Source organism: Perna viridis, chromosome 4 (assembly GCF_037379345.1).
Source record: "Perna viridis isolate PV_CMFRI_1.1 ecotype Kerala chromosome 4, ASM3737934v1, whole genome shotgun sequence".
Lineage (NCBI taxonomy): Eukaryota > Metazoa > Mollusca > Bivalvia > Mytilida > Mytilidae > Perna > Perna viridis.
In genome coordinates this window covers 28296127-28405290 of record NC_142448.1, presented here as the reverse complement: position 1 = coordinate 28405290, position 109164 = coordinate 28296127, and the positions used below count along the sequence as shown (strand labels likewise).

Genomic DNA, 109164 nt, shown 5'->3' with positions numbered 1-109164 from the left:
TAACAGTTTCGTGTAAAAAAAACAAGGAGGCCAGTTATGTAGATAACAAAACATTTTTCTTTGGACCATTTTACGTATGTAAAACATCAACATCGGATAAAATATCCATTAAGTTGGCTGAAGATTCTTCGCACGGGAAATGGTCGGGAAAAATATACAAGTGGTTTTTTTTAAATTTGTTGTTAATTTCTTTGAACTTAATGTGTAATAAAATTATGTTATTGTTAAGACAAATGCTCTGACCATAAAGAGAAAACAAATCGATATTTTAAATCACACAGATGTTCCGAGAGCTTGCATTCAGATCTGTTTTTATACGTATACAAAGCAAAATTGCTATAGAACATCAAAATCTCAAACCAGATTGTTTTCATCTTCCTCGCTTATCATTTTATTGATTCTTCTTCTAACCCTAAATATTTTATCATCGAAGTCTTTATTGCATTATTTTATTATGTTGAATTTCATTCATCCAAAGACGTTTCAGAATTCAAAAAAGAAATTTACTACTTAACGTGTATTTAATCAAATTTATTTGGATATTCCGATTTATCATTTTGTTAACTCATTAAGTCAGGAATGATAAAACAAAATTCTGGTTTTTGTGTGGTATAACTATTTTATAGAAATTTGAAATCAACAAATGTTTTAAATATGAAAAATAAAATCACAGACTTTTGTTGCTTGTTTATTCCTATCAACAAAAGGAAAATAAAACTTACAGAACTAATAACCTATAGAAAAGTGTTGTTTTTTTTTTACTTTGCAGAAAAAAAACACTGTGTTTTCATGTAATGAAAATATTCTGAAGACTATATTTCTGATAATTACTATTAGTTTTCTTATATTTTCAAATGGAACGTTAAAGAAGACATATTTCTTCGTACATTCTTTAAACAGATTCTAGAAGCGTTTTCTTATGTAAGTATTAATTATTTCGATTGGAATTTCCTTTTTTTTATTTAAAAACTTTCTATGAAATTAGTGCAATTGAACAATGTTTTGTAGCATGTTAGCAAAGATTGATTGCTTTTCATACTTTTCCACGCCGTTTCAGAATTTTTACAGGTTTTATAGTAACAGGTTGTCATAAGGAAGAATATCGTTTATTCTTATTTTTTAAAGGAAAATCTTTGTTTATTGACATTTTCTCTCAAGATATCAAAAAAGTAAATACAATAATACCTAATTTGAAGGAACATAAATACATAGAAAACACCGAACAACCATTACATGTATCAATAATAGTGCAAACTTGTGCCCGTTTTTGTGTTGTTATATAGTAAAACATTGCTCATTTGTAATATGTAGGGAAAACGGTAGTATTTATTTCCCATAGGCGACAATACTAACCTTTTCAAGTTTTACAGTAATTTAAAATAAAAACTAGGATTCAAAAACTATTCATTCTTGTAGGACTTTACTTCGGAAATCCAAAAATCAGTATCGGATAGGGGGTTGACCATCTTTTTTTTCAACCACCATCAGAAGTTTGAGTGTACCGGATGTTAACAATTTTCAGGGGCAAATTCCATGAGAGTAGGCAAACCTTTTAAAAAATTATAAAAAAAAAAATTATTTGCAAGTATAAAAAATAAACTTTATATTTTTAAAGACTTGAATGATCACAAAATCTGAGAAATAAATTTCATTATCAAATACCACGTCATTGCTCCAATCAGTGCACTCAAAATTTGACTTCCTTTCATCTGAATAGGGCACACGATTGGACAACCTAATGCAGGGAAATAAATACTACAATTTTTCCTGTATCACTGTTGATTGAACGCCGAAAAATACATCTACATATCAGTATGAGTAGTTTGCATCTATATGTTCATAGGTAAATCGGATACAAAACAGAACACCATTTTCCATTTAAATTTCTTAGTAGATTTACAAATAAAATTTCAATCACCAAATACATTTGGATATCAGAGTTTGGTGATATGCTGACATTAAGCATAGCTTGTTTTACAAAGGACAAAGTTCCCATTACAGTTATATATACGAATACGAATCATGTAACAAAATCTTTTCTTTTTGTTTTCTTTCATATTTTTACAATATTTCCCCTTTTGTGTACAGTAAAATATTACCAGAATTAATAATTTCCATTGATAAGTTTTTTTCTTACCAGAATTAATAATTTCCATTCAAATCTGAATAAAAAGGTGTACCAATTAAGAAACTAAATTATATTTTTTTTATAGTTTAAGGAGACTACAATATTAATGATATTGAATTCAGATAAAAAATATTTTGTTCTAGAGAGTGACAGATAAATAAACATTTCTATAAAAAAAAACAACAATAAATCTGTTAATGATCTTGAATGAGGAAATAGTGCATGACATGAGATAAACTAAATGTACTTTAACTTATCTACCTCCTATTTACTAATAAATATTTTAGTCTTTTTAAAGGGGCCCATTGAGGCACAAATTGAAATATAAGTTTTGTGTTTGATTTTTCAAGGTTCTTCATTCTACAGAACAAAGTAAATTAAAATACATGTGTATTTTAATATAGCTCAATGTCTTGGGTAGGCTGTTGCTGGTCTCAAAACTACATTATACACTGGTACAGTGAAATAGTTGCACTTATAGACTCCAGCAACATAAAAAATCATCAGAAATTTAACACAAAACAAGACACAGAGAGGCCAGAAATTCTGACTTGGGAAAGGCTGAAAAAAGGTGACGGGATAAACATATTTTCGTGATCACAACCCTCCAACTTTTAAATCTGTTCACTGTGGTAAAAATATTACAAAATTAAATAAAAAAATAAATAAACCTAAAACTCAGTTCCCGAAGGTCTGAGTCCTTGTTGAAACAGAAATAAAGAAACTGATTATAAGTTGCACAAATGCACCAACAAATGACTATTAGTAGTTACTGACAAACAAGCTCTAGAGCTGTTTAAACCAACAAAAATAAGTCCTCATCGTATGCAGTATCAATCTCAATTCTTCCCATGTGGGTTTGTGAACTAGAGCACATCATATAGAATAATATGGTGAAACGTAACAAATGCACCGGGGTATAACCTAAATACAAAATAATACATACTTTCAGAGATCACCAAAAAGTGTAAAAGCTCTAGAAGGCACGAACAACAAAGTAATATAATCCATGGCAACTTAACGATGGAAGTTCTTTAAAATCAAGCTAAAAAGTAAGATAACAACCCAAAGACACATTAATGACCAACTTCTCCCGACCGTGGACAGGCGGATGAAATCAGCAGTGGAGTTAAACTAGGTTTTGAGGCCTTAACAGACAAACCATAACATTAGTTCAAAAACACACCCAACTCTCTCCATGGAATATCTCAACATGAACTATATGGATAAATGAGATATCTACTTGAAGAGCGCTCACAGTTACTGAAAGCTAGCTCAAAACATATTAGAGAATAATGCTACTATTAACTACAAGCATTAGAAATAATCAGTCATCAGCAATTCCATAGGGTTGGATTTGAAGTAGTAACAAAAAGGTAAGATTTGATGTAATGCAATACTAAAAAAATGACTTATTATTTAAGTAGGGATGCAATAAGGGGTCGAATATCTCTATTGTAAAAACAAGGTAAAAAGAGTAATCAAGGGAACCAAGATCAAAAGAATGCAATCCAGGGACAAAGACACGACATAGAAAAAAATGCACACACATATAACAAAGAACAAAATACAAAATACAAATACAAAATAATACATACAAAGTAACAAAAGTAAATGAGCAATTCGAGCTCCACTACAATCTGGGAGGATAGACCCACAAGGTAGACGAAAAAGGAAAAGAAAACTATGATACGTTGGACAATTTAATTTTCATTGTGTAGATGGATACACCGTAACGATCCACGAGTTCATGATGACGACCATAAAACTTCTGTTGTGATTACTTCAACATTGTAGCAACATAACCCTGTTCCAGAAGCCTAATTGTAAGAAATCTAGCGCAATACAAAAAGTTTGCGAAGATGTGGCAATCTCTGGCATAACGTATGAGTTGTGATATGAAAACTCCATACGCAGGTGCTGAAGGAATATTGCCACAGGTGGAAGGAAAGTTGACAATTCTGAATGAAAAGTCGTATAGTTTGATCAACAGTTTTTCTTTATCATCGATCTCTAAATGTAGGTCAAGATTTGAGGCTGACTTCACAGTGTCTGTAGTATCCTTTATCTCAAATCCTTTTGAGGGTAGATGCGATGTATCAAATCCCCGACACGAGGATTGTTTAACAATAATACGTCATCTATATAGCGGAAACTGAGATTAAATAATGTAGCCAAACGATTTTTTATACCATTTGACAACAATATCATAATTCCATTCCTTACTAGTCTACTCAAGGGTTTTGTCAACATATAATATATATAAGTATTGAGCTTTTCGTGCTTTGTAAAGAATATCACCATTTAATATAGGGTTGGGCGATTCCTGCACATTTTAATTGTTAACAAGTTTATTTGTATTTGGGAATGACTTCCTTGTTTCGGTCGCAAAAAAAAATGTGAATGTTGTTACGAGTTTGTGATCAAAACACTTTTCGATAATTATTTTCAGTAGTATCACAATTTATAATTTTGGGTTACATTTGATGTTTTGTTAAGATATTTATACGCATAAAACATCAAAATCTCACCAAAAAATCGCCTAGGATTTTTTTTAGTTTTCCATGAAATTCTGATATATTCGACTCCACAAGTTGTTACGCGTTGAAAATGTCTCCACTTCGGTATTTGTCGATAGATTGTTTAATTATCATCATCAGAAGCAAACAAAAAACAACAAAAAAAAACAAACTATTTTTCATGTAGGGATTTCCCACAAAAATTTACAACTGCATTGATGAATTCGAATGTACAAGTACATTTTTAATCAGAACGCACTTTTAACCTGGTAATACCGGACAATTGTATGATAAATAATAGTGTATAATTAATAATTGATTTATAAATTTCCAGAGAGATTCTCTAACCTTTGTTTAATTTACTGTCAGTGCTTATGTGATAATAATAAAAATTGATATTATGGCATTAGGTACTTTGGAAGTCCAAAAGAAAATCGATGTTTATATTAACTTGTTGCTTGACTGATTTTTATATTTATCAAAATTTAATACACTTTTTCATATCCTTTTATCTGCTATATATATTTTTTGGAATGATTGTACCCGTTAAGAACACATTGTAAAGAGGATTGGTTTAAAAAAATAAATTCAATTATTTTTTCTCTAAAAATCCATACACAATTTATTTTAACAATAAATGGTAGGATGAACCGATTAATAGGCATGAGATATGTTTCCCTGTTGTATAACTTTCTGATAACGGTTAAACTTTTAACATTTTATGCTACCGGTAAATCCGCTTGGAGCGTTTTTCAAATTGATATGCTCATATTTTAATGTAACGTTAGCTGATGAGGTTAGTTATATAGAAATATATAGAAAGTGTTTATAAAAGACTTTCGCATTCGCCATTTGTCATCTTGTCGAACTGGTTTACGGTTTTATACAAGACAAAGAAATATTTCGGATTTGAAGGCTAAAAGAACAGTAATAGTTATGTGGAAATACGTCTCCGAACACAAAATATCTGAAATACTTCTATGATATAAGTATCATTAAACAATTGTTGTACTAATCGAATTAAGTGTCTGAATCTTACTTCTGTTGGTCCCAATTGACCTCCATATAATTGAGGAACATTTCCAGAACGGAAGTAAATGTGAAATTCGTCTATCAAATTTAGATATGCTGTATACGTGTTTCATTGGGTAAACTCGCATCAACGGCATTAGAATCAAAGATACAGAAATTAATTGCATACAAGACTTTAAGAACTGAAAACCAAAACTATCGAAATATGAAGCCGATTCCATCACCGAGAGGTTCTACAATGTGCAATACAAAGAATGAACATGGGTTGTTTTCCTTCAGTATATTAAGAATTGATATAAAGATTTAAATGAAAATCGGAAGGCAACTGACTTCTTAATTTTTTACTATTCCAAACTCAAAGAAAGTATTAAAAGTCAGTGGTGTCAGTAAACTGACTAGTTTTATCGTAGTTATTTAGTAGGTGTTTACCTTAGTAAGCCAGGAAACCACATTCCTTACGTTAAGAAGCAATCAAGATATTATATTTTATGATAATAAAAAACAAATAGCTTTAATTAGAAATTAAACTCAATGAACGGTAATAACAAAATTACCGATTTGATAAACTAGAAATAGACAAAAAAGGAAGGTTCGTATTATACATACCAATATTAAGGTAGGTTGTACAAATCCGCATTGGTCCTGAATCCTATGGAAATGGTTGCTTTAATTACCGATATTTATTGCTGATATAATTTATAAAATGGGTAGCTCAAGATTCACCGGTCAAAATTGATATATCAGTTGTCAAAACGGTACAGAAAATATGAAAAATCAATATGTAAAATTAAAAAAAAAAATAAATGCACTTAAAATACAAGTAAAACAAAGGAGACCCCCATTTCAAAATAAATCTTGAACTTTATGGTTTTGAAAATCCATAATCTATAATGTATCAGAAACAGAATATTTCTGAAGAAGATCGTGATATCGGAAATAAACATTTTAGGAAACGTAGAAGATATTTTTATAACTTTGGTGCAACAACCTGTTTCCCAAGCATTAAGAGATCAGAATAATGGTTACTAGCATTGACATACCTTAATACCTCAATATGTAATACTATATCCATGGGAAGATGGAATATTAGTAATTACTGAACAAAAAGGGGAAATTTATCACTTAAGATCAAAATCGTCTCGTTTGTCATATACTTTTTCGCTCAATTTCAATGATTCATATAAATACATAAACGGATCGGGTAGGAGATCGGTACATTTAGCGCACATTGGAATGTCGATAGCGTATTAAAAGAGTGTCCCTACATAAGGCAGAAACCCTTGCATAGAGACCCCCTATTGCCCCGTATAGAAGATCTTGTCTTTTTGAGCTGAAATGGTTAAATATACAGAATCGTAACATATATAACAAAGTTGTAGGAACAACCATTATTGGAGTTCATTACTTTGTGGATTATTTATTAACCTGATACTTCATAACCTGAAGGCATACCGTCATTTGATATGTAATTTAATGTGATGATGTAATGATTTGAAGATCATGTTTAAAGAGTTGCCCATATCACAAATACTTAGTACTTTATTTTAGTATTTGTTCGTTTCATAGCATGTTTACCTACTAAAATATTATTGTATATATCAAATTATGTCTTATGAGTTCGTATATTCATAGAATCTGATAACTTGTTCTGTACTACCATTAACGTTGTTGCTGTGTTCCATGCATCAACGATTACTGTTGATAGTGTTGGGAAGTGTAAATAGTATTATGACTATTGTAGGTCAGTGCCATGCCTAAAGGATCTATAGCATCATTAGACTCTGATCGTGTTTGGTCGTTTATAATTTTTCTATAACTGTTGTAGATTTATTTAACTGATATCATCATTAAATAATTTACCATGGATCCCTTTGTTTTAAATTGCATGTATTCATTCTTTTTTATATTTCTACAAACAATAAACAGACAAATATCGGTAGATACAGATATAAGACGGCATTAATACTCCCCAGTCTTGAAGTCATTTGATTCTTATTCAAACAATAATATCGATTACAGTTCAATGCTCAATGTCAATTTATATATGTTTCAATTCATATTATTTCAGATCAATTATAATGGAGGTATTCCTTCTTACTGTGGTAGCAATACGTTTAGGAGTAGTCTTTGCTGGTACATATAAAGTTGGTAAGTCTTAGATTTGATGTTAAAAGTGTGGTATTTACACACAAAAAAAATAAACATTTCGATTGGAAATTATTTTAATGTTAGCTCTATTAAAGTGAAAGGAATATGAAACAATAAAGATTTTCTTTTTTTTTTTTTTTTGATAAATGCTATATTTGATGAAAACTTTTAATGAAAGTGTAATATAGTTCAAATTATTATTTTTTTCCATTTTGAACAATAACACATAGAGATAGTTTTTAAAAGCTTACTTTAATATAGGTATTTTGGTGGACGAAACACATTGGATAGAATCTGATAAGGTCATAAATGACATTACAACTAGTGGTTCGACTACCGTAAACTTTACAATTCATAGATTTGCTGATGGTAATGGACTGGAAGCATCAAAAACAGGTAACACAGGGCAATGTCATATTTCTTCAGGTTATGCAATCACATAAACGGTCTTTAATTGTAAGCTTTAGTCTATGCGGACAAAAACTTAATTTGTGCATTGATTATGAGAAAAAAATATCATTATACTTTTTTTTCATCCGTATGACTATTTTATAACAGCTGTAATTCCAAACATTTTAAATTATTCAAATTCATTTATATGGGACAAGATTGAGGCAATAGTTTTTAATTAAAGAATATTACGATGTTATATATATTAGATACACAGATGAACTGCTGTCTTTGCTCTTTTTTTAAAAAAATTATATGCACTTTTGTTGGGAAACTGAAAAGACTTTAACATTTATTATATTAAGATTAATATATCATAACGGTAATCAAAACGAATATAATTATTGATCTAAGAAGCTGTAATATCCTGATTTCAGTCTGACAGGAAGTTACTTTGTAAGATACCGAGTAAGAATCTTTATTAGTTTCGTATTTGTGACAAAAACAAAATGTTGATCTATTTATAGATCATATCATACAATTTTGTTGACTTATGAAGAAAATGCAATCCTAATTGATGTAAAATTGTAAAATGCCCATATATTCCACTTCGTTTGGATTTCACCTGCTTCAAATTATCATTTACTTTAATATCTTTTTCAGTATGCAACCTTTTGGAGCAAGGTTACTCGGGTTTCCTGTCTTTTGTGGATTGTCCGACTGCATCTGTTTTAGACTGGCAAACAAAATCAAGAGACGTTCCTCACGTAATGTTTATAAGTACATTATGCAACAGCGAATTGTCTGAATTTTCGTTCAAGTTTATTTCTGCTTGTGACAGGATTAATGATGCTTTAAAGGACATAGTTTCAAAGCAACCAACTTTAGAATTTACAATACTCTATGATAACGTTTTAAGTAAGTATTTAAGGTTAACTAAAATGTTATATATTATAGGTAATCATCAAAAAGTGGATTTCTAAAACGCTTCATTATCAAGATAATACATGCTATGGACATTCATATATCTATAATTTGTCAATATGCAAGTAGGTTAAGTCCAGTCTGCAGAGAATTTTCATTAAGTTCATAAATTCAACGCATTGTCTGTTTACCTCTAACCGCCAAAATTGCTACCCACGAAAATAAATGAACCATAGTATATATATATAACATGTTCTTCATGAATTGATTTCACGTACAACCATTTCTTTTCCAGACAATGCCTGTTTACAAAATTTATTGAGCAGATTATCAAAGATTCCTGCGTCATCAAGAGTTCTAAATATACAGAAAGATATACGACTTGAACTAGCCTACAGATACCAAATGAAACATTTCATACTAATTGCAACACCAGAGACTGTCAACAAAACGCTTATAATGGTAAACTTAATATTGTAAAATATTAAATTTTGTTTTGATAGTGTGTCCATGCAGTGAAAAAAAATACAACCAAGATAACGACTGACATAGTGTTTAATATTACAAAAGTTAATGTCATCTTAATGTTTCAATCTAGTACCTTAAATTCAATAAGGGGACATTTGGACGAAAACGTCCAGTTAAGTACCAGTCCATATAAAATGCAGGCACTATGCATTAATGATGTGATTCGTGGTGAAGAAAACAATGCTTTTTCAATCTACATAATTATGCTAATTTTTTTTACGTAACAGTTGTCCTTTTCATATTCAGATCTATACTTTTGTCTGCAAAACGTTTTACATCCAATTCTTATTATCAGAGGTAGACGCAGAAAATAGTAGCAGTGGAAAGACCTATACTGCTACCACACTCTCCAAAGAAGAGATTGTGGAAAACCATAAATCTGTGCTATCCTCTTTTGGTCTATCTACCAAGGACGATGATTGTGATTTACCATCTATGTACTGGATTCCTAAACTCCACAAGAATCCACACAAACAACGTTTCATAGCTGGATCTGTATAAAATGTACCACCAAACCTCGTTCAAAACTTTTAACTTCTATACTCACAACCGTCAAAGAGGGTCTGCAGTCGTACCGCAACACTTGTTACTCCCGTAGTGGTATTAATTCACTCTGCATCCTGAAAAATTCGAAAGATCTTTTGGAAACAATTAGTTCAAACTATTATCTGAATATAATAGCATTAAAACCTATGATTTTTCAACACTGTATACTTCTATTCCCCATACTCAATTAAAATCCCGACTTAAAAACATTTTACATCGTTGTTTTTCAAAAAAAGATGGTACACCTAGACACCTAGATGCTGGAATTTTTAATCGACAACATATTTGTACAGTGTGATGGACGTGTTTTCCAACAAAGATTGGCATTCCAATGGGAACAAATTGTGTTCCTACTCCTTCACTCTTATGAGGCAACTCGGCGGGTGTTTCTATAAAAGCGGAGGACGCTTACCCTACCGGTGCACCTGGTCCATGCTCCCAGTTTTTAGTGGTGTCCGAGTTGCTCATTTGCTTTTGTTACTTTGTATGTATGATTTCAGGTACTGTATGTTCTTTGTTGCGTATGTCTGTTTTCCATGTCGGGTATTTGTCCCTGGATTACATTCTTTTGATTACCGCTATAACCTTGGTTTCCTTGATTACTCTTTGAGAAAATTATACATTTACCTCGCACTAAAATCAACCAAATCGAGCAAAATCAAGAACGCCAACTCTTGCATAGTGTTAATTTCATGTACAATTAATATATATTTTATCTCAAAAAGCGCAACACCCAAAAGAAAACTCTGACTAATTATGTGATCTGAATACGAAATAAAAGTGAATTTGGTGGGTTTTTACACTAATTTAAATTTGCCTTTACATGTACATGTACAACCCTTTCCATCCTGTTTCTACAGGTTTGTTTGTTTGTTTGCTTTTTGTTTTCCTTCAGGTTACCATTAACAGAATATTCTTTTATCAAAATAAATAGACAAACTATGTTGACTCACTCAAAAAATATATTATAAGACACATTCAGTTAATGTGTTTTTTTACAGGCAGAGTCACTAGGCTTACTGTCTCAAAACTGCTCATGGGTGATTTACACAAAAGAATTGTTGCTTCCTTTTAATTTCACGGGATTAAACGATGGAAGAATATCATTTGTTAGACCAAACCTTCCAGGAATGACAGAAAATGGTATTTGTACTTCCTCGTGGCTAATGAAAAACTCATTGAGCGTAAGTTCTTGACAAATTGACAAATGTTTCAAGCAAATTTATTTCCGCGGATCACAGTAACAAATTCTATATAGAACTCAATTGGCCGAATGATACCACATTTTCATTTTTTTAGCCAAAAAAAAAAGTTTAGGTAATGCAACAAAATTTGGTCAAATATTTTATTTAGAGCTATCATTCCAATTTTAAAAATAATAGAATATATCACCACACAAAAACAATGAACATTAAACTAGAATAAAAGTGGCAAAATTAAGAATATCAAACCTTTTTTATCAATTTACTTTTGTTACTTTGTATGTATTATTTTAGTTACTTTATGTACTTTGTTGTGTTTGTATGGTTTCCATGTCTGGTCTTTGCCCCTGGATTACATTGTTTTGATTTCTGCTAGAATCTTGGTTCCCTTGGTTACTCTTTAAAATATGTTATATTTATTTGATTAATGTATGGTTATTTCAGCTAATGCGCCATATTTCTATTGTTATATCTCGCTATTTATTTTGTTTAAACTGTTTAGATTATTGAAGCATTTGTAGAAGACGGAAAGGGAGCGTTTGTTAAAGCTTTTATCAATCTTGAAAGCATGTATGGAAGTATGACTGGTAATGTGAAGTGTAGAAACATTTCTTCTGTTCTTGGTCACGGAAAAACTCTCAGAGATGAACTATTGAAGGTATATTGTTTACAATGTTTACACATACTACAAAATTTATCCTGTTGATTTGTAAGGTAGAAATAATTCTTCAGTTCCTGAAAACATGATAAATCCCAGAAATGATTAGAGGCACACATTTAAAAATGTAAACAAAACATGAAACTTCACGTTTTTCAAAACTAATTTCCTCGAAATATTTTACATATAAAATCATGAGCGTATTAATTTAATAGAAACAGTTTAAAGATACTGTTTGGAACAAAAGTCAGTTCTGGTTCCTAAAACTCAAGCAGATACCGAACATACAACCTAGACGAGGTCAGGGACGCTTTCAATTATACGCTTCGTACCATTTGAATAAGAGATTTGTGTTTCATTAATGGTTGGTGCCTAGTCGTTCTTCTCCCGTTTATAGGAACCGGAAGTAGAATTAGTGAAAGTTAGTTCATATCAATAAATGAAGAACAATCCATGTTTATCGGTTATTGCTCTTTCATGTGTAGAATAACATTACAAGCATACCATTGGAACCGATCTGAAATAGTACATTGGATTTCAATTTAATCAGAACATTTGATTATTATCTAATTCCATGCCAAACACAACTAGGGAATGAAATCGACGGTATCAAGGAAAAGTAACATGCAAATCAGGCATCAATTGTCATGCTAATTTTCCTCAAATAATAGATTTCTGGTAAATATTTTGTTGGTTACGTGGAACTTAAATGTTTCATTTTGTTTGTTCTGCTTATTTGATAAGTCTTAAATACATATGTATCTTATGTTTTTGAAAGGTTAAACACGAAAACATATCATTATGATTATAAACAGTTCATTGAAGAAATAAAACAGTTCTTATTTCAGTTGGAATCGAAAGCCTTATTTATCTATTAGTTTTTCATTTTCTTTTATAAGCCGTTAACCGGTGCCTTGAATTGATTATTTCGTGTTTTCTTATTTTCAACTTGAAGGCGTTATTTCTAACCCACGTTTAAAGCAAATATCCAACAGAATCACTAGCATGTGAAACAAAAAGTATATGTCTTGACATATTCAAAATAATTTGTTTTATTTATATTTATGTTAGGTTTCATTTACTGGTAATACTGGGCACATTGGATGGTCAAGTGATTTATCTCCTGAAACAACAAATTACCAAATATGTAGTGTAGAGAATAATAAAACGACGTATAAATATATGGGATACTGGGAAAACAATAAACGACTTCGACTGAATAACAACCTATTTGCCAATGACTTCACAGATTTTGGAAATGATACACTCACTATAGCAACAAAACATGTATGACTACTCATTTCAATTTTGTATCTTTCATCTTTAAATGATTACTCAAAATAACATAACCTTGGTCAATGTGATAGAAACATCTTTTTTTCTTGAATTTTGCTTTGTTTGTTTTTGTTTGTTTTTGTTTTTTGGTTTTGTTTTTGTTTTGTTTTTTTTTTCATATTTAAAAAGAAATGCTCAAAATTATTATCATAATAACAACTGATCATCTAGAAATTAAACAGTGTAAATCATTATCAAATTGCTTTACTGTTAATTGTTACTTTAACATTATTGCCGATAGCATTCAAGAACAGTCAAGTATCCTAAAATCACAGTAGTATCTAAGGCCGCCATTATGATAACATTCGGTGTGTTTACGTCCCCAATAAGATAAGATATTTTATTTAGGTCATAGTTAAATTCGATGATATTATACCGATTATAACACGTATACCCTGAAGTCTATTTCTAGAAATGAAGAAAAAGCGTACTTTTCCGTTGATCTGCTCTGAACTGCATTCCTAGTTTTTTATTGAAGTTTTTATGTGATTGTCTCTTTTTTTTTTGTCTTTTTTTATTATTGTCTTAATAATTTGTTTCTTAGCCCTCCATTTTAGTCGAAAGGCTTGTACCAAGTACGGACTATCGCAAATGTTTCCAATTTCACTGTGCCTTGACATTATCATTTTTTATATGAACTATTTCGTTTTATTGTTGTTTTTTCCTACCACTTTCCCAAGTTAGGCAGAGTATTGAGCATTCACAAACATGTTTAACCCCAACACTTTATACATTATGTGCCTGTCCCAAGCCAGAAACGTTGTTGTTGTTATTTTTATGTCCATTATTATTCATTTAACTTTAAAAGTTTGAGTTGATTTTCGTATATCATGAGTAGTTTCATATCATTTAATTTTGTGCTGTTTACAGCTTGCTTTATTGTTTGGGTTTGCCCATCTTGGAAGACCAGGTGGTGAGCTGTATACTTTAGTTGCTCGTTTCTTGGCATTTGGAGGATGACTATCCCTTTGACAATCATACAACATACCCTATTTCAAAGTTTCCCATTTGACCCTTCCGTTGACTATAACCTAGAGTTAAACAGTTCGGTAGTTTTATTATGACACCTTTCTGTCACGAGTTTGAGAAGTAGATTTTGCTTTATCGAGTTTCTTTCTTTTTTTTTCTATGAGCTACATATACAAATTCATCTTGTAAGCATTTTTAAATGAATTAACCACTAATGTCTATGCATCCAACTGTTTCATTGTAGCTGGAACCATTTGTTATATTTACTGACCATAATGGTACCATTGAATATTCTGGATTTTGTTTTGATATTTTGAACGAACTTGCTCGGCACTTTAAATTCAAGTAAGTTTACCTGAATATTGGTCATTTCATTTTACTTTTAAAAATTATTTGTTGAATATAGATATGGCAATAATTTTGCTTTGAATCAGGATCAATTTAAGAGTAAATCTTATTTATTTTAATACTAGTCTAGTTTCATATCTAATTTCATTGCTTCGGGGTCACGAAGTTAATTTCCAATTAACATGGCAATATGTCTTTTGAAGGTATAAAATTATTGAGCCCCCTGATGGAATGTATGGTGGATTAAACAGTGATGGAACATGGAATGGTATGGTTGGAATGGTGATGCGTGGGGTAATGTTTATTTTGTTACTTAACATTGTTGTTTATTACAAATATAAATGATAAAATATAAAATTTATCTAGTTTTTAAAGTACATGATCTAAATGTCTCATTATTGATAACAGTAGTATGAAGGCAATACTTTACCATTTCCTTTGAAGACATTAATGAATAGGCTAAAGATCGGAGAAGCAATATTAAAATGTCATAATGAATTGGTAATGTTAAATGATATAAATATTGTGATTTATATTGCTGAAAATGTTATAACTAAGTACTGTTTGTGTAACAGAATACTTCATACCATGGGATTTAGTCTTCTATCTTCCTCCATGTGATATAGAACGAAGACACTGGACATGATAAAAAAAACTTTTTGGAAAAAACCAAACTATTACGCTAACTACTAGGTCTTATCATAAACTAAATGGAGTAAAATGGATATGTTTCTAGATATATATTTCCATACATATCTACAGAGAAGATTCGGCCAAAATTGTCTAACAGTTATATAAAATTTAATAACTGAGAAGGTTGCTGAATCTTGTTCTTTTTGTAGTTTATGTACTCGTTTAGTTTTGATTTTCGTTGTTTGTTTGTGTGTGTTTATTTTTCACTCCTCTAACTTTTGGAGTTTGGGTATTACTTAAACGGAAGCTACCACTGATTATACTTTCAATAGGAAATTCAGTGAAACTCATACACCGAACTCCTCTTGACTTTAACATTTGTTCTATTTAAAGAGATGTTCGACTACATTTCATTTCGTAGAAAGTGTTTGGTTTTCGGATAATTCAGGAATCAATTAGGACTGCTTTAACTGTTTATTTTTCAGGATGTTGATTTTGCCATCGGACCATTTACTATTACTTCTATTAGGGAGACAGTAATTGATTTTACGGTCCCTTACACTGAGGATGGAGTTGGCATTTTGACCAAGCGACCAAATGATGAACCAAACAAAATTTTCAAAATGTTCAAACCGTTTTCACTGGAGGTTTGGTGTTATATCGGTGTCGCTATAATAGTTGTAGGTTTACTTTTGTGTCTGATAGGATATTTTAACCCATCTGTTAAGAAGGCCCACGAATCACCACAATCATCCCCAGAGCATCATCTCAATCAGAGAAGTCTGAAAGAAACAACCTGGCTTATTTATGGATCCTTCTTAGAGCAAGGTACATTAATCCAAATATACTTTTGAAGGTATCGTTGATCTTCATATCCACATATCTTGATTTTTCCCCACTATTTAATTCAATTCAATGTTCATAGTTGAAATTTTATATGTTCTTTTTATTTGGAACTTCATGTTTTCTTCATTGTCAATAAGATCATCTAAATGCATGTTAACAATAAATTTCGGGATTATGATCTATGTATTTGATATAACGTTGTGGATGAGAGATTACTCTTTGAAACACTTAAATAGCATATCAGAATTAGCAATGTTGGAATGAGTGGTATTTTTGTATTCTTAACGTTATTCTTATTTTTACAATTAGAAAGTATCTTATAAGATGCTGTTTGTCTACCGTAAACAAATGACATATCTTTGATACAGGAATAGATCCAAGACCAACAACGTTTTCTGGGCGATCAATGTTAGGGTTTTGGTGGGTCTTTACTATATTGATGACGTCGACATATACAGCAAATCTAGCAGCTGTTTTAACTGTCAGTATCCCGGAACAACCAATTAACAGCCTAAATGAACTCGTCTCGCAAAGTGACATCAGTCCTTTGGTCAAATCTGGAACGAATATCCACACACTTTTCATGGTAATTTTACTTTTAACTTTAATTTTCTCTTGAGATGATTTTGTACGTTTTGCCTATTTTACAAAAGATCTTATGATGATAAGGTAGAAGCCTGAATACTAACATAGAGAAAGTCCATTAGTACATTTTCATGTCAAACATCTAGTTTACAAATATAAGCATTGACATTGATATCCTTTTCAAAAATGTTTTCTGTGTTCTTTGGCCTTTAAGAACTAGTGTTAGCCAAAAAACTGCTTTACAGTCAAGTATTCGCAAAATAAATAAGAAAGATATTTTAAATCATTTATCATATCAAAGTACAAAAGTGTATAGATATTTCGTCACATGAACCTTTAAATGGGGACGGAAAGTGCACCTTGAAGTCAGCCTTATATCTTGACCTATTCAAAGGTCAAAGAGCAAAGGAAAAGGAAAAGGAAAACATGGCCAAACAACATGACAAATGGGGTGACTTCTCATTCCGTATTGTCGTTACAACGACGTACAGACTTTTTGTTACCGTGCTAGACTTCGTGCAATAAGGCTTCTGGAGCAGGATTAAATTGCTACAAGATAAAAGCTATCACTAAGAAAGTTTTTTTCTTGTATTCATGTACTCGTCGGTCGTTACGGTACATCCATATGCACGATGTAAATCGATTTGTTCACCGTTTCATAGTTTTCTTACATTTTTCGTCTACCCCAGAAAACGTAATAAATCATAAGGGCGTGTGAATTCTTCTATTTCATTCTGTTATCAGCTCTTACAATGCTCCTAAAAGAAGAACAACTAGAAATAAACGTAAAACTCATTTTAAGGTATGTAATTCAAATTATCAAAACCTATGTAATCCGTAAAGTTCTGTTGAAGAAACATATTTTTTTCTGTTTTTTTTTCATGCCTATATTTAGAAAAAATAAAACATATTTGATCTTTTCAGACTTCACAGGCCGGAATTTATCGTCAAGTATGGGAGATGATGGGAAGAATGCCGAAGGTGACATCAAATTTAGAGGCTCTAGAAATAGTGAAGAAAGGAGAACATGCATTCATGACCGATATATCTCAGTTAGAATACATAGTTAGACAAGAATGTGAAGCCTATCTTCTGGCTGATGAAATTTTCAACAATGCAGGCCTTGGATTCGTACTTCCTGAAAACGCAATTTTCAAAGATGCTTTCAACTTAAAGTAAGTCAGGCATCAAAAGTATAAAATCCTCAATTATTTTTGTTTTAAATTTAAACCGTATGTAAATCTAAACCATTGGCAAAGAAAGAACACCCGTACTTAAAATTATAAACAAAAATTTAGATGAAAATTAATTTTCCTATTCATCTACACGGAATACAATGCATGTATTGAAAACATCTAGAACGGTCTACACCTTCGTCATATGAACTATGAATTTATTTTATGGTGCATTTACTACTTTACTTATTAGATATTGGTAAATTACACTAAGTTAAGGTAAAATCCAAAATAACAAATTAAGCACAATTATAATTAAAGTAACTACAAACGAATAACAATTCCTCTTGATTTATTGTTTTACAATACTGTAAGAATCGGATACTCCCAATATGAATAGATACCACATGCAGATTAATGCATACAGAAAATTTATATCATGAAGCTTCATATTGCATTAAAGATGTCGCATGTGTCTGATTTTAACACACTGAGAACAATTTAAACGATTAAAACTAAATATGAAATACTTCGTTTTGAAATGTCATAAAAATATCGTTTCATTCCAGAATAAACAATACATGTATTAAAATAAAAATCATCATTAGGCGTCGATCTTTCTAAAAGCATGTACCCATACTCATCATAGTCATAAGCAGATCCCCAAATATGTTATTTTATTGCAGTATAATGAAAATGCAGGAGGCCGGAATGACAGAACGTTGGAAAGAGGAATGGTGGCCTACTATTGATTCTTGTTCACTTAATTCACGTACGAGCGGAGCCCAATCACTAGGCATGGATAGTCTGGCTGGACTTTTTTATGTATACATCGGCATAGCAGGCATTTCTATATTAGTATTTATTCTAAATCTACTTTACACTAAAATGCTTGCGGCGAAGGTACACCCGTACCTATTGAACTTTTCCACGATTATTCGAAGTAGGTCTCCAACTCAGACAAAATTATTGACCAGTACGGACAAATAGTTACTGGTCTAGTTATTGGTTAAGTGAAAGAAAAAAAATTAATTTAAACTACCTATTTTCTATTATGGTTTGACTTTTCTGTTATTGTTGTTTAATTATTGCATTTGTTTGAAATAAAATGCATGTTTTGCTAAAGTGTTGATTCATTAACCTGATCTGATTTTTTTTTCGAGCTAAACATCGACCAAAAATGAATAAATGTTCGACACTGCATAGCAATTTCACTCATATTGAAATAAGAATGCTGCTTAATAAATTTGTTTTTCCTGTATGATCTCGACAAATATGTATTTGATGTATTTAGATGTATTCGGTAACCTTAACAGGAAAATGCTCCATTTACACCTGTTGACTGTTAATATAGTCAGAGCCATAGTTTGTTTACTCTGTATGAGTTACAATTATGAATAAATGAGGAAAGTTGATTCATTTATTTTTAATTTCTAACTTTACACAAACCTTGGGAAAATACAATTCAAATATGACGCATATCATATACGTTGGATGATCACTGTAAAGTGTTTGGAGAATACTGCTCAGTACAGTATTTTATTGAAATTACAAACCTTCAAGATTAATGAAATGAACGTGAACAGCGTAGGTTGATGCAATTTCAAGTTCTTCTTAATTATACTTAAATGTGCGAAATCTTCATGTACCAAATTCGGTATAACTATTCACCAATCTTTGATCTATTTCTATCAGGCAAATCATGATGGTTTTGATTTTCATCGACTTCGTGAATAATGTAAACAAATATTGCTGATGAGTTAAATGTACCTACCAACGGGCTGAAAGAAGGGTACAATATACTAATGTTGATTTCATTTAGAATGACATGTAGGAGAGAGTAATCAAGGGAACCAAGATTCTAGTGGAAGTCAAAAGAATGTAATCCAGGGACAAAGACCAGACATGGAAAACAGACATACAAAACAAAGAACATAAATTAACTAAAATTATAAATACAAAGTAACAAAAGCAAATGAGCAACTCGGACTCCACTAAAAACTGGAAGCATGGACCAGGTGCACCGGTAAGGTAAGCGTCCTCTGCTTTTCTAGAAACATAAGAAGGATACAATATGCGAATGTTGATTTCATTTAGAATAACATGTAGGACGTGACAATAATTCGAAATTTAGAAATAAACGACTTTTTGTACTTCATAAAACAGCATCTAGTTATATTGGTCCAATAGATCGATCTAAAGGTATTTCAGTAATAAAAAGACTCGAGTAGTTACTATTTTCTTCGTATTTTTAAAGAGTTTTAGCTATATAGAATATTTCAATAATAAAGAAAGGAGTTCTGACGTAAGATGTCTATTGTCACCCTTTATTAATTTTTCTAAAATGTAACACTGAAACACGTGAATATCGTTTGGAACATTAGGCTACAAAATCTTTTATTCTCACGTTTTGAACGATTGAATCAGCACAATAACAGCAGTAGAGATCTTGTGTTTATTACTGCTGTCCACTATACTAATATTTAGATACACGTTAGCATTGATTAGATAAATATTTGATAAACAATGTATCACTTTCACTAAAAATCATTCGGTTAAATATTGACAAAAAAAATAACAAACCTCATTACTAATATTTAAAAAAAGAATGTTATATTTAAGAGTTCAACTAGAACAAAAGAACAAACAACATAACGACGGCGTGTCAAAACGAAAAGAAAAAGGGCGGTGTTTTAATTATTAAAATTTCAAAAGAGTTTACAACTACCGTTTTAAAGATTAAACTCTTAAGAGGTGGTAAATGAAAAGACATGTACTTTACATAACGCTATCCTGGGGTTCTGTCGACTCTTCATAGTTGCCAAATGTGATCTTTAATACGTCACAAGCAATTTATAAATGTAATTTGAAACAACTATGTTCTATTTTACGGACTTGTACTATTTTAACATGAGAAATGTGATAATGCTTTTTGTATTTGCTTGGCCCATGGTATAAATACATTATGAGTTTTATTTGGCAAATGACATACTGCACTGCATAATGTACTTTATTTGTAAAACCACTGTATTGCACAGTTTAAGTGTTAAACAACTGAATTTAAAAAAAAATAGTTGTTTAACATTTAATCTTGGAAAACATAACTGTTATTAAATATGTTTCGGTCCCATGATATACGATTGTTTGATGACTGTGTTGTCAATAGACCTTAAGTGAATTGTTCATATGTTTATACTCAATTTTGCTCAATTCTGAATTATGGCTATTGCTTAAAATATTTTGATAAGTAATGTCATTTATTTTGACTGTTGATTAACTAAACTTTAATACATGTTATGTACATGTTGTAGTTTTGTACAAATTGTAGTTTGTATAAAAAATTGTACAAATTGTAGTTTGTATAAAAAATTGTACAAATGGTAATTTGTATTCTCAGTTTATACAATTTATTATTATTTTTTAAAATATGTCTTATACCTTGAACAAAATTTAGTATTTCTTTTCTTAATTCACGGTTGGCCATTTATCAAACAGCCTATATTTAAATAGAAAATCATGCTTTAGGTAATATTATTTTGTTGAGTTTCATATAAATGTGTGATTTATTTCACTCATACATTTTGTGGTCAAGCAATCCTTTAAAATTGTCCTACATGCATAAAAGGCTTTTTTAATCCAGTTTTTGTTTTGAGATTATAATATATGAATGTTTTAAAGCAGGATGAAGATGTAGGGCATCAGGATATGAATATTGCCTAAAAGTATCAGCTTTGTTGTGACAACATAATAATGGATCAAAACATAGTAAAATGTATCAGTAGGAAAAAATATTTTGTGGCATTAGTTAATTGTAATGACGTGATCATGATTTCACCACAAGTATATTTAACAAAGCGTCATTTAACAAAAAATAGTGATAATTTTTAATTTGTTTTTCGGACACGTTTTTGTTCGGAAAACTATCCCACACCCACAAAACGCCTTTAAATTTTCAAATATGATGAATTATGTAATAATGAACTTATTCACTAAACATGACATTGTTTCTTGAGTGCGGACATAATTTACGTGTAATATTTATGACCAAAAAGTACAAAAAGTGACAAAATAACTGATTTTTGGTAATCTTCGGGCAATTTTTATATGCAAGTATTATCAGAAGTATTTATTTTATCTGTTTCTTTAATAATTCAAGTCTAAATTATTAATTAACACATTCCACACTTTATAACTAATTTTAGCTGTATATTTAGTCAAGCTTTTATAGCACCTTCTTTTCTTACAAAGTCGTGAAGTTATCTAGAAGTAAAACTTAAGTTTAATCTGTCCTAAATAAATGAACATACCATCTTAGCAGAAACCAAATTGATGCTGTAAATAGAATGGTCTCAATGTGGTCTCAACTCCATCTTCACATATTTCTTTATCTGGAGCTGTACGCAAACTTAAAAAAGCTGGTTGACAGTGTTACTTATTTAGCAGCTGTAAAAATTCAAAAATGCAAGTGCAAAAAGCAAAAAGTAATTTTTAATTCTCATTGCCATGATTTTGTGACAAGCTCTAATAAGTACTTTTCACAAAACTTTTGGTTTTTTGGTTGTTTTGTTGTTTTTGTTTTTGTTTTTTGTTTTGTTTTTGTTTTGTTTTTGTTTTTTTTTTGTATTTTTTATTTTTTTTTTATTTTTGTGTTTTGTTTTTTGATTTTCGTGTTTTTTTCTCTCTTTTGGTTACATTGTGTGAATATGTTTTCTTTCATATTTAAGTTAATTTGAGTTCGTACAGGGATATTGAAAAATTCTTCATTTTGAACAATTACAAATGAATGAAGTTTGAAATATTGTTCAAATCATAAGTGATTTTTGCTTATTCATTTGAAAAAGTAGAAAGAACTACGCTTACAGAAATATTTGATAATTTCCTAATACAACCAACGGGTAAGATGAAATATAAGACATTTACGACATTTTATATAATAAAATATAAAGACTTTCTTTGCATGCTATTCTGCATTGGCGTTCTTTTCATAAGATTATTTCAAAAGATAGAAATAGAATCAAACATCGACAGAAAATCCAAGACTTGGAAGTCGCAGATACAATCTTGTAAGACTTCAACGAGTAAGACTCGTACATCTGCATTTTCATAGATGTTAGATTCTTAAGTACCAATCTATTCAAAATTCATATTGTATAGATAATTCACGTTGTAGAAAAACGAAACGAACAAACGATGCATTTTCGTCTCCATGTGCTATATGTTGACGTAACAGTAGTCTTTCTACATTCAGATGTGTATTTTAAAAAAAAAAAACATACATTCATCTACCGCTACCAAAAACAAGCCAAATTAAAAAGAGAACCCTTGTGAGATGCCAATTTCATACACAATCTTTATAATTTTACATCAAAAGGAAAAGACAAGAATGACAAAATTTGAAATAAAACATTCACTGACAAGTAATATGAAATCAAATACATGATCTGACACATCAGTCCTCGAGATTGAGGACTTCAAGGCTAAACCACCTGACTGTTCTTGCAAAACCTCTCCATTCAAATATGGTCCTTCTGGTCACGTCGTTACGGGAGATTTAACCATTATCGAAAACGGATCTCTGCGTAATATCCTTTCTAAAGGTCCCAAGTACCGTGAACCACGCTCCATAAATTGGAATTATAACTTTAAAGCTCTTATGGATGCCGTGGAGGACTATGCGAGAAAATGGATAAAACGAGAAAAAGGAGACATTGATTCTCTGTCAGAGTGGTAAAAGGCCGTGAGGTCTTTAATTTTGAAACGAATGAAAGTTTAAGTAGGTCAATGAGTGCCAAGGCTACATCAATTTTCAAAGACCTCGATGTACCAAAAACATTGTTTACAATACATGACAAATATGTTGTCGTACCAGCAGACAAAGCCCAAAACAACATTGTTTTTGTCTGCAAAACGTTTTATATCCAATGTTTATTATCAGAGGTAGACGTAGAAAATAAAAGCAGGGATAAGACTTATACTGCTTCCACTCTCTCCAAAGAGGAGATTGTGGAAAACCATAAATCTGTGCTATCCTCTTTTGGTCTATCTACCAAGGACGATGATTGTGATTTACCGTCTATGTACTGGATTATTAAACTTCACAAGAATCCATACAAACAACGTTTCATAGCTGGATCTGCAAAATGTACCACCAAACCTCTTTCAAAATTTTTAACTTCTATACTCACAACTGTCAAAGAGGGTCTGCAGTCCTACCACAACACTTGTTACTGCAGTAGTGGTATTAATTCAATGTGGATCCTGAAAAATTCGAAAGATCTTTTGGAGACAATCAGTTCAAGACTATTATCTGAATATAATAGCATTAAAACCGATGATTTTTCAACACTGTGTACTTCTATTCCCCATACTCAGTTAAAATCCCGACTTAAAAACATTACACATCGTTGTTTTTCCAAAAAAGATGGTACACCTAGATACAAATATATAGTTCTTGGTAGAGCTTCCTTATACTTTGTAAGAAATAATTCCAAATCTTCTTCCAAATATACAGAGGAAGATGTTTACAAAATGCTGGAATTTTTAATCGACAACATATTTGTCCAGTGTGGTGGGCGTGTTTTTCAACAAACGATCGGCATTCCAATGGGTACAAATTGTGCTCCTTTACTTGCTGACCTATTCCTTCACTCTTATGAGGCGGACTTTATTGCTGATCTGCTCAGAAAGAAAGAATATCGTTTGGCTAGATCCTTTAATCTCAGTTTCCGCTATATAAAGATGACGTATTATCTTTAAACAATCATAATTTCGGGGATTTGATAAATCGCATCTACCCAAAAGAACTTGAGATAAAGGAAACTACAGACACTGTGAAGTCAGCCTCATATCTTGATTTACACTTAGAAATCGATGGTAAAGGAAAACTATTGACCACACTTTACGACAAACGTGATAACTTTTCATTCAGAATTGTCAACTTTCCTTTCATCTGTGGCAACATCCCTTCGGCTCCTGCGTATGGAGTGTTCATATCGCAACTCATATGTTATACCAGAGCTTACCGCAACTACGCAGACTTTTTGTATCGCGCTAGAACTCTAACAAATAGGCTTCTGGAACAGAGTTATGTTGCTACAAGATTGAAGTCATCACTACAGAAGTTTTATGGTTGTCATCATGAACTCGTGGATCGTTATGGTGTATCCATCAGCACCATGAAAACTGATTTATTCAACGGGTCGTAGTTTTCCTTTCCTCGTTTGTCTACCCCGGACTTAACTTTTTATGAGCAACTCGGTGGGTGTTTCTAGAAAAGCAGAGGATGCTTACCCTAACGGGTGCACCTGGTCCATGCTCCCAGTTTTTAGTGGAGTCCGATTTGCTCATTTACTTTTTTTACTTCGTATGTATTATTTTAGTTATTTTATGTTTTTTGTTTTGTATGTCTGTTTTTCATGTCTGGTCTTTGTCCCTGGATTACATTCTTTTGATTACCGCTATAACCTTGGTTCCCTAGATTACTCTTGCAAATGCTCATTGAAGGCTATACTGAAAAATCAACATTTCGATAGTCAGCAAATATTTTAGATACACAACTATAGCTGTCGAATTAAATCCTAAATAAACTCGAATAACAAATGCATAATCAGGTCATCATGTAGGTCATCATGTTATATCCCTTTATTTCAGTTTCAATGCATTTTCACTTATGTAAACTGCACAAATCTTCAGTCAAAGATGAGTTCGGTGTAAACTGATTTCAATATATCGGCTTGACAAAGTACTTCCTTGCAAAAAACGCAAATAATTATAAAGGTACAATGATATGTGGGTCGTTTGAAAAATTCCATTTCAAATACGACACAGCCAAAATATTTTCAAAACTTCCTTTTGACTTTTCAACATAGCGGTCATGACGCATCATATTCATTTTTAGAAAGTAATCTATGATTTCGTTTAAAAGGTTGGTAAGTTTTTCCATGTAAATAAGAATAATGAATAAGTGAACAATAGCCACGTTTAAAAGGTAAAAAAAGAACTAAATACAAATAAAATATATATAAACCGTAAACAAAAATAAAGAAGATGAGCCCGTAATTTTTTCCATGATCTTGTTCTCAAAACCTTTGTAGCAAGTAAAATTAAACGTTTGTTTGAGAATTGTATACGTCTCATATTTTACCTGCATGTATCTATCAATTTATCTTCATGTATTTTTCTCAAAGGAAAATGTAATATCAGAAAGGCAGACCACTAAGATTTACATTGCTCCCACGGTACCAAAATTTTCTAAAACATGTTGCAAGTTTATTCTTAATTATCCATATAAGCATGTGCACGTTTTAATCACTAATACATACTATATATATATATATGTGTGTGTGTGTGACCGTTGTTGTGTTCATTTTGTTGAAGTGGACCCTAACGCTATTTAGACCATCAAAACGAATATCAGTAACAGTAATACTAAATGAAGCATAATTTATTCTATCAATTATTGATGACTGTTTACTATCACTTTGTAATTTTGGAATCAATTTCTATAAAGCGTAAACGATACAACAAAGCATTCAATAGACCATTATGCCAGGTAGAAGTTAATGATAAATCATATGCCAGCAAATAGTGTGTATTTAATAAGGATATGATATTCATGAAACGTTCTGTATGTATTTTTCATTAGTTTTAAAGGATAACTTTACTATTTGTGATAGATTTCTTTTATAAATTTAACGACGTTGTAATGAATATGCACTGTTCTCTGTTCTAATAATACAGAAATCAATTATATTTTATGCATAATTGTTTCTGATGAAATGAATGTAATTTCTTTCTAAAACAGAAAGAAATGCCTTTTCTAGGATTTAGTTTTTTCCTTAGGTTTACTTCATTTGTTGCCAAATTAGCGTTGTCTAGCAAACTGGGGTTTCAGCAATTTTTTCACAAAGAGTATTGTTGACGCAGAAACAAATAATCATCTTAATTGCTGTTTTTTAGTTATACTTTATACTATTCAGCTTTAATGAGCACAAACTATTGGTATTAGCTCCGCTCAAATACGGAACTTTGTTTGATCAGGTTGATCGGGATAGAAAAAAAATTAAAAGGCAGTTGCTCTGGATAGATAGTATTATTTGGACTTAAAATTTGGTACTTTGTAAAAGACGTCATTCTGAATAATGAACCAATGTTCACCTATTAGAAAGCCACACATGAAACTGGCTTAAAACAAACTCAATCTCCATTTGCATCCCATAAATCACTTGTATAGTAAACAAACAAAATTCGAATTTTTGTCAACTTTATATTGGGAATTACGTAACTTCAATTCTCAAATGGCAACGTTTTAAAATAAAAGAAATGATTAACGTCAATGCTATGCTCTTTTAATTTCCTAAATAGAGTCCAATCAATTAAAACGATTAATTTATTATTGATCTTTAAAGCTGAAAGTGTAGAAGATGAAGACTTGGGAACAAAGTTTTATGGTTTTAGCAGCTGTACTGCTATCTAGAGGTTAGTTGGTATTTCTTTTACCTTCCATTACTATAATTAATCTTCTCCTTGTGGTTACATTATTTGAACGGTAAAACAATGCATTGTCCATTACTGGACATATTTACGCCATAAATATAAAATTTCTTGTTGAGTTACCTGAGTAATGGATTGAAAGTATAAAAGATAACACGTACAGATTTTAGCCTACAGCCTTCAATTTAATGTGTTTTTATGACAAAAATGTTTTTCGTTCAGTTAAGTCCACTAAGTAATTACCAAAACATTTTTTCTGAGAAACAAAACAGATGTCGATCAAATTGCATTGCTTACAGTGGTATGATATTGCATAAATATTCTTTTACAGGTTCTTTGAAATGTTGTTCTAGCAGCAACTTACCTACCGTTTTTCCTGTATCAGTATGTTACAACGAAACAAAAAGTATATGATAGCTAATTCTCCAAAAGTATACTTTTTGTCATGAAATGCAATGATGTGGTATTATAACTTTTTCAATTCTCTTAGAGTGGTTTTTGAAAATAATTAATGGCACGTAGTGAGATACATTTTAAGTTTGATTTTAGTATATGTCAGGGTTGCACAATATATTTTCTGCACATATAAATAATATGACGTCAGGCTATGAGTGACGGGGTATTTTATACTCAAATAAAATTGCTGATAAAGCACTGCTTTGTTGTTAAAATAGCACTATAGATAAGAATAATGCAAAATGTGGTTCATCTTTGGAAAGACTACATTTTTTATTTTTGATATTTTGTTTTAAAATCTTATAGTAAACAGAAATTAACTTGTGGCTTTTCATATAACCCCTGTTTATAGAAAAAAATCTATATATATAATGTACTTTAAAATTCAAAATTAAGGGAAATAACTCCGTAAACGACAAAATTTTACAAAGATTAAATCATTTATACAATAAAAATGCTTTTCTTTATTATAATAGAAATGTAAAATAGTTCTTTTTTTCTTACAGTAGAATTTTCTGTAGTTATAGTCAAAGACGATGGATCAACTTTGCGGAATAACATTAGTCATCACGAGATTGTTGTTACTAGTATCCGCGAAGTAGAAATAAAACCTTATTGTTTGTGGACTTGTAACGTGATCCAAATCAATAGTGTGGGATATTTGTATGCAAAATTACTCTACGAAATATATGATAAATGGAGCGTTCAACTAGATAATATTGCCATTATCGCAGATGTGAGATATAAAGGTATTTACACATGTTTCGATGTTATTGTTAAAACTGTACATATATCACCCAATACGGTTCATACTTAGTAACCACCACTGCCGATGGGTTAGCAGCTTCAATGACAAAGGGAAAAAAATCTTTGTAATAGTCCCTGTCATAATCAAATAACAAAATACCCCCCAAAAACAAACAAACAAAACACAAAACATTCGACATAACAAATACAGCAGCCATATCAACTGACAACTGTTTTAACTAATGATGTAATTCTTTAAACATTCTTAATGTTTAGTTCGTTTGACACAAAGCCATGATATAATTTACAGACGCTTTATCAAGGTTTATACGAATCTTTTCCAAGATATCTATATGACACTTTGCCTCTTTTCAAGGATTTGCAGAAGATATTATACTCAACATAAAAGACGGTTCCTCCATTTTGTATTATGACGAATATGGCAACATTCATAGCAACGTATACGCATCTAGAGCTTTCATTGTTATTGGAAGTGGGTCTTTTATTGATAATATTGTTGAAGAAGTGAGTATTTATTATATGGAACTGCATATGTTCCTATAGTAAAAATGCCCTTTCTGCACAAATATATAAAAAAAGAGCCAGTGCATTTATCTAGGGCCTTTGATGTTCATAAACCTGCTTTGCTCTTTTTGAGACAAAGCAAACCACACACACACACCAACTAACAAAATTTTACATTTGTTTGACAATATATGAACTTGATTACAAGTTTGATATAGTATTTTAAACCATTGCTAGTGTGTTCTTCTATTACAAAATTTTATTTACTAACGCATATGTAATCTAAGTTTTTTTTTCTGAAACTTGCATTCTTCTTGTATTGTACTTTCCAGGCGTCCAGAATCAACCTAATATCTCGAAGTAACTCATGGTTTTTACTGCCAACAGAAGGAAAAATTTCACAAATATGTACAAAAATGTATGAGAGATTCAATATGTTTATTATAAAAGATGACTATGGTGATAGCCTTTCCACTGCGGTTAGTTAGTGTAATTTACATATAACCATATGATGAAATTTATTTAGTAATTTAACAAACCGACTAGGCTTTATATTTTCAATTTTTTTATGAAAGCAAGAACAAATGTTCCCAAGGTGTAGTACTTTTTGACTATATATAAATTGTGTTTCAATATTTTTTAAAAAAAAAAAGCTTAATAAGGAATAATTCATTTTTTACATTTTCTTGTGTTTAGTATTGCGAAAATAAGTTTGTGAAAAGATGTTTTTACATCATTTTACTGTACCTGCCATTCGTTGTCGCCTTAAATATAGAACTAACAAAAGTATACCTTCATTATTAGATAAATATATCACAAGAGCGGTATAATACATCAGTATGTACAGACAACACAACTCTTTATTCATCACAAGATATAATCCGGTCATACATTAATAATGTACGTATCATTATTTAAGTAGTACTCCCGCTACGAATCATGCAAAATATGATTCATGGGTAAAAGCTTACATATTTTTATTTTTTATATTTTGTTTATATCGCCACAGTAAACATAAAAAAACATTCTCTTTTTCATATTACTCGTATTCTTAGGAGATAAAAATTATATAGAATGCACTGTAGACATCAAAATTAAGGGAGATAATTCTGTAAATGACATTCAAATACAATAGAATCTATTGGATTTTCAATTCTCATAATCTCCTAATAGCAGACAGATTGGAATGAATAATTACACATTTCATAATATAAACCCATAACACAACTTAATTACAAAAATAAAAATATGTAGCCTTTTTGGTGGTGTATCACATTTTTCAGATTTCGCATGATTCTTATAGAGACAGCTACTTATTTTTTAAAAGCTGATTCCAAGGTGTATGCATATATAACACAATCTTTTATTAGCTATGAAATAGAGGGGCAAGAAAAAGTGGTAAGAGAGATAGAGCATTGTTTGGTATTTAGATTGGTTAATTTCATAATTCTTATTTACATATAAGACAAGCCTTTAACAGTAACTGTTGACAAAATGCAAAGTTTGAATACGTGTTACATATTTTATTTTCAAGACCTTCGCATTTTCGCCAGTTACATTTTCAATACAACCACTGGATAATAAAAGTACTGCTGAAGTAAGTTGATTTAACTTAGAAAGTATTTATTTATTTGTTATATGAACTAAAATATTAAGTAGCACTCCAGATAAGGTTCATGCAAAATATGATTTATCTTTGAAATACTACATATTTTTACTTTTGATATTTTGTTTAAAATCTTATAGTAAACAGAAATTAACTTGTGGCTTTTCATATAACCCCTGCTTTTAGGAGAAAAAAATATATATAATGTACTGTAAAATTCAAAATTAAGGGAAATAACTCTGTAAATTACACTAAAATGCTATAGAAACTGTTAGATATTCAATGTGGATAATCTCATAACAGTAGACAGATTAGAATAAATGATTATACACTTTATCATATAGACCTATAAAGCATCTTAATAACAAAAAAAAATATGTATCCTGTTTTAGGGTGTATCACATACTACAGAATTTGCAAGATTCTTACAAAGACTGCTACTTAAATGCAATACTCTCATACAAACGTCATATAGAATACAGCATGAATTCACTGTTGTCTTGTAAGAATGTGGTGTCCCCAGATGGGAATCTTAGCACGGTCACATCTGGTATGGAGGTGCACAAGAACGATTAAACAAAAGAATGTGCGGTCATCGTTCTGGAATTAACACCACCAAATTCCCGACAGTTTATCAACACTTTAATCAACAAGAATATTCCATACTCCCTGTGAAAGTTCGTATTTTAGAAAAATATTACCATCCTACGAACAGTACCGTTCTAAGTAAAAACTATCGTAGGATAAGAGAGGAGTACTGGATACGCAGACTAGGTACTGCAATACCTTGCGGATACAATGACAACATCAAAAGTATAGGAAACCTTTAAAGCCAATATAACAATAGCATAAATGTGACGAATTTATTCGACAAAAATCCAAGACGGGAAAGGAGTCATGGCCATCGCCACTATACGTCACCTACGTTACATGAGGTCTCCATAGATGGTCTGCTCTATTTCATACAAAGACCTCTCACATTATTCATCACATTAGAACCAAACTTTATTCTATACTTCTCACACTACTACATTCCCTTTACAAAAACGTCTTGACACTCCTGTTTCGGACCCCACCTCATCATTATACAGACTTGTTGCCATCATTTTGGATATTGGTTTCCACAGACTCTTTATACCAGTTTATGTGAAAAGATAAAGAAAAACAATCATTTCTTCCACTACCGTTTGTCAACAAAGGTATAGATGCAATTAATTTGGCTACCATCCTCACAAAAACGTTTCCAAAATAATTCCCCCATATTTCAAAGACAAATCCATACCAATTATTTCATATTGCTATACTCCACCCATTGCATCCAAAATTTTCTATTTTAAAAGGTATTGCAGAACCTCGAGATTGAGGACTTCAAAGCTAAACCACCTGACTGTTCTTGCAAAAACTCTCCATTCAAATATGGTCCTTCTGGTCACGTCGTTACGGGATATTTAACTATCATCGAAAACGAATCTCTGCGTAATATCCTTTCTAAAGGTCCCAAGTACCGTGAACCATGCTCCATAAATTAGAATTATAGCTTTAAAGTTCTTATGGATGCCGTGGAGGACTATGCGAGAAAATGGATAAAACGAGAACAAGAAGACATTGATTCTCTGTCAGAGTGGTAAAAGGCCGCGAGGTCTTTAATTTTGAAACGAATGAAAGTTTAAGTAGGTCAATGAGTGCCAAGGCTACATCAATTTTCGAAGACCCCGATGTATCAAAACATTGTCTACTATACATGACAAATATGTTGTCATACCAGCAGACAAAGCCCAAAACAACATTGTTTTTGTCTGCAAAACGTTTTATATCCAATGTTTATTATCAGAGGTAGACGTAGAAAATAAAAGCAGGGATAAGACCTATACTGCTACCACACTCTGCAAAGAAGAGATTGTGGAAAACCATAAATCTGTGCTATCCTCTTTTGGTCTCTCTGCCAAGGACGATAATTGTGATTTACCGTCTATGTTCTGGATTCCTAAACTCAACAAGAATCCATACAAACAACGTGTCATAGCTGGATCTGCAAAATGTTCCACCAAACCTCTTTCAAAACTTTTAACTTTTATATTCACAACTGTCAAAGAGGGTCTGCAGTCCTACCACAACACTCGTTACTACCGTAGTGGTATTAATTCAATGTGGATCCTGAAAAATTCGAAAGATCTTTTAGAAACAATCAGTTCAAGACCATAATCTGAATATAACAGCATTAAAACCTATGATTTTTCAACACTGTATACTTCTATTCCCCATACTCAGTTAAAATCCCGACTTAAAAACATTATACATCATTGTTTTTTTTCCAAAAAAAGATTGTACACCTAGATACAAATATATAGTTCTTGGTAGAGATTCCTCATACATTGTGAGAAATAATTCCAAATCCTCTTCCAAATATACAGAGGAAGATGTTTACAAAATGCTGGAATTTTTAATCAACAACATATTGTCCAATGTGGTGGACTTGTTTTTCAACAAACGATCGGCATTCGAATAGGAGCAAATTGTGCTCTTTTACTTGCTGACTTATTCCTTCACTTTTATGAGGCTGACTTTATAGCTGATCTAATCCGAAAGAAAGAATATCGTTCAGCTAGATCCTTTAATCTCAGTTTCCGCTATATGGATGACGTATTATCTTTAAACAATGCTAATTTCGGTGATTTGATACATCACATCTACGCCAAATAACTTGAGATAAAGGACACTGTGAAGTCAGCCTCATATCTTGACCTACACTTAGAAATCGACGGTAAAGGAAAACTATTGACCAAACTTTACGACAAACGTGATGACTTTTCATTCAGAATTGTCAACTTTCCTTTCATCTGTGGCAACATTCCTTCGGCATCTGCGTATGGAGTTTCATATCACAACTCATACGTTATGCCAGAGCTTACCGCAACTACGCAGACTTTTTGTATCGCGCTAGAACTCTAACAAATAGGCTTCTGGAACAGAGTTATGTTGCTACAAGATTGAAGTCATCACTACAGAAGTTTTATGGTTGTCATCATGAACTCGTGGACCGTTACGATGTATCCATCTGCACCATGAAAACTGATTTATTCAACGGGTCACAGTTTATCTTTCCTCGTTTGTCTACCCTGGACTTGACTTTTTATGAGCAACTCGACGGGTGTTTCTAGAAATGCAGAGGACGCTTACCTACCGGTGCACCTGGTCCATGCTCCCAGTTTTTAGTGGAGTCCGAGTTGCTCATTTGTATGCAGTACTTAGAAATAACGTTCAGGAATGCATGTAACATTCTAATGTTTGGCGGAAAGGGACAAATTAAATGAACGTATTCTTGTTTGTATTTTAAAATAGAAATACACAAGTTTGGCTTACTTTTCATCTTCTGCACTGAAAACTTTACTGGCATAAGATGACATCGTTTTGGAACTTATACAAGAATAGGAGAAATATTTATCCAGAATGAGTAAATTTAAAATTTTCAAATTCTTCTCTGTGCCAAAAGCCTATGTTTAATTATTCAATCACATTTGTATAATCCAAATACATTATACTTTATTTATATATCAGTATGTTAATTTCTATTCTTGATATAGTTTTGCCTTATCATCACACCAGATTTACCATTATAGTGCAAGTGTGAATTTTTTAATTTCAGGTGCTGATATTTACTACAGCACATAGTTTTCATCTGACAGAATCAACCAATGTAAGATCTAATTTATTATAACTAAAATAAGTGACCATAAATAAAAATGATTTCAGTCCTCTAGTACAAGGTTGTGAATTAGGTGGAAGAAGGGAAATTAAAACATGACTTTAACATAAATGTCATCTAAATTAACAAAATATTGAGACACGAACATGAAATATCCTGAATGATGGTTGTCCTAAGATATTCAACGGTTTGCTTCATAAGTTATCAACAAAAGTTTGGTCATGATCTGGTGACTAAAAATCAAAATTTCTCATTTTTAAAAAAATATCAATAAAGCAACACAAATTATTAAACGAAATACAGGAACTTAAAAACCAAATTGCATGTCATATGTTAATCATAGTCTAAAGATTATATTTATAAACAAACCACAATGGATTGCATTGTAACTCGAAATGTACAGTTCCTTCCAATTTCATTCTGTTGAGAAGAGTTTGCAAATATCTAGAAGATCAGAATAAATAATTGACGAGTAACTTTTTTTAAAATTTTTATTTCGATTTTTCTTCTTTCTACAGAACGACGTGAGTTTTAATTTTAGTTCAGGTGCTTTCAACCTACAAAAACCGCAGCTTGAACCAATGGTCAGGATAGCAGTTGTTCATGTAAGTTTATTTATAAATGTTGAATAGTGGATTTTATTACTTTTGTTGTTTTAATAGCTTACTTTAAGGTGTTTTTACACTTGTTGAAGACATTTTGTAATTGATCTCTGTAAGTATATACTACTATTATAAAAGTTATACGATGGAGCATTTGTTGCGTTTCGTCGTATTTTTGTCTAGTGTAAATTTTACATATTCGATGCATGAATTTTGCATATCATTATTATCATGAGAAGATGCTGTGTTCTTGAAAGATTTCATTGATTAAAAAAATAAACAATATGCTCTTAGAAAAGTTTTTTACTATAAATTCCTTAAAAAATATAATGATGTTCGTTTTAAATAACAACCAGATCAATGAACTAAGAGCAGAGCAGTAAATGGTCGTTAATGAATTAGGTCTTAGTTTGTGTTTGTCAAGTTGTACTAAGTACCTTCATAGTTAGCAGTTACTGTATTACCTCTAAGACGGCCCTCTCTCTGTACAGAATATAACTGATATTGTTAAAACAACGGATCTGGGTAAAGCGTCATTCTTTCCCGTTGACTACTGCTTCTTGGCTATGAGGAGCATATTAGAAACCTAGTTCATCGTGTTGTTTTGTATAAAACTATACAATATTAAATACCTACCAAAGAATACGTAAAGCCACAAATATTGATGAACTAATAAGTACTTGCCATAATAAGAATTATTGAAATGAATAAGGCATTTGATAACGGAGGAAATAAAACGACTTCTAGTGCTTCAGTTAACACCACAAATTAACCAATTTAAATGCTTAAATATTTCAAAATTTCATTTTCGCGACATTATCTTAAATAGTTAAATGATTAAATGATTGCTTTATAAATTATGAATGATATTTACCGCCGAAACGATATAGATTGTAGAGAGTCATCATTTATTAATGTAATGGCTATTCAAATGGTGTTTAATGATTTATAATGATTACAGACGCCGTGGAACGCTTGAACATATATAAATAAATATGAATATGAATACGTTAGAATTAGTATTTATAACCAAAAATAAAAACAAAACAAAACAAAACAAACATGGGTAAGAAAATATGCATGAAAGCTCCAAACAAAAAGTAACTGATTAAGAATTTACTTTCAGGAACCACCATATGTATTTAAACAGACAGAAAACAATCGAAATATCTATATAGGGTATTTGATAGACATTTTAGATAAAATTGCCAAACTTGAGAATTTTAGTTATATTCTGCAAGACTGTACTGGTGGGATCCATGGTTCGCATAGCAAAACCGGTTGGTCTGGCTGTATCAGTGATCTTGTACAACATGTATGTAATATGTATATTCCACATACTTAGTATTGCAAGGAGGGGAATCTTTTTACTTAACTAAAGTTTCATGATGCATCAGCATTATGAAACAGGTTGCGAAAAAAGATCACTTTTAAAAACATTCTAAGCATTATTTTCATATTAAAGTTTGGAAGGTGCGAGCTAGTTTTGAAAGATGCAATTTTGTACAGAACCATTTGTATTAAAAAATTTACAAATCACAAGAAATCTATCAATTAATCAAAAACAAACAAACAAACAAACGCAAAATAAAAGACTAAGGGACAACATTTATAAAATTGTGTGTTTATATTACGTGTTTTCATTTTGTAGAAATCTGACATGATATTAACACCACTTGCAGTAACCTCTCAGAGAGAAAAAGTTGTTGACTTTATTTCACCTTATTTAGGAGTGAATGGTATACAAATCATCAGAAAAAAGAAAGTCCCGTCTAGCTTTTTCTTCATCAATGTTTTTACAGTTCCTGTTTGGCTTTTTTCCGTAGCTGTTATGTTCATTACAAGTTGTCTTGTTTATCTGTTTCAACGATTCAGAGATAGTGACGATAACTTATATATAAAGAAAGCATCAGTTGGCGACGCAGTATGGTTTGTTGTTTCATCACTTTGTTTTGAAGGTAAACATCACTACAGAAGTTTTATGATCACCATCATGAACTCGTAGATCGTTACGATGTATCCATCTGCACCATGAAAACTGATTTGTTCATCTTGTCATAGTTTTCCTTTCCTCTTACGTCTACACCGGACTTGATTTTTTATGAGCAACTCGGCGGATGTTCTAGGAAAGCATAGGTCGTTTATCCTACCGGTGCACCTGGTCATGTTCCCAGTTTTTAGTGGAGTCCGAGTTGCTCATTTGCTTTTGTTTCTTTGTATGTATTATTTTAGTTACTTAATGTTCTTTGTTGTGTATGTCTGTTTTCCATTTTTGGTCTTTGTCCTTGGATTGGATTCTTTTGATTTCTACTAGAACCTTGGTTCCCTTGATTACTCTTAAAAAAGCAACCCTGATCTAAACTGCTAAATTTAATAACAGACATAGAATAGGTCTTTATCTGAGAAGTAAAGGTCTTTCACTTTGTAAATATTTATATTTTAGGTTTAGATGAGGGTTGGTTGACTGGAATTGGGAGATTCTTAGTTGCCGGATACTGGTTTTTCTGTACAATAATGATGGCATGCTTTACTGCAAACATGGCGGCATTTCTGACAAACATTAGACTTGAAGACGATAGTAGTAATGTACATGACAGACTGAAAAGTAAAATTATTAATTTTACTATCGTCAAAGATTCACCAGAACACGTATATATCAAGAATATAGCAGATATCGAGGAGAGTTTTATAAATATTTGGAAGGAGAACATGTACTGTTTCTCGACTGGTGATAATTACACAGTATGGACTTTTCCATTTAATGCTATGTATAGTAAAATAGTTAAGCATTTAGAGAACCACAACCTCCCGACATCTATTCCATCAGCATTAAAATTACTAAATGTGGATTATGAATTGATTGTGGACTCAAAAGTTGCTTCTTATTACCACAACACTGATTGTAGTCTAGAGATTTCGTCGAATCCTATTGCAACACATCCAGTAGGACTTGCCGTATCACAAGGATCGCCTTACAAGGAACGCATATCGAAAAGGTTTGTATTCTATTTTTGAATTTCTTAATCTAATACATGTACATAAGTCCTTCACCTGGTTTGATAACAAGGAGATTAATATTAAGATTTTATTGTTAGACAGTTACATTCTCCATTGGAAATATAGGAATGTCGAAGTAAAGAAATTCGTTAATATAAGACAACCGGATACACCACATCAAACAACACATATACTTATCACAAAGAAAATTAAAGTACGCTCTAAAAATGAGCAACTCACCACAAAAGTGTGAGTTCTTCCTGATTATTGCCATGGTTTGCCATGTCAACTTAGCTATGTTGTCAGTTGTAAATGAAAGAACATTTTTTGACAAGATGGAGCTTTTTTGTCAAATTTGTAAACAAATCTCGTAAAAGGAAAAAGGCAGGGGTCTAAGTTTTTGTAGTGTCCTTAATTTTAACTTTAACAAACAAACAAGTACGATAAATTGTCCAAATATATCAAATATACATTGTCACAGATAATTTGCTATTTGCCACTCTTGTATAAAGAAACAATAGTATTTAGCCGAAGGTCTGGTGAACAAAGGAAAACTAAGCAGATTCGACGACTGTTTTCTGCATTCAATGAATGTCTGCGTACATGTATTTATAAAATATGTTGCGTTGAAAATGTATGTACCTATTTTTAATGTAAAAAAATATTTCTGTTTTATGTGTATTTTGAAGCCTACTAATATTAGAGCACAACCAGGAAATTGATTATCTAAGACGAAAATGGTGGAAAGTTGACTCCTGTGGTCATAACATAGAAGGACCACTTTCTCTAGATACACTTAAAGGAACTTTTTACGTTTTACCGCTCGGATTGATTACTTCTTTCCTTATTCTCGGAGTTGAAGTGGTGTTTGCAAAAATAAGAACGAAGAAGGTATACATACATTTGAATTTTAAGGTTTTGATATTAGACAAAAAATCAAGAGCATGGACATTATAAATAGCTATTCAACTTTTTTTCTTGAAAAATAAGCCAGCACATTTATATAACCTTTAACCTGGTATTTCAATTCACAACGTTAATATGCTTTCAAAATGTTTTTTCTAACATCTATTTATCCGTTCGCTGTGCATTTTGATATGCGGCATATCTTTGTACAAGGCCTTGTAAATTATCACTATCACATGAAACTGAGTATATTGAATATACAGGAAGTGCATTAATATTCAATGTTTTTATTATCCCTGTCAAATACTTATTGCATGTCTGATGAATGAGTGTTACTTATTTTTGGATAATAATTAAATATCATTTTAGACAATTTCATATACAACTTCTGGTTCAGATATACAATTTTCATACCAACCAGCAGGATATTTCTTTTTAAATTTCCATATACTTTCTCGATATACGTGATGCATCATCATCAAATATTTTATTTTAAATAACTATTGTTAAATAAGAAAACGACTACCTAAAATCAATACATAATAAATACAGAATTGGCTTTGAATAATCGATTCAAAGGAACGAACTTGTACTTGTTTTATATCACAGAGCTCTAAATAATGTCTAATTTGTATCCTTTGTTTTGTAGATTGTGCACAACAAAACGGCGAAAATATCGCCAAAAAGATCAATTTCCAAGTCATCTGTCAGTAAAATTGCCAAGACTCGCAAATTGTCTGAACGTCAGGCAAAATATACCTCTAACTATGAAGACACTTGTCATGAAGTACATACAATAAGTCACGAAATAACCAACATTGAACAAATAGATTTAGATGACACAGAAGTTTATATTTAATAAAAGGGTTGTTTGGATTAGTTTTTCTTATAGTATAATTCACGTCTGTAAATATATACAGTAACAATATTATTTTACAAGGCAGTATTTTAGGGATTTGATTTGTTCCCATCTGTAAATGAATACAGTAACAAAGTTTTTTTTACAACGGCAGTGTTTAATGGATATGATTTGTATAGTTATGTCTATTTCTGTGATTTGTATGTTCCTCTATGTAAAGTTTCTTTAAGGTATATATGTTAACTTTTTTTAGATTCTCTCTCTCTCTCTCTCTCTCTCTCTCTCTCTCTCTCTCACAAACACACACACACACACACACACACACACACACACACACACCTTATATATAGGATCTGTTTAGATATCGAGTTGATCATGGAAATTCCGTCGAGAGAATAATATAGTTTGATGTCGAATCTTGCGAAGTGTGAAAATCGATTAAATATATTACTCCTAGAAAACACCCTCAATTTTTTTCAATATGTTTTTTTTCCAAACTTAGTAAACGAAAAAGTATATTAGTTTTTTTTTCGTTTTCTTTCCACCAAAATCATCTATTTATTACATATTTTTTTGTAGATTTAAAATATTTCTATTTAAATCTCTGTTGTTGTATGTTTCATGCGTACAGTAGTAGTAGTAGTAGTAGTAGTGCTGTTATAGTATCTAGTCGCTTCTATTTAGAGCAACTGTGTTGACTGTGGTATATACATGTAACATTGGAATTTATACGATACATCGTGTATCCATCTGCTCCATGAAAACTGATTTATTCAACGGGTCATAGTTTTCCTTTCCTCTTTCGTCTACCCCGGACTTGACTTTTTATTAGCAACTCGGTGGGTGATTCTAGAAAAACAGAGGACGCTTACCCTACCAGTGCACCTGGTCCATGCTCTCAGTTTTTAGTGGAGTCCGAGTTGCTCATTTGCTTTTGTTACTTTGTATGCATTATTTTAGTTACTTAATGCTCTTTGTTGTGTATGTATGGTCTTTGTCCCTGGATTACTTTCTTTTTATTACCGCTATAACCTTGATTCCCTTGATATCTTCAAGTATATTTTAGGTCTTATCAGACAATGCCCGAACTTGATACTCACTTACTTAAACTGTAATGGCTGCCGCTGACAAAATAGGACTGCTTATTGTTCCGGATGCATCTGATATCATTTTTTGTTGTTGTTTTTTTTTTTTTTTTAGTTTTTTTTTTTTTTCTGTTTTTTGTTTTTTGTTTTTTTGGGGGTTTTTTTTGTTGTTTTTTTTTTTTGTCTTTTTTTTTGGGGAGGGGGGTTTTGTCTTTTTTTTTTGTTTTGTTTTGTTTTTGTTTTGTTTTGTTTTAATTCATCTTATTTTTGTGAGAGGTTATATAGGAAATGCTTTATTTTACTGGTGCTGTCTTCAGTTTTAATTAAATTTGATTATGATATTTTCACTGTGTATGTTCTTGGATGCTGATACCTCTATGGTCCACTTTATTATGATGGAATATTTTTGCTGATAGTTTATACAAGGAAACTAACGGTGGATAGCATGACCAATTAATTAACAAACACAATATTTATTAACAAAGATAAAGGGGTTTTGTAGTTATCTTTTGTAATGTGAGTTCTTTTTTTATTTCTGAGCTACCGCTTTTGATAACTCCTTTGTAGACAAGCATCAGAACGAATTTAAAAGACATACTAAATGGTTACATTGCTACTTTTTATTATACCATAAATTTGTGGATATTGATTAAAGCGAAAAAGCTGAAAATGCACACAAAATAGAAATATAGTAGCCAAGAACAACTATATAAAAACCAAACCGGTAATACCTCTTTGAAATAACCGGTAAATTAATGTTAATCTGACCTACAACTAACCATTGTAATATGACTGAATAGCGAAATAAATTTGTATGCAGTTCATTGATAGTATGGATCAAAACTGGGGCTAAATGACGTATAAAATATTGACACAAAAATAAAAGTGGAAAAGAAATAGAGAACAGATATGAAGCGACATTGACTCCCACTTAGCAGCCATGTATTTTGAAAGTTATGCTTAGTATATCATCATCCTGTTTAAGCACATTTCACTAAAACCTAAATCAAAAGTTTGTGTTGTTTTATTACTATAGCACGTATAAGGGAAATTGTATAAACTTGTTTCAGGTTCAGAATAAAAAAAATACAATGGAAGATACATACAAAGCCACCAATGGAATGAAGCCATAACATGAAGTTCCTTTGGCTTGCATGTGAAGGGGTTCTGAGATTTATACTAAACTTGCGTTTCCTATTTTTGAAAAAAAAAATACTTGTAAATACGCCTCAAAGCAAACAATGTTTTCCTGTTACTTCGTTATCTATGAAATTGATTTGTTTTATTTGTATTTCTGTTAATGATGATACAATCATCATTTTACAATATGATGTTTGATTACTAGTAGATCAATACAATTATATCATGTCTGTAGCAATAAATGATGAGTGTTATCTGACGAGTTCAAATTTTATCATTAGTATAATCGCCATTCTAATTTGATATGTCCATTGAGAAATATAATCAAAATAGCATGGGATATAACCACAGTTTATATACAAAACCGAAGCTAAACGTATTTCTGGCTGCAAAACATTCTGCGAGAATTTTCTGGTTTATGAATTTCTACTCTTATATGAAGATGATTTAACATTTAATATCACAATTGTTAATTTCAAATATAAAAAAACCGTAATCATGGCAAATACAAAAGAAAAACACAACGATTCATTATCAATTTTCAATGACGTGTTAATCATTGTTCTTTTTTTCTGCTATTTTTATGTAATCTGTTTACCCTACAGATGCACCTGGCCCATGCTCCCAGTTTTTAGTGGAGTCCAAGTTGCTCATTTGCTTTGGTATTTTGTATGTATTATTATGGTTACTTTATGGTTTTTTTTGTTGTGTGTGTCTGTTTTTCATGTCTGGTCTTTGTCCCAAGATTACATTCTTTCGATTACCGCTAGAACCTTGGTTCCCGGATTAGTCTTTAATTCGAAAATTATTTTCTGTAAGAAATGTGATATGGATTAGGCAATGCCTGTATCAGCGAGCACCGTGATCGTGACAATACTTGTAGCGTCTATTCGACACTCGTCAGAGTAGTAAAGGACATTAAAATACATTAAGGCACAAAAAAACGAGGAAATGCAGCAAGCAAAATCAATATGAAAATGTTCTGTTAAATAATGGGGAAAATATAGATTCATTTTTTTTTTTTTTTTTTTTTTTTTTTTTTTTTGTTTTACCAAAATTTGAACATTTAGTGTCCACTTCAAACTCGCTTTCATAATGATCGATGGCTTAGCAGTACTTTACCATACTTTACCATTTTTCACGGTGCTCCCTATTAGGAACGAACAAGTACAAAAAAAAATACAAATCCATACTACCAATATAAACGAATGCATGTTTTGAAAAAAAAATCTTCACAAATGCACTTACCAAAAAGCCCTAACTATCGGTGACGTATTTGTTACTTCAATCACACGAGAAAAGTCTCGAGAATTCTGAGGAAAATCAATACAAATCAGATAATCTTTTTATTGTCATCAGAACTTTAGATATTATGTTTGATGCGTACAAATAACAGCTGTATCTTAGTGGGCATCATTTCCTTTTAATCAGGCGTTTCTAAGGATGTTTGTCGTACTTTTCACCATGGTAAATTTACAGCTGTTACGAGATGACACATGAACAATAAAGAACAAACGTCAACAAAGGGTATTTTTATTACCTTATATATTTTATTATGTATAATAATTTTATTTAATACTAGGAATACTTTTTTATCAATCACGAAAGCTCTGTTTGTTGAATTATATGTCATTTTTATATGACACAGCCAGGATTCGAATCAACGACCTCTTGGCTAACCCATGACATCCCGCTCCGAGGCAAACCCACTGAGTTAATTTCATTTGCCATGTTTATGAGAAATATCTTTGTTTCGTTTAAAACGTTTAATTTCTTTATATTTAGCGATGATTAAGTTATCATAAATTGTATTTTTTTTTATTATTTTAGAAAAAAAATTGTTTTTGTCCTTTTGTATATAAGATGCAATGTTGATTTAAGATTTCTGTCTTATGTGCATAAGCATATTACATTTTTAACTTTTGAACAAATGTATATGAAATGATACCTTACATAGAAATAAAAAAAACTTTTAAAAATCTTTTTTTTTTTATTTTATTATTAAAATTGTTTAAATTTATTATGATACTTAAGCAATGATATGTGGTTCGCGAATTTCGACTTGTTCGTATTTTTTTCATAATCAGATAGAGGAGGTGCTCAAGAAATAACGATACAGGTGAATCATATTTATATACTATATTTATATTTATATAAATCAAAAATATACCAGGAATAATATGTCTTGTAAATATCACTAACATCTTTTGTGGGAACGTTCTTCATTAAATCAAACATATCGTCGGAATTAAAACAAATTTGTTTTTGCTGGCAAATCTACACAATCTAGTAGAAGAGTTTAAAGTAGAGAATATTTGGTCTAGCCCTTGTACGCAGGTCACGAGTGTCTGTTCAACGTTCTTTCAAAGTCTACTAGCATCAATTTGGAGAACATACACCATGCAAAGGAATCAAATTATACTGTGTTACTGTATTGGAAATATGAAAATGCTGATTAATTTACAGATTTCGATTCATTTTTTTAATAATGAAGTTATTTGCTTTTACATGTTTATATGCGTATGAAACAATTCGATAAGTCTGTAATTAACATCATAATAACCACAACCTTCCGGCAAATACTTAACTATGTTAATATAGTTCTTCAATATCATGCTATTGACTTGAGTCTGCAGGATGTTGTAACCTTATCCTTCGACAAATAAAGGTAAGTTAAATTAGATAATCTCTTTTTATCATGAGCTATTTATTCATGCTTTGCATTTTTTGTTATTAAGGTATGTAAAATTCTTTGAAGTTATAATTAAAACGGTACTGGATCCAATTATGCAGTTTTAATGATATTTCTATTATTATTATCAACGGAATCTTATTGGATGTCTTTCTCCATCGCTCACAATACTGTACACACCAATAACATTGTATTCAGTATTGCTTATTCAATAAGAAAATACCATAAAAGAATTAGTGATTTAATTTCTAATATTTCAATTATGATTGAATTCAGTGACCTACATTTGTTAGTCAGGATATCTGCCGGATATCCCCTTTTTATTCCAGACTTGTCTTTAAAGGAGCTGTAAGGATCCATGTTTAATCTTAAAGGAGTGAACTGAGATTTACGGTCATATTTAAATGTAATTCCAGATTAATAGCTTTATTTGCAGACTTTTCATCTGCTTTTCAATGGGGTAACCATTTGACCTTTTAAAAAGGGGATCGTAAGATTGCATTTGACATGTTAATCTCGATCTCATTCCCTTTTTATTTTTTTTAAGCAATATACGATTGTTTTGTAAGCTCCGCCATTTGTAATATTTAATACACAACCACAAAAAACAAACAAACAAACAAGAAAACATAAAACAAAACAAGAAACAAAATTAAATTAAAAACTATTGTTTTTGTTATTTTTAAGAAATCTCTTTCGTTTTGAAAGCATACGAACTTTTTGTATTCATGTATGAGAACTGTTAAAGTGAAAAATCATGACTGTTATTTGTTTCTACATGTCATCGTTGATCATTACGGTATTACAGTGTAAATAGTGATGACAGTCATTAACAGAAAGGTTTAGCTGTCGGATGTGATCATTTAACCTTGTCACAAAGCTATCTTTAAAAAACGAAAACTTTAGAAACACAAATATTGATATCTGATTCTTCGACTCAGAAATCACTAGTGCATAAACACGAACCCATATCAAAGCTTTCCTCTAGAATTAATGAGACCATTTGATCGGCTGATTGATTTTCGGAAAACTTAAAGAGAAAAATACAATACTAATCTTACATAATTGGTGTTTTTCGTTTTTGTTTATTATTTTCACGGTATTCATCACATCTTTATGTGGTGTTTTTCTCTACATTTCAGCTGTGTTTATTCTGGGAAGACTATGTATACATATATAATTATTTCATTTGTTATATTGATATCTTGCTTGAGCGCTTTTAAAATCGGTGAGTTAAATATTAATTACATGTTTGCATGTGTTTCAGTACTTATGGCATGATTTTAAGTAATTTCCACCTTAAAAGTTTAGAATCAGGCATGTGCCTTTACAATGTTTTGAAAGCCTCTTAAAATATGCATCTTGTCTGAGTCTTTCAACATTAAAATTAAATGTTCGCAATCTCTCCCAAAATATGTATGCTACATATTCAGCTCTCAATTTATATTAACATTATTTAATCATAAAATTGTTTGCCCTTCACGTTTGCTTATTGTTGTCATTATTCCAGTATAAGGTAGAATAAAAGGTTTAAAAGGTTAAAAATATCACTGATTCTAACAATAAATACTATGATGCTTTTGAAATGTAATTTCTTGTTGACAATAATATTGTAGTGGATATGTGTTTCGACAGACCATCCAAATACCCATGAGAAGTAATTGTACGCCACTCTTGGTCAATCTTTTCCTACAAAAACTTACGCAGGTCATATATATATTTAATCAGGCATACTGTCCGACAGAGATGTGACAAACGATGACCTGTCCATTTATGATGGGATTGCGTCAGACGTAGAATTTATAACACACGAAATAAAAAGAAATAAGCCTCTTGAAACAATGGCTAAAGGTATGTTTAAAACGTAACTGAATGTATCGACTTTATCAATAACAGATCAAATTTAAGTAGTTTATGTATTTTGATAACACTCATCACTAGCCGAGTGTCTTGCATTTCATTAGTTAGAATAAAAATAAATATTCATTCATGTGTGGGATATATATTCTGTCATTAATAATGATTCAAAGCATAAAGGTGGCCTTTTAATAAATGATAAAATTAATGTTCATGCTTTACTTAATTGCAGTTTGCGAACTTCTGACCTTAGGATATGGCGGCTTTGTTTCATTCTTAGATTGTATTTCTGCAAAGGCCCTCGACATTCAGGCTAAACAACGTAATATTCCTAACATAATCTACACTGAACAGCATTGCAACATTGGGCAATCTCCGGCGACATTCCAACTCCTATCTGCTTGTTCTCAAATGAATAAAGCACTGGCTGATATCGTATTAAAATTAAGCTGCCTCGAGGCGTTTATTCTATACGACGAATCACTTGGTAATAAGTAATGAATTTTACATGAGATACATATAATGTAAATTAGAGTTTGTAAGATTGAATCATTCTAATATTTCCAGTTTGAATTGTAACCACAGTATTGCACCTGATTTTTAGACATTTGTTGCATCCAGTCTTGCCTACCGTTTGTCATTAGTATTTTGGTAATTTGCCATTAACTTTACTCTATTCACCTGATTAGCAAACTTTGCAATATTCCCCCATATAATTTGTAAAAATAATGTTGGAAATAAACCATTACCATTTGGACATATCGATGATCGATATAAGTGTAAACGTTCAAAACATTTATGTATGTTCATCCTTCTAGAGCACCAGATGTCATTTCTCCCTTTTCTCTGCTCTTCATTTTTTGGTTTTTTTTCTTTTTTTTTTTGTTTGGTTCCTTGCTTCCTACTACAAGTACTTTAGTTTTAGTGTGCTGGTTTTTTTTTAATATTCAGTTCTCAAATGTTCATGTGATTGTATTTCATTCCATTTTCATAATTGTTTACGTGGATCATTCCCGTTTCCCGTTTTAACGTATTTGACATGTCCGTGGATTTAATGTTTTACGTTTTGACGCTTCAGTACCTTTTCCAATTTATTATGCAAAGAACGTTGTTTTTCACTGTTCAACTATTCTCACCTTTTTTCATATATACGCCTCCCTGAATTTTTTAACTTGCGACTCATCAAAGCATTTTTCACAAGTTAAAACAATGAACAATTTCAAGGCAGATTGTAGAATTGGAAACAAAATGTACTTAGTATAAAACATTTATGCTGGCAATTTTCTGATGAGAATAAATCAAGATATTTCAAACGGGCGCGTGTTTCTGTGGTTGTGCTGTTTGACCTCAGTATGACTGTAAAAAACTGTATTTTTCTTTTGGTTTCAGATTCAAGATGTCTCTTTGATGTAGTCAGTCGACTCTCCAAACTGAACATACGATCTAGATTGCTCGAATTTCAATCATCGTCAATATATCAAACAAAAAATATGTTACGAAAATATGACCCACGTTTGATTATAGTTTTTCTGGATGACATTAGGACAAAAGAGATATTCAGCATGGTATGTATTGTGAATAACTATCAAGGGATGTATGTATGTTTGTGTGGGTGTGCGTTTTCTTTTTAACGTTGTTTTATTATTTTGAATTACGGTTTAGAATGAAATAAAAGTTATGAAATTGATATGTACTTATAATTGCAGAGGAAGAAATACGAGAAATTAATAGACAATATAAAAATCCATTTACATATAATTAACTGTATCAAACTGCTAAACCATATATGTATTGTGAAAGTATAAGAATGTTTAATCAATGTATCAACTTCATGTTCAAATTCAATTAGGTTATAAGATAAACCAAAATTACAACACCAGGAATAAAGGCTAGACCAAGGAAACAAATATACAAATAAAAAAATATAACACTCAAAGAAACTATGAATAAGCAACGTGGTTCCACTGAAAAGCGAGACGTATAAATCAAGTGCGCGGGTGGAATGCTCTTCTAATACACCCTTCGATATAATCAAATGATGTCAAGGAGTTTTAAATCAGAAGAGGAACCGATTGTCACACCATGACGATCAACAAATTCATGATATAGATCGTAATTGTTTTGAAATGGTGACTTAAGTCATGTTGCAATATACTATTATTCTAATAGCTTATTTATAAAACGTTCAGCACGGTACAAAATATGTGTAGCTTTAATGGGATATGATATAACGGGCTAGTAGTGTGATTAAAACACCATATGTAGTGGATAAAGGAAACCTGCCACATAGAATTGGCAAGTTGTATATCATTGCGTTTACAGTATAATTAGTTCAAATGGTCGCTTTTAGTTTGGCAAGGAAGACATATGCCTGTAAAGTTTATTTTTATCTCGTGTCAAAAATGACAAAAGCGTAAATTATTCAATGGTTCAAGGACTTTGGTTTAATATACCTTTGTTTTATTTTCAAATTGCTAAGAAATCAGTCTCATTAAGTGAAGAGACAGGTCGCCAAGTAGAATGGCTACAATGTGCCCTTGAAATACCGATTGTAAATAGATCTACTCAATATTTATTGTCTGAAATGCCGGGGCATTTCATCTTTCTTAAATAAACCATAGACATCACTTAATACATTATTCATCACTTCTCTTGAAGGTCATGTCCACTGACTCCTTTTTATCTACTCCATTTTGGGTGTTCAGTTCACTAGATGCTGATCTTCCTGATTTTCCGAATATTAGCAGGACAACAGAAAAATCAAATATATTATTTGTACGACCATTGTATAGCAAACTTGAAGAAAATGATCTATGCCAAAAAGAATGGCCAACATCAGTTCATAACTTTACGGTTAGTATCAGTGCTTTGGGTAAAGGTAGAGTTGGTTGAAATGTAAACAATGCAAATTAATAAATTTCAAATATATATTTATGGATTATAGCTTTTAGATACAAATTTAATTTAGGTACATCAATACGTAATCTCTCATTAGCAGCAGAATTACTAGGACGAACTTGATAAGTCTTTGTTTTATTAAAAGAAAAAAACAAATAAAGATTCATCATGGCATCTGAAAAACAGAAAACAGATAACATATAGCTATTAAATTGACAGAAAAAAGAAAAGATAAAGAACAGAAAATAAAAAATCTGATAAAATAGCAATCGTACTTTTGAAATGTTCAAATGTTTTGAGTATATCACATTTTATTTTTCAAATAAAAAAAAATATTGTTTTATAAAAATTCCAAAGTTGCTAAACACACAGTGAAGATTTATATCATATACATAAGCTTGGATAGATAAATTACTTCGGTTTAAACAACTCCAAACTTCACAATTTTATAAGTATCTTGTATATTTCAGTTGATTACTGACTTCTTGACTGATGCAAAAACAGCCTATTTAAAGGTTATCGACAACATTAAGAGTAAAACGCCTGGCTTTTCCTTTACAAGTTTCAATTGCAGCGGTAATGCCAATCAACTACCTAATGGCATATCACTGTCAGAGGAAATAAACAAAGTAAATGTTACACAAAATTACTAAATAATAGTAGCTTATTTTGACAAAGCGGTTGTATATCTTGGATGGTTCTTCATTAATATGATAGAAATATATATCTCTAAGTGTTTATTAGGATAAAGATTTATCACTTAGTTATTCATTTATAGATGTGCTTTAGGGGCATTACGCTTATAAAGCAGGGCCTGTGAATAAATAGATGAGTTCCTCATGCTTTTCTTATTGTGGGTCGTTAATCATAACTTAAATGATAACAATTACCATAACATTTTTTTCTGACAACAATGTGTAAGTACCTGCAGACAAAACATTTAAGACCTTTCACATATGCTACTTATATAGGACTTGATTGTACGAGCAAACAACAATAAATACTGAAATCGGTTATATATGAATGTATGTAGAAAAAAAACATTTAAAACTTGTTTAAAAAAAAAACAATTCCTCCCGTTGGTATTAAATAAAAATAGGATGTGTGTCAATAAAAAAAACGAACAAATTTAACATGCCGCATAAAATCGATTTAAGCATGATATTGGTATGATTGTATAGAGTAGGGTTTTTTTTTGCAACTCAACGGCCGATGTTATAATGAAATCTAACCGATATAATTCGCATTATCAACAAAATTTCCCGCCTGTTGTTCATCTCAGAGAGATTCTTATGAGAGGTTTAATTTTGTGTGATACATTGAGGCCTCTCTGTCAATTATTAGATGTACACCACAATTACAAGAAGCGCCTTTTCAAAAGATAACAACTATATTATATAGCAGAATGCGTTAAGTTTGCAGACGATCATGATTGAGAAAAATAATTAGGATAAAAAAAATCTGAGTTGCATTGCCTTTTTTAGGTTTTTTTTATTATTTCAATAGTTGATTTTTATTAATTTCAAGCTTGTTTAAGGTATTGAAACATTGTTAAATTTAATCATTTAATCATGCATGTAAAACCTTCAAAACTATTAACGTATTACTTATAAAGTCTCAACACCAGAGTTTTTGTTTTTGTTTGTTTAATTATCACAGTACTATTAGCTATCTGCTGCATTTATTATGAAATTTTATTATTTAAAATGATTATTTTCACCTTTGCGAGTAAAACATTGATTGCTTCTTTTAAACATATTTATAGCACCTTCTGATTGTCACAAAATATAATAATTGTATTTCTCTATATTTTTTAGGGGTTTCATTATAAGACTGATTTAAACATTAATATAAAACTCATAACCTATCAAATAAAGTGGTGAATAAAAGACTGTTCAAGTGTTCCGCAATCCAAATACATGTAACATTGAACATGTAAGAGGAGAATGCCTTCAAGCGTTGATAGTTTCAATTTACTTTATGCACTGAAGGCACAATTTTTTATCTGTTGAGCCTTTTCATATTTTTTGCAGATATCAGTGAGCGGGTTAACAGGCAAAATAGGATGGAATGCAGACAAATACCCAAAACATGCTCAGTATCAGCTATGCAGTGTAAAAGATAACTCAACTATGTATCATCACATGGGAAAATGGACAAATGTACATGGCTTGGCCCTTAAACGTGGAGCTATTTTTGGAAACCAATTCACAGATTTTCGCGGCAAAACCATAATTGTTTCTACTGTACAAGTAATGTAAATTAGTATAAATTCAAAGGTCATCAATGAATATCTACATCTTGTGTGGTTAGCTTGTGGTATGATTTAATCCTACATTAACATTTGTCATTAACCGTTTATTTTTGGCGAATTTTGTTTTACGAAGGTTTTACATCCACATCTTGTATATTTCAGACTTTCAGATGTACATGAATGTCATTTTATTTTATTTTTTTTTTTTTTTATTACCAGCTAAGTTTTCCCCTTTCACAAAAATATACAGTCAAACCTCGGTAACTCGAACTCCAAGGGACTGTTGGAATGTGTTCAAGTTAGTGTGTGTTCACGAAATTGAAGTTCAAAGATTTACGGATTTTTTTTCGCTGCCTGTTCTTGATCGTTAAAAGTTGCTCACGTCCTACGAAGTTCGTTAGTCCTTGGATATTTTTCATTCGCTTTCAGAGGGTCATGGTGATGTGTAGACATTAAAAATGCTGTATTTGCTTTAAAAACATTTAGATTTCGTTGGTCAATAGTTTGTTTTCATTTAACATACTTTGATTCTTTCATCAGGCCAACTTCGGAAACTTTTCAAACTTCAATTAGTATTTAAAATTTAAACTACCCAATTCGTGATGACAAAAATATTATCAGTATTTACCCAAAAAAGACTTTTATTAATGATATGGCTTCAGTTTTTCACTCCTTTTATTACACAAGCTGACAAAGCGGCTGACGAGTTAGTGAGTGGTACTATTTAAGTTATATTATTATGCAGATCGACTAGCCATTTTTCAGGTGTTCCAAAAATCCAAGTTCATTTACATTAATTATATAGAAGAAAATGTTTTAACTTAAAATTGTGTTCGATAGAGTAATCAAGGTAACCAAAATTTGAACAATATTTATAAAAATAATACATTCCAAGGAAAAAGAGTAGACAGGAAAACACATACACACAACAAAGAGCATAAAAAAATAATATAATACCTACAGAGAAAATAACGAAAATATCCACAGACCTTCAATTATGGATTCCATAGGGTTCGATACATTTTTACTGATATTTAGGCTGAAGCTTGGACCATATCATTTGTTTGGATATAAGGGACCACTCAAAACGACTGGCATACACCTTGAACACTCCACTTGAAATATCGGGAGACGAAGTGTCATTAATTAATATTTAAGCAAATCTCCAAACCCCATTGAAACTGGTACTTGGTTTGCATCTAGAATAATTATTTTGAGTATTTTATTTTATCAGTCTTTTCATCAAGCATTTCAAAGATTTCAAAGCATCTTATACACTTCACCCTAATTAAAGAAAATATTCTTGCACGAAATCCAAGTTTTGGTAGGAATTTAGTGTCTGTTCAGCACTACTTTTCGTTAGGGGTATTTGGGTAATGAGTAGCCTGGCCACCACTCCAAAAATTTCCTGGTATTCGATCAATCCGAGTACGAGCAAATGTGTTTATTAAACAGTTTGTGGAAACAAAATATGTACTGTTCGAACTCGCTTAGGTGAAAAACGGCTATAGTTCTTTGAACTGGGAACTGTTTATCTGTTTGGTATGATTGTTAAGGCACAGCCAATTTAGTTATTAAATGCATTATTACTTGAACCTTCTCTTTGGACCTTACACTTTACACATTTGTCAACAAAGTTCAAGATCAATTTGTCTCTCAAGGTTAATTGATTTTTCATTTGTATAGGCAGGTCTTTCCTCTATCCTAATTCGGTGACATTTGCTCCTGGAGAAGGCCGTAAAGCACGCGATTTGGCTTTAATACAGCATTTCATCTATATCTTACCTGTATTTAGTTCTGGTTTTACCATTAAACATTGTATTTGAAGTCTTAAATATATTTTTTTTCTAACAGGTAGAACCTTTTATCCATGTGAAGGAAATTAATAACAAAACTGTATATACAGGTTTTTGCTTCGACATTTTGGACGAAATGGCAAGAGTATTTAATTTTAGGTAGTATTTTTTTTCGTTTTTTCCCTCTTTTTAATTATTTACTCTTATTGGCCTAGTCTGGTTATTACACATGAACCATATTGAAAACAACAATAAAGTTCTCGACTTTAATTTGCATCGATAAAAAATGCCCAAAGTTGGTTATAGATTAAATCAGCTATTAATTGATTACTTTCATGAATTGCTGTTTAGCCATTTACGACTCATAAAATGAACTACGTTAACCATATTGATGGAGGTAATCTTGACATTTTTCTTGCAGCTTGGTAAAAAATATTGATCATTAAGACAGAAAATATCTAATGTTTTGTCCATAAATTTGAAGTTGAAGTTTGATGAATATTCTTTGAATTTTAAAAATCATAGGTCCCGAAACTTGATGAATGAGCCTTATTGTCTGTAGGATTATATGTATGTAGATAAATTTTACAATTCTAATAATAATTAAAACTTGTCAGTGGAATCGTTTCATTCATAAACAGATTGCTAATGTGACATTCAACCACATTTTAGGAGTAGCTGGATTTTCTTTCTTGTCATTTCAAATAATATCCCCATTACCTATCCACAGAACATTTCCACGCCAAATATTTCCGTTTAAAGCGACTTTTTAAAATAACCCTTTGTATATAACCACATAAATTATGATGCAACATTTTTAGATAAAGTTTCTAGGCTAAATCAAACACTATTATTTCATTGAAAAAAAAATATCTATATGTTATACGAATTTACAAAATGAAAGAAAGAGTATTCCGAGTAAAAGGTATGATTTGCCTGAATGATGAAAACAAAAATTACAAATTTGACTTTTTTTACATTAAATAGTGTTTACACTATTTACATTTTTGTTAAAGTTATCTAGTTGTCCTTCCACCAGATGGTCAATACGGAAGCCCCAGACCAGATGGCACATGGACAGGAATGATTGGAATGATTCTAAATGGCGTAAGCTTTATTACAGTTCTATAAAGAAGCAAATACTTGATTAAAAAGACAACATGTACGCTGTTTGACAATAACGCAAGTTAGAGTCTGCATGGACTTATATTGTACATCATAACGCCTTACTGTTAGTCACTATTGTTGTGCTCACGTCATGGTTCACATATATTTGTCAGAGCAATATACCATTATCCAAGAGTTGCCATCGCCTTGATTGTTTTGTCTTATCTTGAGACATTCATCAATATCAGTATTTTGGGAAAATGTTCAAAAGATTGCGTAAAGTTATCACAAAATCAAGATATGCTAAAAGACACGTTCCAAAAGTATGAATATTAATGATATCTTAACTCAATCTATAATATAAATATAAGAATGACTTATTAGAAAATGGTTTACACCTTTGGGACAGACAAACAGAGGTACTGCCAACATGCGAAAAAGAACTACAATTACACCATTAGTTCTAATGACATTCAATTGAATTTTTACTAGTTTTTTTATGAATTTCTTATTCCTTTTAAAGAACATTATTTGTATGCATTTGTTTTTTTAGGATATTGACTTTGCTGTCGCACCATTCACCATCACGTCTATCAGAGAATCTGTGATAGATTTCACTGTGCCTATAATGGAGGATGGTGTTGGTATACTGACAAAGAAAGTAACAGAGGAACCTTATAAAATATTTAAGACATTGAAGCCATTCACCCTGAAAGTATGGGGTGCAATTGGCGTCGTTATTATGGTCGTTGGCATCCTTCTTTTCGTCATCAATTGTTTGAGTCCATATACAGTAGATGGACAAGATGTACAAGTTGATACTGCTTCCGAACAGAAGAAACTTAAAGCAAATTTGTGGGTCATCTATGGATCTTTCCTTGAACAAGGTTTATATTTTAGTCCAATAAAAATGATTTTCATTTTACAATATAGTTTAAAATATCTGACGTTTTTCACCTTACTGCATTTTATCCTTTCATCAAAATTTCGACAAAGTATATGTTAACCCCATTTACTTATTTAATGGACTAATACATCCTGTACTATTATTTTCATTTTGAATGTTTCATGACACTTAATATAATTATTCATTGAAAATTAAAACGTCATATATCATGTAAAAAAATGTGCATTTTTCTATTCACTTTGTAGCCGTTGATCCACGGCCAAGTGCTACGTCAGGGCGAGTCATGCTTGGTTTTTGGTGGGTCTTCACTATACTGATGCTCGCTACATATACAGCCAATCTTGCTGCCTACCTGACTGTCAGCATAACAGTACAACCCATAAACAGCTTAGCAGAGTTAGTGGCACAAGATGAGATTAAACCACTGGTTAAAGCTGGGACAAGCTTACATACTCTTTTTCAAGTAATTGTTTATGTTTTTTGTGAGACATGTTTTTAGCAACTCGGTATGTATTTATAGAAAAACATAGAATGCTTAACTTACGCTGCAAATGGTCCATACACCTAGTTGTTAATGGAGACAAGGTTGCTAGTATTCTTTTGTTTCAATGTGCGTTCTATTTCAGGTGCTTTATTTTTTGTATGTGTGTGGTTTTTTTTTTTTTTTTGGTTTTTTTTTTTGTTTTTTGTTTTTTTTGTTTTGTTTTGTTTTTTTTTTGGTTTTTTGTTTTGTTTATTTTGTCTGGTAGACACTGGATTTTTTAATGTACATTCCCTTCATTTCTTGTCATAAAATGCTTTTAACTGGTCTGAAATTATGAGTAAGCCTGTCTCTGTAAGAGTAAACATTTTGTGTTTTATCTTAGATTTTATAACGTCTACGTCTCATTTGTGAGAGATGGTCAACCTTTTATCTTTAGTGTTTATATACGTCATGAAAATGTCAAACAAAAAGCAACGACAACTAAATTACTTTTAAAAGAAAAACCATACACAGAAAAATATCTGATTTTTTAAGTAAAAGAATATGTAACCAATCTCGAATATTGGCTATTTAAACGTTAACAGATTGCTTGTTTATGTATATATGCAAGTTTGTAAAAGAAAATATACATAAAGTGCCGAAAGTTTTGGTTATTTCTGCTTAAAATGAAACGTGAACTTTTATCTTATTGAATTAAGAAAATAATGACAGTTTCTACTTTATTAGATTTAGAAGTGTATCAATGCGTACCCATTATTATGCGATTTTTATTGGGTAATCAAATAAATTAAATTACAATGTAGTACGTAGTATTTTCTTTCTTTTAAGACCGCTAAATCTGGTGTTTATTCTGAAGTCTGGAAGAAGATGGGCGCTATGCCGTACGTAACTAGTCGTGCCGATGCTGTAGAACTAACTAGGACCGGCGAATATGCTTTCATGACAGATATAAGTCAACTTGAGTTTGTACAATTACAGCACTGTACGGACTTTGCTCTTGCTGATGAAGTCTTTAACCAAGCTGGACTAGGCTTTGTCATGGCTGAAAATGCTCCTTTTAAAGATGCATTCGATTTGAAGTACGGTTACCATTTTTGTTTTTTGAATTTCATATTGATCTTCAAATAATCCGTTTCTTCCAACTATGGTAGAATGACCTCACAATTACTCCCGCGTTTAGTCAACAATATTTGAAATTACAGTTATTTTTGACCAGTCAACACAAAAGCAAGACACATTTTAAGCAACTTATACAACAATTTCAGTAGACAAAAACGTCATTATCATGAAGCACATTTATATTCGTAATGATTGTAATTATTTTCAGCATAATGAAGATGCACGAGGCTGGTATGATGGAACGTTGGAAGGAGAAATGGTGGTCAAAAATAAACACTTGTGCTATGGTATCTAGAACTGGCGGGGCTAAACCTTTAGATATGGACAGCATTGCTGGATTGTTTTATGTTTACTTTGGCATTGTCGGAGTTGCCGTGTTAGCCCTTTGTGTTTCAATTGCGTTTCAATGTTTCTTTGAAAGATACAAAGCGTATCTTCTGCCTTTGAAGAATCATATTCTGGGAATACTGTGTTATAGAAGACGTGAAATCACTTTAAAGGAAGATAAAAATTCAAATGACGAGAACAAATAGAAAAAGAACATTTTTCTTAAAAACAGTTTTTAATTGTTCTAAATTTGTTCCGAAAGTATCACTTTTCAGATAAAGCAATATATTGTTTGCTGATGTAGTTAACTGACACATAATAGCCAGATTTAAACATGTCAGTTTACTGAAAACAAAATATTAAAATATCGAAAAAAAATGCAGATATAAAATCAACTTAGACTAGCCACTAACTATGAGGTAGTGTTCATTCAAAATATAGTTGTACCCCTCTGTATCTGTGAGGAAACATTCAATTAACACAAACATTTGAATACAGTAATCATATAAATGTCAACAAATTATGAACTACTTGAACATAGCTTCCCTATTCCCATGTTTTACCCGCCTGAATTTTAGGCCTCCGGAATTTTTAAAGAAATAAAGTCATATAAAGCAATAATTAGATCGATAGCAAAATTAAGCAAAAAAATGTAATGAACAAAACTGTTTTAGAGACGATATCAATACTGTAACCGAAAAAAACAGACACATCAGAATAATACTCTTAACTGATTCATAGTAGCGGTTGCTTAGGGTTTTTTTCGGATTTTGTCAGCAGAACATACTTGTGGTAATAAATTTTCGCTGTTTCAAAATACAGAAAAATGTTTTATAGTGTTACGGATAATTTCGAAGGTACTTTTTGCCCTTTTTTCGAAAATAGCGAAGATTAATAGGTTTACAGCAACACGACCGCATCAAAGATTGGAAGGACTGACAAGTAGAAATGTTTCATTTTTACATATAATACAAAACTAGTTCACTTATATATCCATAGCGTCAATTAAGTTACCTGAAACAGCAAAGTAGGTAACCAATCAACGCCAGTTTGTACAAAGAAATTTTATCAAAAGGATCATAGATTTGTTACAATATTACCACGATAACAATTACTAGAAACAAACAAACCATCCACAACATAAAATTGATAAAACGGGGAGTAAAAACTGTATTTACTGTCCCTTGAAAGCTCTAAAGATTCATGGAAGATTGTTTAGTCTATCGGTAGGTTAACAGATCTTTAGAGCAGTTATTTTGAATATTTCCGATTATTAAAATCCATGTCTGAGATTAATAAACAAATTTTCAATATTTCCGATTATTAAAATCCATGTCTGAGATTAATAGACAAATTTTGAATATTTCCGATTATTAAAATCCATGTCTGAGATTAATAAACAAAAACGGACGTTTAATCGAACCATTTCATTAAACAACTAGTAAAAGCGTTACAGATGATTTAAGACAATAATAAAGTATCAAATAGGAAGTTCTATTCAGTTAAACCTGGCATTGGTTTCATAAAAATAATCTCAAATTCTCAATATTCTCAAAACTTCAATTTCAAGTGATTTGATTGCCCGAAATTTGAATTGAGGAAGCAATTGAAGAATAATCAAAATTCAAGTTTCTTCAAGAAACAGGGTCATGTTTTTTTTTTACATTAGAAAATAATAATTGGAGAATCAATAAAAGGGTTATTCACACCGATGCACTTTCTGAGTCCTGGACACTAAATGAAGAGAAAAACAATCCAGTTTTGAGTATAACAGAAATAATCAAGGGAACCAAGATTCTATCAAAATAATGTTATCCAGGGTCAGAGTTCAGACATGGAAATTAGACACACATAACAAAGAACTTAAAGCAACCAAAATAATACGTACAAAGCAAGAAAAGTAAATGAGCAACTCGGACTCCGCTACAAACAGGGAACATGCACAAGGTGCACCGGAAGGGTAAGCGTCCTCTGCTTTTCTAGAAACACCCGCTGAGTTGCTCATATAAAGTTAAGACCTGGGTAGACGAAAGAGGAAAGAAAAACTATGATACGTTGAACAAATCGGTTCTCATGGTGCATATGGATATATCGTACCGATCCACGAGATCATGATGACGACAATACAACTTCTGTAGTGGTGACTTCATTCTTGTAGTAACAACCCTATTCCAGAAGCCTAATTGTAAGAAGTCTAACGCGGAACAAAAAGTATGGTATGCTTTGATAATGGTTTTTATTGAACGTCCTTCAAGTTACTGTGTATCAAAACAAATAATTGTATGATATAACAAAAAGAATGCAGAAGCGAGTTTCTGTACCACCTGTTGTCTTGATAATTGACCACATAGAAACATCAATATTATGATTTCGTTTAATTATACAGAAACAATTAGTGATTAGATTAAAATATTAATACAATGATGTGCAACTTGTTCATAATTTTACAACTATTTCGTTCAAATACGGTTGTTAAAATTGGTTTCCAATATGATATCGTTATAATTTGAGTGCTTTCATGTTCAAGCCTATTATGTTACTAATGTGGATAACTAGGATGATGGTTTATAAATAACACTCCCATTTAATATATTTCGTCCAGAACTGCTCACTTGTCTGAAATGCAAATTAAAGCGTAATTAAGGGAACAAAGACGCGATGTTATTATATATTAAAGAAACATTAAGGTTTTGTGACTATAAAACAGCCATATTGCAAAATATTGTTAAAAACGCCGTACAATTAAGAATATTAAATAGTTCATAAAAAAACAATCTTGATATTGTCACTAAGTGGCTGAGATATATTTCGTTGAAATTCAATTAAGACCTTGGTCCAAACATTTGTGTACATTTTTCTCTTTCTTTTTCTCTTTCTTTTTTTGTCAGTGGATCTCTATTTAACGGTAAAATGTTTGTGTGTTACAATCTTTATGTTTTGTTTTTAAAAAAAGGTTTATTATAATTTTTTTTTTTTTTTTTTTGTTGAAATGTATGTTTAAAGATACAGGACCATCGACCACACTGCTTTTTTGATAAAAAAATAAATTTCATTATAGTATTGCAACCACTATCATCATACTTACCTACGTTTTATGTTTGGTCAACTTTGGCACATACAAATCATGTAATGATTTTGATGCGAAAAATGGAATGAAATGATGAACTGCTGATTTGTTGCAAAGTGATTGCAAATCTGCATAACATTATATTGTTCCCTGTCTTCACGCTGATAACCATTGTGTTGTGGCCCAACCTGTTGTTACAACTGTATATTAATTTGTGCAAATCAACGATGTTAAACAATTGGTGGCGGTTTCACAAATTATTATTAGGCACACGAAAAGAACCAACAAAAAAAATGAGTCATGATGATTCAATTTAGATTCAATATTGGTTCTCTCGAGTTTTTTTTTTTCCCAAAAACCAATTGTTTTCTTTGTTAACTATCCTTATACAAATCAAACCATATTACTGTTAGGTTCAACTATAAGCTCCTAATTATTATTATTATGATTCATTTGTTCTCGATTGTACTTGCTTTTGTTTGCCATAAACAAATTTTTTTTGGTGTTTTTTTTACTGCTGTTTTCTGATATTTTTCAGATATAACTACAGATTATCATACTAAGTTTTCCAGTAGAAATGTAGTCTCCAGAAGGACGGATGCATACGAGTATAACATGATGGTACATGCTGATACTTTCAGTGAGGAAGACAGGCTTTATTGTGCTTCACAATAGTTATTTTGCCTGTAGATGATAAATCAGAAGTGTATGTTTTATATGATACACGATAGGGCGTTTAAATCACCAACATTTACAGAACCGAAAATCGCAACATTATCATTTTATAATGTACAATATGTCACCAAAACGCCAGATTCACAAGGTGGAATGTTATCTTTCTTTATGATAGAGGGGTTTTAATTCAAAATGCAATATTTACAGACTAGCAAGATGCCTTATTATCGTTTCTTTCTTTTAAAATGCTGATTTTTTAAACTAGTAAAACCCTCGTGTTTTGTCAGGTTGGATTTGTCGAAATTACAGACTTATGAAGCCAAACGTTATTGTTACATAGGGTACATGTTCGACTCTACCAGTGTTATCAGAATTGCAGTAATATTTGCCATTATTATGTTCATCCAGTATCCGGTATGGTCTATGAATGGAAAACTGCACTTGGCTTTTTTTTTAAGTGAATGATTTATCGATACTTTTTCGCATATACAGAATGTATAATATACTAAATATGACATTTTTAATATATTGTATTTATTGCTACGTAAGTGAATAACATGAAATTGTTGCAGTGGTGGACGGGTGAGTTCTGGCAAGATGAGAGCGGTCAGGACCCTATAAAGTTGCGTTGGATCATATTGTGCTTTACCTTTCAGTGGTATCACGGAAGTTTGGTTTAAATAAAACTTTATCTGTTACCAGAGCGGCCGGTTCAAGATTGTTACAATTACAAAAATGTACTGCCTTTGGCTCTTCATTTTACTGTTTCGTAGACAGGTTGTTTCTTGTACACAACGATCATTTTCCACATTTCTTTATTAAGATTTGTATCAGTATTTACATAGATAAGCCAAACAAGCTTTTAATACGTTATAAGTGTTCAAGTAAACAATGGAAGGGAAAAATACATGTCTTTGGCATCAGAAAGCCACCCAGAAATATCAACAACCTTGACCTTGTATCAAATTCAAAGTTGATAGGAACCCATCAATTATTGCATCGCTCACCTAAATACATTAATTTGATCGACGTGGGAACTGACATTTCATTGAATGATAGCAGCATCTTTCTACATCCAGAGTACTTAACTGTCGTAAAAAATTACAAAAGAAAGTAATTGTGATTTTAAATTGAAATACTTGTCCTAATCTTATCTGTGTTCCCTTGATAACGCAAAGACCCAGGTCTTCATATCAAAATGTATTGATTTGAGTTTAAAATTAGTTATACTGTTTTTATAAATAACATTAAGTTATAAGTAATTTAATTAATAGAATAGCTGCTACTCTCATATACTGAATGTAAGTATTTTCTTTTCAATGTATATTAAAAGAGGTTTTGCGATCTTATCACGAAAAAAAAGAAATCGACAGTTCGTTTAAAGAAACACCAACTTAGCAGTTGTTTTGATACGTAAATGTTTATTGAATTCAAGAAATAAATCTAAAATCAATATTTAATTTCAATGACATTTATATACATGAATGGATTGAAAACCAATTCACCAAGACTTGGAGTAAAATATCAAGTACATGATTATTGTTTCAAAATATTTGATCATCGTTTATTAATTATATAGGAAATTTGTTGCTATACATTATTGATCTTTAGTTTCCAGGTAACTTCGATCACTTTATATCCGAAGTGTTATCAGAGCCTTCGGAACCATACACACCTTTGAGGATTACCAAGGTAGTTCTATACCATATGCTATGTAACATCAGCAAATGTATCTTGTTTTTGTGTTTAACATTTTGATACAACATGTGCGATATCGTCAGAACGATATAGACAAAGCTGATTATGGATAGAAGTAAAAGCAACTGAACTGATGTTTAAGTTCACAGACCACATCATCTGTATATTTCTTTCTCTGCTGAACCCATGCCTGTCACAATATATTGTACAGATTGGTAAGTCAATATTTAATTCATTATTATGTTTCAAAAAAATTTAATCTCTTCTTTTATTGTTACTTCCGTATTTTTGTAAATAATTCGATGTGGTTTATATTTGTATTGAAGTTACATGTCTAGTGTTTTTTTTTCTGTGTTTGTATCTATAGTCTAGAAATGGTTTTCTCTACTTACTTTGTATTGTCGAACATTTCGCGGTTGCATCTCTCTATCAAATCAAGTATCAAAGCCTGCAAGAAAATCCGTCTATGTCTCTTCTACAAGTGCATAGGAATACGCCATCCATTTTGGTATGTTCTGTTGGAGTTTGGTGAATTAAAAAGAAGCTATAAATTATTTAAATTAATCCAGCAATTATGTTTCTATTATAGTCCTGAATAGTTTTAAGACGTTGATATTTTTTTGTCAGCATATACTATCTCAAGTCACCTTTGTCAATGTCATGTCATTGAAAATCTGAAAGTGTTAAGTTTTGAAAAAGATAAGGAAATTTGCACCAATAGACACTAAAACAAAAAAGTGACAATACTATTATTATTTGTGTATAACGGTTTTTTCACACTTTCTTTTATTACTAAAGTTTGGTTCTGCCTACAAACCAGGCATGCGGAAAACGGGACAGCCATCAATGTATAAGCAGAATAAACAGCGTAAACACTGTGTTCTATATTTGTCAGAATAAATAAATAGTACATTAATGTTCGGTATTGTTGGGGAATTTTCGTAAGGAAAAGGCTGTATTTAAACTTTTGTATAACTGCAAAATAATCTTTTCCATTTTTGCCGATTCTATATTAAAAAGAATGAGGAAACTTTACAAGTTAATTTCAGAACCGTTTTTGGTTTTTTTTTTTTCATCCACACTCATAATCCATCGCAAAAAAAAATAACATGGTAATTGCTTGAATAGTTAATTTAAATTCTTTGTAAAAAGACACTAACATCTACACTGAATCCAAAAAAATACGTTAATCATGTTGTTGAAAAAACATAGTTATGACGGTACATATAGCATTTGTATCATTTCAAGGGAGTCTTTGTTTCCAATTTTGAGTAACTTGAATGTTTTACTTGTAAAAAGATGCGCCACATTCATTCAAATTTATTATTTATTATAATAACATAATTTCAAGTCGTAAATTTACAGTTCGGTTTAAGAAAACAAGTAGTTATGGTAGGACATATGACAATCGGTACATTTTGTTCATATATACATGTACAATATACATGTACGTTGAAATAAATACTATTTTCCTTGGAGAATACTCCGGTGATAGAATTTCGATTAAATGAAAGTATGTGCTTTAAAAGACGAGCCCATCGAAATTGGGAACCAATATACGTTTATATTAAGTAAAGACATTACTTCATTATTATTTATTTTTTGTCATTCACTATCAATGAATGAGAATTCATGATTGTAATAATTATGCTTTGCGAATATTCGTTCATGACGAACTACCATGTCACTTCATAAATTTACTTCTATGATACACAAAATAAATTAATTCCTTTGTATATTGTTGTATTGTATTGTACGTTTGTGTGAATACATCAATAAAGTCAATTTTGAACCCGAGCACAAGGCGACAAAAACGATAGAAATGACCTTATCTCAAATTCTTCTTAAATATCATATGTATGCGCTGTATAGTAACTTGTCATACTGATGTGTTAAGTTACATTCATTCAAGGTGTCAGTAACATTGCTCTTATTTTCATCCTGTTATTACAATTAAGCAATTTGACACATTCAAATGTTGTTATCGCATTATTTCAAGGTGTTCTCTCTATTTTGTTCTGTAAAAAGATATTTGTACATGTATTAGTATCAGGTAATTCCGGCATAAATTACGCCATCTAACGTGGACTTTTTCTAGGATCTATTCTGCAATTAATATATGTATATATAAATTTCAATACCAGCATAATGTAGCATTTATATCGTACAAGACATGTCATAGCATAAATGACGAATATTTATTTAGTAAGAAGTATGTTACAAAGTGAAAGAAAGACAATCCCTGTATTCATTTAATATAAGATATACGCATAGTAATGAGTTACAAATGCATAACTGTTATATTAATGAGTGGTAAAAAATGTAAAAGTATACAATATTGTTGGACGGTCTGTCCGTATCAATATTTATCAATTTAGGATAATTGCGACACCATATGTGATAGGAATATATTGTTATACCCACAGAAAATTGAAACACAGCGTTGATTAAAACAAGATTTATTAATTTAGATGAACGTTCCAATTTTTGAGGTATAATCTGAATCTGCAATAGACAAATAGAATTTCACAGAATCTGATCATTTTTGTTTTCGTTTCCAAATCCTTGCATGAGTTTATGACTTTACTACAATAAGATATTCCTAATACGTGTTTTGTAGTTAAAACTTTTGATCTCCAATACTTCAATGACATAAGTCAAATACTGCATGCATGAGCAAAGGAAAGCATTATCTTTACTAATTAAAATAACATCAGTATTGCATGTCTTTTTGCAATTTTTACTATAGCTCGTTCAAACCGTACCGTGACCTAAATTTCTTCTTATTAATAACTTTACCAGCCTAAGTAATTAGAAATTATATTTAAGACCCAATTAATTCGGACTGAACATCATTGTTAAAATATTATCTATGTTTTCGCAACTTAGTATTTCATTTCAACCCTTTGTCGACCATCTTAATGGAAATGAACGAATATGGTAAAACGCTACAAATGCACCAGCGAATAATCTAAATACAAAACAGAAAATACTTAAGAGATCATCAAAAAGACTCAAACAAGTAAAAACACACCTTTAAACAATATCTGAAAGGCCCCGACGACAAAAGTAATAAATTAAATCCATAGTAACAGAACTATGACAATTATTCAAAATCGAATTGAAAAGTAATATAGCGACAGAAAGACACATTCACAACCAATATCTCCTGGCTTCAGTTTTATGAAGCCTTAACTATCCACTTTAATGAAAGGAAAACACAGGATGAAGTTCAGACAATAATACAACAAATTCTTTACATGAAATAGCTATACATACACCTTTAAGAAAAACGAGATATGAGTTTAGATAGTACTGAGGATGACATACCATTAAAACAACCAGAATTAGAAATAATCGGTCACTGTAATTCGAGTGGACTGGATTTGGAGTAGGAACGTCAAGTACTAAATACGCAAGATTTGGTGTAGTGCAATACTCAAAAAAATGACTGAGGTTATACCTAGGGATGCAACTTGGGGTCGAACATCTTAATTTGTGAAGACAAGGTTCAAAGGACAGACAATAATTTGAAAAAGTATTCTTTACGAATAAATCTATTAAGGGCAGTTGATAAATCCGTCGGACTTTGTTTGAAAGAATGTACTTAACAGACTTTATGTCCGAAAAAAAATTGGTGAGCAACACCATTTTTTTTTAAATTAAAACCCGCCAGTGCCATTATATGTTTGTATCAAAGTTTTGTACCTTTCAGTTATTCAAGTTAATATTTTCAGAATTTTGTGATATCGTTAACCCTTGTGCAAAAGCTTTTCTCTGAGGAATTTGTTCCGTTCATTAACTATATTCTGATAATTGATGTTCCAAAATACTTTCGTCATTCAACATGCATATTACAGTCCAATAATATGACAATAGTTGGAATTATTGAAATAGAAAATCGTAAAGAAATAAACTTCTTTATGAAAGCAAAGTGATACTTGCTACCTTAAGGAAGGAACAGTAAATGTATCTTAAAGTATCGAAATGTCCATAATAACTTTGCTTGTTTGTTTGTTTGGTTTTTTTTTTTTTTTTTTTTTTTGGTTTTTTTTTGGAATTATTGTCAAAGAATCAATTTAACTGATAATTGTTGAAACGTTCAGGGTAAGTATATAAGATGTTTTCAAAGAATTACATTCACTGATAACTATTGAAATGGTCATGTTGAGTATATGTCCATGGTTAAAGAAGAATTACATTAACTGATAAATGTGGACTTATTTGTAATTATTTATCAGGGTCATCTCGCTAATAACTGACCGTAGTCAACAAAGTCCTTGTGTTATTTATTACGTTGAATTATATGTCCCATTTGTTTAAATATTTAAAGTGCATGAATGATGATTAAAATAAACCAAATTGGTAGGACAAGGGACAACGTTATAGTTGACTGTAAATAGATTTGGGTCACAAATAAGGTTCAATCAGAACAAGCGAAGGATTGGATTTCTCTGCGTTGGAATGTCTAGTAGAATACAAAAAAAATCACTAATATTAATATTGCAATATTTCGATATGCTATTCACGTGTTTTAAGGAGTAAACTCTCATCAGCAATATTAAATCAAATGCTTAGGAAGATTTAAATAAAAAAAACTAATAGTATACGGGAAGTACTCAAATCCAAAACTATGGAAATAGGAAATCAACTTCACCATAAAGAGGTTCTACCATGTGCAATATAAGTTCTGTATTTTTAAGTATTTTGAAATTTGTAATACAGTATATTTTAATAGATAAAATATTATATTATTCGGGTCTCAGACAAGTCTGACCACTCTTACCTTCGGGGACCTATTGTCCACCAACAGTAGTTATTGAATACAAAAAATTACACTAATGTTAGCATTTGAAACGACATGTTGAACACGTTAGGTGACGGATCCGAAAACAAAATAAACGTATATCATGTGTCAGGGGTCTTGCTTTCCTGGTAGAAACTCTCTTTATTGAATGAAAAATGTTTATGCAAAAAAAAATTAAAAAGCTATTAAAACAAATTGACCTGAAAGGCAGCGCTGGATATTTTTTTACAATAAGTAAATTAACTTATTTAGGAATAACATATTCATAACCTTACCTTTCAGAAGGTTAAAACGTTTAATATGTTAAAAAAATGTTAAAAAAATATGCACAATTTTATATATTTAAAACAAAAAAGAGAGAGAAACATATGTAAAGTTTACAAAATATCGAATAAATACACCGTGAACTAAATCTAAAACTCTATGAAAAAAAAAACTTTATTTATTTTATCGGCAATACATACTTGGAAATAGCCAAACTGTATCGTCTTTATTATTGATCATTTTTGACACTTTGGTGACATTGACATTGTGGTGATTTACCTTCAAAAGTAAAATCATGGCAAATCATTGTGTCAGTTGGTAAATTCCTAAAATATAAAAAAGTTTAATTATTTTAAATGTTTTTGTCTCCTGCTTTCTTCAATGTGCCTTTATATCTCTCAATGAACTTTTTTGTCTTATGTTCCTATATACTAGTCAACAAAAAAAAACGATACAACATTTTTATCAAAAAGCAATGTTTTACCGCCTGTAGAAAACAATTCCAATGAGATAAAATGTTAAGTTTTAAAGGTTCTACGTGACACAGCATACAATATTACGTCCAAAACATTTGCTGAACATGAATCAAAATAAACATCCGGAATTTCAATTTGCGCAAAAAACGGGAGTATTATAGTTTGTATTTGACCAAGAATTTCGTTGTTCTGTCGATCAGGTATTCCTTGAGACGTTTTTTCCGTATTTAATGTGCAGTACGTCGTACGTCTTTGAAAGACGTCCTGTGGCGTCATAGCCATCATTGGGTTGGCCAGTTTTTATTACAAGTGTCACAGGTCTTGATATTGTTATTCTTACCAGATAAGTATTATTTGCGACGTAAGCATGCGCAATCCCATCTCGAGCCATTCTTACTGTCGTTTCACGCTCATTTTGGAGTATTCGTGCTATCCAGATTGTATTCCAATTTTGTAAGACACATACTTACTCTCTAGTGTTCTATCTTGGCTCAGGACAACATTAACATTTTGATATTGTATAAAGTATTTTTCCTTAAGGAATATCAATCATTATACATTTGTTGAATGGTCACGAGGAAAACGGTAGACTGATTACCCGAGGTAACTACCATTAGCTGAGACAAGGCCGAAGGTTAAAGTTGGTCTCGAGGGGTAATGAATTTTCTGTTTCCCGAATGAATAGTTGAAAATGTTTTATTATACTGAACCACAACGATGTCTTCAGTATCCGTGAGCCAATTGCGCGACTCTGATCTAATCACGCTGTATATGATCTTAAAGTTGTTCAAGGATAAACCCCGACAACATCTTAACTTTGACCAGCCAAAGAGAACCGGGGGGAAAAACCGCAAAATCTGATTACGGCACTACTGTCCGCATAAATAGTGAAAAAAAAACTTTTTACCGGGTTTACTGAACAATCAATGTCTTGAGGAGTAATTAGTCAAAATGTTACACTTTATTTACTTTAGAAAATAAATATTGGAGTATAATAAAGCATATTCTGATTATATCGGCAAAATATGGACAGAAACATACTTACAAAAGACATATTAATTTTGGGTAGTGTAAGTGTACCTAACGTATGCACATAAAATAAGTTCAAGTTATTAATAAACTAGAAACGGTAATTTGGCTTCTATGGACTATAGATAATTTATTAACAGGGCTAGGCAATGAGACGTGACATATTTTTCATATTCATAAGTAAATAACACCAAAAGAAAGACAATATATTGTGAATGTTTAATGTTTGCTCAAGTCCCATTAAATATAACACGTTAAGCTTGAAAGAGAAATTAAGGGAACCAAGATTCGAGTGTAAATAAGAATATATACCATAGATAAGTCTGGACAAGGCAAAAAGACACACACAACAAAGAACATTAAATTTTTAAAATAGCACGTGCAATGAAACAAAAGTAAATGAGCGACCCACACTTACTTAACACTGGGAGCATATACCAGGTGAACCCATAGGGTAAGCATATGAAGAATTTTTTTTTTTTTTTGGAAATTAGCACATAAAAAAAAGAAATATCCGTGCACTAATTGATATAGTAAATGAAATTACACAAAAACATCAATACATTTGATGAAATGCTTGAATGTGTTGATAATGGTCCTTCTCCTTCTAGAATTAAGTTTAGTCTTCCTAAAACATATCGCCAAACATTAAGAAAGACACATAAAGTAACTTTAGTAAGCATTTTTAAAAACGCGTTATATAGGATACAAAAAAACTCATACACAGAAACACACTTATTAATATGGTCGTCAAATTCAATTAATTTCTTCTTATTTCTTATCTGAACCATTTTCGTCGATTTTGAGGAACAAGACTGTGCGTGCTTAGTTTCTTGTCAGAGACATAGTAAATTTTCTTTGATTTTTAGGTGTATTTGTTGACGACATAAGTCTGTATTCTGCATTAACGGATACTTTCTTCAGCCAAAACAGTCTTTCTTCCTCCTATGTGTCTACACACATTTACAATGAGTCGACTATACTAGTGGTAGATGACACCCTATTCACAGAAGGTAAGTTTAATAATCTTTGGAGAGGAAAATTAACGGTTAATCATATTAAGAAGTTATTTCACATGCAGCCAGTTAAATATTATTAGGGCGATGTTATTAGACTTATTCTTTTAATCATATATTTACAGACTTAATGTTCTTCTGTGAAATTTCCATCTTCAAACAAATAAATGTACTAAATCAATGTTTTAAGGAGCAATTATCAACATCGCTTTTGTTTTCTGATGTCTTATCTGCTTACCGAGTTTCACTTGAATATTCACTTTTACACAACTTCAATGTATTTCATTGTTTTCAGATATGATATACGGTACTAATACGTCAGTGGGTGCTGTGATAATAAACGTGAAAGGAAAAGATGCCACCTCTTTATGTTATGTTTCACGATGGACAAACATATCCTACTTCAGCACATCTTTATACACACAAACCTGTAAACCGACATTCGTCTTACAACCCAGATTACAGGAATACATTGATATCAGTATTGCATTGTTCCAAATCACTGACAGTGGTTTAATGGACGTTATATTTCTTGTCAATCCTTATTATGGTAAGTCTTAATTGGCTATGTTCTTTTTTTTCTGACGAAGGTTTTCAAAGTATTTTTCTGGAGAAAGTCTTAAAAGTCGTTGACGTATTCAAATAGTTTTGTATAGTCATATTCAAATACTAAAATAAGAATTTTGGAATCAATAGCTTTTGACCAAATAATACGCTCATTTTTATTGGGTGTTCCAGATTAGCTTTTCGAAGGTTTACTGAAAAAGATTTAGATTTTCATAAACGAAGATATTTGAGTACCATTTTAAAGGAACTATTTGAAAATAATGTTAACTGTACAGATACTTCAACTAACTCACCGAAGTTTCTCGATGGAAAAAAGTACAAATCGCTGGAAATGTAAAAATGTAAACTGTCTTATTTCAGTTGAGCCACTTTATATACGTTTTATCAAAAGAAATAAACACATGCATAAAATAACAACAAAACATTTTCACTTTTCGTAAAGTCCTATTTTGTATTTGAATTGATTTTGTTATACGCATTACTGTTTGTACTAATCTATTACAGTATGATCATAGGTAAAGCCATAGTGTTCTGATAATAAGACAAACAGGAGAACTGTTTATATACTTATAAAGTACCTATTCATGTAATTAAATATAAAGTTTAAACAGTGACAAAAAAAAAGATGGCAAAAACCTTCAAAATAAAAAATGTTTTTCAGTCTATATAAGAGACTTCCTTGCGTAACTATAGTCCTTTATTTATACAGATCTTTTGGAGAAAACAAAACATCCATCTCTCTCTTATAGTGCAAATTTTATATACAATATAAACGACTTTGTCTTAAAATGTCTATAAGCAAATCGCTAAGTTTTAGTATGTGGTCGGTTACTGTTTATGAATAAGAAATACATTCTTTTTTTAAACACGAAGTTTGTTGTTTTCTTAAATGCTAGTACCAAATCCTATCAGATATTTATAAAGAATGGTATATAAATCTAAAAGTAATACTATTAACCAGCCCACGAGTGTGACTACGAAAGAGATTGTCAGATCATTTTATATGTTTTAATGTTTTGAGAAATTCTCAGAAATAAAATATATAACATTTATATTGCCTTTTATATTGTACAGTTATGTTTACGAGTTCTTGAAATGCTTGTATTAGGAATAGGAAACAGATATAACAGAACTATATTTTTTTCTTTAACTTCAAAGATTTTCATGCATATATCTATTTTTGGGTTTTGTTTTGTTTTATTACATTAATTTCGTGATTCATGTCTATAATTTGAAGACGCAAAGATGATATTTTGTGATATTCATATACTAGTAATCTTTGTTTCCTCGACATTTTTCTCTAGTGAACTACAGGCTGAGATGAAAATAACAATGACTAAATTCGGTTATTACTTATGTTTCATTATTAATGTTCAAATGCAGTGTAAGAGTTAGGTTGCATTTTTATTTTTATAGTTATAGATTACTCCACCTTCCATGATGGAAACGATACACTATACTCATTACGTCTATACAATATGAATAGAACTGATTTAGAACCCCTGATACACATTGATGGATCTATAAACAGGATAGTTGTCATAGGAACCATTGCAGAAATAAATGAAGTATTTGAATCAGTAAGTCACTTTGGGCTAATTCATCCCTTCTGTAAATACGGGTAGAAGCAATAAATTTCATGTATACACTCTAATTTACTATCGTCCCTAGACGTATTATGTAATACATGTTAGACAATATCCTCAAAATCTTACGCCCCCTGCAGGTCCGGGTGTAAAAAAGAATAGGCCTTCCCTTTCATATTCATCGCCTGAATATAGCTGAAATATTGCTGCTCGGGCGTTAAACCCGACCAAACAAACAAACAAACAAAATCTTACTGTGAAAATGAGTGAGTAGGAAATAGGAGGAAAAATGTGTCATTTATCATCCTTAAGTTAAAAATGTCACATTAAAACAAATTTTTACGAAAAAAAAGTTAAAGTGTAACCAATTACTCATTCTAAAGAATTTTATTTAGATCACCAAACATGATGCATTATGCAACAAATGAAAACGCTTTAAATGGGGATAATGTACCTTAACCGATGGAATCTATTCTTTAGAAATAGATAAACTACAGATATTTTCCATTTTGGCAAGTTCTCATTCCTACCGTGCACAAAGAATTTTGTGTGGATCTTGAGTTATTTTTTATCTTGCCTAAAGACCACCTCAGGTAGTCCTAACCTCGGTTTGTTTTCCGAGAAATATAAATACTTATGACTGTTGTGTATCTATCTACTTTTATGTTTACAATGGCAAAACCTAACCTATTTGTGGGACACACTAAAATCTTAAAAATTCTAATGCAAATTGTCATGAATATATTCCAGTTTGAGATATGGATTTGCATTTTAGTATTTTTTTTCAGGTAAATAAGTCATTGAATGCTCGAAAAGACTATTGGATAGTTATTCCTACTGACTCTGTTGAATGCCCTGTGGACATAACATTCCCGTTCGTTTGCATTGTTCATGATGACAACTCTTCGAGTAGTGATGTGAGTTAAATGTGATAAACTCCTTAACTTCACAAATTCATAATTACTAAAACACAACTTCGCAATGTTACATCCTACAAGATACTAATTTCTGAGTGTGTACGTCATTGGGCTTAGTCCTTATTTCCTTCCCGAAGTTGGATATGTGATTGTTAATAAATCCTCGTATATTGTGACACTGAAGTCAATAGTTATTTGATAAAATTAAACATACCCTTCAACCTACAAAGCTGTTTTTATATGTTAATGATAAAGAATAAAACACACACAAAAAGTGGAATATTGTAAACAGTATCATTGATTTCTTCATTTATTATTTCATTTTCTTTAAGTAAAAACATTTTTATCGTTAGCTTTGATATGGATTTATCTCCTTTATATCAAATAACATCCGATTTGGGTGAAGAATGTATGAAGCAGAAAATCGAGGTAAAATTATTCGAAAAAATGTAAAAATGTGAAGCAGAAAATCGAGGCAAAGCTATATGAAATCATTGTCTATGAGTTTTTGTGTTTTCTGTTTATAAATGATACCTATATCTATTTAGGTTAACCAACTTCTTTACCTTAGCTACTTGACACACATAAGAAATGGTATAGAAACATTTACTAGCAGTTCCTTACATTTGACGGTGAGTAAAAAGTCTGATATTGATTCATTTCTCCAGGTTGTGCATAATTTGATCAGTCGTTATAACTATGGTATATAGAGAACCGACATCGCTCGCCTGAATACAAAGTGAATCATTCCTTCAGTTCAGATTCGAAGACAAAAGATCTTAAATATAAAAAAATATGTTATATTTTTTGGTCTATAAACAAGAAAAATTGAAAGAAAGATGTAGATAAAAGTAATAAATCAAGCACAAGTTATTTTCGCCCTTTCAATGCAAATCCCTTAGAGTTGAATTTCTTTTCGAACCAATGACGTTTTTGTAAACTTCTTATTCTAATTTACTATCATTTTAAAGATATGTGCTTAAAAAAGAAAAAAAACTAATGATCATATTCTTCAAGAATGGTAAATCGTGTATAGGTTTGTTATGGATATAGTTTGAATTGGCTATACCCTTATGTTCTATAGACATAGAAATGTAGGCCGTTGTGTTGCCTTATCATCATAATATATGAATGGCGGAAAGTGGTGCATTGTTGAAGTAAACATATTGGGAAAAAAACTTGATATGTATGTTCAATAAAGAATAAAGAGCAAATCAATATGTATTTGTTTTTCGTTATTTTATACAATTCATTTGATTATTACTCATCTATTATTATTAATTGTATTACATTTATTTTATTTTGCAGGAAACTTTGAACGACTACTTGATAACAACTATTAATACGAGCAATACATCTATAAAACTAAATGTTATCCGATTTAACTGCACTGAAAGTGGGCAAACAGAGTTAAAGGTATGCTTAACTGTAAACATTTAACTACACCGAAAGTGGGCAAACAGAGTTAAAGGTATGCTTAACTGCAACCATTTAAGGAGGTAGACCTAGGGTAAGGGACACAACCCTCACAAATCATTGGAAAGTTTGTATTCAGCATTTTACATCAATGTCATGTAAGCATCAAAGTAACTTTGACTGATTTCATTCTGTGTCAAATGAAAGCTATATAGCCTTTGGTGAAATTGAATATGACACAAACATATCACTGACTTCATGAGTTATATCCCTTACCCTAGGTCTATCTCCTTAAAAATTCACAAACAAGGGTGAAGTTTACTTAATTAGTCGTCGGTAAATATTTCTTTGGTGTTTTAGATAACTTAAAAGTGCGATCATCTTTTGTTTATTGTTGTTGTTGTTTTTTTTAATAATACCACTATTCAGAATAATGAGGTGTAGCAAGAGTAATCAAGGGAACCAAGGTTTTAGCGGTAATTAAAAGAATGTAATCCAGGGACAAAGACCAGACATGGAAAACAGACATACACAACAAAGAACATAAAGTAACTAAAATCATGCATACAAAGTAACAAAAGTAAATGAGCAACTCGGACTCCACTAAAAACTGGGAGCATGGACCAGGTGCACCGGTAGTGTAAGCGTCCTCTGCTTTTCTAGAAACACCCGCCGAGTTGCTCATAAAAAGTCAAGTCCGGGGTAGAAAAACGAGGAAAGGAAAACTATGACCTGTTGAATAAATCAGTTTTCATGATGCTGATTGATACACCATAACGATCCACGAGTTCATGATGACGACCATAAAACTTCTGTAGTGATGACTTCAATCTTGTAGCAACATAACCCTGTTCCAGAAGCCTATTTGTTAGAGTTCTAGCGCGATACAAAAGTCTGCGTAGTTTCGGCAAGCTCTGGCATAACGCATGAGTTGTGATATGAATACTCCATACGCAGGAGCCGAAGGGATGTTGCCACAGATGAAAGGAAAGTTGTATAAGAATATGCGATTGTAATTTCACAGGCTTGTAAATTCGTCATTAAATTGATGTGTGCAACATATTTTCATGTTTTTTTTCTTCTCTAATAAATAGGTAAAGTCTTTCTCGTTAAACCCCAAGCATCGATTAAACCCTAACAAATGACATCATTAAACAAATGATTTTTTAATTAGAATGTAAGGAAAAACAGAAGATCAAAGGATTTAATCGTAAATTAGTCCAGTCATGTATAGATCTGTTTTTTGCTGTTTTCTGAAACCATGTTGATACGGGAGTTTATCGGTCTATTATTTTAAAGTTGATGGTTATTTGTTTGTTTATATATGCAAGGTAGCTTATTAGAAAGCATGTTTGTATGTTCATAACGTAGATTGGTGAATGGTCACGACAAAATGGTTTATCTACCTTTGAGGATGCATTTTCTGATATCAATGAAAACCAGCTCAGAGTTGTTGTCATTCACGTGAGTGTTTTAAGTTTAACAAAAAAGTACTAAATGTTAAAACATTATATGAATTATAAATAATAAAAAGGTGCATAAATTATCACGTATAAAAAGTAAAAGGGAGCTAAATTCAATAAAGTACAAATAAAGCGTAATAAAACACAGAGATTTTCCGCCTTTCTGCCTTTGTCAGGGGTAATTGGTACTAACTCAGAAGAGAAGACTACTGTCGGACTCGAATTTAGAGAGAAAAATAGAGAATAGAGAATGACACCCTCATAACGTTATATAGTGCGAAATAAAGTCATAGTTGGAAGCACTGAGATTCTTCAGTCGGACAGGAAGTGACGTCTTTCAGAGCTTCCCATACAAAGTTCGGTATTTCCAGATCTTGCTCATTAAAAAGCGTTTATTATATGGTCTTCACCAATTATTTAAATTCAGATAATTTTATTTGTTTCCGCTATGCCATAACAATATGCCTTTCTGGTACTAGACCACAATTAATTTCGTAGTGCTTTTCAACAGGCTCATTTTGACATTAAAAAAAATTCCACCGCTTCAAACTCAATAAAACTTAATTTTATGCGTCTTTATAGATCAATAATAATGACTCGAGAAAAATATTTGATGTATAATTTTACTTGAAGGAACCGCCTTTTATATTCCGTACAACAAAGGAATCTGGGGAAGACGTGTATGAAGGATATACGATAGACATACTGAACGAAATAGCCAGACGAGTAGGGTTTAACTACACCATTTACTATGTTCCAGATGGGGAATATGGAATTCTTAGATCTGACGGATCATGGTCTGGTATCATTGGTGAAGTTTCAAAAGGAGTAAGAGTCACTTTTGAAATAGTTTAATCCTAGGACCGAGCTGAACAAAATACTTTGACTTTGATCATTTTTATGCATAAGTTAAACATATTACATTATATAATTTTGAAGTGTTTTCAATTCATGTAAAAGGTATGAATGAAGAATGAAGATAATAGTGTAGTTTTCACAAAATAATTTTATTTTTCTTTAGACTACATCACAAACTGTATAATAAGCTTGATATTAGATAAACACCTTATGCTATGTAATTGTGCAGTTATATAATAAAATGTATGTTCAAATTTCAGTCTTGCAAAATTGATAGATTAAGCTGTTAGTAATTTATCCTTTATTTTTGCACATGCTTTATCTTATCAAACTCCGTTGTATTTCATGAATGAAATTTAGGCTGCAGACATTGGTGCCGGTCCTATTTCAGTCACTGCAGAGAGGGAAACGGTCATCGACTTTTCAGCACCATATTACGATTTCGCCGGATTGCAGTTGCTCATGCGCGATCCCACTGTGTACAACGATATGTTTGCATTTGCCTCCGCATTTACAGGGGTTGTTTGGATCACGTGGTTTAGCATACAAATTAGTACTGCCGTCATTCTGTATATTTTCCATAGGCTTCAGCTGAAAACTTTTGCAGCCAAGCCTCAGCATAACCCCTTTAATTTCAAGGAGTGTGTCTGGTTCGTAATGGGATCAATAACATTGGCAGGTACAGTATATCATATCACAATTAGACTTTACTGATTTTCTAATTTAGCACTCCTAGAGTTTTAAGAAGCTTGAAGTGGTTGACATTTAAGTAAAACATAAAGTTGATTTTAAGAAATATATCCTAAAAGCAAATGGAGTAGATACTAAGTTTGAAAATCAGGGTTACATGAAGAATAAAATAGTAACTTTTTTTTTTACTTTTATTCATTAATTTTGTACTATTTATAGATATTTGTATATATATTCCTCCTATATTATTCTTAAAAACACTAATATGATTTTAGACTTTAGCTGTTGTACTCATACAAGATTAGACTTTGGTAATAATGTACCGCTGTGATATTATTTCCATGATTTCTCGAACAACGGAAATATGCGGGACTTTCTATAAAACACGCTTTGCCTCTGTGTTAGAAGCTCGAACAATGTACGTCAATTCCGGTTTACGTCACTTCCAACAGAACAATTTTGAGGCTTTCATGTTTCAGAACATTTACATATATAGGACGTCGCTGACCGCCCGTATCTATTTAAAATGAATCATTATAATCATCAGTTAATCTATTTAGTGGCGAATTTTCAATTGCACTTGATATAAGTTTCTTTTTGTTGTTCATTGTAGGAGCAGATAGAAGTCCTATAACATTTTCCAGTAGGTTATTGGTAGCAGGGTTTTGGTTTTTCTGTCAGATAATGATGGGCACATACACCGCCAATTTAGCTGCTTTTATGACGTCATCACGTTTGAGTTATTCTATTGAATCTTTAGAAGATCTGGCAACACAAACATCCATAACATATTCTGTGTTGAAGGGGACTGTCAGTGAAACGTACTTCCATCGCATGTCTAATATAGAAAAGAATTTCTATGATTTGTGGAAACAAATGAGCTACGAGTCTGAGGAAGTTGGGAATTTTGCCGTCTGGGAATATCCTCTCGGTGAACAATACACTAAGATTTGGAATGCCATACAAGATACGGGACTCATTCAAAACGGCGAAGAAGGTTTTGATAAATTATTAACTGAGAATTTTGCATATATTCACGAAACGCCAATGATAAAGTACAAAATGAGCAAACAATGTGGTCTTCTAACTGTGGGCAGTCCATTCAGTTCTAAGCCGTACGCATTTGCCATGCAGCAAAATTCTCCGCTTTTAGATACCGTTTCAAAGACGTACGTAATTTTGGTAAATTTTTTAATCGTCTTCCGGTTTGTCGCATTTTCAGTTGTTTATTTATTTTCCATATGTTGTTTCTTTTTGTTTAGTTTATTTTCTTCGTATCTTGAAGATCGACCTCGTCTTACTTTTTATTTTTATTTATTTATTTTTTTTTATTTTATTTATTTTTTTTTTTTTTTATTTTATTTAATTTTTTTTTGGGGGGGGACACTTAAAGATATTCAAACTATTACAGAATTGTACCATTTTTTAAAATTTAATTCATTTCTGTATAATTATACTTTATTTATAAGCAGAATATATATTTATATGCTATGTTAGAGACCTCAGTGTCAAATAATTATCCATTCGGTATATCTCTTTACTTTTTATAGGTCCTTCAAGGTATAATAAACGTCATACATGAAAATCTAACATCTTCCCTGTAGCTTAAAATAAAATGACGCATGTCTTTATCACTATATATGCAAACATCTATTCCACAGCGCTAAACTAACTGCTTCGTTTTATCTCATAGCTGAAGGCTTTTTTCGTTATTTAAGTTTTCACGTCAACACCCTGAAGATTTGTGATGTCACAAACATAAATTAAAAATATAGACTTTGTTTCAGAAAAAAATAATACTATATTACTGTACCTTCAGATGAACGGTAAGAATTTACGAACATTTAAAGTTGTGAAGTCAGTCTGTTTTAAAACGACTTTCTTATGTCAGGCAGCCAATTCAATGTTATTTTTATGATTGCTAAGGATAATGTTTTCTCCCATAGTTGTGTATAATTTTCAGAATACTGCAAATGCAATCAGAGACAATCATAACCGAATTAAAGGACAAATGGTGGAAGAACAGTACTATTACATGTCCATCAATAGAAGGGAATCAAGGTTTGTCGATGGAAGCTGTTGGTGGAATATTTATAGTAATGGCAATCGGCTGTGGTATAAGTTTCCTCATATTAATGATTGAACTTTCCTGGAATAAATACAAAACAATGAACAAGAATAGAATTAAGGTAAATATTAACATTAATAATACTTTAATTTAAAAAGTATCATCGATATTCTTTTGGAACGAAATATCATTTAATTGGACAGCAGAAACTTTTTTTCTTAAAAATAAGGCCATACAAAAAAAAATAGTAAATAAATACCCAAGACAAATTTTCGATTTTACTAATATTTGTGAAAGCTGTCATGAGTAAAATAGGAAAAGTGTTATGAGAGTTTTCATTCTATATGAGGTTTACATATTTTTTAACCTAATTTTACATGAACAAAAACCACCCTCAATCAAAAGGATTAATAATCAAACGGAACAAACGACAAAAAAAATAACTGATCCACATAAAAAACGATCTGATTTAGATTAACATTGCCGTTTATTATGAATGAATTTGATTACAAATTGAGTATCATATACTACTGGGATACTCTCGATACTAAAATTTCGATTTGTTATGTGATCGTTAAATCTTACATGATAAATACCTCTCTTGTGGATGGAAAATTTACACCACTACTTTCTAAAGGAAAATATGTATAATAATCATAATAAAAATATGGAGAAACCTTTATTACGATACATTAGTACAAGTATTACTCTTTCAATTACTTTTCGTGAAGCATTTGACCGTAAAATATTTTAAGTAGTACTCCAGCTAAGAATCACGGAAAATGTGATTCATGGGTAAAAAGTCTACATATTTTTATTTTTTGATATTTTGTTTGAATAGCCATAGTGAACAGAAATTTAATTCAGTTCTTCATATAACCCGTGTTCTTAGGAGATAAAAATTATATAGAATGCACTGTAGATTTCAAAATTAAGGGAGGTAACTTTGTAAATGACTCTCAAATACAATAGAATCTATTGAAATTTCAATGTTGATTATCTCCTAAGAACAGGCAGATTTGAATGAATAATTACACATTTCATAGCATAGACACAAAAAACAACTTAATTACAAAAATAAAAATATGTAGTCTTTTTTGGGTGTATCACATTTTTTAGATTTTGCATGATTCTTACAAAGACTGTTACTTAAGACGATTGTTGGTGTATACAGGTTCATTCTGCTTTTTTTATTGAAAATACTAAAATTACTCATAGAATCAACAGTTTGAAATTCTCATCTGACATTGTATTGTAAATCCATTTTATTGACAGTATGAATTTCTTTCTTATGCAGAAAATAGAGGTAAAAGAAAATATGGCTTTTGATGACAAAGACGATCTGACGATCACCCGCGGAACAGATGAAGACAACCTGTCCGTGATAGACTTAAACAAATATAATTTATATTAAAACCATTCACTAGCTGTTCTTCCTACAACAATGAATAGTGTTTCTAGTAGAACATAAAATTGGCATGATTAATATATACTTCTCATTACTGCAGATTAATGTCACATTACTGACTGAAAAATTAAGCACCGTGCATGCGTTGACAATTGCTACTTTACCATAGCAACTTTGATTGTTACTGTACCGCATATAAGTTCTTGAGCTTTTAAGGAAGTAGACCCAGGGTAAGGGACACAATTTTTACAAATCATTCGAATGTTTGTATTCAGGATTTTACATCAATCTCATGTAAACATCAAAGTAACTTAGACTGATTTCATTCTGTTTCAGTTGACGGCTTGATAGGCTTTGATGAAATTGAATATGATACAAACATATCACTGATTTCAAGAGTCATGTCCCTTACCCTGGGTCTACCTCCTTCAGTTGTTCGAAGCACAAATCAAGTTTCTCTTGCTGTTGTAATTTCAATCAATTTGGAGTAGTTCCTGTGCTTCTGTATTATTAAACCCTGGTGAATTTGGTCGTAATCTACAAAATAATCATATTGTAGAGTTTGTTTGAAGCTAATATTTTATAGTTGTCATAATGTATGATGGATTGGTTAATTTAGGAATGCAACTACATCTTTCTTTCCAGATTTGACATACATATGATTTTACTTTTCTCCTGTTTTTAAATATAGAATGCAGCATATGTCTAATTATGTAAACTTGTTTTATCTTTTATCTGGTAAGGATGTTTTATGTACAAGTTTTGAATTTAGAAGTATTGAAACGTAAAACATCCGATTGATTGTTCAGACGAAAAGGATATACGGGTGATTATATAAAAATGCTTATTTTTTATTTTTTATTTTTTTTTTATTTTTATTTATTTATTTATTTATTATTATTATTTTATTTTTTTTTTTTGTTAAGTTTAAAATTCACATATATTGTAATTCCTGAAATGGACAGCAATGCGTGTTTGTTAAGAGGAAATGTAGCTGCTGTTGTAATGTTTCCTGACGTCGAGTAATATAATTTGTAATCAAACAATGTCATTTTGTTTGTAGCAATAAATGTTACTTAAATATATTGTGATAACTGGCTGGTTGTCTATCACATCTGTCTAGAAAAAAATAAGTTATTTGTAATTTTAGCAGCTGCTATACATATAAATATATATATATATATACAACGTCTCAGAATGTGACGACTCTATTCTCTACACTGCTCCATCGGATCAAATTGATGCAGGGAAGATAACGTAAACTTATAGAAATTTGACAGTTCTAACATCGTTGGGAATTTTTCAGACCCTTCTATATATATATATATAGATAGATAGATAGATAGATAGATAGATAGATAGATAGATAGATAACACGATCGGATCAAATTGATACAGGGAAGATAACGTAAACTTATAGAAGGGGCTGAAAAATTCCCAACAATGTTAGAACTGTCAAATTTGCAAAGCAAAATTTTGGTCGTTCCCTCCGCGGGACTCGATATATATATCGATATATATATTTTTTATTTCACTTATAAAAGTTAAACTTGGAAAACATTTCACCACACATTTTCTAAAAATGACATCTAAATGAAATGTAACATCAAAACAGTACAGCACATAACGTTTAGACATTGAACTGCGCGACACCTATTGATAATATGAAGAATAGCAATTCAAAAAAACAGTACGATGCATTAAGCATGTGCACAGGCGGTAACCGTCCACAGTTTTGTTAATTAAACACACATCCAGTTTATGTCTTTTCTGTTCGTCTATATGAATATTTGCATTATGGATCAAATCAAACAAAAACAATTGTTTATTTTGATAACGACAAAACTGTGAGTACAAACTAATGTAAAAATCGAATGAAAGTTATGTTAAGTTATATTGCAAGTTATATCACGTGACAAAGAAACAACTTTAACAAAGTTCTGAGATTATGTATCTAAACAGAAAACGAAATTAAACATGATACAAAGGAGTAGTCAAAAGAAGAAAAGTCCATATAACAAACGGTATTGCCAAGGCAAAAACTGAAAGTCAAAATGATCCTGACTTGGTACATGCATTTCCAATAAAAATGATAGGATAAACCACGTCTTGTAGCGCTGGACATTCCATTTCCTTTGCAGACAGGCAGCAAAAAAAAAAAATAAAACAGAACATATGAGATTAGGGAAACCCACTGTGTATAATCTTTTTGCCAGAAACGAATATTTTTCAATGAGATCTGGATATCGGACAAAACCTGACACATCAGTCATAGTATGAGACAATGTTATTGAAAACTTAAAGGACAAGTGAATGAGTATAGAAAGACCTGAAAGTTAAATACACAGAAAAAAAAACATACAAACCACGGCAAAATAAGTGGACTGAAGGTGAATTTGTTTTCAATAACATAGAATAAGTTTACATAGAAGAACATAGGGAATGACTTGAGCCTTTCTTTGAATTAAATATCGCGGTTATTAACACCACACACACACCATTTCCAACCTTAAAAAGACATCACAACCAAAGCCTACGTACTTCATGTTACGGCATAGCAGCAGGAAATTCATCAAATTATTTCGCAGTAAAATCAACTTTATATTATGCAAGCGTCAATTAAGTGATTGTACATTCTAAATCAAAAAGGAAGCATTCCGAGAAAGATTAATTTTTTCAGTCTAGATCTGTACAGTTAGATCTTTCAATGATACATAAAGTAAACAGACATAAGTTGGCACAACTCTTGTGCCACTAAACTTAAGAAAGGAGGAAATGAACAAGGTAGTGTGATATTACCTTCAAGGTGATAGGTCATTTATTCATTCAACATCATCTAAGAGTTCAATACTCCAGTTATACATTGGCAAAGATGCAGAACTATACAACTGAAATATCAAATCGTGGGGAAGAACTTCTAAAGAGATTTTTCAACTATATTAACATAGTTATAAAACTTTCATGAGTGACAAAAACAAGAAGATTAAAATTGCTCGACATTCTTGTGTCAAGTTTGAAGGTAGAAAGTTCCAAACAATGTATGCATGTACATATGATCTCAGACTATCCGAATAATTTGGGAAGGCAATATATATTTGACCAATGACTATACTCCTGAAAATAACCTTTAAAAAGAAGGAAACAACATCCTTAAAGGACATTTCAGAAAACGAGAATACATTGGACAAATTATAGACAATAAATTAAAAAAGGTAGAAAAGAAAGACAAAATTGAAAGATGAATTGAAGTTCAAAGAAAGATAAAGGTAAGAAAAAAATACTGAACTCATAATCATAAATCAAATGGAAATACCAAATACTACACGTACTAGCAAAGAGTAATCTAGAAAACCAAAATTCTAGCGGAATTTAAAAGAAAGTAATTCACGGACAAAGACCAGACTGGAAAACAGACGCACACGACAAAGAACACAAAATAACGTAAAAGAAAAAAACACGAACAATGCAACAAAAGCAAATATGCAACTCGGACTCCACTAAAAACTGGGTGCATGGGCGGGGTGCGCCAGTAGGGTAAGCGTCCTGCTTTTCTAAAAACGCCCGCCGAGTTGCTCAAAAGTCAAGTCCGGTGTAGACGAAAGAGGAAAGGAAAACTATGACACGTTGGATAAATCGGTTCTCATAGTGCAAATGGATATACCGTAATGATTCACGAGTTCATGATGACGACCATAAAACTTCTGTAGTGATGACTTCAATATAACCTTGTTCCAGAAACGTAACTGTTATAGGTCTAACGCGATACAAAAAGGCAAACTCAAGAATAAACCGGGAAAAATAAATTAGTCACTATGTTCCTGACTTGGTGCAGGCAATACAAAGTAAAATTATGGATAAAACCAGGTTCTGTGACTAGCCAAACTTCCTGCTTCAATAGTGGCACTACCATTTCCGCGCATACAATTAAAAGTCTGAATTAGTAAAACAGTAGTCAATCAGTGTCAGAAACTAAACGACTGGTATAGTGAAAAAAAACAAGGTCGGATCCAGACACTTTGAAAAATATCCAGCCGAGTTTCCTCAGAAAAAGGGAGGGTGCTAGGTCATTTGCCATTTTTGTCGATTTTACACATAAAATTAACAAATTTTCCAATAAAATGGGGGTAGCCATCCCCTCTGGATCTGCCACTGAAAAAAAACATCTGTTTTGACGACAGTACCGTCTCACCTCAGGACAAAAGTACCGGTATCACTAACTAACCGATTTCGGTTAAAATAATAAATTTCTCATTATTGTGCAGTAATAAACCAGTCTCCCTTGCATATGGTCCTAGTACCTATTCTGACTTCTTAATGCGCCAGCATTGCCTGGAAGACGGGTTTTTGGACCAAAGTATCAAATGGAAACAAATCACTTGGTTTTCTAGAGTACAGTTGCACTATATGGGATCCACATACTTCGGAACAAAAAAATAAAATTGAAATGGTTCAGAGACGAACTGCCCGGTATGTGTACAATAGCTACCACAACATTAGTAGTCACCAACATGATTGACAATCTTGGTTGGCCTATGCTGGTGGAACGCCCTCTTAAAACCCGATTAATCATGTTATATAAAATTTCACACCAGCTAATAGCCATACCATCGACTGTGTTAATTTCATCAGATACCAGAACAAAAAAAACACAATCAAACATTTTGGCATGTAACAGCCCCAAATATACCTACGAAAGGTCATTTTTTCCACGAACAATATCCAATGGAACCTACTACCACAAACAGTTATTTCGTGCACTACAGTTGACACAGTTTTAACTTGTATATAAAAAATTTCTTTTTGATGATGTGAATTGCTAATTGCATTCTAAAATAGTTACTTTAATTTTTACATTCTTACTCCACGCATGCGACAGCAAGTAATCTTCGGCAGGACGAAGTAATGCTGTATAACTAAAGAAGAAGAAAGAAAGTTATAAGAAAATATGTCTCATACGGTCGATTCTGTCGGATGACACGATATCAAGACTGTGAAAATCTATTTAATTAGTGCAAGCTCTAGCATATCTTATAACTGTGAGATGTTAACTCCCTATGTATGCAGGAGAAGATGGTATATTATGATGCTGCACAAATGAGGATAGTTTATTATTTGGACTTTTATCGTACTGAGTTGACCGCTAGTGTAAAATTTGAGTAGTATGTTTAAATAAGAGGCGAAGGAAGATTTGTCTGTTGTCTCTATTATTTCCAGCTCTGTGTGCTATTTATAATGAGATCCATTCTGTATTCTTGGGATTATTGATCATCAATAATATATCTGAATGTGAAATTAAAAGTCCTGGCTACTCAATTTTTTTTGTCTTTCGAAAGACTTTGTAGAAACTCCGACTCGTTAGAGGACATGAATAAATCGGCAAGGAAAAGGGCACAATTTTTTTTTTTTTTTTTTTTTTTTTTTTTTTGAATGCCGACTAATTGTTGAAAAGGTTTACTTGAAAAAAATATAGAGTTATCTCTCTTTGAATCGTGGACTCAGGCTCTCCTCAACTGTCAATGTTGGTCTTTAGTTTATGTTATTGTTTACTGTCTTGGTGTCTCTGTTTCCTTAGATTTTTATATGCTTCAAATGAGCGATGTCCTTTTTGTTGGAAATAGATAAATAAATAAATGAATGAAATAGGTATATGGGAAGGAAAAAGTCCGAGAGTCATTTTGCAGTTCTAAGCTTAAGGTACGTGTGCAAACTAAAGGTGAAGTAGATAAGAGCCGGCTAGGGTACATCACTTTCTGTGTGGCTTAAATTATTTAGAAGATTTATCATGTCAGACACTGCTGGAAAGGTAAAATTATGTACGCCCGCAATAATCGCATTTCCATTGCGTGACAGAATGCATTAAGCACACACGATGTCATTGAAAAGGGGGAGGGGTTCATGTATTCTGTATCACATGCTCCATCAAACCCGCAAGCAATCAACCCAAGACTCTTTTATCACATCCGAAGTCCGATATATACTGAATGTTACATGTCAAAATCTGTATCACATGCTGTATCAACCAGAGACTGCTTTATCACCCGAGGCCCGTGGGGTGACATAGGTTGAGGGTTGATATAGCATATGATACAGATTTTAGTATGTCATGTTCATTATATCATATATTTTAACCATACTTCAAGTACAGTCTATGAAGGTGTGCAATATAAGGTATGCGATATAGGTCTAGGGGTGTGATTATAGAGTAGACAATATAGGGTTTAAACAAATACTTACAATACATATACAAAAAAGGTATATTTTAATCTAAATATATGATATAAGTCGAGGGTTGATATAACATGTGAAACTTTCCGAATATTATATGCCAAAATCTCTATTACATGGTCAAAACAAAAAATTCCTCCAGCGACAAATCCCAAAAAGGATTATATCAACCCTGGTCTCCTTTATCACCATTATAGTCTAATCATGACATTCGCTGAGATATATTTTTTTATCTGACATTTATGCCTTACTAACAATGGTAGGCGACATACAAATTAAACGTTAGTTTCCCAAGACAGCTTAATTATTTTGACTGCTATCACCCCAAGGTCCATCTTCACAGGATGGTATAGATCAAGGGTTGATACTGCATGTTAATCAGAAGTTGTCATGTCATGTTCATCATATCATATATTTTAAATCAACTTCAAGTGTGTTCTGAGTAGGGATACACTAAAGGTCTAGTGGTGGGATATAGAATTTATTAATGACTTGGGATAAGTTTTATTAGTATCTTAATTATAGACATCGTCAGCTTAGGTGATTATAGAGCTCAATGGTGGATTAATCATGATATGAACTGAAATCCAAAGTGATTGTTTTATTAAATGAGTAATCTGTTCTGGCATTTCTATCTCCACACCATTTTTTAATGAAACTTACATGATCAAGGGTGAAATTCAAATGTACACTTAGTAAGTATTATGATAATCCTCATTTGCCATGAATCATATCATTGGTCTACTTCTTGTATTTGTTTGGGTTTGTTTTGTTTTATTTTTTCATTTTGTATTTGCCTCTGTGCTTTTCCTCTACTTGAGTCTTTTCCTTGTCTTACAATGTAACTTCAATTGCTGATTAAAGTCTGCACAGAAAATCAGTGGTCTATCTGGTACTTTTGATGTCTTATTTAGTCAAAATACATTTTATATCAACGTCATCTTAGTATATTGACCTATCACAAATGACAATTCAAAATAAATTATAGGATTTTACCTGATACTATATTGGGGTACACGCTGAAACTTCCACAAATGATGAGTACTTCCTGTGCCATTTTGCTCAGTGAAAATCATTATTTGCAAAAAACCATTAAATACCCATTGAAACAGTCAAATTCGAGGTTATTTATAGTCATATATTACATCTTTGTTCATTGGATGCAAAGGATATTCCACGTACATGAAGCCTTGTTTTTTTTAATGTATTGTCACTATGTTTCTATTTATATGTATATTGACGTTATACTTCTAAATTAGATCCGGATATAAACTGTTCCATTTTATAATCACTTTAAGCCAATCATGGCAAAAGTGACACGGATGAAAAAGACAAAAAGAAAATACATTATCTACATATGTAGTATATGAATTAAGGATTTTCACTCAGTCAATATGTTATATATGGACCTGTTAGATTATATTGACTTCTGACTTCATCCTTAGTCATTATAATCTGAACAGGTCCATATATAACGTATCGACTTCATTGACTTTGTTAAAAGTCCATAATTGATAAGTATTGATAATTTATAATGCAGATACAACATGTACAAAAAAGTATATTTTAATGAAAAACATGTCATGTTCATCATACTGTACATTTTTGTTATACTTGAAATGTGTTTTAGTATGGAAGAGATATAGGCCTAGGGGTGTGATATAGAGTTAGTCTAAATAATTATGCCATCTTTAGAGACTAATTTTTATTTTGCTTGGTCCCCTCCCTCCGTTAGTGAGGTGTAAACATCTCAGATTAAAAAGCATGCCTCAGTTAACGTCATGATTATCTGGACTGATATAGAGTATGAGATACAGAGTATACAATATGGAATTTTACAATCATTGGTGATCCTAGGGGTGATTTAGGAGTCTCAGGTTGATATGGCATATGATACAGCATTCAATCAGTATTTATTGCTTTCTAGGTGTTTTTCAATTTTTTAATATCAAAACACCCGTCAAATGGTGATGATTTAAAAACTTCCGATTTTGAGGTCCAAACTCCTGGCCAAAATTTTAAAATCTTCAGATCTTAAGAAATCTAGAGTTTCAAGATCAATCACACATCATCTTAAATGGAAAAATATCTTCAATTGTTTGTTATTGTCAAATGGTTAAAGGTTTCAACTAGATTTTAAAAATGTGTTATAAGATGCAGTTTTTTTAAATGAAATAGTTTCAGTTTAAGCCTAAGGTGTACTGCTAGCAGGGCTATACATTTCCCAATGTCCTGCTCATCATCTTACATTATGACATCCTTAAAACTGTAGATTATTGGTATCAACTGATGAAATTGTGAGGCTTATTGAATTAAAGTCCTTAACTAAACACCAATTTGGTTTTTTTTTCACCTTTCAGAAGGTATTCAGATTCTAAAGTCTCAATGAATGATTGTATCTTTGTTCATTTTTTTTATTATTTTTTCCAATAAATGACTGAGAATCTAACTGTTATCAGAAGTTTAACTTTGAGAAATTAGATTTAATGACGTACGTCATCAGTTATTGTAATATATTAATGCAAGAATTTTATAATGAAAAGTCATTCATGATGAAAATATAATGTTTCAACAGTACAAAGTAAAAAAAAAAAATTCAGAATTAAGATGACTCATTTGAAAATCTTCAATATTTATGGCACAAAATCAATTGCAGTTTGTTGACATATATTATGAACCGTTTGTTAAAAGAATGTTCTACAAAAATGTTAAAATCATCATTTTTCTCCATTATAAACATTTAAATTGTTCAACATGCAGAATAAAAGATCTTTTCTTGCTGAACCAAAAACTTTGTAGTAATTGTAGATATTGGTAAACAAGACTCATTATAATCTCTGAAGAGTAAAGATTTGAAGTTGTGTTTATAGAACACAAATTAGCTGTTAGGAGAATTCTCATAAACCGGTATTTTTCATAGATTGTTTTCAATAGCAAGTGTATGTGAGACTTTAAACTGATAAAGTTCATATCTTTAATATTATTATAATCTTGGCAATCCTTTAGAAATCATACATTAGACAGAGCTTAGTTTTTAGATGTTGTTATCATAACAAGCCTTATTAGAACTCGCTCATATATCATTTAGAAATAGACCTAAGGTTTTCTATTTTCTAAGCAGTCAAACATTTCATTGATTTATGTAAATGAAATAATGAGAAACCATACAGATGTCTAAGATGAATTCTAACTAATGCAACATTTTTATGTCTAATTTCATTGGACAGCAATATTGTTTTCCTTAAATAACCTCTGAAACAAGGCTGTTTCACATAATGAATGTTTCCAAAACGTATTTTGAAAAATTTCATAAACCCTATCCCAAATAAGATAAACTATTTCCCAATTGTTAGTTTTAGTGCTGATTTTGTTATATGATTAAAATTACACTAATTTTCTTGATATCATCTATAAGATTAATAATTTAACTACGAACTGAAGGATATGTACCATTATTCAAAATTTCCCAATTTGAAAAATTGATGCATAAGAGGATGGGAAAGTTTTGAAAGAAGCCAACAATATCACTTTTGGATAACATCATAAATTTCAGGATATGAAATTTGTTTGGCATTAATTAATTACTTTGTATAATTTCATCATTCAAAAGTGGCTCAAACTACGACAAATTAGTGGTGGTCTGTGGTACAAGATTTCTGATTTTTGTCCTATGACCTCTCAAGGTTTGCAGTTTCATTTGCCTAGATCCTGGCCCATTAATCTTTTCCATTGGTGCTTTAGTAAGGACTTTCCGTTTCTTTCAAGTTAATCATCGACTTGGAACTCTTGAAAGTGAATTTTAGCCCTTGTACCAGTGGCAGATCCAGGAAGGGGGTTCCAGGCTATTATTGCTAAATTTTTACCTAAAAAATGCAGGAGATTAAAAAAATCTCCAATTAAAAGAGGGGATTCCATTCCCTGGAAATACCTCCTCTTAGTTGGTCATGTTTGTAGTGATAAAGAAAATCGAGAAATATCTACTTTAATATACTGATAACTCACACTGTTTATATGAGTATCATATATGTATCTTTGTACAGCCCATTGAATGTTTAGCAGCAGTGGCATGGGAGGCCAAGAAGCCACTGACCATCGAGACAATCGAGGTCATGCCACCAAGGGCAGGTGAAGTCAGGATTAAGGTATATATAGAAAATATAATTTGTAATAAATAAAAAACTTTAAATAATTGTCTAGATACTGTTACTTTACTAAAACATTACATTTGTGTACCCTCTAAACTGTACATTGTCAATGTTGGCTGCCAAAACATGATTGGTACCATGTAAAATGTCTATTAATTAATTTGTAAAAAATTTTGACAGGGTTCATTACATGTCAGTTTTGGTTTTTTATGATGCAACACTCTTCACTATTTCTCTGATAATTTTTATACATGCATTACAAGCCTTGCCCTATTTTTTTGTTGTAAATGTACTTTCAAATTTTAGGTTCTGTACACCGGAGTTTGTCATACTGATGCCTATACACTTGATGGACATGATCCTGAGGGGAAATTCCCTTGTGTTCTTGGACATGAAGGTGGAGGAGTTGTTGAGAGTGTTGGAGATGGCGTCTCGTCTGTACAACCTGGTAAGATCTGTACTTGTGCTGTCTCCTTTTTCCTTTTTGGGTATTGTGTTATCATAAGATATCTTATCTCCCCCATATCCAAAATCAGGTGAAAAACATATGCCTTTCATTTATGAAACCATATTGTAAACATATTTTAACAAATGAAGTTTACATGTATAAACAAATGTTCTTCGTGATTGTTTTCTTCCTGAATATGATACACATGTATGTACTTAACATATGAAAAACAATTCAGAACATATGTTACATACGAAAAAAATGTGTTGCATTTTTTTTTAACTTACTGTTAATGCTTATATTGAAAATATTCATGTGCTGACATACAATGGGGATGCAGGTCCATGAAAAAGGGGTTAACTACCAGTAATGCAAATCCAGTAATTTAAACAAATTTTATTTCTAAGAACATATTACAAAATGGATTAGGCACAAGTAAAACATACTTTTGAAGTTTTCTCCATTGACAGGTTATTACACTACAATATTGCATGCTTTCATAATGGATTATAATGCATTAATATATGTACATATATTAATAACAGTGTGAGAGATGGATATTGAAGGATACAGATGGGTGCATTTGCATGTTTTCTTGATGTTACTGATATATATTGGGTGTTAGGAGTCATATGAAGGATTATATCTTTGTTCTTTAAATGAAGTTAAAAATGCCATTCAATACAGAACTACAAGTCGTTAATTCTAGTTTTAAACCTAGGATCTATGACCCAATCAAATTCTAATTAGAGCATTTGTCTAGCCTCCAGGTAAAGATGTCATTAAAAAAGTAGTGAAATGGTGTTTCATTTAAGTGTCCACAAAGAAATGTTTGGGTACATAATAGTATTGTAAATATTTTATGGTATCAAAATACATTTACATGTATATGCACATGTATTCATTTACATGTATGTATACATTTTTATGACAGATATTTCTCTTCCTTGTTGAATTGTTTTATTAAAGTTAAAAGGTTATCTCCAGTAGTAAGGTGGGGTATAGATTCATATAAACTGTAATGTATTATTTCAGGTGATCATGTGATTCCATTGTACACACCACAATGCTATGAATGTAAATTCTGTAAAAATCCTAAGACCAATTTGTGCCAAAAAATCAGGTGAGAACTTTTTGTTGTATCGAAATATTCGAATTATTGTTTAAATTAAAGCCGGCACTGCTGAAGAACTTGTGTTTTCTTTTTGTTATTTTCTTTTTTTGTTGGTTTGGGGGGTCGGGGTAGGTTTGGTGGTTTTTTCCAATTCCAAACAAATGTCAAGTTATGTTTGAAAATATTATTGTTCTAATGAAACCAAGTAATAATAAAATTTTGAAAGACTATGAAAATAGATAACCATAAATAAAAATACCATCAGAGTAGATCTGATATGGGCAGGTCTTCATTTTATTCAGGTTTAGTTTAGACAGTTTTTACTTTAATGTCATATGTCAATATATGTATGTATTTTGAAACAGTGTTGTAAAGATAAAATTTAGTTCTATTCTGTAGAATGTAAACTTACTTAAAAAAAACATACTAAATTGTACCTAAGGTGAAAAATTAATCAGAAATATTGATGTATATTTCAGGTCTTCACAGGGACAGGGAGTTATGCCCGACGGTTCAGGTAGATTTACCTGTAAAGGGAAGAACCTTTTCCACTTCATGGGATGTAGTACTTTTAGTCAGTACACAGTATGTGCTGAAATATCTGTCAGCAAGGTTTGTGTGGTCTTAATTGTGTGTTTAATCACATTTTGTGTAAGTCCATGAATAAAAAATACCATTATATGCTGAGGAAAAAGCTTGTTTAGTTAGAAAACTAGAGAATGAGATGACCAGATTTTAAACAATTGACCAAAGTATAAAGCTGTTATTCTTAGCATTTAATCCAGAAGCAATAATATCAAATAGCAGGAAAAGGGAAATAACTATAACACATGTCACCTGTAGGAGTAAAATAATGCTGTTTTAATGGTTGAATAAAATAAATAAAAATGGAAGTCTACTTTTCTTCCTTTTTGGTACTGTTTGTAAATATTTTTTTTCATATTTTACATAAATATTTTTTTTTTATTAAAATTAATGTATGAATTTTATTCTCCAGGCTATATTAAGTACTATTATATGTTACTCCATTGGTACACGTACCAAGTTTGAGAGCTTGCTTACTTTATTTATATTGATTTGATTTGATTTACTCCAGGTGAATCCATCTGCTCCTTTGGAAAAAGTTTGTCTCCTTGGGTGTGGTATATCTACTGGTTATGGGGCAGCTCTGAACACAGCTAAGGTTGAACCAGGATCAACATGTGCAGTCTGGGGTCTGGGAGCTGTAGGACTTGCTGTAATCATGGGTTGTAAAAAGGCTGGAGCTTCTCGTATCATTGGTGTTGATATTAATTCTGATAAGTTTGCCATAGGTTAGTACTTTTTAGTCACCTCACCTGTGCTTTCTATCTCAAGTGGGGCATAAGTCTGCAACAAGTCCTCTCCATTTCACTTTGTCCTTAGCTATGTGTTGTACTTTTCTAAAAGTGTATCCCATCTCCTCCAACTCAGACGGAACTGTTCTCCTCTAGGTGGTACAAGATCAGACCTGCTCCAAGTAGTTTTTTGTGCTTTAAATGAATGTGACTGCACTTGGGAGGGGTTGACAGCAGTAGTGCAATATCAGAAAGACTGAATGGCCAGTAAAAAGCTAATACCCAAGTCATGTTATACTGTGATGTTCTAGAGTAAATTGTCATTATAAAATTGTGATGAATTAATTGAGTCTTAATCAGCCTTTGTTCCTTTTCAAGGCTTCTAAAAGACTTCCTATGATAGTCCTCAAAGGATGATATGAGTCAAATCCATTTCAAGAGAAATATGGCTTATTTATTGTCATTCTTATTGAATATTACCTAAAACCCATCAACGGATTTTGACCATAATGAGTAATTTTAACAAACAACAATAAATACATATTAATTCACTAATAAATGCTAACAAATAAGTCGTAACACATAATAATACAAAAAGTCCCTACAGGGATTCCGTAAATGTCTGTGCAAGACTTATAAGAGTAGTCAAAGACAAAAAAAAAAACTCAATCAGATGTAAAAATTTGACAATTGATTAATTACCTTCTGTCAATAGATAACCATTCTCGCTGTTAATGAATATATTGGAATCATGAACATATGACTCTCCAGTTCAATCAACAATAGGTCAAAGGGAACATGAAATGTATTGTAAACCTAATATCTTTATGCATCATTATAAATATCATGGGCTGACTCATGAGATTGATTTTCTGGGCCATTTTCTATTGTTAGGGATGTCTAATGGCTCCCTCCAGAAATGATCCCTCTCTAGACCAAAATGAGTGATTCTGCTTCCTAGTGCCTCTTAGGAACCTTATTTAACTATAAAGGATGAAAATTTTAAGACTGGACTGGATATGTACATGTAGGCACTTTGGACTTCGTACAGAATGCATATGTTACATGAGACAAGTTGTTTTCATATTTAAAGAGATTATGATAGTTCAAAATTTGGAACTGATGAATAATAATAATCAAAGATTTGATAAAAAAGATTTAGGTGAACTAATGAATAATATAAAAGATTTAGGTAAATAGGTTATCTTTGATAAGCCATTCAAATAATCTTTGAATTTATCTATTTGTGTCATTCTCTCAGGTGGCAAAGAGGAACCTTTGACTATGTGATATTATGTCAAAGAAACCCTATAGAATAAAGTAATAAGGTAAAGATAAGGGAAATAAATTTAATATTGGTTGTTTAATACACATATAGGCACAAAACTTTTGGTTTTATAGGTGAAGGTAGGGGTGTTTTTATGTTTTTGACAAAAATTTCCTGGCCTTTTTTTTATCCCCCTCCCCCCAAAAAAAGAATGGCCAACACCAGGAATAAAAAAATTTCTGGCTTACATTGTACTCCTGTGAAAAAATTCATAAATTTTTGTGTGTTAATGAATAGGAATTAAATAAAACTGGACCACAAGGCAATCAAAAAATGTTTATCCAAATCCCCTCCCCCTCCAAAAAAATTCAAATGCCTTACAAAAAATTGAATGTCTAAACCTCTTTCATTCTGTATAGTAATGATAAATCGGAATTTTCCTTGACCTTGCACCCCTCCTTAGAACCACAGCAGTGACTGAATTAGAGAAAAGGAGAATATTTGGGGTTTTTGTTAAATATTTTATCATTGAAACATTGACATTTGTTATATTGAAAGTACTCTTAAGGCCATTCTTGTACTTCGCAAAGCTTGAGTTTCAAGTTCCAAATTGTATTTATTTTCTACAGAAGCTTTAGGCAATATCAATTTGATGAGATGCATTTGCATAATTGCTGTGCACCATAAAAATTGATAATAAAATATAACTGCAGATACAGAATATTTTGGTTTGACTTTACAAGTCCTGAAAATGTATTTGACTTACTAGGCCACAATTATAAATGTATTTTTTATCAGTAATCTATACTTTTTCCTTTGAACTTACTCACAGATATTTTTCTATCTCTGGTACATGACAAGATAATTGAAAATATCTGTCAAAACATTAGGAGTGATTGTGACATCATCAGACCTTTTTTAGAGTTTTGAATGAAAATGATGTTGCAGAATAGGGTAGGGTTTTTTTTCTAACAAAAGTACATGGTATATGATCCAAGTGGAAAGAAAAAAAGTACAGGAAAAAAATAATAAAAAGAGGAAAGGGCAATATAAACTTTTTGGGTAGGGGTCGTTTTCAGTGGGTAGGTAGAATGAGGGGAAATGAATAAGTTAGTTTTTTTTTTTTATTTTGGCCTTAGCTTGACAAGTGTAATGTAAAGGAGTTTTCATTAAGCTAAATCCCTGTATATTATATTTATTTTTACAGCTAAAGATTTTGGAATGACAGAAGGAGTGAACCCTAAGGACTATCCAGACAAACCAATCCAGCAAGTATTGGTTGATTTGACAGATGGTGGATTGGACTTTACTTTTGAATGCATTGGAAGTGTTGCTACTATGGTAATAATATAAAGAAATTAAGTCTTCAATTTTTTATGGAAATAATCATTTATATATCTGGGTGCTGTTTCACTAAAAAATGGTAAGTGTGAAAATGGATTCATGCTATGACATCATATCTCAAGCAATAGCAAGGGTTAAGTAACGACATAAATGGCCAGCCTGTGGTTAGACAATGACAAAATGGAATTTCCTTGATTAATTTTTATTCTAATAGGACTAGTTTTGAATAAATATGTATTGTATGAAATGTTGGTCATGTGTTGATCGCTGTTTTACCATGACAGTGTTCTGATAAGCTTTGAGACACATTTTATTAGACTTAGTAATAATTGGGTGCATGTTTTGCATTTGTTTATCTCTTGTTCAAACTAAGAAAATTTTAAAATGGATGTACTTCTTAAAATTTTTTACCGACAGTGCATTATTCATAATAATATAAGCATGGTTATATTTATGAAATAAATCAAGGAAATTCCATTTTATCATTGTTTTACCATGGGCTGGTCATTTATGTTGCATTGTTTTAACAATAGCAAGGGGTTAAATAACAACATTAATGGCCACCCCATGGTAAAACAATAATAAAATGGAATTTTTATGATTTATTTCAATTCTGAAAGGACAAATTTCTTAATATTTTTGAATAGATGTAGCCTATATGTTGCATAAAATGTTGGTCATATGGATATTACCAAAAGGTTTATGATATGTATTGAATTTTCAAAAGCTATGAGAAGTTTTGACTACATTTATTCATTCCTTTCAAGAGAGCTGCATTAGAAGCTTGCCATAAAGGATGGGGAGTGTCTACCATTATTGGGGTGGCTGGTGCAGGACAGGAGATTTCTACACGACCATTCCAATTGGTCACTGGTAGGGTATGGAAAGGAACAGCATTTGGAGGTAGGTGCAAGTACTGTTCCCGGGTACTGTAAATTAGAAGTTAGGGTATTGAAAGGAACAGCATTTGGAGGTAAGTGCGAGTACTGTCCCCTGGTACTGTAAATTAATGACTTTTTGTTGTTATTTCAGCAAAGAATAAAAAATCCCCAAAATATATTGTTCTGAATGCTTGCTGTTTATGTCAAGGTCTTTAATACAATTGTACTGATAATTTGTGAAAATTAACAGTCTTTAACTGGTACAGTGAAAACTGTTTAAACCAAACCCCTTTTGGACCTTAGAATTGGTTCAGTTCAGACAGCTGTCTGATTTTCTAAGGTTTAAAATATATTTAAATTAATAGAAAGGGACTTTTAAAAGTGTCTGGTTTAGACAGGGTTTTGGATTCAGGGTTCAGTTTAGACAGGGTTTTTGATTATTCAGGATTTTGGATTATTCAGAGTTCAATTTAGACAGGGTTTTTGGATTATTCAGAGTTTGGTTTAGACAGGGTTTTTGATTATTCAGGGTTCAGTTTAGACAGGTTTTGGATTATTCAGAGTGGTTTATTTAGAATTTTGGATTATTTAGAGTTTGGTTTAGACAGGGTTTTTTGATTATTCAGAGTTTGGTTTAGACAGAGTTTTGGATTATTCAGGGTTCAGTTTAGACAGGGTTTTTGATTATTCAGAGTTCGGTTTAGACAGGGTTTTGAATTATTCAGGGTTCATTTTAGACAGGGTTTTGGATTATTCAGAGTTCTGTTTAGACAGGGTTTTGGATTATTCAGTGTTTGGTTTAGATAGAGTTTTGGATTATTCAGGGTTCAGTTTAGACAGGGTATTGGATTATTCAGAGTTTGGTTTATTCGGGATTTTGGATTATTCAGAGTTTGGTTTAGACAGGGTTTTGGATTATTCAGGATTCAGTTTAGACAGGGTTTTTGATTATTTAGAGTTCGGTTTAGAGAGGGTTTTGGATTATTCAGAGTTCGGTTTAGACAGGGTTTTGCATTATTTATGGTTCGGTTTAGACAGAGTTTTGGATTATTTAGAGTTCAGTTTAGACAGGGTTTTGGATTATTCAGAGTTCAGTTTAGACAGGGTTTTGCATTATTCAGGGTTCAGTTTAGACAGAGTTTTGGATTATTCAGAGTTCAGTTTAGACAGGGTTTTGGATTATGCAGAGTTCGGTTTAGATAGGGTTTTGGATTATATTGGGTTCAGTTTAGATACGGTTTTGGATTAGTCAGGGTTAAGTTTAGACAAGGTTTTGGATTATTCAGAGTTGGTCTATACAGGGTTTCACTGTATTATACTTTAAATCATGATAAAGAAGTTGATTGACAGAACTTTATTGTGTGGGTAGAATCTTTTCAAAAGTAGTAAAAAAATCTTTCTTTTTTTTTAATAATAAGGTGATATTATTGTCAATGTATCATGATGAAATTTTACAGAAGGTTCAATATTAAGAAAAGGAAGGTTCAGATGGGTTTTAGGAATTTTGGTCCCTACTGTTAAGGTATTAGACCAAAAGGGATCAAAGCAAGCATTCTATAAAACTATATAAAAGTTGCTGATTTTCAATAAAATTAAATATATGTTGTTCTTTTACATTAACATTGTATTTAGAAAGTTTAATTTATCACCATAAAAAGTAAATGTCTTTAATCCATATGTTCTATGACCACATTTATTCTATGTCAAAAATTTAATCACAATTAAATTTCAGAGATATAATGAAATTGAATGTATGTCTACACTTGCCCTGTTTTTCACCTCAATAATCATATTAAGCTGCATCCTTGAAGCATTTTGTTATGGATCAGCAAAGTTTCTTTTTTTTTTTAAGATATTTAAATCTTTGATTTGATTGAAGTTTTCTTTGTTAACTCTAAATGGTTGCTAATGTGACCACACAATTGTACTTGGTCTATTTTGTTGAATTGTTTGCTTCTTTTCCCGAACCTATGGTGATGTAGAGGTAAATGATGTACTTGATAGGTTCAAACTGTGGTTCTCATCCTCTGTGTTAATGTAGCAGATTTTAGTTCTGTAAGTGGTCACGAACTTGCCAAATTTACAACTGTTATTAAAGTTTATGTTCATTGTTTAGGGTACCAGTATTTATTTTTATCCTGCAATTTAACCTGACGATCCCCATGCATGTTGAGTAAAAATATTAAATTGATTCAGTGGGGGAATAAGTTATAATTTAAAAAATTCTATCAATATTTAAAAATGATTTTGTTGCTTTCTTATTGCAGGATAAATACAATATTAGAGTATTGTATATATCATTGGTCTGCATACATGTAGAAGTGCATGTCAAGTTTCCAAAGATTGCTGATATTTAAAGTTGCCATTTCATGTTCATTATACATGTATTGTAGGTTGGAAGAGCAGAGAAAGCGTTCCTAAGCTAGTTGATGACTATATGAACAAAGAGGTCAAAGTTGATGAGTTTGTTTCACACAACGTTGGCCTAGCAGAAATAAACCAGGCATTTGATTTGATGCATTCTGGAAAAAGGTATTTGATATTATTCAAATTCTAAAAAAGTATTAGGTTCATTATACAGAGAAATTATGTCATTTCATTAAAAAAAAACTATGCAATGGATGGGATAACTGATGAGTGGAAATAAATAACAGTTTATAAAGCACCTACTCATGGTGAATAATTTTGAATTATCTCCCCTTGACCAATATATCTTTAAATTACGGTGATGTGTATTAGCACATCATAATTTTACCTGATATTTTCCCAACTATTGACATGGCATCATCTATAAATACAATCAATAGTTTTTACTTTGTCTGTCGACAATTTATTTGAGCACAGAATTTTGAATCCTTTTACTTATCACTGGGAATAAGCAGATAGTTCTACATGTAACTGAAAGTTATGACCATTGTAACAAGGCAACACTTGTAGCATTATTGTCATATAAGATAGGGTGGTCTTCACTATAATGTAACTGTGAAATATATTTGTGAAAACAGGGACTAATTACTACTAACGGTAATATTAAGTCCTATGAAAAAATCTTAGAAGATTGGGCAGTGTAAATAAAATTTTGAAGGGGTCAATCATGAAATTGATACATTGAATTTAGAAAGTCATTTAATGAAATTTGACTTGCAATAACATTGCATTATCATGATTATACAGTCTTAAAATAAAATGTTTTTTTGGCAACTTACAAAGAAGGTTGTGTCTTCGCTATATTTTGCAAATTTGTGTTAATATTGTGTATTTTCATATCAGAATACCTTACAAATTTCCTTCTACAAAAAGGGTCGGTTTCATATCGTGTACTTAAAGTCTTCAGTGTGTAATTAACTATATTTTCAGCATCAGGACCGTTGTTGGAATGTTTTAAAGTTGTTGGACTACAGACAGATTCTCAGCAATGACCATTCCTAGGTTAATGACAAGTGCTTTACAATTGAGACTATAACTACTGTTGATAATTATACTTACAGCTACACTAATTATCATGTGATATATAAGGACAACAATAAAACATTTTACTTCATGTGTTAGTGGGTTTTGAATAACAGTGAAGTCTATCATTGATACAGTATGAAAAAAAACTGAGAAGATTACCAATACATGTGCCATTATTCAACAAAATTTGACTGCATAGAAACACTGTAGTCAATGATTATTAGAATTCATGATTTGTTAGGTAATTAATAGACCTTCAAAGTACCATGCTTTATCTATTTAATATGACTAAAAATAAATTCAGAGGCCACATTATATACCAGAAGCTTGTTTTATGCCATTCTTACTGCCAGAAAAAAAATCATTTATGAATTAATAAACATTGCATCTTATTGTGCATATCAGTGTTATAATTCGAATGTGATGAAAAGTTTGGGTTCCTTACTTAACACCTTTATGGTCCAATTGGAACTACTCAGTCTTTTAAAGTAGGGAAAGTAGTTTTTTTTTACTTTTTCTGTCAGTTTTTTTTTCAAAGACAATTTATTAGCTGAGCAGTCGTGACCTTTAGACAAGACAGATGTCGGAAAATGACCCACAACTTTTTTCAACTTTTCACACAAGTAAAGTTGATGATACACATTTAACAAATATACATGTTAATTCAAACTCCGCTGCATTTTTTGTTTTTTTTTTTACATTCACGAACTTTATTGATCACAGGATTTAACCATTCTTTTTTACGGCTTGAAGTTCTCCCCAAGTCATACAAAGACGCTTCAAGTTAAACCACTGTTGAATCATGCGTCAAAGCATATAAATTTGCCATTTAATGCGGTCAAATTACTATCAATATGAATTATGACCATACAATCAATTAGACCAGAGCATCAACACTGTAGTCATGTCAGTTAAAGGAGATACTCCAATTCTATCAGTTTACCCAAAACCAAGGTTCTTTCACCTCTACTAAATAGAATTACTAACAGAATCCCAATAAAGAGCAGCCCTGAGAGACTCAAACAAGAGGCTCCCAGGAGCCTGAATCACTCACCAGGTTGAATCTTACAAGGAATAGTCTGACAACTTTTGTCCTTAAAGACTTTTGTTGTCCTAATAATAAGGATCATTTCAGCAATTGAAAAAACTTGGTTAAACCTAACAGTTTTGGAGATAAATGCAAAAAATTACTGTCTGACCCCGATGTTCTATTTTCAGTATCAGCGGCCATGTTTTTCGACAAATCATAAATCTCCACATCAGTCCTATGCAGGATACACCAAGGAACAATCATACCAAGTTTGGTTCTAATTGTTCTAATAATGTCAGGAGAGAAGATTTTTGAAAGAAACAACATTAAAAATTTAAAAAAATGTCAAGAAAGGGCAATAACTCCAACATGGTTCAATGGATTAAAACAAATATTTGACTACAGATAGATCTCATCATGCTCAACACTTTCAACCCCCCTCAGAATTTAGTTAAACCTAATGGTTATGGATATAAATGTGAAAAACTACTGTCTGAACCATAACTTCTATTTTTAGTAACAGCGGCCATGTTTTTCGACGGATCAAAAATCCCCACATCATTTCTATGCACGATACCCAAAGGAATATTCATACCAAGTTTGGTTCCAATCGGTCAAGTAATGTCCGAGAATATTTTTGAAAGAAATAACAATAAAAACAGAAAAAAAGTGTCAAGAAAGGGCAATCACTTAACAGATTAAAATGAAATTTGACCACAGATAGATCTGATGTTGAACACTTTTAATCCATGTCAAAATTTGGCTAAACCTAACGGTTTTGGACATGTATGCGATGAACTACTCTTTGACCCCCGTGTTCTATTTTTTGCGACGGCAGCCATGTTTCAATTTCCTTGACCATTCTTACGAGTATGCTTTCGTGAAGTTTCAATAGTCCTAAGAAACAAGTCGTCTAATAGTGCTACTTGTACGGATTTCTAAATGAAATGAATGGAAATTTCTCTTGCATGTTGATTTTAATGAACTGCATGTATGAATTTCATGGTTATTTTTACTCCTTTCCATTCACTATGGTGTTGATCATGGATGTGTGCGAGTGCTACAGTAAATTATGATGGCTGTTCATGGCTTCATTGACAAAAAGTGCCCTGAAATCTTAACAATGATAGACAGGAATTTAATTTCTGTGTAAATTAAGTTTTGTATTTGAACCTTTGAACATCCTAATGGACCTACATGTATTTGAAGACAGGATTTTTGGATTTAACAGCAAATGAAAGTCATTTAGTACAAGGAAAATACTGGTTTGGGGACTAAATTTATAGACAGAAGAGACCATTTCGCTCTTACTTTTCAATTCTTCCCTTTAGGATAAGGAACCTCGAGGCAAAACTTTATAGGCCTTTTTTTTTAAAACCTGGAAATGCTTGTTTAAGAAAGTTCAAATTTCTGTTTTAGTTTTCTTGTACCAGTTTGCAAGAACTAAACTGTTCGCTTATTCCTAACTACCATCTTGAGCATGAATCCCTTATGCACAAAGGAAGATGCTTTTAAATTTTGTTTTCACCCTATCAATTATTCAAATAGTGACCTGACTCATAATCAGTCAGACAAGATTATAAACAATATCTTTAGATCTAATCTCCTGGAGCTGTGCATTTCTCATGAAACACAACTGAAAATTTCTCAAAAGTTAATACACAAGGTAGTACAGGTCTTCCTACAAGTGTACTACATTGTAACTTCATTTTAAAACAGAATTCTTTCCTTTACAGTTCTCTTAATACATATAAGTTAATATTTGAGCTTACTTCAACTATTGCTTTTGCCAGACTTTTTTGGGTCTTGATACATGTAAATATTGATTGTACATGTAGTTTCAGTACTTGTTCCTAAAGCCCACATTTAACTTTCAGCTACCACACAAAAGGTGTTCATTAAAGTTAACTACAGCAGGAAATAAATTTATTCATGATCATCATACAACCAATTGACACTATGATTGAAACAAAAATATCTACACCCTGGTGACACTCTTGTCTAATGAATATGAACATGTACAAATACAAAAAGAAATGATATGAGTTACCTCCCTTCCAATAAATTCAAACCAATCTGAAGATTTACCCCCTCCCCAATCTTATTTAAACTCAATTTTCAATCCCCTTGCTTGACACACTTCAACAAGTAAATTTTTCATGTATTTGATTTCATTGTTTAAATGTTCTACTTTAGTTTTCAGTTCTTTATTTCTAATAGCTAAATCTTCCTCTTCAGTGTGAATACTTCCTTTTTGTGCTCTTTTTTTCTCTCGATATCGGATAGCAGCATTTCTATTTTGTATTCTCTTGCGTTCTTTTTTGTCAATTTTTTCAACAACAGGCTTTTCATATGGAGTTGGACGACTTTTGCTATTGGAACTTGAAGTTTTGCTTGTACGACTCTTCTTTGACTTCTTGCTACTTTTCTCAATAGATGGACGATAGTCTGGATCATTTTCGATACTGTCAGAAGGCGAAGATGGTCCAGATCCAGATAAAATACTGTCTATATCTTCACTCGACAAAGGAGAGCCAATGAACTCATTACTACTTTCTAATAGACTTTCTTCAGTGCTCTCTGAAATCAGGCTAATTTCACCTGATGTGTTATCACATGTGTCCATATCACTTGTTGAAACTGCAGCTTCATAAAGTTCTTGCAGTTGCTGCTGAAGTAAAAGAGCATCAACACCATCATCGCTGGTTCCAAAAGAGATGATATCAGTAACATGAGTGTTTTGTTCATTCAATTGCTCATTCAAGGAACTGCTACTTTCTGAATTAAATGTGTCTAATTGCAAAGATTCAGACACAGTTGGAGAGGATTTAATCTTAATAGGGTTTGTTAATAATTCCTCAAGAAGACGACCACTTTTAGCAGGTTTAGTTTCTTCTACAACTGGCCCAGAGGTCTCCAGCAGAGTGCTGAGATCAACTGTTTCCATCCAGTCATTTTCTGCAATAAAACATTCAAGCAAAGTTAGAGATGTTGGTTCATTTAAGAATTCCTGCATGCTCATGTATATACATGTACATGTATGAAATAACAAGCCTGCTACTAAATTTAGGGTGAATGTCTTGTATTGCACCAATATTCATATGTAGTTAAGGAGTTTAATTATATTATTTCCTGATGTAGTGAAATTGTTTTGTTTTTTTGTTTTGTATATCAGGTAAATTTGTGCATGAATGAGAGCAAGAATGATCAGCCATGTTTTTAAGCAATACAGATCAAGCATGTCTTGTACATGCAGTGAAAGAAATTAGCAGTAGACCTAAGGACCAATTCAATGTAAAATCAAGCAGGTCTATGATGAAATTGGTTCAAGTTCCTTTAAAATGTACAGTGCTGTCTGCATGAAGTTATGATGGGTCTATGATGACAAAAAAATCAAGTTTCTAACACTGTACATGTATATTTTTTCCTCTTGAAAGTGTACCTGGTGTGGTGTGTTATTTGACCACTTCTAATAATAGGGTTACACTGTATGTCTACTAGAATTTTTATTTAAATAATAACCTTCAAGAGATCCTCCAGACAGGAGATCTTGGAACAAAAAATTAGGACCAAAGTCATTCTTGACTAGACTGTCACCAGGGATCTCTAATCCCGCATCAAAGTGGTCTTCAACTACCGGACTGCAGCCCAGTAGTTCGTCCGACGGGACAAGCCCCTCGAACAAAGTGAACTCCTCCATTTCTTGAAACAGGGAACTCATCTTCTTTGTTTAATGATGAAAATGATATACTTTCGGTTTCTGCTGAATCGTAAGCCACTGAAAGGGCAACCAGGAACAAAATGTTGGGAATCCTGAAAAAAAAAAAAAAACAAAGTGTACTTTCAACTCATGCAACACTCTAACCGGAAGACCGAAAAGAGGGGCTTGGATTTTGCTGAAAACTATAGATCTATAGTGGAACAACTCCTCTCCAAACAAGTCATTCCACTTTTCTTCGAAATTTCTGATTCAGCGATTGAGACAAGGGCTAAAATGAAGCAAATTCATAATTATGTTTCAATCTTATATTCTGATAGCGCTATATATAATTTAAAGTGCGAATCACAAAACTAAGAGCAGCGGCCAACTGTACACGTGCATGTTCACAACATACGGATAGACAACAAACAGTTAATAATTAGTTTATTTTTTTCTATAATATAAAATACATCAGTTTGTCGTAAATGAAAAAGAAGACGAACAGCTACATGCTTTATTTTTTTTTTTTATTATATCATTAATATTTCATTTATTCCAAGTCCGATCGACGTGGCGAAATGGCGGAAACTAGAGATAGGTTAAACTACTGAAACATTTTCACAATTAAGTAGGGGTCGATAAATATAAACTATTAATTTACTCACGCCATGATTAAATAAATAAGGTGAAAGCCTAAGCTTTCGTTAGGTTCTGCACGTCCACACTAGAAATCCATCATAAAAATCGTTTGTGTTCCACACTGGGAATAAATATGTCGCTTTGTTCCTATTTGGTGAGCATATTCAGAAATGACCGTTGACAGGCTAGGTGCGCGGAAAAATCTTCCGCTCAAGGTTGTAATCTTGCGCTGGATTCCTAAAAAGCATACAACTCGTTCAAATTGTTATATTTTCTACTTCTTTTTTGTATATTTGAGTATTAAAAACCCTAAGACAATTGATTTTCGAACTACCACTCGAACAAAAAGAATTAGGTTTATTGCACTATTTCCGTATGCGGATTTATGCAGTAAATCGCCGTGTATTGCATCAGAAAATTCTTGGCGGTGTGCCACCAGAACTCAATTTGATTGGCTAAATAATTCTTGTAAAGTCCTATATTTGGAAATTTTACGTCACCCATTAGCACGAGGCGTTGCAAAGTAGGATAGGTAGACTCTTTGGATTTTTTATAATCAAAGTACTCATGTACTGAATCAATTTATATCGATTGTTTGAATCCAACAATATTCAGATTACATAATAGGTTATAAGAGGAAAGTTCGGGGATCGAATTCAATTAACGTATCTTAACACAAGCCTATTGTTGTAAATGGTTAATATCATAATGAATTCTATGATTTATTTCTAAATTAATCATTCTGATTACGCAGGACTGAAAAAAAAATCGCACGCACCAAAATCCACAATGCATCGTAGTAGTGCATCAGTTTACGTAATATTTAGGTTTGCTGTCGGTTTACACGGAACTCCTCGATGAATGAACACAAAACTCTCCGACATACTGCATAATCGAACTACAAGATGCAATCACTACATTTCATGTCCCCATTACTTTTTATGTTAAATTCAGCTATTTATAAGGCTCATTGAACATTGCATATCAATACAGATGGTGCTGGCGGGGTTTTATTATGATGAGTACCCTTTATCTTAACTTTCATAAAAAATATCAACATACGGCTTTCTAAGAAAGAACCGTAAAGTGAAATTAGCCAGATGCAGAAATTTAGCCATATCAAGGGCAAATAGTTTTTGTTCATAATTATTTTACCCTACTCTTAGAAAATATACTGTTTTATTCATCTACTTAACTATGTGACTGAATGATAAGGTGCGATATAAGGACTACTTCATGTCAATCCAAACTATTTTCTTATATGTGCAGGTGACTGGTTCCCGAAACAGTGGTATTACACCATTAACAACTAGTATCATTTCCTAGTTTGCAAAATTCAAGAGTCCAGCAGAAATCAAAATAATTTTATCGAGGGACAAAGACCAGACATGGAAAACAGACATACATAACAAAGAACATAAAATAACCAAATAATACATACTAAATGACAAAAGTAAATGAGCAACTCGGACTCCACTAAAAACTGGTAACATGGACCAGCTGCACCGGTAGGGTAAGCGTCCTCTGCTTTTCTAGAAACACCCGCCGAGTTAATTGCTCATAAAGAGTGAAGCCCTGGGTAGCTAAACACAAGAGGAAATGAAATTTATGACACATTGAACAAATCTGTTTTCAAGGTGTAAATCATTCATCACTGAAATAAACATGTCCTAAGATACATGTCCCTCTCATCTATCTACAGTTCTCAATTGATATGCATGCTTTATAGCTCAAGTGCTACAAGTAATCACATAGACACATATGTGCCATGTAAAATCGCTCTGTTTCTGGACACCTAGTTCCAGAGACACATACATTAGAATGATCAATACAAAAAGCAATATCACCAGACCACATATTGATACCTTTTCCGAGAAATGCATTTTCGAAATTCCTGTGCCATCGTCTAAGCAAAGTTTTATTCTATATATCATCTAGATGTACGTTCTTCTGATGTCACGTGGCGGTAACCGTAATAAAAATACACGATACAGTTGGTGATCCATCAGATGGTTTCGGGGGTTATATCACCCTTTTGTTGAAAGATTGGCAAAATGACCGGCAAATTATAG

General features: G+C 31.6%; 6 protein-coding genes and 1 long non-coding RNA gene across 7 annotated transcripts; 6 read left to right on the top strand and 1 right to left on the bottom strand.

Moving 5' to 3' along the window:
• The first annotated feature begins 7752 nt into the window (after positions 1 to 7752).
• LOC148619612 (glutamate receptor ionotropic, delta-1-like) lies at positions 7753 to 19381 on the top strand. The gene is made up of 13 exons (XM_088579725.1): positions 7753 to 7827; positions 8089 to 8223; positions 8881 to 9135; positions 9437 to 9603; positions 11217 to 11399; positions 11920 to 12075; positions 13147 to 13362; positions 14624 to 14724; positions 14931 to 15021; positions 15846 to 16188; positions 16575 to 16792; positions 17716 to 17966; positions 18653 to 19381. The coding sequence occupies exons 1-13, from the start codon at positions 7758 to 7760 to the stop codon at positions 18954 to 18956; spliced, it is 2490 nt and encodes an 829-aa protein (XP_088435851.1). The 5' UTR covers positions 7753 to 7757; the 3' UTR covers positions 18957 to 19381.
• Positions 19382 to 26505: 7124 nt separating this feature from the next.
• On the top strand, positions 26506 to 27875 carry LOC148619611 (uncharacterized). Its single transcript, XR_015921313.1, has 3 exons — positions 26506 to 26592; positions 27374 to 27443; positions 27790 to 27875. It is a non-coding gene; the product is annotated as an uncharacterized LOC148619611 (long non-coding RNA).
• A 551-nt stretch (positions 27876 to 28426) lies between these two features.
• LOC148619610 (ionotropic receptor coreceptor Ir25a-like) lies at positions 28427 to 39929 on the top strand. The gene is made up of 12 exons (XM_088576941.1): positions 28427 to 28663; positions 29038 to 29186; positions 29519 to 29665; positions 29991 to 30086; positions 30721 to 30783; positions 34436 to 34486; positions 35014 to 35100; positions 36224 to 36412; positions 36749 to 37055; positions 37541 to 38093; positions 38784 to 38985; positions 39650 to 39929. Exons 3-12 carry the CDS (start codon positions 29603 to 29605, stop codon positions 39857 to 39859), a joined length of 1821 nt encoding a protein of 606 aa, XP_088433067.1. The 5' UTR covers positions 28427 to 28663; positions 29038 to 29186; positions 29519 to 29602; the 3' UTR covers positions 39860 to 39929.
• A 5998-nt stretch (positions 39930 to 45927) lies between these two features.
• Positions 45928 to 58065, top strand: LOC148619609 (glutamate receptor ionotropic, delta-1-like). The gene is made up of 13 exons (XM_088576940.1): positions 45928 to 46004; positions 46505 to 46627; positions 46866 to 47120; positions 48023 to 48198; positions 49292 to 49486; positions 50002 to 50160; positions 51565 to 51783; positions 53640 to 53740; positions 54598 to 54688; positions 55242 to 55575; positions 55841 to 56058; positions 56908 to 57158; positions 57407 to 58065. The coding sequence occupies exons 1-13, from the start codon at positions 45941 to 45943 to the stop codon at positions 57729 to 57731; spliced, it is 2511 nt and encodes an 836-aa protein (XP_088433066.1). The 5' UTR covers positions 45928 to 45940; the 3' UTR covers positions 57732 to 58065.
• A 4859-nt stretch (positions 58066 to 62924) lies between these two features.
• On the top strand, positions 62925 to 82644 carry LOC148619608 (ionotropic receptor coreceptor Ir25a-like). Its single transcript, XM_088579724.1, has 13 exons — positions 62925 to 63180; positions 70411 to 70554; positions 70853 to 71107; positions 72541 to 72704; positions 73499 to 73627; positions 74176 to 74259; positions 74936 to 75043; positions 76415 to 76507; positions 77140 to 77334; positions 77725 to 78043; positions 78668 to 79223; positions 80018 to 80243; positions 81420 to 82644. The coding sequence occupies exons 1-13, from the start codon at positions 63099 to 63101 to the stop codon at positions 81534 to 81536; spliced, it is 2472 nt and encodes an 823-aa protein (XP_088435850.1). The 5' UTR covers positions 62925 to 63098; the 3' UTR covers positions 81537 to 82644.
• A 4535-nt stretch (positions 82645 to 87179) lies between these two features.
• Positions 87180 to 101811, top strand: LOC148619607 (alcohol dehydrogenase class-3-like). Its single transcript, XM_088579722.1, has 10 exons — positions 87180 to 87333; positions 91796 to 91897; positions 92207 to 92348; positions 93384 to 93471; positions 93942 to 94074; positions 94559 to 94775; positions 97253 to 97386; positions 98157 to 98292; positions 100664 to 100802; positions 101628 to 101811. Exons 1-10 carry the CDS (start codon positions 87313 to 87315, stop codon positions 101653 to 101655), a joined length of 1140 nt encoding a protein of 379 aa, XP_088435848.1. The 5' UTR covers positions 87180 to 87312; the 3' UTR covers positions 101656 to 101811.
• A 2851-nt stretch (positions 101812 to 104662) lies between these two features.
• Positions 104663 to 107299, bottom strand: LOC148619606 (uncharacterized). The gene is made up of 3 exons (XM_088579723.1): positions 107119 to 107299; positions 106276 to 106566; positions 104663 to 105711 (listed from the first exon to the last, which is right to left on the bottom strand). Exons 2-3 carry the CDS (start codon positions 106472 to 106474, stop codon positions 104855 to 104857), a joined length of 1056 nt encoding a protein of 351 aa, XP_088435849.1. The 5' UTR covers positions 106475 to 106566; positions 107119 to 107299; the 3' UTR covers positions 104663 to 104854.
• Positions 107300 to 109164: the final 1865 nt, after the last annotated feature.

Bases quoted from the DNA above. Each gene is read 5' to 3' on its own strand.
- LOC148619612 (XM_088579725.1), top strand. From the start codon at position 7,758: ATGGAGGTATTCCTTCTTACTGTGGTAGCAATACGTTTAGGAGTAGTC. The intron at 8,224-8,880 runs GTAACACAGGGC...TATCTTTTTCAG, and splicing joins ACTGGAAGCATCAAAAACAG to TATGCAACCTTTTGGAGCAA. The intron at 9,136-9,436 runs GTAAGTATTTAA...TTTCTTTTCCAG, and splicing joins ACTCTATGATAACGTTTTAA to ACAATGCCTGTTTACAAAAT.
- LOC148619606 (XM_088579723.1), bottom strand. From the start codon at position 106,474: ATGAGTTCCCTGTTTCAAGAAATGGAGGAGTTCACTTTGTTCGAGGGG. The intron at 105,712-106,275 runs GTTATTATTTAA...GTTTTATTGCAG, and splicing joins GTCTGGAGGATCTCTTGAAG to AAAATGACTGGATGGAAACA.
- LOC148619608 (XM_088579724.1), top strand. From the start codon at position 63,099: ATGTTTAAGTTCACAGACCACATCATCTGTATATTTCTTTCTCTGCTG. The intron at 70,555-70,852 runs GTAAGTTTAATA...CATTGTTTTCAG, and splicing joins TGACACCCTATTCACAGAAG to ATATGATATACGGTACTAAT. The intron at 73,628-74,175 runs GTGAGTTAAATG...ATATCTATTTAG, and splicing joins ACAACTCTTCGAGTAGTGAT to GTTAACCAACTTCTTTACCT.
- LOC148619607 (XM_088579722.1), top strand. From the start codon at position 87,313: ATGTCAGACACTGCTGGAAAG. The intron at 97,387-98,156 runs GTAATAATATAA...ATTCCTTTCAAG, and splicing joins TTGGAAGTGTTGCTACTATG to AGAGCTGCATTAGAAGCTTG. The intron at 98,293-100,663 runs GTAGGTGCAAGT...CATGTATTGTAG, and splicing joins GAAAGGAACAGCATTTGGAG to GTTGGAAGAGCAGAGAAAGC.
- LOC148619610 (XM_088576941.1), top strand. From the start codon at position 29,603: ATGTATGAGAGATTCAATATGTTTATTATAAAAGATGACTATGGTGAT. The intron at 29,666-29,990 runs GTTAGTTAGTGT...CTTCATTATTAG, and splicing joins GTGATAGCCTTTCCACTGCG to ATAAATATATCACAAGAGCG. The intron at 38,094-38,783 runs GTTTGTATTCTA...TGTATTTTGAAG, and splicing joins AAGGAACGCATATCGAAAAG to CCTACTAATATTAGAGCACA.
- LOC148619609 (XM_088576940.1), top strand. From the start codon at position 45,941: ATGTATACATATATAATTATTTCATTTGTTATATTGATATCTTGCTTG. The intron at 49,487-50,001 runs GTTAGTATCAGT...TGTATATTTCAG, and splicing joins CATCAGTTCATAACTTTACG to TTGATTACTGACTTCTTGAC. The intron at 50,161-51,564 runs GTAAATGTTACA...TATTTTTTGCAG, and splicing joins TGTCAGAGGAAATAAACAAA to ATATCAGTGAGCGGGTTAAC.